Source organism: Oreochromis aureus, linkage group 1 (genome assembly GCF_013358895.1).
Source record: "Oreochromis aureus strain Israel breed Guangdong linkage group 1, ZZ_aureus, whole genome shotgun sequence".
Taxonomy (NCBI): domain Eukaryota; kingdom Metazoa; phylum Chordata; class Actinopteri; order Cichliformes; family Cichlidae; genus Oreochromis; species Oreochromis aureus.
Genome location: NC_052942.1, coordinates 21,883,979 through 22,028,157, shown reverse-complemented (window position 1 = coordinate 22,028,157; position 144,179 = coordinate 21,883,979). Strand labels below are relative to the sequence as shown.

The window sequence follows — 144,179 nt, the reverse complement described above, 5'->3', positions numbered from 1 at the left end:
TGAATTTTGGGGGTCATATATGTGGCTAGATGTAAAAAAAAAAAAAAAGAAAGAAGCAAACTAATGTTAGCTATGTATTAGAAATTCAGAAAGTATAAGAGATTTACGTAGATACCATGACATCATCTCTTAGTTTCTAAAGTCCTCTTTTGAAGCTTCAAGAGGAGCATTTTCACTGTCACCATCTTGGTTGCACAAACATGCTGAGGTCTGGCTGTGACCAAAAAATGAGTGATTGAGGCCATAAATACAGCAGGACAGGGTTACAAGGGTCAAGACAGAAAACCGTTTTCTCTGTAAAAGAGCATCAAATAGCATTTTTCAGTCATTTCTGCCTTGGCTTCATTTTTTAGACCCAGAAGTAGCTATCTACTAGCTACCACAGGTTAGCATAGGTTTGCACTTTAAGTATTTGCAAACATAACAGCATTTCTGAATTAGCCATATTTCACACAAATGTTGCAAAAGGTAAAATGCTTAAAACTGCAGAAATACATTAGTCTACAATGGCACTTGAATATTTTACTTAACATGAACACACTACTGCATATGCAGCCATAGTAAAGGCCATTACACACAGAACTGCTTGCAAAACAGTGACACAAAATTCCATGTTTTTTTCGGATCGAAACTTATTGTGTTATGTATAAACTTACCAAAGGGTTGCATTTTTGCGGAAAATTTGTTCTCAAAAAACTCAACATCAAGTGATAAGATGGTCCTGATTTTTCTAAACAAGAAGAGGAAGAAACTGAGATTCTGGGTTCATGTATTTCTCACAAGAAGACAGCAGCAGGCCGAATTTCATTGCCTGATCCAGGCGTTGAAGCTGTATCACGAATGCTTTCGTACATATTTCAGGATGTCAGTGGGGCAGTTTGAGCTCTTGTTGGCAGAGCTGGGACCACATCTGAGGAGGCTGAGAAATAATTTCAGAGAGCCCGTTGACCCAGAGCAGCATCTACCTGTGTGCCTGAGGTATTTACTCTTTCCATATCATTGCAAATTCATAACCGCTGTGCTATAGCGCCCTTGTTGCCAAATGTAGTGGTCTAATTGGTCAGATCGGATCCTCTGGATCTATATAAATGCTGCAAATACATCCAGTGAAATTATACTGTTGGTGGGAACAACTGCATTAAGAAAAAATGAATCTGAAAACTATTTTTAACATATGAAACATTGACATACATTTTACATGTCTGGAGTGTAAAGGTATAACGTGTCAGGACACCACAGTGTTCCTGTTCCCCCACATCTTATTGCCAGTTGGCACTTTTGTCTTCTGAGATTTGTTTTACAGTTCAAAAAATTAATTATTTCTACGTTTTTTTGTTCAAAGTCCAGTCTACTACATGGCCGCTTTGAGACTTTTTATAGTCCTTTTTAAAGTCTTCTGAAACATTTTAAAACATGACGGGAGGGAATTGAACTGTCTCAGACTTTCACAGTTTTTTTTCTTTGTGGTTCAAGCTTCAAGTTCACACACAACAATCTTTTGTCAATACAGAATCAATAAACAGCAATGAATTGTTTTCCCCTCCAGTCCACTGTGGGCCAGACTTAATTGTACTCTATAGCTTACTGATCAGCAAGACAACATGTGGAAGTGGGCAACTAACTATCTCCTTCTATATGAAACAAGCCAATGCAAAACCTACAGATAATAGCTGTAACACAAGCTTGGCAGCAGAAGAAAGAATATCCCAAATAACCCTTGACCTAGGATGTGCTGTGCTGGATGACAAGTCAACCAGCCCTTTCTAACTAATTTCCATATTGAGATCGGATGAAAATGTAGCCACAAATGGGCAACAGAACATTTTATTACCATGAGAAAAGTTCCACAGATCAGATGTCAGCATTCAGATAAATTCTGTTGTAAAAGATTTAAATATGAATTTAACAATTAGTTTTTTTAGTGAATTTCTGCAATAACTGTCCAAATATAAGGAGATTTTACTAAGTTCCGAGCAGGTGTTCATGACATCTGCTTGAGCAAGACTGAAATCAGTGAGAGTCACTTTTAAACATCTTGGCATCAAGAGAAAGGATTCTTACGAGTGTTTACAGGACTATCCATTTGAATCTTCGTCTGCAACAAGCAGCTCAGCTCAGTAGAAGAAGTAAAACCAGCTTCTCTTCTTGGATGATGAACCCAGTTCATAAAAGTTTAAATTGGTTTGCCAGCACTGCAGGTTTAAAATTTTAAGAACCTTCACACAAAACTTTTTCTGTATTTTTCTTATAATAAGTAAGTCATGAATCAGGATTTGATAAACATATTTATGTGAGTTCCTGCCCAAATCTAGTTGTGCATATGCTATGAATATTTATACAGCATTAAAATATTTTGCCAGGTCTGGAAACATGGAGTTATCTGTGCATGCGCTTATTATAAACAAGGTAATATGAACTTTTCATTATCCTTTACCACTTGGGTGCAGCTCAAAAAGTTATAAACACAATATTGATTCGTTATCGTCTTTGCCATTTTAGAAATGACAAAGTTACCTTTTCTCACGGAACATTAGTTAATTTGCAGTTGTGATTCTGGCCATCTATTCACTCTCCATTTACCTCTTTTTCAGTCACCATTTGCTTCTCTTAGAGAAAAATGTCTGGTACTTTAGATGCTAAATGATCCAGTGTGTGTTTAGCTTTTTGCTAGATGTCTGCGTGCTCTCAGTTGCTGAACAGGTAATGTACATGTAGGACCCACAGTATTGTTTGACAAATGAATAAACATTAATTTTTAATATTTTAATGCTTAAGTTTTTTTTAAATTAGTGTTTTATTCACCTGCACCCTCGTGTGCTTATTTGCAATAACAACTGTAGCTCTTAGTAAGTTAGTTATGATTTCTATGATTGAACCCCGCTCTCTGGGCAGCTTAGACTTCCTTTGAGTAGGATGCAGGCACGCGTGTTCTTTAGTGCACAGAGACCTTGAAGAGTTTAGCCAGTTTGTACTGATCTGCTTGTATTTCTGTATTTCCAAGGTTTTCTGAACCCATGCACACCTGGAAGGATCTTTGTGTCTAATAGTACAACATACGGTGGGTTAGTTTAGTTTTTTACCTTGAATCATCTGCTTTCAGTTGCTTAAAACAGCCCCATGAGAGCAGCTTAAATAATAAATTTCAGGTTTGTAAAATAATAACTACTAGCTGAAATTTAATGTACTACTCTATAAAGGAACAGTAGTTATCTATTAAATTGAATTTGGTGCTTTGGGTCTCCTTTTTGACCCCTTCATTTGACTGTTTGTACTCTTGCATCATTGAAATGATCAGAAAAAGTATGAGTGAAAGTAAAAGTCCACAAGACTCAGTGATATCTAAGTACACCCTGTAAAAAACTAAGTACACCTCTTGTAGATGCACAGCAGCAGCAGCAGCTTGAAGTAATTGTTTTCTTTTTGGCTTTGTCAGTCGCTCACATCACTGGAGAGGAATTGTGGCTGTTCTGTATAACATTGCTTGAGTTCGGTTAGGTTTGAGGGCATGGCATTGATTTGATAAACAGTTACAGTTGTAACTGTTTATCAGACCAGAACTGGTTTAGGTCTGGACGTCAACTGAATCATTGCAAAACAATGACAGCCATTCTGTTGTGAATTTGCTGCTGGATCATTGTCCTGGTACATTACCCAATTTTAGCAGCACTTCACCTGTTGGACAGATGTTCTCACATCTAACTCTAGAAAAGATAGATAAAACGAGGAGTTCATGGAGGTCAGTGACTGCAAGGTGCTCAAACCAAACCCAAATCATCACCTTTCCATCACCATGCTTGTCAGTTATACGAGGTGTTTGGTAGGAAATGCCCACTCCTGGGACTATTGTGGCATTGTTAACACACACCTGAATGCTCCAGTCCAGAGTGCCAAAACTGCTTTTAGAGAGGAGAGCACATTTGCTGATAATCAGTTAATTTAATGCTTTGAGGAGTATAAGTGGCTGATACTTACACTCCTGTGGAAGCAGTAAATGGATACTTAGTTTTTCACAGGACTGCATACAGTCACAGACATTGCAGTTAAAGTCAGTGTTTGATTGTAATAAACTTTTCATTATTGTGTTGAAATTTACGTGTTTTTCCTTTTACTAGGATTTCATAAGATTGTAACTGTTTATCTACACAGTGACCTAATAGTAATAGTACTACTAGTAATTACTTACTTCTACCACACACACACACACACATACGTGTTTTCGTGAAATATCAGGACCTATGACAAAAATGTGACAAATGGGAACGTGCCTTTCTGAAGGTCCTAGAGGCATGGGAATCACACAAAGTTTGACCCATGCTTCCAGGAACACGCCCATCTGTTGAGATTTTGGCTAGGGTGAAATTTTGGTCAAACCTGAATTTAATGCTACTTGTGAGGACACTGTCAGGTTTATGTGACTTATGAGTACCATAAGGTCACACACTGATATTTCATGTTTAGGTGAATTGTGAAGCCCATGGAAACACATAATTTTCAAGTATATATGACTTATAAGGACCAGGTAAGGGTAGGTTCTGTATTTTTAAGCTTGGCTCCTTTTGAGATTACAATATAATAGGCATGGATGCACAATAGTAATGCTCACCAGTCGGGTAACTTCTGACAGAAATATCAGACATTTATGTGTTAATAAAACAGTAAATATGAGCTGTGTAGAGACTTAAAAAAGACATAGGTCAAATGTGGTCAGTCTACTTTTTAAGTCTTAATATTGTAATGCATTAATTCATTTTGTAGTGAATGTTCATGTCAATAAAAACGTGGAACATTATCTGCCTTTCTTATCATTTAATTGGAAAAAGCACCCAGCATAAACCACAGATTTATGAGTAAGAACAATGCAATACAGAAAACTACAATATTGACATAACTGTGGAAGCAACAAAGTATCTCTCTTGGTTGTTTCTTTTTTTTTCCTTGCATCTTTCTTTTAATGCAATGATCCTGTTGTGGATGTAGTACTTTATGGCAACCCAGTCTCTGCCTTTACGAGCTGCCGGCTCTGCTTGGAAGCAGCAGTCACATTCCTTTTACCTGGTACTTTGCAGCAACCTTTACTTCATCATTTGTCCACTTGCTTCTCACCTTCCCAGCTGTCATAAATGGAAACAAAAGAAAATATCTTAATGTGAATGCAAGAAAAGATAGAAAATATTCTAGTTTATAGTTTATAATGTGAATACAAAATGTTCTTAAACCTTGCTTTCTACTGGAGCACTTTAAAGGAGCAATGTAACACAAACTAGAGTTGTTGGTTCTACCAATTGAGAAAGGCTACAAAAACACATTCATGTCCTTCACAGCTTAAAACAATATGAGGACAATGTAACACAAAAACACAAAATATCAAATTTAGTAGGAATAAATATCAAGCTGATGCTTTAAAGGAAAGTTAGAACTAACAAATGGTACGCCAATTTCTTTCTCCTAAGATCTTCACAAAGAAGTAAAGCTAATGTTGATTTTGGGAAACTTTGACTCAAACTGATTGTTTTAATACAATCAAAGTGCATTTAATTTATGCACTAGGCCCAACTGACACATAAACTTGATTACTAAATACAAAAACATGATGTGTAACCTGTTGGAAGAATGAAGTGGGTATGTCACTCACCAATTGGTCTGTATGAGGCTGAGACAGGACCTCAGCACTTGGTGTCTGCAACAAAAGACAACAATATAACGTCAGAAACATTCTCTAGTATAAATCCCGACTAGATGATCAACTACAGATCATATTTGTAGCAGTGAACATTATTCACAGAAGGATCCGACTTCCTTATACAAGATTCTATAGAAACTTAACACTGTACAGTTCTGCTACCAACAATATGAGGACAGTGTAACACACACTAGAGTTGTTGGTCCAACCACATGAGGAAGGCAACTGAAACACACTCATGTCCTTCACAGCTTAAAACAATATGAGGACATTGTAACACACACTACAATCACTGGTCCTACCATATGAGGACTTCTTCTTAAACACACTCATGTCCTTCACAGCTTAAAACAATATGAGGACAGTGTAACACACACACTACAATCACTGGTCCTACCACATGAGGACTTCTACTTAAACACACTCATGTCCTTCACAGCTTAAAACAATATGAGGACATGACGACTGAACACATGTAGAGTTCATGTTCCTGACTTCTAACTTCTCCTGCTGTTGTCAATAAAAGCTCTAAACCCAACACTGATGTAAAGCCATCTATTTCCCCAGAAATTAAATCATGTAAACTGATCAGCGGGAGGTTAAATGGACAAAAACATGTGTAAAAGGACAAAAATATCAAATGTAGTCAGAATAAAGATCAAGCTGATGCTTTAAGGGTAAGTTTGGACTAACAAATGGTATAGACCAGGGTGCCCAATCCCAGTCCTCGAGAGCTACTGCCCTGCAGCTTTTAGATGCGTCCTTGTTCGAGCACACCTGAATCAAATGAATGGCTCGTTATCAGGCCTTTGCCAGACTTGATGGCATGCCGAATTGGTAATCCAACTATTTGATTCAGCTGTGTTGGAGTAGGGATGCATCTAAAAGCTGCAGGACAGTAGCTCTCGAGGACTGGGATTGGGCACCCTGGTATAGACAATTACTTTCTCCTAATGCTAATGTTGATTTTGGTTAACTTTGACTGAAACTGATTGTTTTAATACAATTAAAGTACATTTCATTTATGCACTAGGCCCATCTGACACATATACTTGATACCAAATACAAAAATATGATGTGTAACCTGTTGGAAGAATGAAGTGGGTAAGTCACTCACCGATTGGTCTGTATGAGGCTGAGACAGGACCTCAGCACTTGGTGTCTGCAACAAAAGACAACAATATAACGTCAGAAACATTCTCTAGTATAAATCCCGACTAGATGATCAACTACAGATCATATTTGTAGCAGTGAACATTATTACAGAAGGATCCGACTTCCTTATACCAGATTCTAAAGAAACTTAACACTGTACAGTTCTGCTACCAACAATATGAGGACAGTGTAACACACACTAGAGTTGTTGGTCCAACCACATGAAGAAGGCAACTGAAACACACTCATGTCCTTCACAGCTTAAAACAATATGAGGACAGTGTAACACACACTACAATCACTGGTCCTACCATATGAGGACTTCTACTTAAACACACTCATGTCCTTCACAGCTTAAAACAATATGAGGACATTGTAACACACACTACAATCACTGGTCCTACCATATGAGGACTTCTTCTTAAACACACTCATGTCCTTCACAGCTTAAAACAATATGAGGACATGACGACTGAACACATGTAGAGTTCATGTTCCTGACTTCTAACTTCTCCTGCTGTTGTCAATAAAAGCTCTAAACCCAACACTGATGTAAAGCCATCTATTTCCCCAGAAATTAAATCATGTAAACTGATCGGCGGAGGTTAAATGGACAAAAACGTGTAAAAGGACAAAAATATCAAATGTAGTCAGAATAAAGATCAAGCTGATGCTTTAAGGGAAAGTTTGGACTAACAAATGGTATAGACAATTGCTTTCTCCTAATACTAATGTTGATTTTGGGAAACTTTTCCTCAAACTGATTGTATTAAAACAATCAAAGTGCATTTCATTTATGCACTAGGCCCAACTGGCACATATACTTGATACCAAATACAAAAACATGATGTGTAACCTGTTGGAAGAATGAAGTGGGTATGTCACTCACCGATTGGTCTGTATGAGGCTGAGACAGGACCTCAGCACTTGGTGTCTGCAACAAAAGACAACAATATAACGTCAGAAACATTCTCTAGGATAAATCCCGACTAGATAATTAACTACAGATCATATTTGTAGCAGTGAACATTATTACAGAAGGATCTGACTTCCTTATACCAGATTCTAAAGAAACTTAACACTGTACAGTTCTGCTACCAACAATATGAGGACAGTGTAACACACACACTACAATCACTGGTCCTACCATATGAGGACTTCTACTTAAACACACTCATGTCCTTCACAGCTTAAAACAATATGAGGACATGACGACTGAACACATGTGAGAGTTCATGTTCCTGACTTCTAACTTCTCCTGCTGTTGTCAATAAAAGCTCTAAACCCAACACTGATGTAAAGCCATCTATTTCCCCAGAAATTAAATCATGTAAACTGATCAGCGGGAGGTTAAATGGACAAAAACGTGTAAAAGGACAAAAATATCAAATGTAGTCAGAATAAAGATCAAGCTGATGCTTAAAGGGAAAGTTTGGACTAACAAATGGTATAGACAATTACTTTCTCCTAATGCTAATGTTGATTTTGGTTAACTTTGACTGAAACTGATTGTTTTAATACAATTAAAGTGCATTTCATTTATGCACTAGGCCCATCTGACACATATACTTGATACCAAATACAAAAATATGATGTGTAACCTGTTGGAAGAATGAAGTGGGTAAGTCACTCACCGATTGGTCTGTATGAGGCTGAGACAGGACCTCAGCACTTGGTGTCTGCAACAAAAGACAACAATATAACGTCAGAAACATTCTCTAGTATAAATCCCAACTAGATGATCAACTACAGATCATATTTGTAGCAGTGAACATTATTACAGAAGGATCCGACTTCCTTATACCAGATTCTAAAGAAACTTAACACTGTACAGTTCTGCTACCAACAATATGAGGACAGTGTAACACACACTAGAGTTGTTGGTCCAACCACATGAAGAAGGCAACTGAAACACACTCATGTCCTTCACAGCTTAAAACAATATGAGGACAGTGTAACACACACTACAATCACTGGTCCTACCATATGAGGACTTCTACTTAAACACACTCATGTCCTTCACAGCTTAAAACAATATGAGGACATGACGACTGAACACATGTAGAGTTCATGTTCCTGACTTCTAACTTCTCCTGCTGTTGTCAATAAAAGCTCTAAACCCAACACTGATGTAAAGCCATCTATTTCCCCAGAAATTAAATCATGTAAACTGATCAGCGGGAGGTTAAATGGACAAAAACATGTGTAAAAGGACAAAAATATCAAATGTAGTCAGAATAAAGATCACGCTGATGCTTTAAGGAAAGTTTGGACTAACAAATGGTATAGACAATTACTTTCTCCTAATGCTAATGTTGATTTTGGTTAACTTTGACTGAAACTGATTGTTTTAATACAATCAAAGTGCATTTCATTTATGCACTAGGCCCAACTGGCACATATACTTGATACCAAATACAAAAACATGATGTGTAACCTGTTGGAAGAATGAAGTGGGTATGTCACTCACCAATTGGTCTGTATGAGGCTGAGACAGGACCTCAGCACTTGGTGTCTGCAACAAAAGACAACAATATAACGTCAGAAACATTCTCTAGGATAAATCCCGACTAGATAATTAACTACAGATCATATTTGTAGCAGTGAACATTATTACAGAAGGATCCGACTTCCTTATACCAGATTCTAAAGAAACTTAACACTGTACAGTTCTGCTACCAACAATATGAGGACAGTGTAACACACACTAGAGTTGTTGGTCCAACCACATGAAGAAGGCAACTGAAACACACTCATGTCCTTCACAGCTTAAAACAATATGAGGACATGACGACTGAACACATGTAGAGTTCATGTTCCTGACTTCTAACTTCTCCTGCTGTTGTCAATAAAAGCTCTAAACCCAACACTGATGTAAAGCCATCTATTTCCCCAGAAATTAAATCATGTAAACTGATCAGCAGGAGGTTAAATGGACAAAAACATGTGTAAAAGGACAAAAATATCAAATGTAGTCAGAATAAAGATCACGCTGATGCTTTAAGGGAAAGTTTGGACTAACAAATGGTATAGACAATTACTTTCTCCTAATGCTAATGTTGATTTTGGTTAACTTTGACTGAAACTGATTGTTTTAATACAATTAAAGTGCATTTCATTTATGCACTAGGCCCATCTGACACATATACTTGATACCAAATACAAAAACATGATGTGTAACCTGTTGGAAGAATGAAGTGGGTAAGTCACTCACCGATTGGTCTGTATGAGGCTGAGACAGGACCTCAGCACTTGGTGTCTGCAACAAAAGACAATATAACGTCAGAAACATTCTCTAGTATAAATCCCGACTAGATGATCAACTACAGATCATATTTGTAGCAGTGAACATTATTCACAGAAGGATCTGACTTCCTTATACCAGATTCTATAGAAACTTAACACTGTACAGTTCTGCTACACACAATATGAGGACAGTGTAACACACACTAGAGTTGTTGGTCCAACCACATGAAGAAGGCAACTGAAACACACTCATGTCCTTCACAGCTTAAAACAATATGAGGACATGACGACTGAACACATGTAGAGTTCATGTTCCTGACTTCTAACTTCTCCTGCTGTTGTCAATAAAAAAGCTCTAAACCCAACACTGATGTAAAGCCATCTATTTCCCCAGAAATTAAATCATGTAAACTGATCAGCGGGAGGTTAAATGGACAAAAACATGTGTAAAAGGACAAAAATATCAAATGTAGTCAGAATAAAGATCACGCTGATGCTTAAAGGGAAAGTTTGGACTAACAAATGGTATAGACAATTACTTTCTCCTAATGCTAATGTTGATTTTGGTTAACTTTGACTGAAACTGATTGTTTTAATACAATTAAAGTGCATTTAATTTATGCACTAGGCCCATCTGACACATATACTTGATACCAAATACAAAAACATGATGTGTAACCTGTTGGAAGAATGAAGTGGGTAAGTCACTCACCGATTGGTCTGTATGAGGCTGAGACAGGACCTCAGCACTTGGTGTCTGCAACAAAAGACAACAATATAACGTCAGAAACATTCTCTAGTATAAATCCCGACTAGATGATCAACTACAGATCATATTTGTAGCAGTGAACATTATTACAGAAGGATCCGACTTCCTTATACCAGATTCTAAAGAAACTTAACACTGTACAGTTCTGCTACCAACAATATGAGGACAGTGTAACACACACTAGAGTTGTTGGTCCAACCACATGAGGAAGGCAACTGAAACACACTCATGTCCTTCACAGCTTAAAACAATATGAGGACAGTGTAACACACACTACAATCACTGGTCCTACCATATGAGGACTTCTTCTTAAACACACTCATGTCCTTCACAGCTTAAAACAATATGAGGACATGACGACTGAACACATGTAGAGTTCATGTTCCTGACTTCTAACTTCTTCTGCTGTTGTCAATAAAAGCTCCAAACCCAACACTGATTTAAAGGCATCTATTTCCCCAGAAATTAAATCATGTAAACTGATCAGCGGGAGGTTAAATGGACAAAAACATGTGTAAAAGGACAAAAATATCAAATGTAGTCAGAATAAAGATCACGCTGATGCTTTAAGGGAAAGTTTGGACTAACAAATGGTATAGACCAGGGTGCCCAATCCCAGTCCTCGAGAGCTACTGCCCTGCAGCTTTTAGATGCGTCCTTGTTCGAGCACACCTGAATCAAATGAATGGCTCGTTATCAGGCCTTTGCCAGACTTGATGGCATGCCGAATTGGTAATCCAACTATTTGATTCAGCTGTGTTGGAGTAGGGATGCATCTAAAAGCTGCAGGACAGTAGCTCTCGAGGACTGGGATTGGGCACCCTGGTATAGACAATTACTTTCTCCTAATGCTAATGTTGATTTTGGTTAACTTTGACTGAAACTGATTGTTTTAATACAATTAAAGTACATTTCATTTATGCACTAGGCCCATCTGACACATATACTTGATACCAAATACAAAAATATGATGTGTAACCTGTTGGAAGAATGAAGTGGGTAAGTCACTCACCGATTGGTCTGTATGAGGCTGAGACAGGACCTCAGCACTTGGTGTCTGCAACAAAAGACAACAATATAACGTCAGAAACATTCTCTAGTATAAATCCCGACTAGATGATCAACTACAGATCATATTTGTAGCAGTGAACATTATTACAGAAGGATCCGACTTCCTTATACCAGATTCTAAAGAAACTTAACACTGTACAGTTCTGCTACCAACAATATGAGGACAGTGTAACACACACTAGAGTTGTTGGTCCAACCACATGAAGAAGGCAACTGAAACACACTCATGTCCTTCACAGCTTAAAACAATATGAGGACAGTGTAACACACACTACAATCACTGGTCCTACCATATGAGGACTTCTACTTAAACACACTCATGTCCTTCACAGCTTAAAACAATATGAGGACATTGTAACACACACTACAATCACTGGTCCTACCATATGAGGACTTCTTCTTAAACACACTCATGTCCTTCACAGCTTAAAACAATATGAGGACATGACGACTGAACACATGTAGAGTTCATGTTCCTGACTTCTAACTTCTCCTGCTGTTGTCAATAAAAGCTCTAAACCCAACACTGATGTAAAGCCATCTATTTCCCCAGAAATTAAATCATGTAAACTGATCGGCGGGAGGTTAAATGGACAAAAACGTGTAAAAGGACAAAAATATCAAATGTAGTCAGAATAAAGATCAAGCTGATGCTTTAAGGAAAGTTTGGACTAACAAATGGTATAGACAATTGCTTTCTCCTAATACTAATGTTGATTTTGGGAAACTTTTCCTCAAACTGATTGTATTAAAACAATCAAAGTGCATTTCATTTATGCACTAGGCCCAACTGGCACATATACTTGATACCAAATACAAAAACATGATGTGTAACCTGTTGGAAGAATGAAGTGGGTATGTCACTCACCGATTGGTCTGTATGAGGCTGAGACAGGACCTCAGCACTTGGTGTCTGCAACAAAAGACAACAATATAACGTCAGAAACATTCTCTAGGATAAATCCCGACTAGATAATTAACTACAGATCATATTTGTAGCAGTGAACATTATTACAGAAGGATCTGACTTCCTTATACCAGATTCTAAAGAAACTTAACACTGTACAGTTCTGCTACCAACAATATGAGGACAGTGTAACACACACACTACAATCACTGGTCCTACCATATGAGGACTTCTACTTAAACACACTCATGTCCTTCACAGCTTAAAACAATATGAGGACATGACGACTGAACACATGTAGAGTTCATGTTCCTGACTTCTAACTTCTCCTGCTGTTGTCAATAAAAGCTCTAAACCCAACACTGATGTAAAGCCATCTATTTCCCCAGAAATTAAATCATGTAAACTGATCAGCGGGAGGTTAAATGGACAAAAACGTGTAAAAGGACAAAAATATCAAATGTAGTCAGAATAAAGATCAAGCTGATGCTTAAAGGAAAGTTTGGACTAACAAATGGTATAGACAATTACTTTCTCCTAATGCTAATGTTGATTTTGGTTAACTTTGACTGAAACTGATTGTTTTAATACAATTAAAGTGCATTTCATTTATGCACTAGGCCCATCTGACACATATACTTGATACCAAATACAAAAATATGATGTGTAACCTGTTGGAAGAATGAAGTGGGTAAGTCACTCACCGATTGGTCTGTATGAGGCTGAGACAGGACCTCAGCACTTGGTGTCTGCAACAAAAGACAACAATATAACGTCAGAAACATTCTCTAGTATAAATCCCAACTAGATGATCAACTACAGATCATATTTGTAGCAGTGAACATTATTACAGAAGGATCCGACTTCCTTATACCAGATTCTAAAGAAACTTAACACTGTACAGTTCTGCTACCAACAATATGAGGACAGTGTAACACACACTAGAGTTGTTGGTCCAACCACATGAAGAAGGCAACTGAAACACACTCATGTCCTTCACAGCTTAAAACAATATGAGGACAGTGTAACACACACTACAATCACTGGTCCTACCATATGAGGACTTCTACTTAAACACACTCATGTCCTTCACAGCTTAAAACAATATGAGGACATGACGACTGAACACATGTAGAGTTCATGTTCCTGACTTCTAACTTCTCCTGCTGTTGTCAATAAAAGCTCTAAACCCAACACTGATGTAAAGCCATCTATTTCCCCAGAAATTAAATCATGTAAACTGATCAGCGGGAGGTTAAATGGACAAAAACATGTGTAAAAGGACAAAAATATCAAATGTAGTCAGAATAAAGATCACGCTGATGCTTTAAGGGAAAGTTTGGACTAACAAATGGTATAGACAATTACTTTCTCCTAATGCTAATGTTGATTTTGGTTAACTTTGACTGAAACTGATTGTTTTAATACAATCAAAGTGCATTTCATTTATGCACTAGGCCCAACTGGCACATATACTTGATACCAAATACAAAAACATGATGTGTAACCTGTTGGAAGAATGAAGTGGGTATGTCACTCACCAATTGGTCTGTATGAGGCTGAGACAGGACCTCAGCACTTGGTGTCTGCAACAAAAGACAACAATATAACGTCAGAAACATTCTCTAGGATAAATCCCGACTAGATAATTAACTACAGATCATATTTGTAGCAGTGAACATTATTACAGAAGGATCCGACTTCCTTATACCAGATTCTAAAGAAACTTAACACTGTACAGTTCTGCTACCAACAATATGAGGACAGTGTAACACACACTAGAGTTGTTGGTCCAACCACATGAAGAAGGCAACTGAAACACACTCATGTCCTTCACAGCTTAAAACAATATGAGGACATGACGACTGAACACATGTAGAGTTCATGTTCCTGACTTCTAACTTCTCCTGCTGTTGTCAATAAAAGCTCTAAACCCAACACTGATGTAAAGCCATCTATTTCCCCAGAAATTAAATCATGTAAACTGATCAGCAGGAGGTTAAATGGACAAAAACATGTGTAAAAGGACAAAAATATCAAATGTAGTCAGAATAAAGATCACGCTGATGCTTAAAGGAAAGTTTGGACTAACAAATGGTATAGACAATTACTTTCTCCTAATGCTAATGTTGATTTTGGTTAACTTTGACTGAAACTGATTGTTTTAATACAATTAAAGTGCATTTCATTTATGCACTAGGCCCATCTGACACATATACTTGATACCAAATACAAAAACATGATGTGTAACCTGTTGGAAGAATGAAGTGGGTAAGTCACTCACCGATTGGTCTGTATGAGGCTGAGACAGGACCTCAGCACTTGGTGTCTGCAACAAAAGACAATATAACGTCAGAAACATTCTCTAGTATAAATCCCGACTAGATGATCAACTACAGATCATATTTGTAGCAGTGAACATTATTCACAGAAGGATCTGACTTCCTTATACCAGATTCTATAGAAACTTAACACTGTACAGTTCTGCTACACACAATATGAGGACAGTGTAACACACACTAGAGTTGTTGGTCCAACCACATGAAGAAGGCAACTGAAACACACTCATGTCCTTCACAGCTTAAAACAATATGAGGACATGACGACTGAACACATGTAGAGTTCATGTTCCTGACTTCTAACTTCTCCTGCTGTTGTCAATAAAAGCTCTAAACCCAACACTGATGTAAAGGCATCTATTTCCCCAGAAATTAAATCATGTAAACTGATCAGCGGGAGGTTAAATGGACAAAAACATGTGTAAAAGGACAAAAATATCAAATGTAGTCAGAATAAAGATCACGCTGATGCTTTACGGAAAGTTTGGACTAACAAATGGTATAGACAATTACTTTCTCCTAATGCTAATGTTGATTTTGGTTAACTTTGACTGAAACTGATTGTTTTAATACAATTAAAGTGCATTTCATTTATGCACTAGGCCCATCTGACACATATACTTGATACCAAATACAAAAATATGATGTGTAACCTGTTGGAAGAATGAAGTGGGTAAGTATGAGGCTGAGACAGGACCTCAGCACTTGGTGTCTGCAACAAAAGACAACAATATAACGTCAGAAACATTCTCTAGTATAAATCCCGACTAGATAATTAACTACAGATCATATTTGTATCAGTGAACATTATTACAGAAGGATCCGACTTCCTTATACCAGATTCTAAAGAAACTTAACACTGTACAGTTCTGCTACCCACAATATGAGGACAGTGTAACACACACTAGAGTTGTTGATCCAACCACATGAGGAAGGCAACTGAAACACACTCATGTCCTTCACAGCTTAAAACAATATGAGGACAGTGTAACACACACACTACAATCACTGGTCCTACCATATGAGGACTTCTACTTTCCTGTTGGAGGTTGAGACAGGATGGAAGGAGAGCAGGAAGTAGCTGGCACAAATGATTCTATTGACACAACAGGTCAGTGAGATTAATGAACTGAACACAACAGACTCTTTCAAAATAAAACAGGAAAATGGCATGAAAATACAAACGTTGTAATATACAACCCTAACATAAACTCCTTAAAACAATGTTAATAACGTTAAGCCAAACTCAACTAACCCGCCACTAAACATAAGAAACTCAAAAACCTTAGAATAACGTCAGAAACGCTGGGCCAGAGACCCAGACCCTATTGGTTTGTGCTAAATACGAAAACATTATTATTAACATTTAAATCCCCCAAACATATCTTGTGTTGAAAAAAAAATGTGTGTTGCAGTTAGCTACACTTAAAAAGAGCTTAGACTGACTGTCTGTGCAGTTGAAGATGCAGAGCACGTGCAAGGCCACAGGTCCCTTTAACTCCAGTGGAATTTAAAACAGTTAAATTAAACTTCTAATATCTATTGTTGAAGATAAATCTTAAGTAATTTTTAGCATTTATCATCATTCATCACACAGTTTGTTCAAATCGATTGTGTATTGTTTTAGTTCCGTTTAACTAGCGTTAATTAGCTTGTTAAACATACAACTTTACCTTGCTAAATGTGCGTCGAGTCATGGATATCAAAGGTAAATACATACGTCAAGACAAATCTCTGCTGAGTGCTGAAGGTCCCGGATGTGCAGTTCACTCAGAGCTCCGGCGAGTTTGTATCTTGCCGTGACCAGCAGCTCTTTGGTTGAGGCTTTCGAACAATCAGATGCAGCGTTACTCACTTGTTGTCCAATCACAGACGTCGTTCTATGCTCCACTGACGAAATGCCGCATCCTCTCACCAGCCACGGGCTCTCCTCGTCCATTTAACAACAAAAACACAGCAACACTCGCTGTATTTGAGGTAGGAACACTTGAGAAGTGTCACAGTGTTTTGCAAACTGCTGTTACAGTTAATTTCGTTCCGTTAATTTGTTTGGTTCCTATTCTTAAGTAACACTTAAATACACATGTGGTTAGCTTGCTGGTCTAGTTTAAGTTAGCATGGGCATGCTGTTCACTGATGGAGTAATGCCAAAATTGGCCTGATATTGTCAGTGTGTTATCATAAACATGTCCTAATTTGTCATGAAAAGAAGAGCAGTACCCTAGACCCTCAAGTGAAAATACAGATAATAGATAAGCAATTTAAGAAAATAAGTATAATGTGTATAATAAATGATTTTACTGTCACTTTCCTGGGTTTGTTGACCCAGCATTTTAAGTTTTAGTTTGTTTGGATGTCGATGTTTATTTATAAGTTCTTTAGGTTAGCTAAGTTCATTTGTTTATTAGATTACCCTTGTGATGTCTGTTTTATTGTGAAAGTCCTTGTCCTATATGCAGTGAGTCTAGTTTTGTTTCCCTTGTCTTGTTAGGTCTGATTTGTCCCAGCTGTTCCTCATCCCCTCATTGTCTCTCTGTGTACTTACAAGGGCTTGCAAAAGTATTCGTCCCCTTTTCCACATTTTGTCACATTACTGCCACAAACATGAATCAATTTTAATGGAATCCAATTTCAGCAAAAGGTGGTTCTACAAAGTATTGACTCAGGGGCTGAATAATTACGCACACCCCCTTTTCAGTTATTTATTTGTAAAAATGTTTGGAATCATGTATGATTTTCATTCCACTTCTCACGTGTAGACCACTTTGTATTGGTCTTTCATGTGCGAGTCCAATAAAATTGATTCATGTTTGTGGCAGTAATGTGACAAAATGTGGAAAAGTTCAAGGGGGCCGAATACTTTTGCAAGCCACTGTAAGTCCTGTCCTCATTTGTTCAGTGTCAGGTCATCTGTTGTCTTTGGTGCCACGTTTCCATGTTCCAGGTATGTTTGTATCCATGTCAGGTTTCATGGTTTGTCCCCAGGTTAGGTTATTGTTTAGCTTCACTTCTGCCTTTTGTTTTGTAATCTTTTAATTCAATTAAATTCAATTTTATTTATATAGCACCAAATCACAACAACAATCGCCTCAAGGCGCTTTATATTGTACAGTAGATCGCACAATAATAGATACAGAGGAAAACCCAACAATCATACGACCACCTATGAGCAAGAACTTTGGCGACAGTGCGAAGGAAAACTCCTTTTAACAGGAAGAAACCTCCAGCAGAACCAGGCTCAGGAGGGCGGGGCCATCTGCTGTGATTGGTTGGGGTGAGAGAAGGAAGACAGGATAAAGACATGCTGTGGATTAATAACAAGTATGATTCAGTGCAGAGAGGTCTATTAACACATAGTGAGTGAGAAAGGTGACTGGAAAGGAAAAAACTCAGTGCATCATGGGAATCCCCGGCAGCCTACGTTCACTGCAGCACAACTAAGGGAGGATTCAGGGTCACCTGATCCTGCCCTAACTATATGCTTTAGCAAAAAGGAAAGTTTGAAGCCTAATCTTAAAAGTAGAGATAGTGTCTGTCTCCCGAATCCAAACTGGAAGCTGGTTCTGCCTATTTTACCAGCCTTAATAAACAGCTTGCTTTCTGTTAATATTAAAATTTTCTTTCACGCCCTTTGTCTGCATTTTGGGTCCATTCCTCAAATTCATACATGTGTCTAACCGTTTTTCCCCACTCGGCGACACACCCGTCGGGGGTCAAACTCTGGTAATTGGTGATTCTGTTCTCAGACATGTGAAGCTAGAGACACCGGCAACCATAGTTAATTGTCTTCCAGGGGCCAGAGCAGGCGACATTGAAGGAAATTTAAAACTGCTGGCTAAGTGTAGTGAAGTAGATTCTGGGGTAGGATTTTACATGATGTCCACAAACGCACCACTAACATCCACACCTTCCCAGTTGACAATTAGCAGGCTTATAAGAAACAGCTGCGCTTCACTACCAGAAGGAGTCATTTGGTAGTCTTGTCCATCCAAGGTGGCTGCGAGCATTAGGCAGTTAAGCGCTGCAGATCTCTCCAGGAAAGTTACTCAGTTTAGTATTGCCCTTTAGAGAGTGGTAAGTGGGACTCTTGTGTTCATCATAACGTGGCATAGTAGGGTGGACTTTGACAACTGTTTCCCTCTTTTGTTGCAGGCTTGCACTATACTACTGCTGTCTTGTCATATGCTGTTTTGTTTGTTACGCAATGCTTTTATAACAAACAGTAATTTGGGGTGTATTTGTTTTATGTAGATCTTTTACTAATCTGTTTAATGTTTTATGCTTTCTTTTATTGCTTTAGTGGAGGTGTGGCTGCTTGTTGAGGGGCTAGGCACGTGAGGTGGAATCCTCCCGATGCATGCGAGTGTACACACCGGGCATAGGTAGATTGCACCGTTTAGTGTGAGTGAGGTCTGCAGTGAAATCACATGGGTGAGTAATTGGTGGCACCCTTGGGCACTCCTCCTGTAGGTTGCCTCCTCAAGTGGCCGGTCTCCACCATTTTGTTTAGTTGCTCTTTTATCATGTTGTGATTGTTTTAGGGTAGCATCGTGGTAGGGAGTCTGGTCGTTTTAATTAACTATTTTGCCGTCTCAACCCTGCTACCTTAGGTGCCTCTTTGATTTTATAATTCTATGTTTTTAGTAGTTCTTCTTAATAAACCTTGATTTGTAAAATTCACCTGCCTCACCTTTGCCGTTAATAACAAGTCTGTGGGCTTTGGTTGCCAGTGTAACACTTACATTGGCTAGAGATATCTTTCCTGGGGTGTAACTCCCTCCCCAGGTGGCGTTGTCAACATCTTAGTTACCGTCCCGGTTATTCCTCATTCGCGCCACCACATAAGGGTAAACGTAAATTCAGTAAAATCATAATTCACATCGGCAGTAATGACACCCAGTTACGCCAATCGGAGGTCACTGAAATCAATATCGAATCAGTGTGTAACTTTGCCAAAACAATGTTGACTCTGTAGTTTTCTCTGGTCCCCTCCCAATCAGACCAGGAGTGACCTGTTTAGCTGCATTTCTCCTTAAATTGCTGTCTGTGTTGTCCCAGAAATGATGTCGGCTTCATAGATAATTGGCAAAGCTTCTGGAGGAAACCTGGTCTTGTTAGGAGAGACGGCATCCATCCCACTTTGGATGGAGCAGCTCTCATTTCTAGAAATATGGACAAATTTATTAAAGCCCCAAAATATGACTATCCAGAGTTGGGACCAAGAAGCAGAGTTGCAGTCTTACACGCCTCTCTGCAGCTTCTCTCCTCCTGCTACCCCCAAAACCCATCTCCACTGAGACCGTGTCAGCTCCCAAACAGACAAAACAAACTAAAACCAGCAAAAACAATTTAAACATAAAAAAATCAAAAGAAAGAACAATACAGTATCCACATCTGAACCAAAGAGTAAAACATTGTGGATTATTAAATATTAGGGCGCTCTCCTCCAAGTCTGTTAGTACATGACTTAATAATTGATCAACAAATCGATTTACTCTGCCTTACAGAAACCTGGTTGCAGTCGGATGATTATGTTAGTTAAAATGAATCAACACCCCGAGTAATTCTAACTACCAGAAATCGCAGTTAGCACAGGCGGAGGGGGCGGTGTGGCAGCAATTTTTCACACCAGCCTATTAATTAACGAAAGACCAAGACAGACTTTTAATTCATTTGAAAGCCTGATGCTTAGCCTCGTCCACCCCAGCTGTAAAACTCAGAAACCAGTCTTACTTGTTATCATCTATCGTCCACCTGGGCCTTACAGAGTTTCTGTCTGATTTCTCAGACTTTTTATCTGATTTAGTGCTCAGCTCAGATAAAATAATTATTGTGGGTGATTTTAACATCCATGTAGATGCTAAAAATGACAGCCTCAACATGGCATTTAATCTGTTATTAGACCTCAATTGGCTTCTCTCAAAATGTAAAAGAACCCACCCACCACTTTTATCACACTCTAGATCTTGTTTTAACATATGAAATAGAAACTGAACATTTAACAGTGTTTCCTGAAAACCCTCTGCCGTCTGATCATTTCCTGATAACATGTACATTTACAGTAATTGATTACACAGCAGTAAAGGCCCTGGTGTGGTGCCTATGGGTCTAGCTAGGCCCTGGTGCGGTGCAGATGGCCTCAGAAAACAGCACAGGCCCTGGTTGAGGCTCAGTTGGTTTATGCTAGCAGCACAGGCCCTGGTGTGGTGCAGACAACTTCTGGTAGTAGCAGAGGAGAAAAACCAAAACAAAAAAAAACAACCCAAAATTCAAAGCAGACATTCAACAAGGAGACATGCTGCTGCCCTCTTGGAATTCAGAGTCGAGACTGAGCCTGATGATCATACTGAATCACATGACAGCGGCAGGAATCTCTAAGTTCAACTGCAGATTGCAGATGCAATTATATTAATGCAGATTAATATAAACTCTTCAAGGGTCAAAATCTGCACACACATCATTCTGCTTAGTGAAGGTCAGACAATTTGTGCATTGATTTTGAGAAGTAAGACTCATTAAATAACAGTAATATAATTACACAAATGTTGAAACTTTATATTTTGAGACATTTTGTCAACAACAAAAAACCCCAAGATGTGCAGGCACTAATAACTGAATCTAAAGACCTTCATTTTTGTCAAGATTTGCCTGATTTAACTGTTGTTACCCTTGCTTAAGCCCCAAGAAGGGTATAACCTGGGTCAAATGTGTTATTGTGTCTGACACACCTACAAAATGAGGACTCGCAGAGTGACGCCACTATAACCTGGGTCAAATGTGTTATTGTGTCTGACACACCTACAAAATGAGGACTCACAGAGTGACGTCACTGAAAGTGTGTTAAAAGTGTGTTTTGTTCCAAAACTGGCCAGTAGGCGGCGAAACTGAAAGTGAGCAAAAACGCTAAACACACTTAAACACACTTTTTCATAAAATTGTGATATTTCAGGACATTCGAGATTTTTGGTTTGGGAGCATGTTGGGGCCTCTAGAACACTTTAGAAGGCTCGGAAAAATGAGGACCTCAAAATGTCCTCATTTTTCCGAGCGTCCTCATTTTGTGAGTGTGTTATCATAAAATTGTCCTCAGATGTCACGAAAACAAGTACACACACACACACACACACACACACACACACACACACACACACACACACACACACACACACACACACACACACACACACACACACACACACACACACACACACACAAATTACCACATCACTGCACTCATGCATGTAGTAAATTTGTAATTAGTGATGACCACAAATGCCGGAACAAAATGTTGATACAAATCATCCATTAGTTAATGAGATATTTAACTGTGAACCAAATTTGTGGACCAGCATGCAAACTCCTTTTGCTGCGCTCAGGCAGCTATTACGATTACAATCTGAAGAAGTGAAGCTTTAAAGATGACATTGGTAATGTGCAGATCATCACGATTACTAACTGAAAAAACAAATTAACTTTTGTGAGGGCTTGTGTGTCCTTGAGTTACATTTGCTCTTGCAGAACTTGGAACTCCTAATTTTAGGGTGCTGAAATATACTGAATCGCTTTAAGTGAGGGAGCATTGAATATTGGACATTATATGGATATTGTTAAGCAGACTGACAGTTTTCACAAAGTATTGTAGGGAGCCCAGGAGAGCCATTCACAGATCCCCAGCAAAAAGGCTTTGGCTTGATTATAATACTGTATTATGTAATTCTGCTGCTGGTTATGACTCCATTGAGAGTGAATGCATCCTGCTCTGTGTGTGCTCATGCACAAGTTTGTGCTATGGCATTTAGAAAGAGAACTAATGAAGCCTGTTCTGCAGCTCTCTTACTCTGAATGATTCTGGACAGACCGGAGCTCTGCAGCTTTGGGATCATATAACTCTCACTGTGATAGCTGTGCTTTACAGTTACATTTGTTTTAAATGCATGCATTAATGACTACATGCATCAGTTGTACATGCACAGGGATGGCTGTACTGGCAGGAGTGCTGTGAAGCTACAGTATTACTCCTGTTATTTGTTGGGTTGGTAACTCATCTGTCATAGAAGCACTGCGGCTTTAAAAGGAGGACCTATCCAGAGCAGCACAGAGTGAACCACAGCAGAAGACAAACAATAACTTTATCCACTGGACTTTTAAAACAAGTAATGACAGTAAATGCAAGATCTGACTTTCCTGGCAGTGTGTTAAAATACATATATCCCTGATATCCCTGTTTCGGTGTTGTTTCTGCATCATCATCATAACAATGTTGGTCCAGGATCAGCACTGCAACTGTTGTCTGAGCAGTCAGTTAGCATTAGCCAATTAGCTAATGCAATTAAAAACGATCACCAGCAAACCAACATAAATAACCCAAATTTCGCTAAAAGGTTTTCAAACCATAACTTGGAAATATGTTTATTATGTTGTGTAAATTAACAAAGATAACATCTGGAATGGGTACATTTGTTTCAGAAGAGATATTTTTTCTTTCGATGTCCTCCACATTCCAAAGCTATTACTTCAGGTGATTGATCATTACTGATCACTATGATAGCAGCAAATAGACTGGAAAACCTATTCCATGGTAATGCAGTGTTATGTGGTAATAGTAATAGTAATGAAACTGGCAGTGATTTTTTCAAATATTATTATTATTGTACATGATTTAAAGTTTTGTATAATCTTATGTTAAAGTCAGACGTTTTTCTAGATGACTGCAAATCCTGTTAATTTTCCCATTATTTCTTTTCCAGCCATTTGTTTCCCTAAATTAATTAGCTTTATTGAGGTAAATTGCCCAGCCTTTGTCACTGTGTGGTGTCTTTTGAGGAGCCATGGGCGAATGAGAAACAGGAAGGAAATTGGAAGTAAAAGCAGGCAGATAAAAAATGAACAATAGAATCCCTGAATGCAATTAAGCAAAAGAATTAGAAGTCTCTGCAGCGAAGAAGAAATGTCCTGCCTCAGTAGATCCTCTCGTTCATGCAGGGAAAAAGAACTTTGGTGTAGAGATAAAGGAAAGCCTTTCATTCCTCGGAGGTGCTCGGAGCTCCTGGTGTCCAAGAAGTGAGGAAAATTTCTGACTTAATTTTCATGCTGTGAGCTCAGTGTGCATGATATTAAGAACACCTTCTTCGCTCAGTGGTGCTATATTTTCCTCTCAAAACAGTAGGTGCTCTTTGAAAAGATGGATTTCACAAGATGTTCCACATGAATGCTACTGAATACTGACCCCTGTGTCTTTCATGTTTTTTTTGCTAAATTTGCTCATGCTGGGTTTCCATCTATAGACATCACATGAATGTCTTTTGAACTATTCCTGGAAAATGTAATCTTTGAGGAATGAGCAATTGTCAAATATGCACATGAATCAGCTCTAATACTGAAATGAGTGAGGATGTTATTATGGTAAGGCATGTAAATTGGAACAGCCCTGCACAGCACAGAAAGACACAAAACCTGTCAGCGAACTGTCAGAGCAGGACAATTTTATGTCCTGTATTTATCTTGATTGCCCCACAAATTACCTCTAGAAAATGGAACTGATCACTCTTGGATGTGTTTTCAGACAGAAAAAATCTGTCATGTTGGTGTGATGGATTGATTTAAGATAAAATGTTTCTAACCAGCACAGAACAGAAGCATATAAGAAAACAATGACTCTCCAGACTTTTTCTTTTTAATCCCGTCATGTTTTAGCTCCTTTATTCTCAGACACAGTCAATACACAGATAAAGGACTCAAAAAGTTCCAGGTGAACTACACAAACAAGAATAAAAACAGACTTCTGGTGGCTTGCCTGCAGTGTGTTTATACAGGATTGCTGTGTACTGTTTGCTGTATGTGCTCTGTATCTGGAGGCTTTAGCTTTTCTAGGTCTGTGCCAAGGAAATATTTTTAATTCTGTGCTAAGTTTTTTTCTTTTATTTGTTTTGGATACTGTATAGAAAGGATAACAGTTTCCTGAGATTAATCACATGAAAAAAAAAGTTTTCACAAGACTGTGCAGTCCTGTCAAAAGCAGAGTGGGTAGGTAGCAGCCATGCGCTGCTAATCAAAGCAGTTGATTAACTGCTCTAGAGCATTCAGGTGCATGTTCCCAAGAGTGGACATACCAGGAAATTTATCAAATGTCAGACTTTGAAATCCTCAGACCACATCAAAATAGCCAAAACCTACATCTCAGACTCTACAGGCTTCAGTTAGTATGCTAAATGTTAAAGGTCATGACAGAAAAATTAGGAAAAGACTGAACAAATGTAGCTTTTTTTGGAAGGGTTGCCAGTTAAAGTCTCTTTTCTCTAAAACAGTAACAAAAAATTGCATCAGAGCAAACCAGAAGATTTCTGGAAAAATTGGACAGATGAGACTAAAGTGGAGATGTTTGACTTTAAAACACAGCACCATGAGAAAACCAAACACCTCCCACCTCCACAGTGGTGGAGGGGTGATGATTTAGGCTTGGTTTGCAGTCACAGGTCTTGAGTTGGCCCAGTCAAAAGCTATGCTATGGCAGGACCTTAAGTGAGTCAAGCATACTTACTGAATGCCTGCATACCTCAATAAACTGAAGCAATGTTGTAATAAAGAGTGGCCCAAAATTCCTCCACAAAAATGTGAGAGACTGATAAAGTCACATACTACACGACTACTTCAAACTATTGCTGCTTAAGCTATTGAATCATACACTTGGTTTTTCACAGGATTGCATGGGGCCCTGTGAAAACTTATTTTTTCACATGAGTATTTATTGTAGCTGATGTAACCATGAACACAGAAAACAAAGGAACCTACTGTGTAATAAAAAATGCAAAATAACGTTTCAGGGCTGCAGAGTAAAAATGAGGCGTTTGGGGAGAAACAGCTTGAAATAATTTAGTTTCTAAATACAGAGCAAACAACAACAACAGCATAAAAAAAAGACGTGGCCTGGGGAATGATAGTACTGTAAATAGGAAGAGGATTCACAGAGCAATCAACCGCTGCTGCAGAGGATGCTGTATGTCTGCTGACTAATTAGAAAATGTAAGAGTTACATTTAATGTCAAGGTATCCTTTACAAAACGACATGCCTTTTTTTTCCACTAATCATAAACTCGAGACAAATGTTAAGCGCTGAAGGCGGCTGAGAAATAGTCTGTCTTATTCATTAAACGAAATCAAGAGAAAGTTCAAGCACAACTTCTAAAGCAAGCTTTACAAAGTTTTGAGGCGAAACCCATCGTGTCAAATTTACATCTTCGGTTTACACAGTTGCGCACCATCATTAATTCATCTTACTTTCTCTCTCACTTAGCAGATGACACATTTCAAGCAGAGAAGCAGATGTACAAGCTGATTGATGTGATTTGTAGAACAGAAGCATGCCATGCGTGGAACATTATAGCCTACACTTTTGCATAGTTACTCAGTTGGCGTAGGACAGATGTTGTCAGGAAACAGAGGATGACTTGGCTTCTAAATGATCTCCTCTTGCCTCGCTTTCTTGGTAATTTAGAAATAATGCAAGTGTAATTTGAAAGTGTGAAACTACTGAGCATGAAAGCACCTTTAAATTAATCTCACACTGCTGGACTGCTGGATTGCATACAGTATGTGTGTAAACAAAACACCACCTTCTTTAACATCCTATTCAAACTCAATAAACAAACAGAAACTGATTGATATGCTTCTGTTAAACGCGATGTTCTGTATCTGTGTCTAGAAGTATAGACTCTTACTGTCCGACAAATCAGCTGGTTGTTCCAGGAGGAAGAGTAATTAAGTCTGTCGAGTGCACACTACTTGCTCAGATTTTTAGCCTAAATTATTTAAGAACCAAAATAAAAAAAATATATGTGTGTAGAATCTTAAAATCTTTCAGCTTTGTTATTGAAATTTAAATCTTAACAACAGACTCTTCAGTGGTTTGCCTGTAGCTGCTGCTGCTGGCATGATAAAGCCTGTAAAGCTGTGGCTAGATTAATAATAATAAAATTATCATATTGACATATTGAAGTATGCCACTTCTGATAATGTTCACACTTTAAGGCAAAAACGTTAAATGCAAAAATTCTACATCCTAAACACAGACAAGTTAGCTGTTTTAGATTATAAGCATTGGTGGTGGGTCAGCAGTGACATGCTAAGTTTACTCACTCAGCTTTGGGCCAACCTCAAATAAAAGTTAAATAAATGTAAAAATGTATTATTCTAGAAGTCTTTAATTCCACAATCGCAGAGGTCTAGAGACCAGTTTGCGACTGACTGACATCTATTTGTTAGCTGTCCACAGTTTTTAATATATATTATTTTCACATTTTGTGTAGATACCAATAACAGCTCGACCTGACCTAAATTGGTGAAAAACAGGTCAAGGTCACACCAAATGTGAAACACACAACTTTTCATAGATCGTCTTCAAACTTCACAAGGCTCTCTGAGTGCTGTTGTTTGAGCTTGTTTTATAACAAGAACCCGGGCACCTTGCAGTCACTGAGTCAACCATGAACTCCTCTGTGTACCATCTGCATGACGGTTAAAGCTTGGCTGAAACTGGGTCATATGACAGGACAATAATCCCAAGCACAGCAGCAAATCTGCAATGGAATGGCTGAAAAAGAGAAGAATCGAGGTCAAAGGCCAGACCTCAACCTGATTTAAATGCTCTAGTGGGACCTCAAGAAAGCACTTTCTGCAAACCTGAAGCAATGTTGTAAAGACGAGTGGCCAACATTCCTCCACAATGATGTGCGAGACTGATAAAGTCATTTTACTTCAAGTTATTGCTGCGAAATTGAATCATGGGGTGTACTTAGTTTATTTTATTTAATTAACTATACGTGCTTCTGAAATAAAATATGTTCAGTATTTAAATGTATTACTTCCCACTCACTAACACAGGAAAAAATGTGACAGTTTGTGGCCTGTGAATAAGAAAAAATACATTATACTGACTGTATTAATCACTGTTCATTTTATGGAGTTGCGTATAATGAAGCTAAAGTATTCAATATTTATAAAAAAGTTATTTTCTGAGGCATAGACAACGTTCAGCACAGAATATTTTTGTTGTCATTTAATGCGATGACAAAGTGGTTACCTTTAAAGCTGATGTGTGAGATGCTCAGTGACCTTTATAGGAACAAGGAGGCACATACACTACATACAGAGACTTGTTTTGTAAATCCTTTTCACATGCTGTGAGCAGTATGATTTGTTGATGCTTCAAGGTGAAAAGACCTTGAAATATCTCAACTCAGATGAAAATCTATTGAATATGACAGAAGATGGCAGAGCGGGATGTTATTAACGATAAATTTACTGATGTGTAATATGTTTGCAAATAGAGCATACAAAATGCTATGAGAGGCAACAACATTAAGACACTCGGGATGATGGTTGCGTAGTGGGGAGGGCTTCAAGAAGGATCTGCCATGGTTCTTAGGAACATCAAACCCCCAGGGGACCTGAGGAGAAAGGAGAGCGAAAAGGGGATGAGGGGGTGGACCACAGAAAACAAGAACAAACGGCAACGCACGTCAGGAAGTACGTCGTTGTAAGAGGAGTGGGTGAGTCTGATCTTGAGCAGCTAAATTATTACTACACAGTGATATGTTTGCTCAACTCACCAGATGCTTTAATTAAGACTATGCTATATTTATCATAAATAGGTTGTTTTATTAATTCTGCAACTCCAAACAGACTGAAAACATTTTAAGGCACTGCACTTATCTAATGAAGTATTAAAACTCTTCTCTCTCATTATTGACATAGCTCATTATATGCAGGGTAGCCACTCAGCACTGCAGGCATTATCAAGCAGAGATACAGCACAGCACTGGGCCTGATCTAGCTAAAAAATAAAAACAGTTTTCATTAAAGAACTGGTTTAGAAAGCACTTAAAAATTAAAGAAATTTCTATTAGAATATGTCCAATAAATAAATAGATGGCTCAAAAAGCCACTGTCTAATATGTCTAGATGTAAGAGCCATGCATAAGCAGTTTCAATAATGTGAGGTGTATATGCATGGATCCCCCATGTTTCCACCTCTCTCATCTATGCATACATGTGCTGGTTTATTTGTTTGTGTAGTAGTTTGAGCGCCGTGCACGACTTCCATTAACCTTTACATTTTTAAAAATCACATCCTGAGCACATCCATTCAGCACAAAGCTAAAAGGACATCCTTTGTTGAGCTTTAAAACCCTACACTTAGAGGATTAAAGGGTGTCTGTGGGCGGAGGTGCACTCAGGTAAGTGAGACCTGTGGGGTTCATAGAGGCCCACACCTGAACAAAACCCTGCCAGTCAGCCAAAGGGTACTGAGAGGTAAGACACTGCATGCACAGCCCTGGAGGAGTATCAGTGCTCGCTGCAACGCAAGACCCTGTAAGATCTGGTTTGATAGTAAAGTCAGCCCAATTCAAGGACTCAGTTTTTTACTTTGCAGTAGTGATAAATGCAGAGTGTGCTTTAATAACAAAGAAGATGAAACCAATTCAGAAAAATGAGTCAGACACTTAAACCTTCAACTAGCAATGATGTGGTGACTTCTCACATACTCTAGCTAATTTTGCTACTACAAAAACATAAATCCTACATTAGCCAGATTTTTTTTATTGTCCTGTCACTCCACAATTTGTCTCTTGAAATTTCTGACAAGTTTAGCTGTATAATGTTGTTTTATGGAGTACTTTTAAGAATACATGGGGTTGAAAATGTGAATAAAGTGATAATATAACAAATGCCTAAATAATATTGCAGGTTAAACATTTACAAAACTGTATCCTAGTGTTTTCCAGATACATTGTTAGCATGTTTGCAACCCAGTTCAAGATTGCAGATAATTATTTTTGTTAACTGCAATGACTCAATAGATGTTATGACATTTAAATGCCAATATAGCAATTAATAAATTTAGGCCTTGCAGTAATGAATGGCTTTCAGTAAGTAATATATCCTATATGCTGTAGGAATGCATGCTGTGCCTGCAATAGCCATTTAAATGAAACAGAAATATCCTCTGCGTACCTTCTTAGCCGCCTCTACATTATAACAAAATCCTTTCCGACTGATGTACAGCTTGGTGGGTGGAGGATCTGTTTTATAATTGCTTTTGAGAAACATGTAGGGCTTAGTCCTTATCACTCTGATCTTTTTTATATTTGAATTTAAGTAATATTGTAAATCTCTGTGCAATCACCTCTCAGCAAATTAGGTTGCTGAAAGTAGCTGAAAATCCTTCTGCTTAACGGGCTCCCGTGTCCTCTCATCCTCAACAGCGTAATGGTGTTTTGTATCAGCAGTTATACATGAACATAATAGATTGTCTACTGCCCTCTACATCTGTTGCTATGTGGAGAGTGACAAGTTGATTTATGGGACTTGGAGGAAACAGAAATGAATTAATTAGTTTGATGAGATGCGCCCATCAAGGCCACTGTCCAGTGATTCCCATGCATATCCTCACTGACTGTAAACCTGGTTAATTAATACTGAATGAGATCAGCAAGTGACCATATAAAGACCTGACAACTGCCAACATCATTATGTGTTATCCTGCTGTTTTAGTTTTATTTACAGCATTTAAAATTGCATGTCGTCTAACCGAGGCCTCAGAGGGTGGGCTTATGCCTCAATCAGCACTAGAGTAAAAAGGAAACTTCCTTGTGACTCGGAAAAATTGTTAGTTGCCTGGTGATAGAATGTATTTAATTATTAATTTATTATAATTAATATTTTGTTCAATTTTATTTATTTATTATTTTTGCTGTTGGCAAGGTTGAATATCCTCAAGAACAACAGCAACACCAACAACCTTTGAGCAACCAGTTTCAACCACAGGTCAACTGCACAGGTCTTCCTAGTAGGAGGCAATCTGTCTCCAAACGACAGACAGACAAACTTTAATCACTGTCAGGGCAGATTGTCAACATATTTAAATAAATCTGAGTCAGTCTGCACTGACAAGCACAACTGATCTGCAACATGTGCTTTGTGGCAGGGGACTCAGCTCAATTGGATGCTAACTGGTTGTATTCTGGTTTTGTTTCTATGGAAAAGGAAAGTTGTTGAGTACCCGTTCAATCAGTTTTTGTGAGTTTTTGAGACTTCTCCATCATCAGTGTGTTTTTTGTTTCCCTGTGAAAAACCTAAATAAGTTGCGCAATAGATTCGAAGAAAAACACAGCAAAAAAATGCCAGATGTAGCAAATATGATACAAATTAAAACTTGGGGGTCTGTATTAATTTTTTTATTAATTTTAAAAAATTGTCAGAAGATTCAGTATACACTAAATAAATAAACCATACCATACCTTATAACTTTAAGAGATCCTGCAGCAACTACCTCACTCTTTTGCAGAGGAATTTCAGGTCCCTTTCAGATCGACTACTCTCTGGCTGAACTTTAAATTAATTTCTGTAATTTCTGCAACAGATAAGCACATTTTTTGCCAATTAATGTCAGTCAATCATCATATTATTACAACTAGTTTGCTGATAATTGCCAACCCGATCATGTTTGCAAACTGATAGCGGAGATCCTCTATCTTGGTGCCGTTTTATCACCATCTTAATGCCTTCTTGAGTCAAGGAGTCACAGACCTGGTGTCTGTCTTTGATGCGCCAATTTCAAAGGCAACGAATCGCAAGGTCATTGCACTTGGGTGCATAAAAAGAAGAATTCAAATATTAATATAAAGTTGTGTTAAAATATTAAAACCCACCCAAAATGTTTTGGTGACACTGGAAGCAGTAGAAAGTGGTGTATCTTAACTGAAAAGCTCTTTGGAAAACAGTTCTTTGTGACACATGTAAAAGGTACAGAGCAGCATTAGCATTCATTAGGAGTCATGCCATCGGCCACCTGGCAACTCTCCTGTTTTTGGTCCAACCCCCGGGGGAAATATCTGGCTCTTCAGCTGCTACATGTTCCTCTGTGCTCATCATCTATTTGTTAACTGTGACTGTTTGCTGTTTAGTGTTCAGCAGGTAGACTGCAGTGACTTTTTTAGAACCATTTTTCTCCAAACACCCGACTGCCACCTGAGCAGTAAAGTTGCTGGAAAACCAAAAATCTTAAAGATGCTCCCTTTTGCTCACTTGCTCCATAATAGGCTTTTAAAATTTTTACAAAAACTCTTTAAGAAAAAAACCCTTTACATATAAGTTCTTCCTGGCAGAGTTAAGACTCCCTAACTTGGAGAACAGGAGATGTTTCTTTGATATAAAAATCATCCTCCTTACTCTGTATTCCCAGAGGCTGACCTTCAAATGGTGAATCCCATTTCAGGCTGTCCTCCCCTCCCATACTTCTTCTACCTTGTGCACCTGGAAACCAGATTTAATTTAGTTTCAAAATGAATCTGTCACTTGTAGTCGCTGGCAATTTCTTCAGGTTAACAGAGGCACAAGCGACGGTGCAGCTCCCATTTATTGGTCACAGGAAACTAAGAACTTCCACTTTGCTCAGCAAACACCTCGGCCTCTTTCCTGTGGAGCCCATTAGCTCTCTGATCAGAGGGAGTTAAGTTGGGCAGACTTTACCAAGGCTGAAGCTGTTAAATAGATCTGGCCTGCAGGTTGCAGATTCCATTCATGATGCTACTGAACGCATTCAAGCTGTGTGAGACACCCGTCGTGACCCAGCGGGGAGCTCAGGGGGAGAAACTATTTAGCCAGCTCAGCATGTATACCGAGCTGGCACCATTACATCCCACTGCAACATAGGTAGTGGGATTGGAAGCCATTTTTGGGGGGAGACAATTTAATTTCACTACACAGTATGTGTGTGGGATGAAATCAGTTAGTTTGTCTATACATGAATGCTTCGCGGCATCTCTGCTTTTCTGTTTCATCGCTTTATCTGTTTTATCCCACCATAATGAGCCAGCGGTATTTCCAGCAATTGCTCTTCTAATGTTGCTGAGAAATGGCAGCGTTTTACTAATGCATGTGTGCAATTTCAGAGCTTGATTCTTGTCTTACATTTGTTTACACAAAAAAGTTTGTCGGCATTAAATGAAATGTTCATAATCTCCACGATGAAATTAATTTGGTGGCTATGACACCTGCTACTGTCATATCTGAGGCAATTTGTGGTGCAGTCTGTGCATGTACCCTAATGATAACTACACAAAAATGCATTAGCTATAGAAAACTACACCCAAATAAGCAATCGGTGGAATCTGTCTACAAAAGGGGGTTAGGCTATGATCTGATCATTTTTTGGTAAATAGTTTCTATATAGTTGTTACATCTTGTGTCCCGAGACTGCAAAGATGTTCTGAGATGAGCATGATGTCATCTGATTGTTGTTTAATTTATTTATCAAGCATATAGCCACTTTCACTCTACTGATTCTGAATTATCTAAGAAAAACAACACACTTTATGCTTTTGTTGCATAAACCTTGGTCTCATTTGTCAAGCTCTGCACTTTGTTCAGCTTTCATCTTGACTACCTCTATCTTTTGTGCACTACAATAAAATGCTAGCATTAAACTAAAAGAAACCTTAACATAATCCTTAACCAGAGGCAGAAATCAGCTACTTGAGCTGTGGCTTTGAGTGTAAATATCCTGTGATTTGCAAGCCCACTGTAGTAACACTAAAGATGATTTCACCTCAAAAAAATATGCATGTCAGGAAATTAATTGTATATTTAATTATTAAAGACAAAGTCGTGCATCATCCTAGTGGAGTATTTAACTTGGCTGGTATGGAGGTATGAGATCAGCAACAGATTTGCAGGTCAGTATGCAAATATAATGTTTAAATTTACCGTTCTATGCATATATTAGCGAGAGATAACACTCTGGTAATAGAGCAGGAGCCTTTTTTTCCTCTTGTGCTTTGTGACTGATAAAGAAAGGAGGCTGTTTTGACACCGCTGATGTTGCTCCAGCACAACATAAAGCTGTGACTCATGGGACCTCACAGGTTCAGGCAGCAGCTTTAGATGTCCTTGGAAACAAGATTTTGAAGTTTGCAGCAGCTTTGTTTGCCATGGTTTCACACTATAGAAATATAACACAAGGGTCTTACACAGTTTGAGGGAAAAACTAAAGACCTAAAAAGGTTTCTCTTTTCTTCCGTGTTGTCTTAAACACAGGCTGGCTACTTTCCAGCAGCAGGTGAAGTAATGCAAATTCCATTCATCTGTAAAAAGGAAAAGTTGACTTTGAATGCTGCTTCTCAAAAAATGCATCTGACCTCATTAAAAGCTATTCACATTAAAGATTTATGTGCATGGGCATATCTGTGTCACAGAGGCGATATGCTGCGTGCAAAACTTTGTGTTGTGAAGCAACTGAAAAGTAGTTCGCATGTGTTTTTGTCTTTTTTATATTATATATATTTTTATTTTATTTTAATTGCAGCGCTAGCACAGTGAATTACACAAACACCGTTATGGTCATTTGTGTTGATTTGTATGACAGAGCACAGCTTTACACACTGGCTTCATTATTGTTCAGTTAATCGTTTAGTTTCATTACAGGACCAGGACGACCGCAGGATCCTGGAACAAGTTCAGCTGCGGCCATTTTATACCCGGTACTCCTGCGTCTGTCCTGCTGTGACTTTTGAAAATGACTACTCTGAATATATTTTAATGAAATGGAATGAATAGATAAGGAAATATTACATCCAAACTGAGTACAGTTCACTCATGAATATAGAAATGTTATGTGTCCCCTCCAAAAGCATTACAAATGTCATGTCAATGACATGAAAGCTTTGCTGAGATTTAAGACATGAGGTTACCGACATCTGTGGAGAACTTTCATCAATCAGGTTACAATAATAACTACTGTATGTGGTTAAAGTCAGTGGATAATAATCATGCTTCATAATAATAAACACTTTTCTGTCTGCTCTCTTTGTCCTTTTTTGGAGCAAAGAGTAGTTTCTTTGCTCTTGTCATCATTTTCTTTGATAAGTAAGGACCCAGAAATAGAAGAAAAGAAGAAATAGAAGAAAATTACCTTTACAGTTGTAGAAAAAGGAAAAAAAAAAGAAATCCATCTATTCAGTTTAATAGTAAATCATATAACAATAAAATCATATTTCTTTCAATTAAATATGCAGAACTGATAACATGGTTTCCCCTTATTTTTTAAATTATTATTATCAATCTTGTTGAACCCATATGTCATGCAGTTTGAGAGCCACCTGGACTTCAAGAAGGGTTTTTCTATTGAAAATTGATTTGAGAATTTTATATCATCTGGAAATGGAGCTGTAGTGCAAAGACATGGACAGAGAGATGATTACTGTACCTTTTTAAGCAAAAAATTTGCATCTCCTTGCATTTTCACTAATAGTCTCCTCCTTTCTGACATATTTTACACAAGTGCCTGGATTATTCTAATCAGAGAGGGGGATCATTTACAACACTGAGTTTTTCCTCCTGAATCCAGATATAATGTTACATGAAACAGGGATATCTGTGGAAAATTGGTTAAGTAATGACTACGGTTCTGTTACTCGGTGGGTTCAGATCTACAGCCATATAAATGCGTCACTGATTTAAGTGTGATCCTTCTGCCATGCAAACATGTGAAAACTAACAGTTGGGATGATAGTGAGAACCAGCGGGTACGAACTAGTGACAAGTGTAAAAGCCCAGATTAAATTAAACTCATGCATGCTCAAGCAGGTCAGACACCTTTTCTAGAAGATGGTGTTTTTCTCTTATTACAACTCATAATTAAGACAAATGGAGCAACATTTGCTATTTAATCTTTCTCTTGGGTCATGTAACAATCTCATATTCAAAACTTAACTCTAATTGCAATTAAAGGGGTACTGCAACATAGAAGATAGCTTATTTTTTTACAATAATAGTTACAAATACTCTGTCTTTCCCGGTTTCTTGAGATTATCTCAAGGTTGGCTTTGGCGAACAATTATCTTTTGAGCTTTCTGTCTTATCAATGTAACTTCTGCAGAACAAACATCTGTGTGCGGCTGTATGTTGAACAGTCAAGCAGTATATGGCCCCATATTGTTTGTCAGGGGGGAACAGTTTACTGTAAAATAATGGCTGATGCTGAGTTAGCAGATTAAAGAAAAAAGCCCACATCTGGCTGTAAAGCCTATTCCAAGGTTATAAAGTCTATATAAAATATAGAGTCCACCTGGATACGTGCTATTTTGTGCAGGCTCAAGTGTTTATGAGATCTGACCATGTGTTGTTTTATAGTTATATACAATATAATTGATGACTGCTATTTTGTTTTTAGCAACCTAAGATGAAGTTAGAGACAATTTTGTACACTAAGCAGCACCTCAGTGGATAGTCTGTTGTGGACAGTACTGTGCAAAAGTCTTGAGCCACCCCTGATTAATTTATGTTTTTAGGTACAGCGATTTATTAAATGTGCAAACATACATGGAAATACAGTATGTAAGACAAAAATGTAGTTTGTCTAATTCTAACAAGATTGAAACTCAATATTTGGTATGACCACCTTTATTCTTCAACACAGCCTGAACCCACTTAAGCAAGCTGTCTTGCAATGTCTTTCAGTAGCACTCAGGAATAGTTCTCCACACTTCTTGAAGGACTTCTACAGCTCTTCTCTGGATGTTGGCTGCCTTTTGGTCCACTTTCTGTCAAGATGATCCCACACTGCTTCAATAATGTTGAGATTCAGGCTCTAGGAAAGCCAGTCCATGACTGAGAGGATTCTGTTGTGTTTGTCTATCCAGGTATACTTTTACTGCATTGGCAATTTGATTGGGATTATTGTCATGGCTCCTTGATAGCCACGCTTTCAATGAAACAAGCAAACAGTCAAAATAAAGATAATCAGAAAGCCTGGAGAACTATTGTTCAAGAAACTCTGGCAGCTTGGAAGCAAACTATAGAGAAATGATGGGTGACGTAAGACTTTTGCACAGTAGTGTAGTTATATATGAATTAACTGATGCCTGCTATTTTTAACCAATTAAAATAAGGTCAGCTAATTCTGGGAACGGCGAGTACCACCTCTGAGCTTAGTCTGTCGTGTTTTACACTGACAAAGCAGGCGGTTCACCATCGTCACAGCTGTTTTCAATAAAAAAGGAAGCTAGCAGAGGCAAAGGTTAGTTGCAACAAAGGAACCAAGGGAAAGAAACAGAAGGAACAGCGTGATTGAGAAGCCAGAGATCAAGACACTAATCAAAGGTACGCCTGGATCTGTAACTTTGCAGCTGGGTGCTCTTTCCTGCTCGGAGACACACTTTAACCTGCAGTGACCAGAGGGAACAAAGAGTCACACTTTAATTGATTTTACTTTTATGTTCTGTTGCTTAATGGAAATCAAATCAAAACTCAGCCACGGGCCACTCAGTCTTTCTCTTCCTTTTCCTCCCCCCCACACACCCCTACCCTTCATCCCAATCCTGTGCTGTGCTGCTTTGAAGTGTAAATCAGATTCTACTGATGTATGAAAATAAAGTGCAGACTGTACACTAGAGACCATTTTGCAGCGCTGAGGGTATGCAGGGTGTAACCAGAAGTAACTGTGTCTTTTTTACAACACTTTTAGGTCAATAATGCTTTATACTGGACAGCTCTGTGTGTGTGTGTGTGTGTGTGTGTGATGTGTTTTTCATTCACATACCTGCAGTTTGTCCTTTCATCCAGCTTCAACTGTAGAGGAAAACACAGTGACCACCAGGTGTTCAAGTGCTTCTGCTGCTCTTTCTTCATCATCCTTTACCCCGATCTTTGTGTTCAGAGCTTTTTGGGGATTTTATAATAAATAGATCTTACTGCTGAGTGAAAATAAGCAGATTCTATTATAACAGAGCTCTGATCTACGAATGAAAAAAGCTTGCTTGATGTTGGGTTCAGTTCTTTTCATCTTGCACCCATGTGACTTTTGCTTCCTTTCATTTAAAATTCTTTCCTTGAATTTTGCAGCGATTCATTAAAGAAAGACAAAACGCTAATTACTTTCGCTTGGCTCAAACTCATCTATGTAGTCTAAGGAGCTTGGAAAGAAAAGCGTCTGGACTTCTTTGAGTTGCTTGAAGACGTTTCACCTCTCATCCGAGAAGCTTCTTCAGTTCTAAGGTCAAATGGTGGAGAGTCCCAGATTTAAACCCAGTGGGAGTATCCCCCCAAAGAGGGACAAAAGGACCCCCTGATGATCCTCTACATGAGCCAAGGTGTGAAAGCGGGTGTGGGTCATAATCAGCCAGGGTTTCGGGTGAGCTCATTGTGAAACCTGGCCCCACCCTATCATGTGATTTCCTGAGGTCAGATGGCCCAGGATGTGAGTGGGCGTTAAGGCGTCTGGGAAGGGATCTCAAAACTGGATTATAGATGGCAGACAGTTGGTGTCGTAAACCACCACCTCTGTTCAAAGATGGTCGCTCACAGTGGACGTAAATGGCTTCTTTCACTCCTCTTTCAAACCATCTGTCCTCTCTGTCCAAAATGTGAACATTGGCATCCTCGAAAGAGTGACCTTTGTCCTTTAGATGCAGATGCAGATGGACAGCTGAGTCTTGTCCGGTGGAGGTGGCTCTTCTATGTTGTGCCATGCGCTTGTGAAGTGGCTGTTTGGTCTCTCCGATGTAGAGGTCTGGGCATTCCCAGAACCGAAAGCACTGTATCGAACGGTTCAATATCGATACGAGTATTGTTGCACCCCTAATGTATACATATACATTGCTTTCTATTTAATTAAATTAATTAATTAATTAATTAATTTATTTATTTATTTATTTATTTTTCCCCTCGTTGTATATTGTTTTCTCTTCTTCTTACTTTTCCACCTTTGTGGTCCAGCTACCCAGTTTCGCTGTGCAAGAAACTGCACAATGACAATAAAAAGCTCTAAGTCTAAGTCTCTACATGTTAGATGCCATTCAGTTATACAGTTAATGTTCATGTCCTATATTTTTCATTATGGGGTGTGTATAAAATTCAGCACGGGTTCTGTATCCAGATAATAACTTTGCAATGTTCCTGCTACAAGACTCCAAAGTTTCTGAAAATATACATTACTTTAGCAATCAGCTAAAAAAAAAAAAGCATTGCTTTTAAAATAAACCGTTACAACCTTAACAAAATTTTAGCCTAGATAAAACTTTTGCAGTAAATAAGAATAAAATAGGCCACTTTATAGGCATGAGCAGTGACCCAGACAATCAGTCAATCAGTGCTTGTGACTGAGTTCAGTTTCACGTCATTTTTATTCATAAAGCATCAAATACTAATGAAAGTCATCTCAAGACATTTTACATAGTGAGGCAAAGAACCTACATATTTATTTATATATATAAAAAACACAACCCTGTGAACCAAACACAGTGGGAAGAAAAACAAAGTCACTTTTAAGAGGAAGAAACCTTTGGCAGAACTAGGCTTAGGGAGGCCATCTGCTACGACCGGTTGGGGTTAGAGGAAAGCAAGAGAGGCAACAAACAGCAAGCAAGGCAACACACAAACTACAGGAGAGATTATACACAAAGCTAATGACATGCAATTTGTTTATGATGCTATTTATTTAATAAGTGCAGTCATTAAATTATGTGTTACTGCTGTAAAAATTCAGTTTAGTAAACCACACACACACACACACACACACACACACACACACACACACACACACACACACACACACACACACACACACACACACACACACACACACACAGTGTAGTTACCAAAAGTAATACAGTAATAATCAACATTATCAAAAGCATCATTCTAGGTTAGGAGACATTTATTTAAGCTTATGCTATAAACTGATACCGTCTTCTACCAGAGGTCTGAAAGATTTAGCCTCACTAAAGTGGCACAAACACAACTGTGATCTCTGTGAGTATGGAGCAAAAGAGAGAAGCCTATGTGTACATATTTTCAACATATAAGTGGCAAAAATGTTTCAGTCCTTTCCAAAAACACAAAGATAAATATTCTCTCATCTTCCCCTGACAACACAGTTCACGTCCAAAGTTCTGGCATTATACTCGTCCTGCTCTTTCCTCTGATTTCCCTTTTGAACACCACCCTTTTACTTTTTCTGTGGTTCACAAAACATAATTTACAAAGCTACTGTGGTAACAAACTCCTCTGTTAGATTTTTGCAGACAAACACGTTGATGCACAGTTGGCACCAGCAGGTTTGCCTGAGAGTCAGGGCAGAAAGTACAAGTAATATGTATCCCAGGATGCCCCCATCCATCAAAACCTTTCAGGTGAGACACCTGCTTTTAAACTAAAGAAGTGTAAAATGGTGGAGTAAATAATTCAATAAAATGAATTCAATAAAATAAATCAGGATAGAACTATGGCTTAGACATATAGTGCAACTTTGAACTCAATGATAATCTGCATGTAATTTAATGTGGGGAAAAGGTCCAATTTGATATTCATGTTCACTGGGTCCCCCCTACCTCCTGGGCCCCTGTGGTACTGGCCTGGCTGCTCCATTGCCTTTAATGAAAACCCACATTTTCACCTGAATGGCATAAAGACTCTTAATGATGTGACTGAATAAATTTAAGTCATTATTGCCTGTCTTTTATTCAGCTTTAGCTTTAGCTTGCATCGCTTTCAGTTAGCCACATAATTTTACAGTTTGAAAGACTTCATATTGACAATCAGTCGGGACATCACAGGTGAGAAATATTTATAAACTCTTTCTAAACAAATTACAAGAATTAAGGAGGACAACACAAAATACATAAAGGAAAAACTGAAAAATGAGATTAATATCACATTACAATGAAAACATGGGAAAAATTAAATAAACAAAAGTGTCTTGGAGTGAGTCTGGATGCAAGAACATAAAAAGATTCTTCAGGACATCTTCACAAAGTAGTTTACTAATTGAAGAATTTCGTGTGTTTTGGACACGCCCACAACTCGAGCAATAATGCAGCTTATGTGTAAGTTCAATAAGGAAGATCTGTAGTCACACATCTGTCTGCTTCCCAGGTTTTTAGTGGCTAATCTTAGCTTTACATCACTTCCACTTTCCCACACTGTCAAACTCATTGTGACGTCACTGGTCTAGTCCAGTCATCTTTCTGATCAATCATCTGTCATTTTTCCTCGCAGACGCCTTTGTGCAACCCACCTCCTCCCAATTGCACCTTTCCCCTGTTACACAGGTTCCATCCAGGCCTCTATCTTCATCTCCATCACCATCGTCTAGACTCCTGTGTGGTCTGCTGGCATTACGTCCTACAGTGATGGGCCATCAGACTTCCATTGCCAAATACTTTTAGTGAACTCTGTTTATCAAAGAATTCTGTTCAGTTGCTTTAAATGATCTCTCCTTATTTAACTGGTGTCAGGTAAAGATAGCTATGGGAAGAATATTCAACATGACAATCCACTTTTCTTTTGAGACGATATGTTTAGGTTTGAGCCCAGATACACCACATGTGTTCGAAAACAAATATTTGTAGAGCATTTTATTGAAAGCAAGTAAGAAAGCGCTCACAAGAAAATGATTGGTGAAAGACTCTCCTTCACTCGATGTCTGGATTAATGTAGCTTTTGATATTTATGTGATGGAAGCTGACGTTTATTTCAAGACAGGATGAGGACAAATTTTTAAAGTGCTGGCAATCCTGGATTGAGTATGTGCAGATTTTAAATACGCTAATAATAACTTATAATAATAATATTAATAATAATAACTTATACTTCCACCCCTAGTTGCTAAGCTACTCAAAGTTATGATAGTATTAATGTAGGTTATTTACTTTCTTAATTAGGTTTCAGGTATTGATTTTACATCAAATTGGTTGTACAAAAAACAACAACAAAAATGGAATTTGAAGCCAGTTTGTAGTGTCGTGATGTACCATGTGTATCGCCGGTCCCAAATAAGAACTTAAAGCAGTCAGGTCTGTGTGAAATATATAGCCATGCCTGTATCCAGCCTTAGATAACACCGCCTGGATGAGGGGTTTTGGGCATGTCCCACTGGCAGGATCCCCGGGGGCAGACCCAGGATATGCTGGGAAGATTATGTCTCTCGGCTGGTTTGGGAACACCTTGGTGTCCCCCTGGCATCTCTGCTTAGACTGCTGCCCCTGCGGATCAGTGGCAATGGATGGATGGTTCATGGTTTCAGCTCAGTACACTAGATGATCAACAAAAAATATTACTGAAGATCATCACATACACCTCAGGGCCAACTTCAAACTTATTAACATTTCTGGTTAAACAGGCATCGAATTGTAATTGTGACCTCAGAGGTTATTTCGTTCATCCAGGAATAACACATGCATGGGCATGTTGGGTCATAACCCCTAAAAGCCTTTTTCTGACTCAAAGTGTTGAAGTCATTCTTAAGTCAGTCTCCCACAGCAAAGAGATGTCACCTTTAATATCAGTCAAACTGTGGAAAAGTGAATTTGCGGCATGATTTTCTGCTTGTTAGACCTTTACTTTTGTATTTTTAGACAAACTCAGGTTCGGTATTAAATGTTAAAGCTTGTTAGGAAATGTGAATCATTTGTGGCTTAAAGGCTTATAAACAAAAGGATTTAAGACAGATTAGTTTTTTCTACAAAGCTCATATAATAAGGATTACACATAAACCCCCAAGGTTTACTACAATATAGAAAGGACACAGACAATTTTTCCAGAGAATGAAATGTTCAGGAGGCGTTACTTATTCATTTGCTGTGCTAATGGAAAAAGGAAGACGTTTTTGTGAATTACACTGTTAAAACAAATCTACAAAGAATATTCACTTACAAAGTGATTGGATTTAAGAAAACATCTTAATTGATTGTAAAATATTTCAAGCTCCAATGTTGCTACAAAACACTGAAGAGATTCCCTTACCTTCACTCTTGAAAAAGAAAAACATACCACGGAGGCTTTGGGATTCTTATTCTGGGCAGCATAAATATATGCATGATGTCAAATACTGCAAGCTACAAAGTTTAGCCAAAATCTTTTCATTCTTGCATGAGAGAAAAGAAAAGAAAAGAATCTGAAGCTGAAATGGAAAAAGTAGGGCAAAGAAAGGAGACTTTATGCCGGGTATTAGACTCCCCTATTGTAACGGTCAATGATGATGAGTTTATTTCAGCTCTACAGTCACCGAATAAAAGGCGGCCAGAGGTTGAAAAGCCTCTCTGAATGAAGGTTAGAAATATTCAAATGCATAAAGCTGCAAACTATCATACATAATAACACAGCAGATTCTCACTAGATGTATTTTCTGACATGTACAAAAATTCTTAGCAGTAACAAATAATTATAAGCCAAAATAGTAGCTTGAGCACATGAACAAAAAAGAAAAGAACAAAAAAAAGAACAAAAAAGCATGCACGGCACATTTGCATTTTTTCAGCATAACAATATGATCTGTATTTCTTGGTTTAAAAAAAGAGAGCATATGACAGGACTGCTACAAGACATCAAAGTAACCTGATAACCATCTAGCAGCCGTTAAACTTGGGTTAAATTAAACCATTCTGGATGTTTAACACATTAGAGAGCTGACAACTCCAGTGCACTTTGTACATGTCTCTTTTTATACACCTACAACAAGAAAGCACAATCACTGGGTGCCCTGGCAACTAGCTTCAAAATAGTGCATTTTTTTAATTTTATAAACCATACACACCTGCAAATTCTGTCAATTTCTTTTGAAGTGAAGCCAGGCTCTGGGACTCTTTGAGGTTGGTATTAGGGATCTATAAGCCACCGAGCCAAACAACTGTCACATTCGGTCTCAGCAAATGGGCTTGTCTGCATGTCTGATTAATTGCTGTGTGCGAGAGGTTATCCTCTAATCATCACTGCAAGTTCATACAGACAAAGACACTACCTCTGTAAGTTCTTTAACTGCGGCCACAGTAGCCATTAATTAGCACACACTCAACACATAATTATTAGGCAGTGCCAACCTGGAAATACGAAGCAGATATTTGTGATATTTTGAACCTACTTTCAAACCTTCCCTTGAAATTATGGGCTTCACTATGAATTGTCCACTTGTTTACTACATAGTATTTTGATGTGCTATTCAAAGTCTCAAGTGCAAGTTTTTGTACGTCCACTCACCGACACCATCGTGTGCTTGTCTATCTTGTCAGTGGAGGAAAAAGGAGCGATCAGATATGGAGCAAATGTGATTTTCCTACCCCCTTGAGAGCGTCTGGTGAGGATAATACTCCTCACATGTCTGGCATGGGTAAAGGCTCGTCTCAACCTCTGTCTGAATACCATGATATATATATACACATTTTCAATCATACTTTTGAAGGTGGACATAGTTAAATAAATGTACATGTTGCTACATTTGTGTTGTGTTGCCTCCAGAACTATGAGCTGTCTGTTTGTGGTGGTCAGCGAAAGAAAATAAATACCTGGGGTTGGGTGTACAGAAGCACTACAAAAATTGTATAATTGCTCAAACAGCTGTGGAATATCTAAATCTAAATCTGCATGTTGTAACATTTTAATAACAATTTTTCATGGCCTCTTTCTTTCACTTTTTTCAGTATATGCCGAGCATTTATGGACAGAGATTAACGTCTGTTCTTGAAATGATGATTACACATAAATCATTTACCCAAGAATCAGATAAATATTTGTATTTTTTAATTTTAATTCAAAATATGCTTTTACTTCTCCATGTCTCTTTTTCTGACCTCCACCTTGTTAAAAGACTCTATTTGAAGTGGTGTAACTAGTCTTTGCTGGCAACAGCTGAAGGGCACAAATTCAGAGCAGTCTTTTTTTAATTCACGCTGAAGTGCTCTGAACATTTGTAATTTTAAACAAGCCCCCATACTAATTTAAGTGGTTGTGGAGCTATATTTCCTGATGTGGACACAGAGATTGTGAGATGGGAATCACATTAAGTTCAAGCTCATTTGTTCATCACAAGTGTGTCTCAGAGGACTCCAGAGAGAGAAACTGCAAACCTATCCAGATCTCTCTAATCATACTCATGACATAACAAAATGAAGTGCTGTAATACATGATGAAACAACTGAAATGCAAGGCAACAAAACAAAGCATGGAACTCAGAATAGACTCATACATCTAATCTACAAGAGGTGGACAAAATATCACAAGTGCAGCATAATTTAATTCAACAGCCCTGCTCTGAATAATAGATTTGTCAAGCTTAAAGTAATAAATTGTTTTTGTTGAGACGAGATGAGAGAAGCCGGCTCTGGAAAATTTTATTCTGTGTGTTTCTATTATTATGTTACACAGTGTTAAGCAGAGCTGGTGTGGACAAAATATAATGTCCACCTTATAATTTAATATATTTGTAGTTAGCGATTGCTGCGGGGCTCCAGAACACGATTTTATGAGGTTGCAGAGATATTGTGTTCACTCCCTGTACGTCCTGAAGTCTAGTCTTGTTTACCTGACACCGTCAACCTTTCCTCAGCACAATCAAAGCTGCATCCATCTAGTGGGATCACTTTTGAAGTATAGCATCCTTTCACTACGAATAATTTGAATAGTCTCATCTCTCTGTCAGCTCTCTGAGTGTTATTAACATGCTGTGCTCTGCAGGCTGCCTGTGCAGAAACGCAGCTTTTCAAATAAAACCATCGAAATGAGAAGCCACAGGTCTCGAGGAGGTACATGGCCTTAATGGACCAAAAAGCAAAATATATGTCTTTAATTTTAGCAAGTATTTGCTAAGTAAATAGGCTCAGAAAATGGCTGAAAAGGAAAAACCAAGTACAGAAGGCCGCCATTAAAGGATACGCTTTTACCTTATCAGATGAGGCAAAACCAATTCTTCAGGTTAAATCTATGTTTTTAGAGTGTTTCTTTTTTTTTTAATGTAGCAAAATGAAGTGATGTATCCGAAAGTGATGGCAGGGGGCTTGAGGAGAATAGATGTTTGGTTTGACAGAATATTGAAGAGAAAAGCTAGGTGAACTCACCAGGGCTTTTTAGAGGAAATAGAGTTTACTAGCTCAGTTTGGTGCCTTGAAAGAGAAGCCACAGAGCTTTCTCTGTGCAGGCAGGAAGGAATCAAGTAAGGTTATTGCAATTTTAGTCTACAGAAGTCAAAAAGAAAAGTAAGCAGAAGCACAACTTTCTCTTCAAGCACTTATCTTCTATTATAGTCAAACACACCAAGGGGAAAGGAAAAAAAAGGATTCAAATACTGACATGATAGCCAGGTAGTTTTGATGAGCCTTGAAATACAGAATTGCTGCAGCTATGCTGCTTTGGAAATAATCTTTTTGTCTAAGGAAAATTTCAAAAATGGTTTTGACTGAAAGACACATTGTTCTTTAATTGTGCTCCTCTGCAAAACAAGTAACTCAATGAGATTTCTGAAAGAAAAGAGACAAATCTCTCTTTTAGTTTTATGCTGAAGGTCTTCTTGTATCATAAAACATTTCGGTAAATTAAATCATCTAGCATTGATGCTTGCTTACCCTGCCACTATGTTGTAAACCTCCTTCATCACAACTAACTGTACTGACTCATTTTATTTATTTTCCGTGTGTTATTATTTAAGTAAATTAGTATCCCAGTAGCCTCCATATTTGTGTCATTCTCAGAATCTGCATGCCACAAAATTGAATTTACTTATGTGTAGTTCAGTCAGTACAGCTGCTTATTAAAAGAAAAAAGAAAAAATGATTAAAGCTGAAATTCTGTACTTCAGACAAATCTTGATTTGTGTATCAGTTTGGTAAATAAAAAACAAGCTTTTCAATAGGACGTCTGGTGACTTAGACATTTAATTCTGAGAAGCATCTAACAGGCTGTTTAATCTCAGTGAAAGGTAATATCTCAAATTCTTATTGAAATGCGACTTCTTCGAATATTTCTGTTCCTACGTGACCTCAAGTTTTGACTATGAGGAAAAAAAACCTAAAACATTACATCAAACACTACCTTAACAAATCATGAATCAGTTAAACAAAAAGCCATGCCTGCTTCAGGGCTGCTGCAATCACACGGTACAGACATTAGTGCTGGGTCACCAACACACGTCACCTCGAGAAGCTGCTCAGTCATGGAAACTAAGGCAATGAAGCTCCCAGTGTACAGTTTTTGTGCTGATGTTAATGTCAGAGCAGGTTTATAGCCCTGCGATTAGTGAATCAGCAGCACTCTGTCAACTTTTGTTCAACAAAATGCACCTCAGCATTCGGTGACTCGTGTGACTCATATTCATGTGGTCTGCCACTGGGTGGCTGAGCTGCTGTGTTTCCTCAACATTCAAACTTTGCAAAAACACCACTTACAGTTGATTGTGAAATACTTAGGAGGTAAAAAATGTCAAAAACTGACTTGTTGCAACTGTTGGATCTTACAGCACCCATTTTTAAATCCAGTGAGCTCTTAAGAACGACCCGTTCAATTCAATTCTGTTCAGTTTAATTCAATTGAATTCAATTTTATTTATATAGCATCAAATCACAACAACAGTTGCCTCTAGGTGCTTTATATTGTAAGGTAATGACCCTGCAATAATACAAAGAAACAGAGAAAAACCCTGCCAATCATAGGACCCCATATGAGCAAGCACTCTGGCGACAGCGGGAACGAAATACTCCCTTTAAACAGGAAGAAACCTCCAGCAGAACCAGGCTCAGGGCGGGCGGCTATCTGGTGAGCGGTTGAAGAGAGGACAAAGACGCTCTGTGGAAGAGAGCCAGAGATTAATAATAAATAATAATTAAATGCAGAGAGGTGTATAAACACATAGTGACTGAAAAAGATTACTGCAGAAAAATCACTCAGTGCATCATGGGAATCCCCCAGCAGCCTAGACCTGTTGCAGCATAACTAAGGGAGGATTCAGGGTCAGCTGATTTGCTTTACCTATATGCTTTAACAAAAAGAAAAGTTTTAAGCCTAATCTTAAAAGTAGAGACTGTGTCTGTCTTCCAAATCCAAACTGGATGCTGGTTCCACAGAAGAGGGACCTGAAAGCTGAAGCTGCTGCCTCCCATTCTACCTTTAAAAACTCTAGCAACAACAAGTAAGCCTGCACTGGGAGAGCAAATTGCTCTGATGGTGTGATACGGTACTATAAGGTCATTAGGATAAGATGAGGTCTGATTATTCAAGGCCTTGGATGTAAAGAGCATGATTTTAGTCCTACTTTGAAGTCTGGATGATGTTTAGTATTTAACATTTTCTAGCCAAACATATAAAATCATGGAGTTCAGCTGATAGAGAACTAAAGGAAACAATATGCACAAATGAACTGTCAGTTTTAATGTTCAGCTGAAAAATACACTGATAAAAATGTGAATGTCATTATCAAACGTAAATGAATGTTTTCATTAACTGATCAATAAAGATTTATAGCCGGTGTCATAATTGTAAAGCACATCTTATACACAACATTTTAAACTTTTATCATGGACCTCAATTTACAGTCTAACTTAAAAGGTGCAAAGACTGCAAACAGTGTATTGACTTTCTGGAGAATCTAATGGTTTGGGATAAGTAGAAACAATGGGAAAAGCAAGAAAAATCTTTTTCATCAGATCCTTGTAACTAGAGAATAGGAACACCCTTCACATATTGCAAACTAAAACAAATCTACCTTTTGGCAGTCTGGCAGGTCTGTTAGCTGAGATGAATGGGCAGCATGCTCCTGCATTGATCATCTCACAGCCATAAATGGCTGCTGCTGCTGAGAAGACAGGACAGAGGTGGTGGTGGTCTTTTATAGAGGTGTCAGAAGCTCTGAAACAACGGACAGTGATATTAAATATGTAACAGTAAGAATAATAAACATAATTTTACAAAGCAAAGATAATTATGCGCTAACCTATGTTCTGAAAGACAAAGCAAGTTAAAGAGGAACTGAGTTGCAGCACGGCTGAGCAACTGAATCTAATTGCAACAACGCTTCACTAAGTGACGCTGACAGGGAATAGATACTGCCTAACCAAACCAATAAGATAGGAAAAGAACCAGAATAATGAAAATCAACTACAAAACACACTGTTCAGAAAGTTCATTACTATTATTTTTTTAAATAACAAAATAGGTAGCATTTGTGCATTATCTCCTAAGTTCTTTCTTAAGCAGACTGTCTGGGTACAGTCTAGGGCCCAGATGTGGAAAATTAACACTATTCAGCTGTCTAATCTTTTGTTCCAAAGGCAGGCAATCTGCCAATCGAACAGGAAATCAGTAAAAGAACAGCATCATTCACAGTTAGTTCCGTAAGTTTTTTTTGGAAAACTACACAATTTTTGTCATTTTTGTCCAACAACACAGTAGATTTTAAAACAGACAATCAAGATGGGAATGAAGTGCAGACTTTCTGCTTTAATTCAAGGGTTTTAACAAAAGCACTGAATTAACTTTTTAGGAAGTACAGCCGTATTTATTCATAGTCCCCCATTTTCAGACGCTCAAAAGTAATTGGACAACTGCCTGGCATATAGTTTCATGGCCAGGTGAGGACTGGTCCCTCATTATTCCGTGACAAATTGAGCAGATGAAAGATCTCGAGTTGACTGATTCTGATTCTAGTGGAACCGGGTCATTAGTGTTTATTGATGATGTGGCTGCTGATAGAAGAAGCATGATGAATTCTGAAGTGTACAGGCTACACTCTCTGCCCAGAAATAACCACATGCTGCAAAACCGATGGACTCGCTCTTCACAGTTCAAATGGATAGTGACCCAAAGCATACGGCAAAAGCAACCCAAGAGTTTCTCATGGGAAAGAAATTTGATATTTTTCAATGGTAAAGTCATTCACCTGATCCCAACCTAATACTTTTTAGTTATTAAACAGAAAACGGAAGGCAGAGAGATCCACAAACTAGCACTAATTAAAGGAGGTAGCAATAAAGACCCGGCAGAGCATCTAAAAGCTCTAGAACCCAAGGACATCACCCAATGTCCTTGGGTTCTAGATTCAGGCCGTCTTTGACTGCAAAGAATTTTCATCCAAAAAAAATCCCCATATTTCAAATTGTGTTACTTCATCCAGTTACATTTGAGCCTCTGAAAATGCAATATTCCTAAACAGTTAATGTCTGCACTCAATTTTACACTTCAATCACATCTTGACTGTTCAATTTAAAATCAACTGTGGTGGTGTACAGTGGCAAAATTACAAAAAATGTGTCCCTGTCCAAAAACTTATGGACCTGACTGTATCGTAGAGATAGCAGAACTTCTGTGTTTACAGTTCCAATAAAGAACCGCATATGATTCATTTAAGTACGGGCGTCAAAACTAATAAACGGAAAATGCAAACTCAAGCACTGGCAGTGTTTAATTCTATGAAAGCTGTCCTTTAACATTTTATACCAAAGTGTGGGTCAAATTACTGTGAAGCTGAGTGGGAATGACATTACTCAGTGATAATGGCTGCTAGTGTGACCATCACAGATGAAGCACAAATCGGGTAACAGTGGTGATCTTTGACTGTCAAAATAAATTAAAAGTGATTGAATTTCGAATAATAAGGCTTTTAGATTTGTTTTTCAAATGGCCGCATGTTCCCAGTTGTCAGTTCAATTGACCAAATTCCTGGTTTCCCCGTCTGTAATCATATAGCAGCCAAGCACAAAGAAGACATTTCACGTTTTGCTCTGTAAAGTTAGAGAATGGGATAAAACTGCAAACAAAGGAATCTGTCAGCATTTTCTCTGCTTTTCTATCCTATCTTACTTCACTAACATGCTTCAGTCACTCAGGAAAATGTGGAGGAACGAAGTATCACATTTAACGCTGTTTATCCCATTTGAAAAAATATGCCCATATCATATTGATGTAACTTTTATTTTTCATTACTGAATATAATAGCTTCACCCTGACAAGCTGCTGTGCTGTTGCCGTCTGGAAGATTGGATGACAAAGGCTTTTTACTAGCAAATAATCATCTGGTGGAGATGATACTGGAAAATGCTGTCAAAACATAATCAAGAACTGAAGTGGGGGGAGAAAAATACAGTCAACGACGTCTGACATTCACTCAGACAATAAAAATATACTGCAGACAAATACTGTGTGCTCTTCATATAAAATAAAAACATTCTGATCTGCTTAAAGGGGGAAAGGAAATGCTGTATGCTTTGGATACACCGAAAAGGAAAATCACTAAGTGACAGATCTGCGTAAACCTGAGGCTCTGCTGCAGACATGAGTATTGGTGCACTATACTTGGGAAAAATCTTCCACACAACGGCAACATTTAAAGCTGTTTGTTATCGCTATGTGTCATTTACCGACTCCTTTAATGAAATGTCAACAAAGAGAGGGTGCAATTAGGCCCAGACACAAAAGTCCATAATTTAAAATTCAGTCATCACCCAATCACTCAAAAAGGGGGCCTTCAAAGAAGCAACCTCAGTTCCACTTGCCTCGAAGTAGATGGTGATAATTTTAAAAAATGAAATTCACGATTTAGCCCAGAAAATACATTTTAAACGATTCTCCATCTTCGCTGTATTATCTCCCCCCGCTCCCTCTTCTCTGCATTGATAAGGCGATCCACAGACCTATAACATGACCCCACGCCTCGATTTCACCGTGAAACCCCGTTGTCTCTATCTCGTGGTTTGATCCAGTATTGCAGCAGGTAGGCTGTGGATTTCATAGCTCTTGCATCAAAAGTGTGTTCTACATGCACGGGACAATTAAGAAAAATAGAAAGAAAGAAAGAAACCAACGTGTCCGAGGAGAGAAATCAGACACGCATGCTGGAAAAATATCTCGCTGTGTAAATAAAATAACGCCTTGCTACTTTGTGTCCTTTAATGTGCGAACAGTCCTGACAGATCCACTTTCACAGTGAATCAGTGCGCAGTGTGAGGACGCGTGCAGCGGGCAGACTGTCAGTCCTCTCCACCCTCCCATTGGCTGCAGGATGCTCGGTGTCTCTCCAGTTTCCTTAATTCTCAAAAGCTACTGGAGCTGACGGAGGTTTACGATGGATCGCGAGAGGGGGCTTCACCTGTAGATATTTCATATTAACCTGTGATTCAAAATTGAGAGAGGGGGATTAAAAAAAAACTAACACCTCTTTGGAAGTAAATGTTTTTCTATTGGATTTTGCGTTGCTGAACAGTTGCTGGAAATAACTTCACTATCACAGTTTTGCGGGCGGGCTGTCGCCTCCTGCTCCGGTTTAACGGGATACCGTAAGCTGTATGGAGGGATGTCGGCATGGCTTGCACCAGGAGAACCAAAACTTTGGTGTCCACATGCGTGATACTGAGCGGTATGACCAACATTGTTTGCCTGCTCTATGTCGGATGGGTTACTAACTACATCGCCAACATTTACATCAAGGTCCCGATGCCTTTACCGGAGAGAAAGTTAGAAGGGGACAAGCGAGGTGACACTCTCCGGATCATGGAGAGGCTCGATCGGCTGGAGAATGTGGTCAACCAGCACATTCATGGTAAAACCTGTTATTTTAACGCGCTTCTGGATGAAATAATCCTTCTGTTTTACATATAGTATCCGAGCTATCCGCACTCAACCATGTGAAAGTTTAATTTTTGTCACATAAAGGTGTGTGGTATTTGAAAGTGCGTTGTGCCTGGGGGAATAGATAGAGCAGGAACTTCTTTTGTCTGTTCACGATCAGGTTATTTAGAGGGTGTAATAAAGGACAAAGAAAAGCTGCAGGTTTGCAAAGGAGTGCAGCGAGGCTCTAACCTATATGACAGTAATACAGCACATATACACACCATCTAAATAGCTGCATGTATGGGAATTTCATTGTAATAAACAGATAGAATACAATAAAGTCTGATCAGCATTTTCTCCTTTTTTTTTACGCACAGAGAGTGAATCTTCATTAATACTGTCAAACACGGGATTGTATCTTTTTTTCGTTTATTTAGGTGTTGTTTATTATGTACAACGCGGAATGTTAATAAAACGTTTCTTCTTAGAGAGCCAAAATCCAATAAAACGTTGAGCGCTGCCAGCGTTAAAATACAACAGCACGACAGGATATTTCACATCTGCATTAAGTCTGATTATGTGCATAAGAAACTTGCAAAGAGAATTTCTGGATCTGCTCTTTTATTCTACGTCTGAATGAAACGGAGTTAAACATTAAACAGTCGAAACAAAAAGTAAGTCTTTTCTCCTGAATCACGTTTGACTTGAACTTGACCTGTTCCTACACTTATAGGAATGCCGGGAATCCTTTTGGTCAGATTCCTTGCTGGCATGCAGTTTCTTTATGCTTGATCGCACATGGTTAATTTTCGTCCTCTCCCTGTCTTTAAAAGAGCTATTCTTGTCGTCACAAGGGGGGCTCGTTTTGGTCAGGTCCCAATTTGAAATGGCACAGAGCTGCTGCAGAACTGAAATGCAGACAGAAATCTACTCATGCTTCTTTGAGCAATAAGACTCTGTGCTAAGCTTGGGTAAACATTCCTCCTGGAGGCAGGTTTCCATTTCAGCTTGGCACCCATAGGCATCTGCAGGAGCTTTGTTGAGTTGCCCCCGGTGACTTGCCTCCAAAGTACACGTTTCAGCTATTTCTGTTACTCTGACTGAAAAAGATAATATGTGACATTGCCACTGCTGCTGCGATTCTGCTTCTTATTAACCTTATCACCCAACCTATATAAATTATGCTGCTTACACGGAAAAAGACTCGGTCTCTAGAATCACCCGTACTTTATTTTAAGCTGCTTTTTGACAGAACGCACATGCAACATCTCAGTTCTTGGACTTTTTCCAGCTTTAACACACAGTTTGGCATATGGGGAAATGTGCTTATTCACCGTATTGCATTTGGTCAGATGAAAAGATCGCAAACCCTCCCATCTCGTTTATGTTTGGTAATAAAGCTAAGCTGCAAGAGTGCCAACAAGGAAAAAGCTCACCTTGCTTTGTGCAAAGATTAAAAAAAATATATCTGCCTGCAGCCCCTTTGAGGCTCACTAATTAACTTGTTATATATTGCTGAAATTACTGCACCCAGACCAATTCCCATGCACAACCCTCCATAAACCATAGCTTGTTTTCCTTCACTTTGGCAAGAAGTATGATGGTATTTGGAGGTATTCCGGGGTGCTGGTTGTTCAATTCTTTTTTTAACATTTGGACAAAGGCTTCCTGTTCGGATTTCTCTAAGTCAACGTGGCTTCTGGCTGTAACAGAAACAGGGGTATAGCTCCCTAAATGGATACTCCCTTTAAAAACAGGCTGTGGTTCATGTTCTTCTTACTGTCTTTTTGTGCTACTTTTAAAACTAGGACAATCATCCTGTAATTAGTTTTAAAGAAAACGTCATGCATATCAAACATTTTCACGTCTCCATTGTTTCACCAGCTCCTGCACAGTCAGCCAGCATTATTATTGTCTGCTTTGGGGTTTTTATTTTTAGTTTTTGAACCTGTTTCCAGGCCCTTGTCATAAACTGCAGAGACAAGACAGAGATAACGTTAATAGCAACAGTAAGTCTCAGTGCTTGTCATTTTTTAAGAGTTCGGGACCAGAGTGTTGTTGTTGGAAGCAAAAATCTGTTGGGGCTAATGCTGGGGGAGCCTGTTGAAGCTGACTCAGTCAGAGCACATTTGCAACAGTAAAAACTGTAACAGCAAAATGACCCATCATTCTAAGTGCAAGCCATATTGTCTGGATTTCCCCGATAATTGCTTTCAATGGATCTGCAGCAAATGTAGACCCATAATCTGAGTGCATATGTGGCCAACAGCGTCCTCAGAAAAAGAGCCAGAGAGTCATTAGTGCACTTTTGACATCTCTAAAAATACATTTCCTTTCTGTACGATGATTTGAGACAAATGCAGAAATGGTATATTTTCACTCTTACACTCTTCAGTTTAGTGCTGCGACTTGAGTCATTGTACACTAGTCACACAGCCACCAACTGTATATGCACTTAGTTTCAGTGCAGCGGAGGCCGACATGAGCCCTCACACCAGAGAGCATTACCGCATCCGAGAATGAAACATTTATTGCAGCTGACTCACTGCGGACAGTCAAGAGAGATGTCTCTGGTGTCAGCTTCGCTCTCAGGGATGAGACAGAAATATTCCAATATGTGATGAAGTTAAGTGGCCTGTTACCAAGATAAAGCATCATGGAAACAGCATGTTAAGCGGCTGAACTCTTTCTTTTATTAAGTAGAGTCAGCCGAGGAGAGTTTTTTCGAATGGCTGGACCGAGCACGTTCACACGTCTGCCATGAGAGCTGTTCGCTGCACTCTTTCCTTTACGCTACCAAGACCCAAAACTCAAGGGCAAATGCTGCAGCTCCATGTGTGACAGTTTACAGAGCATTTTGTCAAGTCGTGCTACAAAATGTCTGATAAACCTCTGGAATATACAGTTAATGGAGCACTCCACTAGGTGTAATAGTCAAGCTTTTTTTGCTCTGTGTACATTTACATATATTTGTAATTCTTTATTAAAATAGGAGGCATCAGAATTCCACATATTTTTATTTGAAATAGTGCTCATCACCTCATTTTGTCTTATTTTTTGCTGCTTTTTGTTGTTGATCTGGGTGACAAACTGTTGCATTGTTATCATAGCAGGAAAAAAATAGCACTGAATAGCACTGCAGCTAAGAATTATATTCTTGAAATCATTTTGGTTCTTTGTTAAACCATTAATGAATTGTTAAAAAAACAGAAGGAGAAAAAAAAACAATTTCTAAGAATCAACGGGTGACATCTTCCAGTTTCCTGTAATTTGGGTTTTTTGTTGTTTAGTTTTTTTGGTATAAACAAAACAATGAGGCCAATTATCACAACTAAACAAACATAAATGCATGAGTGCATACCATAAAAGCTGTGCTGTTTTAACAAACTGCTGTTTTATTGCGACGGTGATTATGAAAAGATAGCCGGTTTCATAGCTTCATTTGACCTCTGAGGACGTACATTCATCTGATTGAACAGTCATGGAGCCTCTGTGAGCGAGGCATTAACGTAGTGGTGATTTAGCTGCAAATGATTGTGACAGCTCCCATGATGGCTTCAAGCAAATACTGTACACCCGTCAACTCAATTGAGAAGCTCAGTAAAAGAGCATTTCAGTTGATGCTCAGAGGACAGTTATAGCTGGCTGTTTATCTGATGTGATTTTCTCTGGGGAAAGTCGGTGCAGGCTGGAATAAACGAGTGAGGGTGAGAACTGAGAAAGGTGGGTGCATGTTTGTCTGCATGTGTCCAGGTGCTCGTGTGCTTGCTTGTGCAGGCTACGGCATGCAGCCCCGGCAAGAACAAGCTGCACTCACACATACTTGTGGATTCTCAGGACTTAAGGGCCAGTGAAAGAAAGCCTTGTTTCTTACAGAAGTTATGATAAAATATAATGACTGTGTTTGCATCATAAACAACAAGAAGACAGAAACATTTCTGTATTACTAAAAGAATACATATATATATATATATATATATGTGTGTGTATATGTGTGTGTGTGTGTGTGAAAACCTCCCTTTCTGGCTCACGTTGCAGAAACCTGTTGAAGATTGGTCTGTTTCTCTTTACCATTTAACTTCTTCTGAATCTGACTCACATTCATTTGGCAGCTCTGAGAGCTTGTTACTTCAGCAGAGACTAGTGAGGCAAACTACACAAATGGTGCGGCTGTTATGGTGGAGTGCAAAGCAGCTTATTTTCCTTATGGATATAGCACAATTTGAAACATTTTTATAGGTTGTGATGATTTTTTCCCAACATGTCATATACCGAAAGACAGATTAATGTACAAGCACCACTAGTACTACTACTACTATTAGTAGTTCATGTACCTTGACATATTGCAATCTGGCAGATAACTAGAGTTAGTGGGCATAAACTGAGTGGCTAATTAAGGTAATTGAGGGCAGGTGCTGGCAGGTTGAGGGGATTAGGACAGCGGGAACAGCTGAAGACTGCTGCTGGGTGGAGAGACTATTCGGCATCTGAAGTGGCAGGACAGGTTCAGACTGGCAGAGAATCATGATGAGCATTAGCGTTCAGAACCATTAAGGATGAAGATGGTGTTTTTGGAATTAGTAGAACTGTTGCAAACTAATGTGCCATCCACGATGAACAAAAACAGAAACAAAAAATGTGATTTTATTATAATATTTTTGCAAGAAAATGTCAGTGTTGTTTTACCCATTGTTCTCAAGCGCTGCCTTTGCAATATACTGAAGAAACACTGCTTGTAATTACTGTAGCAGGCTATTAAAGGGATCATTTTTCTTTCTAATATTGTCTTTTTTTCATTGGCTCCCTGTAAAATCTGGAATTTAATATGAAATCCTTCTCTTCACATGCAAAGTCTTGGATAATCAGACCTATCTTAAAGACCTCATAGTACCTTATTATCCTGATAGAGCACTTTTCTCATAAACTGTAGGCTTATGTGTCCTTCTTAGTTTCCAGAAGTAGAATGGGAGGCGTTTGCTCTCTGGTTTCTTTCTTGTAGAAAGAACTTCCTCTTGTATTGAATTCAAGAGACCAACGCCCTCCTTAGGCTTAAAATTTTACTTTTTTGTTCAAGCTTGTAGTTTGGGATAGATCAGGTGATTCTGAGCCCTCCCCTGCTGTTGCTGCTATAGGATTAGGCTGCTGGGGAATTTCCATGATACACACCACCTCTTCATGACACTGAAATTAAGGAAATAAACAATGCAAAACACCTTAGACAAAGCAATGCTTTGAATGAAATGTTAACACAATAAGAATGCTGGCAGGCTCATGTTTAACAGGTGCAACACCTACTGCAATTGCCATGTTCGTTTCATATAAGACAAAGGAATATATTTTCAAATGGTCCCCTTGAGGAAATTGGTCTATTGCATTTAGCCCAGTGTAGGTATTCTGATCAGGGTCAAATCCAGGACCGTTTTGCTGTGCATTGACTGTGGAAACTACAGAGCCACCGTGCTGCCTTAGCATGCCAAAAATCACTAATTAGCACTATAGTACCCTGCAGCTAAGGCTGAATGTCATTAATTTTTCAGGTATTTGTATCATGAACCACAGTAAATTAACTCAAAGGGATGGGAGTGAATAAATGTGACTGCACTCCAAACTCTACTTCCATAATAACTGGTTAAGATTCAGACTCTTTTCATTTCTATATTTCCAATACATAGAATTCAGCTGGGAAATAAACATGCCAGTGTGTTCCATTAAGTAATCTGCAGTATGTTCGATACTGCTTCAGAATTACTGCTAATATATCTCAGGTGTGGAGTGTGTGCATGGCATGTGCATGTTTTCCCTGTGCCTGTGTGCGTTCTCTCGGGTACTCCGGTTTCCTGCCACGGCAGCCCTGCACTGCATGTTAGGTTAATTGGTGGCCGCAGGTGAGAATGTGAGCGTGAATGGTTGTTTGTCTCTCCGTGTTGGACCGGAGACCTTGCTAAGGTGCACCCCTCCTCTTGCCCAATGACAGATGGGATAGGCTCCAGCCCCCACCCATGACCCTGAATTGGATAAGCAGTTAAGAAAAAGGATGGATGGTGTCTCGGGTGTTTCTGTAGTTAGTTATACCTTTTGTGCAAAGTCAATAGATCTGTGACGAGCTAATATCGGTCTGGCGCTGCTGTAAAGATTTTGTGATTTAAAAGAATATTTGTTTGGGGAATATTGCAGTTTTGGTAGGCTGGCAACATTTCATGATTTTTTTTTAAGTAAGCAGCCAGGTAGGACACTCGGCACATTTAGAGAGACATGAAAATGCAAGTGCTTATAGTAGCTCCAGCCCTTTCAATATGTTTTTTTTTTTCTTTTTATGAATAGATCATGACGCAGAGATGGTGCTTCTTAGACTTCACCATCTGTTAAAATATAGCAAAGAGGATTTTACTGCATGACTTTATCTTAATGCACAGAGCTTAACAGTGCTTCATATTGTACTGTAATGTAACTGTGGCTCTAAACATTCTGCTGTAGATTTATTACAAGTCTGATTCATCTGTCAGCACTTGCTGTTCGCAGCCTGTAGGCAGGGCTGCAGACAGTGTGTGAGAGCAAGATGTGTGAGGAGTGGGAATATAAAACAGGAGAATATTCTGGGTGGTAATTCCAATAAATCGAGACGCTATTGAAACACAGGGATATTAATCCACTAGAGAGTCTTTGGTAATGAAAACAATTAATTATTTTGAATCCAGAGGGCTAATATGTTAAAGTAAGTAAAGCCCTCTTACAAAAAAGGTCATCCCTTGACAATTTATCCTAAATTGATCAGTTCACTTTTGCAAATGTTCTCAGTGTTGTTTTTTCCCCGCTGAATTTGAAGTCGCAGCTAAATATGAAAACAATCCATGTAAGTCAGATGGAAATCTGATTTTGCTCTGACTGCATGGGATTTACGTTACGGCCCCAGCTGACAGTAACCAGTTTATCTTTATATATTGATATACAATGATTTATTGATAAGAACCTCCTTCCCTGGAGCTGGTTATGTAAACATAATAAATATTCTCACAGGATAAACATAAAGATGCATTGTGTGATTTCTAGAACGATGTGCAATGAAAGTCTTTTCTCCGGAACACATTTCTGATAACCAGATGTTGTCGTCCTACAGTCAGTGGAGTAGTTATTTGCTGTCAGCAGAATGAAGCCCTAGATTAGCACGCTAGATGTGATCCTCAAAGTTGTCAACACCACATTTATAAGAATTTAATTAGCAAAAATAAACACAGGGTGTTTTGTGAGAACATGCATGGACATAACAGAAATGTATCTGTGTTAAAGCATCTGCAAAATGCTCAGGGCAAAAGACGATGAGAGCATCAGCAAAGCATTCAAAGTCAATCCATGGACTGGAAAGCATCAGCTGTTTCATGGTTATGTTTAGGCAACCCAGACCTCTTATATAAATCTGGGCCCTGGCATCACAGTGAGGTGAGACTCTTTATTTTGCAGAATAATCATAAATCAGTATTTGTTTGAAAAGAAAGTGGTACAAGAATGCACCATCTGGGTTTGTCCTCAAAGTATCTTCTAATCCACTGTAAATGCTTCAGACCTCCGTGCTTCACATTCAGCGTATATCAGCAAAGGCAGCAACAGCGGAGAACAAATTGAAGTGTTTTGTTGCACTATGCATTCAAGATTTGTCAGCAGTCATTTTTTTTCTCACTCCTCTGCACTTTTTCATAATTAATGGCACTAAGTGAGGAAGTATGCGTTTCCAACACAGCTATGCCATTATGCATGGAATGTTTTTATCTGCTATATAAACAAGATCTGTCATTTTCTCATGTAGTGTCTCTTCGACTCCTTTTTGTTAGATTTAATCTGAAAGCATATATCTTAAGATTTCTGAAATTATCCATATCCGTGCTTTTATGTTTGCCTAGCTTTGGTATGAGACTGCCGACATTCAGATGATACTTTTGGGTTTATATTAAAGTCAAAATACGAACGCTTTCATCAGAGCTAAAACAGACAATCAAATACATAAATCTCTGTCTGTTTTAGCTCTCGTCCCTTCAAACCAAATTTCTTTTGACAAAGTTCTGTGAAAAAGTATTTGCCTCCTATCTGATTTTTTTAATTTATCTTTATTACACGTAAATGTTCAAGATTCAATCAATTTCAATACTAGTGAAACATAACCCATAAGTAAATACAAAATGCCATTTTGAAATGATTTTATTTATTAAGGGGGGGGAATTTGTAAAATAAATAAATAATTGAACTTTATGTTTGTGTCCCGCTATATCTGGCATAAAACTAACACAGCATTTCATAGAAAGTCATACCAAGAACACGGTGGTAAAACATTAAATATTAATTGATCATTTTAATAATAATGTCATCTCTGCACACAGTCGTACAAAAGAAGGGCAGATTGTGAAGAAAATTGGTTTGAGCTGCTGGTGCTGCTGGTGCATACAGCGTCTGGCTTGTGTTCACCCACCAACACCCATCTGCCAGCTGCCTGGATTTGCTTTTATGAACCATGTGGACCTGCATGCAGTGTGTGGCCTCCATGGCAAATCTATAATATGCTGGCCATGTGTGCACTCAGTACACAAAGCCAATCTGCTCACACCTTGACTGAAACTTAGATTAAAGTTCCGTTAGCCAAATTTAAATAGTGTTAAATATTTTTCATGTGTTATAAATATGCATTTTTTCTCCACTCAGCACATCTTTGCCCTACATGTTAGTGGACTCTATCTGTCAGTATTTGATTTCTCTTTATTGGGTCAGCTGATGTTGCTGATGTGAGACAATGACGGGGACAGTGTAGATGGATTATAGGGTGAGACTCGAGAAGATAGAAGTGAATTACTGTGGCCTCAGAAAGAGATTCATCATCAGCTCACTATAATTGAGATCCTCTATCAGAATACATTTTCCCAGGCTTCACTCACCATTAATCCATCACTGATACAGACAAATTTGAAACTGTAGTTGTCCACCACATAGTGCCACACTGATGGAACAGACAGTTCTCTAAATATCAAATGGACATGATCATTTTTTCTTAAAATGTTCCATTTTTTGTTCCAAAATACATCCTTTAAAACTCCAGCAAAGTGCTGAACAAGAAAGACTCTTTCCTGCTATTTCTAATAATCATTAAAAATAGTCACTGCAAATCTTTTGTAATCTCAAAGTGTCAAGGCTGGATGATTCTAAAATGGCATTCAGCTGTATTACCAATGACACTTGAGTCCATCTACAGTTTTTATGTCTCTAATAGTTCATGCACCACTCTAAATTCCAAACAGAAAATGTGGAAATTGATGTAGAAAGCTTAATCTAAATGTGTTTGTTTCCACTATTAATTTGGAGAACAATGAGCATCCTTATCATTCCACCCAGATCTGATATTTTCTGTCTCAGTTCATTTGTTATACACATTCATACCCCTACACTAACTTCTGCTCACCTCTCCTGATCACTTGATTCCCCTCACATAAACTCTCATCACATCTCTCCATCTCGTCATTCACTCCCTGGTGTAAATATATTTTGTCCACTTCCAATTACCCTCTGCCAAATTGCCTGTGATGCTTTTCAAGTTGTAGCTTTCATGTCTTTTTTTGTCTTTGGCATCCTGACAGTCTTTTGGACTCTGCCTTTTGCCCGTTAATGCTTTTGGTCTCTTGATATTTTAGCCTGCCTGCTGACTTTGCCCCTTGCCCCTTGTCCCCATATCCTGCTTGTGCATGCATTACTTTTCACAAAGGTGAAGCATCTGAACTTTTGGAGTCCCTTGTTCTCTGAGCTGTCAGGTTTTGGGGGTTTTTCCCTTTCTCTCATAAATGTTCATCTCCTCAATAGATTTAGAAGTCCCATCGCTTCATGTGGGCTTATAGCATGAGATTTCTGCTGAGTCACTTCCATCATATTGTATTCTGTTTTTCAATCTCTGCCAAGATGCAATGTTGAGTTTGTTCATTAAATTGACAGTATTTGTAAATGCAGTCATGGCTGTCATCTTCACAGTCTTTCTAAAAATGACATTGTGACAAAATCACAATTGACATAAAATAATAACAGAAAAGACAGAGAAGATACTTAGTAAAATCCAGTCATTAATCACACGCTGTAGTTTTATATTTCCAGTTGTTGCTCTGAAAACTGGGCATGAATTGCAGAGAGATATAAATTAGTGTACAGCTGTGTATAGAAAAATGGAGAGAAAATATCACATTTGTGAAGTATATTTTTCTGCTGTGATATCTCTGCTACCTGTGCTTTTGCTGTTGTCTTGCAGTATGTCTTGACATAGTTGTTACACTGTTAACATCTGAAGTGAGATCCACCTCCTGTTCTGAAGCTTTTATGTCTCTGTTGAGGCTTAAATCACTGACAGAAACTTCACATTATGCCCCACAGAGATGAAGAGATTGTAAATGTGCTTTACGTCAACATTTTTCATGCCACTCACCTTTTCCACATATCAGTTCACTCATTTTCTTAACTTCTTATTCAGTTCAGGGTTGTGGGGTTGCTGGAGTCAAAATCTCAGCTGACACTGGGTGAGAGAAAGTTTACACTCTGTCCAGGTCATCGGTCTATCATAAGGCTAACATAGAGACATAGTTATTCACTCTGTTATCTATTCTTACTTTAGTCTATGAGAGGAAGCCAGAGAAAACACAAGCAGGCACAGTGAGAACATCCAAACACAGAAACACCTCAGATGACCAGCATGTTCTTCTTATTTAAGTGTAAATTACTGCAAAAAATGGAAACACATTTGTCCCATGTAAGATTGAAACTATAATCTGTTAACACTGTAAATCCCAGAAAATTAAAATAATTGCCAAAAAATGTTTTTTTATTCAGCTGGAGTGTACAGAACCTTTTGACAGTTAAAATAATAACAATAAATTCAATATTAATTTGCATATATAAGTTTTAATTTGTATCATTTTCATTACATCAAGTTTATTGAGGAAAAAAAATCCCACTGATGATCATGAATCAAATCAAAGTATTAATTTGTTTAAAGTACTTTAGTTCATGTTGTGAGACTCTTTTGGTGAAAATGAGACAAAATGCAGAAATTGTGAAAATGACTTAATCATATTAGTTATGTTTTTTTTTTTTATCAATCTAGCTTTATTCATAATGCATTAAATGACAGCAAGAGTCGCAAGGTAAAGACTACTGTAAGGTAAAGACCCTGCATCATTCTGGAGAAAACCACAACAATCAAACAACCACCTATGAATAAGCACTGGTGCTGGTGGGAAGGAAAAACTCGCTTTTAAGAGGAAGAAACCTCGGGCAGAACCAGGCTCAGAGAGGGGTGCAACAGGTTGTGGGAGGAGAGGGAAAAAGATGAGATGAGATGACATCACATGGCACATGAATTTCTTTGGATTTTGAGCTGTTCTTTCCAAAATGATTTTAAATGGATCATTCTTAGCTCTGCCTCTTATTTCTTTCATTTAAATTATTGTCTGATATTTTATTGACCTTACAATTAAGGGATTGTCAGTCAATATAATAATTATTTGCAGTCTGAGTGTAATTGTTCTAGTCAGATTATTTTTTACTCTTAATGCCATGAATACTGTTTTTCTACAGCCTTTTTCAAATGCATACTTAAATGCATAGTTTAATCTTAAGCATAATGTAAGTGAATAAATTAGTTTTTCCATTAGTCTTTAGAAAAGAAAATTACTTAAGGAATTGCATTCACTAACATTCAATATTACTGCCTGATGTGTATAGGAACAGTTTTACCTACATATACACAAAAGACTCAAAAGTAAACAAAAGATTGTTTACTCCCCTTCTGTATAAAGCTTTAAACAGGATAAACAGTGAAGACACACACACTCACTAATTCCCCCTCTGAAATAAACAATACAGAAGCAGATTTGGTCACGTTATGAGGCAATTGAAGGCCTGAAGCTCTGTACCAGCTTCCCTTGCCTGTCTGAGTGTCTTCCTGGCGCAAGTGCAAGCTATCAAATGCACACAAATGCCTCCTGAATGCTAATGCTTTACATAAAAGTAGAACTGATGCTGTTCAAGGTGGTAAATATCATTTTTATTTACCACCTTTAAACATGTATGGAAATGAAGTCATTAGAATCAGAATCAGAGTCATCTTTATTTGGCCAAGTGTGCACACAAACAAGAAATGTGACTCCTCAGGTTCGCTTTGCATTTCTTTTTTTGGCATACAAAAAAAGAAATGTTTTTTAAAAAGCAATATACTGTATACACAAGGAGAACATAAATATGAGGAGAAGATAAAAAGTAAGAAAAGTCTTAAGAAACTACGCAACTTTTTGGAATATATTGTTGTTTGTTGTTCATTTTACAGGATGTCCCAGCTGCACTGTAGCCTGAGAAGATTTAAAGTTACTTGCATAACAAATCTGGGACCACTTCTTTATAGGACCTTCAGTTATGGGTGGCAGTGATTAGCACTGTTGCCTTAAAGGAAGAAGGACCTGGGTTTGAACCTCACAAATGACTGCGGCCTTTGTGTGGAGTTTGCGTGCCTCCCTGTGCCCACACAGGTTTTCTCTGGCAGCTCTGGTTTGTCCCACAGTCATGAGACATGCTCTTTAGACTAAACTGTGATTTCAAATTGACTGTGAGACCTGTTGTCTGTCTGTATGATGTCCTTGTCCAAGGTGTATCCACCTTTCACCCTACAACAGCCCATCCACCCGAAAATGGGTGCATGGCCCATCAGTTATCATCATCACTTTCTGTATGTTCATCTAATGTGGAAGGTATGGAGAATATATGGTCACAGAAAAAGAAAATGTCTTCATTTATTAGTCACGTTTTCTAGGAAGAGCACTGAAAGCCATGTTAAAAAATAAAAAAGCTATCTTGCCTTGCAGGGTGTAAATGCTGATAAAACTAACTCTGCTTTTTTGTCCCACTTCTTTTACAATCGTTCTTGGGAAGCTTTTAGATCTTCTGACACAACATGACAGGGCATTCGGCTGTCAGGCAGAGTACAGAGGCCAGCAGCTGCCATCAACAACAAACCAGCATCCTGTCTGTCTGGCCTGAGGTGCAAACCAGCACTTTGCAAAAAAAAAAAAAAAAAACTGCCATGTGCTTTTGTGTGGCATCTGCTCTGTGGTGATAAGGACTGAAGTCAGTTGTTTCACTTTTTGCTTCAAAGCACATAGTTTTAGAGCTAATTATATCTCTCATTGTATTGTTGCTGGAATTAATGTTTAACCTATATGTTCTGCAGAAGAGTTATGACTCTTGATAGTGTGAGTGTGAGGCAGAATGTAAGGCTTTATTCAAAGTGATGTGTGAAATGCAGGAGCACATCTGCTCCCCTGCGATTACAGAATTGAAACACAAAGCACCTATGTTCATATTTTTTTTCTTCTTTCTTTTTTTTTTTTACCGAGAGCTGACTTTGGCAGCTCTGCTGTATCTGCAGCCTCAGGTTGAACATATGGACTTGCTGGACTTCTCAGTGATCGCTGTCATTTTGCAGGCTGAAACGCTGCCTTTGTGGCTCCTGTGAAGAACATTTAGGCCACTACAGTTAGTTGGCTGGTGGGTTTAACAGAAGCAGCTACATCTGTCCATTGCCTGAAGTTGCAAACAGCCAAAATATTTTGCTAACCCAAACCCAAGCATAGTGTATTTTTTGGTGCATTTAAGTATCTGAGAAGCATTGTGCATGCATTTTATTTTTTTTTATGCATTTATGTACTTGCTGAAAAAGAAAAACATAACTTCCACATGGTCTGTGGGGATATAACATGCATTACCACCATACAGTGCAACTAATAATGCCAGCACTCAGTGTCTGAAACTGTGTTATTTCCTTTCAACTTTTTAATTTATGCAAAAAAAGCTTCAGTGTTATATTAACTTACAGTATCCTAATTTATAGTATTACTTAGATTAGATTAGATGTATTTCTCCCTCTAATAACACCGGACATATTCACAGTCCATGAGATATTGTTGCAGCTTTAGTCATTTTTCACTAGCAGCCTTTTCCACTAAAGGTTTGATAAACCTCATTATTGGCCTTTACCTTGTTTCTTCACCCTTAACGAGAGATATGAAAGGTGCAACTCATATAGCCAGCTGGTTCTGCAAAAAGACAGCCCGAGGCCATTTCTTCATGAATAAGCATGCCAGTTCATACTTGCGTCTGGACAGTGACGCTTTATGTGAGGTTAATGACTCTTATGATTATGCATGCATTACACTGGGTGCCAAATCTGACTCCATTTTCCCTTTTGACCTATGTTTTGCTCCTTCTGGGCATTTTAAAGGTGGATAGACTACAAGCAACACAGTTAAAGTAATATTTGTATTTTAAAGTCAATAACATGAATGCAGCACAGCTGAATCCTGTAGCAATCATTTTGTCCTCTCTATTTTTTATTTTCCAGCCTCTGTGTCACCTTTCTTCAATAACAAATCAGCAGTTGATTGCTGTACAGACATTGTCATATTCATCAATAGGGGAGTATTGTTGTAAAGTTGTTCTCAACCAAGTATGATAAAGGCCTGACAGCACTGAAATAGGGTTGTTTTGGGTTTTTTGCCAATCACTGCGCCATCTGATTTATTGACCTCAGTCACAAAACATAACAAGCAACGGTTTATTGTTCAGCTTTGACAGAAAACACTTCATTTCACACTTTGTGTTCCACCCCTGCCACCTTTAAAACATTTAAACACTATGCTGTTGTCAAAAAAATCCAGTTAAATTCTTAATTTCCAATGATTTTTGTGTTTCTGAACCATCAGTCCAAGTTTTTGTCCTGAATTTTGTTGAAGGATTGCATTTTTATTACAAGCCGTAGCTCTAAAATTGAGGCGTGAGGAGAAATTAAGAAATATATATACAGAGATATGAGATAAAAAAGAAACCTCATGGGGATCTTTAAATATTCTCTCCAATAAAGGCAAGGGCAAACAACAAATAAGGGCACTGAGTGAAGTGAAAACCAAGGGTGGGAGAAGTCGACAAGGAGAAACATGTTTGATTCAGTCTCTATAAAACTGCAAAATGATATAAAATTAAAGTATATCAAAGCTAAAGTGCTTTTATGTTTCACTTCACATAAAAGTGGTTAGAAATAAGTGACAATTTGAAAGTTGTTCTTTAAGATAAACATCTGAGTCTTCATGTTGTTTGTGTCTGGCTGGTGAAAATATCACAGAGGATCTAAGGCACAAAGCAAAGAAATTCATTTAAAAAGCCTAAATAGTGGTGCAATAAAAACTTGGCTGTATTTAGCTTTCAGTTAAAACAGTCCAGTGGGGATTCGAATGATCAGTTTCTCCATCATCAAAGAGTAGATTTTAGAAACACAGTCCTATACTACAGTTACAGTAGGGAAAACAGTGGTTGGAGAGCATGGTGCAACCAAAGTTTTTGCAACCTTGTGAACTTACAATCTTGTTTATTTTGAAGTGGTTGCTTCAAAGACGTGGAGTCAGTTCTGGGACTACTTGCAGTCAGTCTCAAAGCAGCTGTGACGTGTCAGTGTACGAAACTCTACAGTGAAGTTGTTTCCACATTTGCGTGGAGAGTGACAGGTCTTTGTTTCCAGCTGCAGACACAAATCCACTTTTGGGCTGAAGCTAGCAATTGCATGCAATCTGTTTGTGATAATCGGACGATTAGCTGTGATAGATTGCAAAATGAAAAATCTGTTGCTGTCTATGCACATGCAAAGTCTCTTAAAACAGAAATTCAAATAAACTACTTAGATTCAGAGTCCAGCAGAAAGTCATAGATATGAAACTGAAATTCCTCCACAAATAGTGACATTGTTGCTGCAGGATAGCAATTTAACCACAAAATGCCACATGCAGTCAGTAGCCTTGCTTTTATATAAGAATATAATCACAATACAACCATCTGGCAATGAGCTGAGTCAAGCCTCACATGCGAAAGAGACATGTCACAAGTGAGTTTCACTTGTTTCACAACCAATTGGTTGATTGTTGGCACTCTGTTGGTGTTTGTCCAGCAAGTCCAGCAAGTCCATTTGTTCAACCTGAGGCTGCAGATACAGCAGAACTGCCAATTTATCTGTGTCTGAGGGAAATTATTTGCAAACGTTTGATAATCTGTCTGAGAGTGCAGTTAGTACTAATCAGACAGTGATTGCTTGACGATAGTTTGCCTCTCACCATGCAACCTGTGCAGTCGCCTTATGATCAAAACTGGGCACTGGAACTACCTGCTATCTGTGACTGAATGCAAAAAACTTCAATGCAACAACTGATTTCTCCTAATCATAAGCAGGTTGGTTTTCAATGTTATTTGACATTAGCAAATTATTTAACCACATTACTCAATGAGGAAATTAGAAGGGAGTAACAAATTAATTGTGTAGCTTTCCGGTGACATTTGGGGGCTCCTGGGTTTGACAACATTATTTTAGTCTGTTTTTATCCCTCATCTGCAGGTAGCTCCTGCAGTTTGACCTCAGGTCTTTTTTCTTTTTCCAAAAAGAAATGGAGAGAGCCTTGACTGATCATTTTCCAATCCTTCAGCTTACTTGCAGAAGCTGATAATGGATAATTAGTTATCAAAGCTTAGGAGCTTTAGCCAGTCTAACCTATGAGCACGTTTTCTTTTGATATTTGTCTCAGTACAACATTGCCTCACATTCATAGACAGGAATGTCCTTCTCCAGCTTTCACTTCCCAGAGATGCACTTTATCCACTCTGCATGTAAAGATGCACAACAGTGAAGATGCAAGGAGCAGAGATAGTGGAGCTGGATGAGTTTAAATCCCCGGGGGTCAACCATCTAAAGCCTCGGACAGTGCACAAGAGAGGTGAAGAAGAGAGGGCAAGCAGGGTGGAGTGGGTGGAGATGAGTGTCAGGGGTGATTTGTGACAGAAGGATAACAGCAAGAGTGAAAGGGAAGATTTACAAGATGGCAGTGAGGCCTGCTATGATGTATGGTTTAGAGACAGTTGCATTAACAAAAAGACAGGAGGACGAGCTGGAGGTGGTAGAGCTGAAGATGATAAGATTTTCATTGGGAGTGAGTAGAATGTGCAAGAGTGGAAATGAGTATGTCAGAGGGATGGCTCAGGTTGAGCACTTTGGAGACAAGGTTAGAGAGGCAAGGCTGAGATGGTACTGGATGTGCAGAGGAGGGATAGTGGATATATTGGACAAAGAATGTTAACAATGGAGCTGCCAGTCAGGAAGAAAAACGGAAGAGTTCAGAGGAGGTTCATGGATGCAGTGAAGGACATGCAGAGGGTTGGTGTGACAAAGGAGGATGCGGGATGAGGGATATCATCAACACATATGGAAAATATGGAATGATGATCAATTGTTCTTGCTGGTGTGTTGGAAGCTGAAGTGGTGACATAGAGCTGCAGATGCACTAACATATCAGAGGGAGAGAAGGGTGATTTGCAACTTAAATAGAAGACTAAATTAGGACTTGTGCACTTGTGCAGGCTCTGATGTGCACAATTTTAATGCAATGTTCAGATGGTAGGGTGATCTATCTATAATGCTCAAATAATCTCAAACTGGTCTCTTGAACATAACAACAAGTTCACCGTCCTCAAGATGACCTCCACAGTCACCAGATCTCATTCCAATAGAGCACGTTTGGGATGTGGTGAAATTGGAGAGTCTCATCATGGATGTGACTCTCTGCAGCAACTGTCTGGTGCTATCGTATCAATATGGACCAAAGTCTCTTAGGAATGTTTTAGCACCTTGTTGAATCTATGCCACAAAGAATTAAGGCAGGTCCGAAGGCCTAAAGTAGTCTAACCTGGTTTCAGAAAGGTGTACCTAATAAAGATTCTAGTGAGTGTGTATCTGGCAGAGAGCTATCATCGCAGACACTAGGTTTCAAAAATCAGATTACAATAGAAGGCCAGATATATTCTTTTTAATCTTTTGTATGTAAACACTTGGCACTAGAGCAGCTCAGTATTTTTCCCAGACTAAAGGACAAAAAAAAATGCAACAATAGAAACTCAAGCAGATGTTTTCTTGTTCAGTTCCTGATCGTGGAGGTGTGAAGAGTGTCAATGCTATGCTTTTGTGTGCCATCATTTCATTCGAGTATAATCAGAAATAAAACCTCAAAACAAACCTCAGGAGATGAACAGCTTTTTGAATAGTGACTCGCTTCAGTAGCTCCAGCTGTTAGGTGACCTGTTCCATATTTCCATCAAAATTCCCCAAGTGAAAAATCAAGGAGCTCTCTACCTGAATAATTGATAAATACCCCTCACCAGTCGTCAACATAGGGCATGATCAAAAAATAAAACATGAAATAACGATGTCTGTATCTGCTGTCTAAATCCATGTAGACTTCATTGAATATAGAGCAGATATTTCTGTTTCTACATGCGGTCATTAAGAAAAAGACTACCTCTGTACTCTCAGTACAGTGTTTTAAATATTCTGTTGCTAGTGTGTCACAATCCTCCACATTTCCCAAGATCTTTCTGCATTCATTAAAAGAAAGTTTTTCACTGATTTGTGCTGGTGTAGTTGAACATTTTGGTACAGCTCTGCTGGAATTAGTTTTATTGCTTGAAAGATATTAAACAGTAAAATACTAAAAGAAGAAATTCTCTGAGAGTCGCTGACACACTGACATATGATGATTTATTGCTCAGCTATGTCAGTCCTTTGAGAAATAAAGTAATGAAAAAACAAAAAGTACGTAATAAAATTATGGTTGGTTGGTTGTAGATAGATTTTTTGGTTTTTGACAAATACAAAATACACCGCTTTTGCTTTTTAGCCACACTTGTAGCACTGCTGCCAATGTCAGTCAATGATTTGACTTTTTTTGTCTCCACACTTAAAAAGTTAAACAACTGTTGGATAGATAGCTCTGAAATACGTGCTAGATGAAGTGTACTTAGTTGGATTGCCAACTGGCTTTTCCTCTCTTGAGCCTTTTGAGTGAAAGGTATTAGTGTAATGACCAATTTTCCTGTAGAATTTGAGTTTGGTTGAAAGCATACCCCGAGAGTTTCCGTGGTTTCAGCAGAGTGTTGGAAAAACAGTGTTGGAATATTTCAGTCTGGTGGAGTGCATCGTGTTACTTTAAAGAGTCAAATTTCCAGTTAAGGATCAATTTATATCGTAAATGAAGCAACTTTAAAAAATAAAAAGTAAAACAAAAGTTAAAAATAAAATCAGACAGGAGTAAACAACATTAAAGAACAATGACAGGTCTCCCCTACTAACCTTCATATTTAACATTTATTTTAACACTTATTTTAAATTAAGTAATTCACATAATTTCAGAATAATCAGAAAATTTCATTACAATTTTTAAATCTGGTAAAATTCACATGACTGAATTTTAGTGTGCTTCAATAACTCATGCATTTGAGCTCATTCTCAGTTCTTTTTATATGTTGCAGGTTTAAATGTCATGTGTTCTTTTGTTCATACTTTCCATATATATTTATTCAAAGCATCCTTTCTGGGGTTAGTGTTTGGGACAGGAACATTTCCTGATTTTTCCTGTTTAAAAAAACACCTTGTAGAGGGTGTTTCTTTTCTGTTCTTTGTTTTATGAGTTATGAAGTCATTTTCCAAGATTATTTGTCTTCATAGGGAGATCTTTAGTTATGTAAATGAGCTAGTGAGTCTGTGGGTATTATTTGATTCTCTGATGTCACTTTTGCTTTGTAGATTTACTGGCTTGATCTATTAGTACTGGTTAAACAAATTAGGGGTGCAGACAGCTAACACATCATAGAAAGTAAATACATAGCTTATCTTGGGGAACTCATAATATATGCTAAGTGGGAGGACTTGAGGGACTTTTAATGACTTGCTAAAGAAAAACACTTCTAGGAGTAAGGAAAGTACACTGTAAACCCGAACAAGTTGACTGAACTTAAAACTTTTGTGGAAACCGATTACCTCAAAAGATTTAAGTACACAAACTCATCTCTTCTAAGTATGGGGGTACTCAAAATTTCTATATATTGTTAACCTAAAAATTTAAAATTATATTTTATATTTTATTAATTGAGCTTTACTCAAATACTGTATACTTTAATTTTAATATTTTTGTGTTTCTTGTAGTTTATTATTTTGATGCAACACAATGCAATTATATTACAACCTAAACTCAAATTATATGATTTTTAATTAAAAGATATTTATGTTTCAATGTTTGAGTGTAGACTACTCAAAAAAAAAGTACAGAAATTCAGTTACTTTACATCTTGTTTATTTAACATTTTTTCACAGAAACATCACAGATGTTTTTATAAAACCACTAACATGGACATGGGCACCATAAAGTGAGCATTATAAATTCTGTGTAGAACATTTAAATCACAAACGACGACATCAGTCCGAATTCTCAAAATATACAAAAATGCAAAAAAAAAAAAAAAGTCAAATACTAATCACCTTATTAAAAAAATAGAAATGAAAAACAATTTTTTAAAATGGGTAAAAAGAAAGACAATAAGCTTCCAAATAACCAGAACAGGCAGTCAAGTACAGAAAAATAAGGTAAACTGATGGAGTTAAACCCACCCAAAGTCTGTAGTAAAAGTGCTTCAAACAAAGTGCTCAGTAACAGAGTGCATGTCCTAACAAACATCGCCTTATATTCCTTCCAGAACTACTCCTTCAGCAACAAATTATTTTTAAGAGCATGTAGGCAAGGTTTTAGGGGTTTGCCGTCATCAAGCCCCATGAAGATTTTTTGGACAAAGGTAAATGTGTGAACCAGCTTCCTGGGGTAGTCTAAATGCAGAGCATAGATCAAGCCAAACAATAAAGCAAATGCATCTGCAAATCTGGGAATATCACGCAGCACCAGGTCACCTTTCAAATAATTGTTATTGCTATAGCAGTAACAATTATTTGCTGTTTTTTCTGTTGCCTCTAAGAGCAAATTTCACCAACAGCTTATTCTTTACATTTCAACACTTGTGTCTCTGCTATAGTGTTGTAGCAAATTGGGTTAATGGTAAATTATAAGAAAATTAGGTCTTAAAGAATAAAAGTGTTTTGTTATACTTTAAAACTTCATTACCAGTGAATAGTTGGTATTGGCTTAAAAAGACAGATGTGCTTTCTGAGAGATAAATGGGATACTTCACCCTATATTTTTCCATGCCTTGGGCTACATCAGTTTATTTTTCTGCTCCCAATGCTCTGAAATATTTTCAGATTTATATCCTACAACGATGAGTGCTTTTCTGAGAAGAGGCTACAGCCGAGACTCAGGGAAAACAACCCCTCCCCATAAAGGACGAATGGTGTTAAATGCAGGGCACAGATAAAAATTGCAAGATAGAAAATGAAAAGATACTGTGAAGAAGTTTCTTTTTTCCACACGCTCATTGCTGAGGAAGTCAAATCTGATACGAGGTTATAGAAAAGGCATCTCAGATGACTGAATTTAATGGAATGGCAAATCCAGCTTTTCAAGTTGAGCAGTGAGAATGAGAAATGTGGCTGAGAAGCAAAATGTCCAGAGCTTGACATCAAATAACGCCGGCAGTGTCTCATGATATCTGCTGTTCTTCAAAAGAAGGAAAATATTAGGAGTTACTTTGCTCTGATGTTTTTGGTGTTATTGACATAAAATTTTTAGAGGAGACTTCTTCTTCTAAAGGATGAAAAAGCAAAAACAAAGCATCTGTGGACCTCTGAAGGGCATGGGTGATTTCAGGGCTTTAATGAGGAGAAATGAACAAAAGGAGTAGAGATGACAAAGGCCGCTGCAAGTAAACATGACCCTCCTAAATTCTGTCCCTGCATATCCCCTCTTGGGAGTAAACAATGAAAAAGCTGCACACCCCTCTCCTCTTTCAAGAGGAAAATGTCAGTGTGACGTGCCAGCTCCTGATGCGTCCTAATGAGAGACTCCCACCGCCACTACCACCCTCCCCCCAAGTCAGAGATGCCTATACAGCATCTATACAGTGGCCGACTTAGCCTTTCTGCCAGTAAGTAGACTAATTGGTTATTAGCTGTATTTATTGCCAGAAGAGGGGTGAGGAAGGAGTGACAATAAAAGCTGTAACTGGTCTATAAACATGAAAAGCTGATCACACTCAACGTGTTCTGCCATAGTGTGCATCTTCTTAAGGGTGAACTTACATGACTGCACAGGTTGTATCACTTTATTTTACAAGTAATTCACATAGTTTTGAGGATTTTTTCGCACCCATCGTTTGTTTACTTACTCATCAGTTGATAAGTCAACTTTCCCCTGGTTAAGTTCTTTTCACACAGAGAAAAATCCAAGTGAACTCCAAACAAACTAAGATTTGCCATTGCAAACCACAGGAGAATGTTCAGTCCGCTTATTGGTTAGATGTGTCGGGGGATCCTCAACGAACTGAAGCAACACTCTGGGCCAAAATTCATCCCCAGCAATGTAAGACAGTGATGAACGATTTCTCATTTTTGCTAACGGTGGTTCTATAAGCCACTGAATCACAGGACGTAGTTAGTTTTTCACTGGACTTTATTCCTCTTAAACTCAGGCAAACTACAGATTCAGGTTATTATTCTATGGAAGTTTGTGATTATAAGTCACAGCTTTTTATGTGACGATATACTTCAGAGATGGTGTTAATAGACAGAAGTTGATTAGTACAGCTTTAAATTCATGTAACATGGTTTACAATTAAATAAATGATGTCACAAAGATGGTGTTATTTTGTAAAGTTGAATTTTGCCAGATGCTTTACAGACCACAGGTCTTGGCTCCAAATCAAATACTGCTAAGGCAAGTTAGTATTGATCACCCCCCCAAAAGAGAAGTGTTTTAGTTAGCATTTCTTTCTAAATGCAGACATTCTCCATGTCCTTTTGACAAAACCAATTCAGTTGTTTGTATCGACTAATCCTGCATTCATAATTTGACATTTAAAGCACAAACTGCAGCCCACTGATTGGAGTAAATAATAAAACATCTGCTTCTACATCGGTGCTGATTTCAGGTAGATCGTTGAATCTTCTCTCTGTCTTCCTGCTCATATTTTTTTGCTCACACCCTGTTAACATGCGAATTAAAGATAGTGTGACAATAACAATAATTGCTACATATATTGATTAACAGCAGTTGCATGAATTCCACACTTAGTCTCGATTCTGAATGAGTCGTGAGGTAATTTACAGAGGATCTAAGACTCTTGTGGCCTGGCTCTTTGGGGAGGAGGGGCGGGGTTGTGAAATGGTTTTGAAACAGGCGATGCCAGAATCAATTAAATCTTTGAACTTCTTCTAAACCTCGGAGAGAAACAGAGGAAAGGCGATAAAACTGGATTGATATGTCATTTAGCTTCTGTTAAGCGTCTACCAGCAATATTTCCTGCTACCTGCAGCTAAAATGGCAAGGGAAGGCAGAGAAAAAAGTTAATTTATAATGAAATCAAAGCATCGGTGACCTTCTTCATATCACTGTCAGATAAGAGCAGTCTTATTTTAACCATATTTCTGAAAGCCGTTGAACTTGTCTCTTCATGCGCTTCCACATCAAGTTAAATTAAAAACGAGTCATTCTTTGAAGCTACACATTTAGACAAAAGGCGCAAAGGAACAGTGTCAGTCTGTAAAAAAAAAATGCAAATTACTGTGTTTTTCTTTGAACGACTCTTATGTGAGTGCTTATGTGTTAAAGTGGAGCAGTGTTACCGTGACTTGCTGTTGGAAACAAAGTAAAAGCAGATAAGATAAGATAGTCAACAGCAAATTATTTATTTAAAGAATCTGTTTCTCTTGCACCCCTCACACTGACTTGAATGTGACCACTGAGTTGCAACCATGAGGTGCCAACAGAGTTTTAGTGTGAAAAATTTAAACGGTACTCAGCAAAGTCTGATGCCACCTCACACAGTTCTGATTTGGCAAAGTGAACATATGCAAGACCACTTTTACTTTCTAACATGGATGCAGTATTTCTACTGTTCAGTCTGCAGTGGTCAGAGGGAAAGATAAGTACAGGGACTGGTCCACTGCTAACCTCTTATAGTGCAACTCATCCTCCTTTTAGTGTGGGAAAGTCAATTACTGAAAATGGACTTCCTGCATTATGTTTTATTGTGTCTGTGGCTGTTTGTGAAGGATAATGCTGCAGCATTAATGGATTTATTTATTTATATTCCAAATATCCATTCAACCTTGCCATGCCTGGGTGGTAACACGGTGGTTAGCATCACTGCCTCACAGCGAGAAGGTACAGGGTTTGAGGCCACAGACCAGCTGGAGCCTTTCTCTGTGGAGTTTGAATGCTCTCCTTGTGCCTGCTATGGTTCTCAGATTGTACTCCAGCTTCCTCCCACAGTTCAAAGACATGGATCTTAGGTTAATTAGTTAATAGTTGGTCTGAGTATGAGCATGATTAGTTGTGCCCGTGTTAGCTCCATGACTGGTGACGTGGCCTGGATGCACCCTCCTCTCACCCTATGACAGCTGGGATAGGCTCCATTGCCACCTGCAATCGTGAACTGGATAAGTGGTTAAGAAAATAGATGTACAGATAGATGGATGGACTTGGTGTATGAAGAGACATGGAAAGGCTTTTTGTCAGTACATACTGTATGAAACAAGCAGTTTTTGACTTGTTTTTAATCTATTAGTTGTCTGGCATGTTTTTACAGGATGGGATGATGTGTTGTCTTTCATTTGGGTTTATGGTTCCAGCTTATTTTACAATCCTGGCTCAGACTCAGATTTTTTGTTTTATAACTAAAAAAGGGAAATGTTTGGAGAGTGGACCAAAGAGTGGACCCCAATTCCTCCACAGGGGTGTGAAGGACTTATTGCTGCCAAGGGTGACACAACCACTTATTATGTTAAAGGAGTAGTTACTTTTTCACATGGGGGCAAGCTGGTTTGGATCAGTTTTTATATTAATACATTAAATCATTTCAAAATTTAAAAACTGCATTTTGTATTTAGTGGGGTTGTCTTTGTCCAATATGAAAAATATTTCAGATCATCAAACAAGTTAAGTGTGACAAATATAATATAAAACTAGGAAAGCAGGAGGGAGGCAAATACTTTTTCACAACATGTGTGTTTAGAGTTGGGCAATATAGATCAATACCACAATATCAAAGAGTAATTTAACCTATAATCAGTGTGTGTGTGCATGTGTTCAACTGCAATGTAATATATATCACAAAGCTTTTTAAATGCATAAAACAAGTTCCTCTGTTCTTCGTCTTTAACAAGGTATGAATTTGATTTTCCACATAAGCAGAACAAGATTCTTAAAATCAAAATGCAATATTTAGGCTCATAAACTTAGGATTTTAATGAAAGCAGCTACCAAATGTTATTGAATCATCATTCATTTAATAGCTTAAATATGTGTGTTTGTGTGTGTGTGTTGGGGGGGGTGTTCTTGCTCTATGTCATCATTACTTTTTTTCCCACACCATTGTCAAAATGGCCTTGAACAGTACATTTTTTAAAATAAATTCTCAGTCTCTTTTAGCTGGCAGCTTATTCAGTATCTAGTTTTATAGAAACCGTGTGCCTGAAATCTTCATGTGACGAGACCTGCCTTTTCGTAAGACTGTAATCGATGTTGAAGGTCCTCTCCCTGCTCACAGTCCGAATGAATATACAATGAATATATTGATTGCGTAACGGTGTTTGATGTCTTGGCTTCATACTCCACTCTCATTATGTTGGATGTTAAAATGACAAAATGACAGGATAGGATGAATTGCAGACTGTCTGTTTTAATTGGAAGGTATTTTCTAGACAGTGAAATCACAAGAAGAGACACGAGACCTTTTGAAAGGCTTGTCTCATGTCTCGGTCAAACAGGGATCATTCACTGATTAAAGCAAAATGTGCTCATCAATTTTAGTTTGTAGTAAAACACATTTGAGTTCCTCAGCACCTGCATTAAGGGTTTTGATGCATAGATCTCAGTGAGAGTTACATAAAATAGTTTCAAAATAACAGAACTAAAACCCAGACGTTCATAAATCTGATTTTCATTTGGTTTTTCCCAAAAAATTCTACTTAAGATTAAAATAATAGACGGAAACTGAAGCAATGACAATATATCCTGAATAATAAGCTGTGAAAATATGATGACTATAAAGTAGGTTCTTAATATCAACCATGTTTTTGATCTTTTCTGACTGGACCTGTGGAGGTTATAATAAAAATGGTAAAACAAGGCTACCAACCTACTATACTATCCCTCGAGACTGCTTGGCAAGCATGTGGCAACCATTGGTCGCTAGGGAAAAATTAGTATTGTCCAACTAGTTTCTAGCAGACTGTATGGCAGTTGCTGATTTGTCACTCACTAACTGCTTGCTAAGAGGTCATGAAACTGTGAAAATTGCTGTGCTGAAAATTGCTGTGCAAACCATTGTTTTTCTTCAAGGCAAAAGTGGTATGTAAGCGTAGAATGGAATCGAATAAAACAGAATAGCCTTTCATTGTCATTGTACATGCAAATGATGACTGTGGAAATCTACTTGCAATGAAAGCAAGCAACTTTCTTCAACTATTCACCAACCATTCAGGGAAATACTGCTGCTCTTTAGTTGTTGTTGTTGTTGTTGTTGTTGTTGTTTTAAATGCCCCCAACACTGATGCTTAGCAACCATTTACGCAGCAACCTCCACCAGCCACTTGCTGGTTGGGGAACTGGTTCAATAACGTTTTCTAACCGCTTCACTGAAATCATTTCAATGAAATCATAAGGACATTGTGTTATGGCTTTTTAAACTTCTGTTCTGCTCATTAACTATTAATAATGATTTAGATTTTAAAATCTAAATCATAAACTGATAAAGATGACAGAAGATTTTACTGACAATCTCGAGTAACCACTCATACAGGTAGGGAGTATACATTTTTCCCTAGCGACCAGCGGTTGCCAGGGTGTTACCAATGGATCTCTAGGCCTATGTGACTGAGGCCCAATATATGACCTCTGCCTCTCATATCGATAACACATCTGTTGGACCTCGTCTGATATTTTTATCTTAACAAAGTGGAATAGAGTGTCTATAAGGAAGCTCTTCCCCCTCAGTAAACCATAATTACTGTCAGAAATACAAACAGGGATAGCATCCTTAGGGAAGCTCTTGGATGACTATTTATGAATATGATGATGATTATCTGTCCCAATTTAAGCCTACTGTCATGTATTGAATAAAGAAAGGATCAAGGGTAACCAGTGGTGTCATCTCTGTAGATGGTAACCATTATTATCATTACTATAAGAGATTAAAAAAAAAAAAAAAAAAAAAAAAAGAAGATTAATTTGCTCCTTTTTATATATATAATAAATAATATAAATAATTAATTTCTTTCTGACTTGAGTTGTCTGGACTGGTGTCACACCTAGCATGAGCTTGGTGTTGGCCAGTCTGCTACTTAAAGTGAACAAAAAAGGTCCCCAAAACCCTGAGAAATATGCACCATATATTCATCACAAAACAAAGCTTTTCATCAGTTAAGTTATTTTAGGACTATATAAGGTGAATGAGAATATTCTCCATCCATCCACTCTTGTCCGTTTGACAGTTTGCAGGGTCTTATATATACTAAGGATCTCTTAAAGGACATTTTATTATCTTATTGATTTGCATTAAATAGTTTCAACAGCCTCGCCTTTCTAACCGAGTGTACTGTGTACCTTAGGGTTTGAAGGCGCAGGTAAAAAGCTCCCACTGTCTGCAAGAGCTTTATCAGAGGTCTACATCTGTACCACTGTGAGTAAGCATTGCACAGAAGGGATTTCTCAAAAATGAGAATGCTTTGTGTTTGACATTCAAAACATTTTCCCTTCACAAGCATGGGGGCATGAGTAAATATAATTTGATAAAATCTTTGTGCATTGTGGGGTGGTTTCATCACTTTGAACTATCTTTAATGGGATCAAATTGAATAATTTAACACGTACTGCTTTTCCTCCCAAAAATTAGACCATGCAGGACCTGGAGGTTTGTTGTTCTCTTTCAGTGACGTCTTTGTTAACCGTTATCTGTTCCCTAACAATTTTTTTCTTCTGTTAATGATGAGTGTGTTTTGGTTGTATGTGCATATCTTTTTTCCTGCATCTCTCCTCTGTGACTGTGGGAGACAGCCGTAACTCAGTTGCCTTGCTGTGCACGCATTGAAAGCACACTTAGTGTTGCACTCCACACAGGGCTGGAGTGCTTCTGGGAAGCTTAGGGAATACTTTCCCAGTCTACACGCACTATGCACGTGCCCTACTCTTTGCCTCAGGTGTTTGGCTGTGCTTTACTTGAATTAGCAGCAGTGTTTGTTGATAGAATGTGTGCTCAAGAGGAAACCACTCTCCAAACACAAGGTTAAAGTGAGTCACATGATCTGCTTGATAGAAGAGTCATGTGACACACTTTTAATTGCTTTGGTCTTTGTTTGAACCACTGCAGTAATTGTATTGTGCTATCATATTTGTCAGATGTGATTATGTAGACGTGCTAAAAAACACCAAGTTGCCAAACTCACTCTGTCTAAACAACACCAACCTGCCCTAACAGCTACTTCTGGGATTCACCGCAAAGGAAATCATCTCTGTAGGCTTAATTAATCACCACCACAAGCAGTCAGATGAATGGGCCTTCAGGCATGCTTGCCCAGATTGAAAGACTTGGAGAAGTTTTATGCAGGCCTTAGCCTAATCACAGAGTTCTCTTATCGAGAGCTGAGACACTTCCTCTGTGCTTCACAGCAGTGAAACAACTGTGGGTTGTATATAAGTTTCACTGCCTCGGGCTGGTATCGTTTTCTGTCTTCTCTCAGCTTGGATGTTGGCTGGCTTTTTGATTTGTAAATGTTTCACTGAGCATTTTTATAAAGTACAGCTATGCCACTGTGATGTATCAAAGATAAATAACTTTGTGTACAATACTGCACCACATTTGATAAATGCAGGAGACATGCAGTCAGCTGGTAGCTTTCTGTGCAGCAAGACAAATACATTCAATCATCAGCTCGTGCTTCAGTGCAATCTATTCCTTGTTACTGTGCACAGTATTTAAAGCATTTAAAGCTCACAGTCTAGTTGGTACATGTATAGACTATACAACTAGACTCAAAAGAGTGTTAAGTAAATTATTGGCTGTATGTCCTGCATTGACAACAGTGCTATGTAAGTTCACCTTTAAAATAGAATAAATATTAAAATGACCTACAGGTAATTCCACCTGGACTCAATGCCTCATTTACATTTATAATTTGCATGTTAGAATTTTTAACCTAAAAGTGAAATTTCCTCCATATTTCTCTGCAGTAATTTTGCCTTCTTGAGCACAGCACAGAGTAATTTTCAGAACAAGATTGACACACTGCATTATCACATTTACATGCTGTATTTGTTAGCAAACAGTACATTTACACACCAGGAATTACACAAAACAAGATAATTCATTTGGAATTGTATTTCTTGCCCAGTGATGAATATATATGAGTGTAATGTTCGCTTTGTTCATCTCTAATTCTGCGTCTATCCTCCAAATTCTCCAATATGTTTACTAGCTTGTCAGCCTTGTCTGTACTGCCTGCTGTTTGTTGTTGGGCTAACACACCATGTGTTTGTAGAGTTTTAAAATTTTTTATTTGTAAAAAGAAATATTAAGCTGAAACAGAAATATTCAGTGAAGGCCTGCATCACAAGATGCCCAGAGGCTATTTAAAGAAATTTTTAAGAGACCATTTTAAAGTCAGACTCAGGGTTGAGGTACAAAACTATGATTATGTCCTCATAATAACCAAATGTGTACAGGATAGAAACTGTGTTTTAATTTAACGGGGTATAAACTTTGTAGTTTTCCTTTCAAAGCACAGTAGTATAATCTCCTGCCTTTTCAGAAGAAGTTTTTCGTTCTGTTCATAATGTAATCCTGTTACACCTGCTTCCCTTTCATATTGTTGTATTTAATCTGCTCATGAATATTAACCTTTCCCAATCTGCTTAAAACACACAGTGCATACACACACACACACACACACACACACACACACACACGCACACACGTGTCTGTAACCTGTCTTTTGTATGCAGTCTCAGCGAGGAGTCAAACCCTCACTTCTCTTTGGGTCTTTGAGAGTTCTCAGTTTGTTTTGCTCACGTTTTGTTGGTAAAAAATAAAAATAGTCTTCAGTTAATAGAATACTGTAGCTGTATTAAAACAGCTTAAAAATGAATAAATCTGAACTTTGAAAAGTTAATTAAATGAAGAAATTATTTTTGTCACTCTTCTACTAAACAGCTTTTTTAATAACCATACATAAATGTTTACGTATGGTAGGATGTGAATTATCCCTGATAGCTGCAGTCTTTCAGCAGGGAGCTGAAATACTGAAGGTTTATAATGAAATTTGTCTCTCTTTTTTATTGTTCTATAGTTTCACTATGCTGCAGGGCACTGATGCCTTCTCTTAATGAAATTATTAACACATGATACGCCAGAACCTCTTTTCATTAGATTTCATTTCCTGCTGATGAGGCCATTTTAATTTACAATATGTTATTATTAACCATGACACAGAGGTAATTTTTTATGACATTAATTATTTTCGGACTATTTTTTTCTCGCCTCTAGAGTACCTCTGTTTGCAATCACGTTTTTTTAATATTACTAACAGCCTCAGTTTTCAGACCCGTTGCACACTATTCACTGAAATGAAAAAAGTGTTGTATTAATAAGCATCACAGAAAATATTGTGGGATTAGGTATTGCAAGTATAATTGTAAGTGTTGTAAGTATTGCAAGTATAATTGTAAGTGTTGTAAGTATTGCAAGTATAGCTTGAAAACTTTTACTGTGTCTCTTTTGAGATTACATCACTTCATTTTAAAAAAAAATTTATGTGCTTTATTTGCTGTATTTTTGGTGATCGACCCTCTTATGGATAAATCACACTCACACTGTTAAACACACTCAAAAGTTTACCTCTAAAGTGCATTAATGTCTCTTGGAAGCTGTACAAAAGGTTTAAATGATGCTACCAGTGCTTTATGGAGTCTGGTCATGAAGTGAGTCTATCATCACGGACCACAAGCTGTAATGTCTGTGTGACTGTGTTGAATTTTTCTGCTGTCAGCCTTTTAAACACAGTCCTTTTACAGTCTTATATAGTGTAAGAACACAGTAGGATCACATTTTCCAAGAAGGATCACACAATACCAAGTGATTAACTATTAAAGAAAGGTAAAAAGTGTACTGGGCACAAGTAAAAAGGTGCCGACTCCCTCCAGCAGCAAAGGAACACAACGTTCCTTTAAACGACACCACCCTGAAGACTCACCGTAGCCAGCTTCTCCACAGTACAGCAACATTGTTGACATTTTGGCGTCCACTGTTTAAAAAATACTGTCCAGCTTAGATGTACGCCCGGCCCTCCTGGAAATCCTGCATAAAGATTTTCAGGCACTGCGTGAGTCGGTGGAGTTCAGCCAGCAGCAGGTGGAAACACTCGCTACTGAAAATGCCAAAGAGTTGGTGAAATCCTAATTGAAGAAATGACCCAACTCTCAGAAGAAAAGAAAAAAAAATCAAGGAAACTGTCATCAGGTTCCAGGCCTGCAGGATTCGGGACAACTTGGTGTTTTCATGAATACCAGAGAAGGCAGAAGAAGACCCGGAAACAACAGTGAGTCATTACTTCCAGACTCACCTGAAACCTGGAGGATGTAGTTAAAAACATCAGCTTCCCTCGTGTCCATTGTTTGGGATATCAATGAGCTGATCGTTCTTGGCCAAATTTGAACACTTTAAACAAAAAGAACTGGTGAAGAGCCACGGCCGGCAGCTGAGAGGACTTCAGCGTCAACAACCAGTTTTCCAAAGACATCCTGGAGTGACACAAGGTTCTGTTAGAGATATGAAAGAAATTCATCCAAGAAGGCTTTCGAGCTTTCATCGCTGTTGATAAACTGTATGTCAATGCCCAGCTTTATTGCGATCAAAACACCACGCCATGACTGTATTGAGTCAGGTGACCTCGATCTACACAAACGCCACTTTCTGCTTTTCCCTTCTCACTCTCCTTCCCCACTAATAGACATGTCTACATAGAACAAATATTGCTGGTTTAATCATCTTAGCCTGTTTTTTTTTTCTTTTTTTTGTCGTTATGTGTTAGCCCTGCGACAGACTGGCAACCTGTCCAGGGTGTACCCTGCCTCTCGCCTTAAGACAGCTGGGATAGGCTCCAGCCTACCCTGCGACTCTAGCAAGGATAAGCAGAAGAGAGTGGATGGATGGATGGATGGATGGTTGGTTGGTTCTTGGGTGGCTGCACTTCCTTATTTCCCTTGTCACCATTCATATCTTTTCTCGTCTCCCTTTGCACTCAGCATTATGTATGCTTTGCCTGAATGCTGGAATTTTTCTGCTATATCAGAATATAAAATAAATATTTAGAAATATTGTTATTTTTATTGAGCCAGTAGTGGTAGCAATCTGACAAAATATAGATATCAAAAGAGTTCAAATTGATATACAGACCATAAGATAAGCCTGTATGCCGATGATATATTACTTTTCCTTAGGAACTCACAAACCTCTCTCATAAAGACGATCACACTTATAGATAAGTTCTTATCCATATCATACTATTCCATCAACTGGGGTAAATCAGCAGTTTTGCCTCTGAATTTCAATTTTAAAAACACCACCACCACTTCACTACAGTCAGGTAACATTAGATATCTAGGTATATATGTTTCTGCCAGGCGCCTCTCAGTTGCCACCATGAAAATTATGATTTTGCCAAAAATAAACTACTTTTTTCTCAGTTATCTCTAATAAATCCCCTTGACTTGGTTTTAATCACTAGACTCTGTGGAAACGTAAAAATCTCTAATTTGTCTTTCATAAGCTCCAGTATTAAGCATCAAACTGCTTTAAAAGCCTTAACATAAACATCTTTCTGACCGCCTGGTGGGACATCTTAAAAATAACTAAATCTTCATTTTTCCCATGTAAACTAACATACATTTGGAACAATCCAGATATCTGTCCGGAAAAAAAAAAAACACTAAAGTTTGCATTGTGGCATGAGAAAGGGATAAAAAATCTAGAACATGTTATATGGGAAATCTTATGGGCCTTAAACACTCAAACATATGCACCCACTGCAAAGAGAACTCTGCTGAGAACTGTATGCATGATATATGGTCCTACACGCTTGTCCAGAGGTTCTGGCAGAGGCAGGAAAGCTCGCCTCTTCTGGGTGGGTCCAGGTGCAGGGCCTGGGGCCCCGGGATTGTAGGTAGCAGACAGCTGGTGCAGCAAGCCATCCCCTCTGTTCAAGCATGATCGTTTACAGTGGACACATTGGGTGATGCTGGGGAGCCCATGGCACATCCATGTTTTTGTCTGTAGAAACCCTCACTGTATTTAAAATATGTGGTGGTAAGGCAGAGGTCTAACAGTGGGCAAATCTGATCAGGGGCAAAGCTGGTTCTGTCTTCTAAGGAGCTGTCTTGCTGTAGTCGTTTTCTGACAGTCTCCACTGCCTCAGTTGTATATCTGCAAGTAAAGAGTGAAACCACATAAAAGGACACTATGGTTTCTTCTGGATCCAGTGTAACCCACATAGCAAGCCGGTCTGGCCCGGATCTGGTATCAAGCCAGCACTGCTGGCTGACTTCTGGCATGATAAGACGTATGTCATCCAGATATGGGCCAGGCCTGGCATAGATGGTGCTGTCTATGTAATGGCATGCCATATCTGGTTCGATTGTGGTTTGGTTTATGTGGCCCAGGTCCATAGAAAACAGGTCTGGCCCGGATCTGGCATCAAGCTGGCACTATTTATGTTCCTGTTTTCCTCTATTTTAGTTAGAAGACCCAAATGGCATGTTGCAATACTATACTGCTATGGTAGCCAACGTTTCAAATGCAGGTTTGACAGGTTTGTGAGTGTACACTTTATCCAAAACCTAGTGATGTTTACTCATCTTTGCCAGTGGGTGGCTATAGCTCAGGAGGTAGAGCAGGTCACCTACTGATCAGAAGGTTAGTGGTTCAATCCCTGGCTCCTCCAGTCTGCATGTCAAGAGTATGAATGTAGTTAGGAAGCACTCAGTTTAGAGAAAGTGTGTAAATGTGGCATGTTGTATAGACCACTTTGAGTAATCCGGGACACTAGAAAAGCGCTGTATAAGAATCAGTCCATTCACTGTCCGAATGGAGTTTCGTCATGTTACTTTTGCACTGTTTTGCATGTTCTGGCACATGTTGTTATTACATGGCTGGATTAAGGTACACATTAGGCTGACATCTGGGGCCAGAGCTGAAACTGTTCTGGGCCAGCACAGGGCCAGCAGTGTGTCTACAACTGGCCCGTGGCTGCACACAACTTACACATGGCCCACATACCGGAAAGAATGACGACCCTTTGGTGGCCCAGATCAGGTTTGCCAGAGGTAGTTCACACATGGGCCAGCACAGGACCACCAGTGTGTCTGCAACTGGCCTTGTGCTGGCCCATGTATGGGCTAGATCTGGGCCATACAATTTTGCTATGTGGAAATTTCTGGACCTTGTTGGTGAAGTGAGTAGAGTTTTTGATGTGATGGGGTGCGTTCCCCAGAAGGGGAGCTAGGATGGTGGCGAGGTACTTGGAAATGTTGTAGGTAGCTGAATTTATACTGCTAACTGTTTATACTGTCTGAGTGGGACTCCATCTTGGCGGATCTTCGGAGGTCCCACCCACACACTTAACACCCACTCACAACTTGCGTAATTTGATCTCAAAAAGTCACATGATAGAGTGAGGCAAGGTCTCACGGTAGTTTCACCCGAAACCTTCTGCTAATAATGACCCACACCCTTTTTCAACCCTTGGCTCATGTAATGATGCACATGATAAATAGTGGGTCAGTGAACCTCCTAAGGGACAACTCCTAATAGGGCTTAAATACCTGGGACTTTCCACCATTTGGTCTCAGAACTGAGAGGTGAAACATCTTCAACAAACTTCCAGTCCAGTCACTTTTCTTTGCAAGCTCCTTAGATTACTGTGACCTGGATGACTTAGAACCTACACAGACATTGTTGCTTTATGTACCTGTGCATTTTCGAATGTTTGCGTTCCAGGTGTTGTATGTTTTTTTGTTTTTTTTTACAGGTGCAGCAGTTGGCAATACATTGTGCATTTCTAGTTGTACTTCATCCTTTCATTATGTCTTCCCCAAACTCTCCTCTTTTTTTGCCTGTCCTGCCTTGAACATTGTCATACTGTATACCACCTATAATGTAATAACTGAAATAACAGGAATAGAAATAAAGAAATAAACAGATAAACCATGAACAAGAGGAGCTTATAAAGAATTTATAAAGCTGATCTTGGAAAAGCAAAATGTGTTTTGCACAGCAGTGCATTCAGATTATAATTCTGATTGATAAAGCTGCCAGACAGGACAGGATTTAAAAGGAAAGGGGGGAAAACTATGAAAGGAAGGTTGTGTCTGTTGCTGTAGGCAAATTGGTTTCACTTTGTCCTGTCTGTGTAGGTCAAACAGCAAAGTCAGCTACAGTGCAGCTCAGCAACTGCCGGGACGAACTGAATCTTTTTCTCGTGTTCAAGGACATGAGAGAGCTTCTCATCATCAGCATGAACTCTAGCATTTCTGTTGAAGGACACTCAGCCAGTCTCTTTAAATAACAGTTCACCCCCACCTGCAAACATATATTACAACACAAGGAAAACAACATTTATCATAGGGATTATATTAGCTTATCGTTTTTCACTATTCCTTAAATATCCAATTATGCAAACCTCACAGGTAGGTTGACAAGTTGGAGGGGAGTAGACAAATGTTTATATTATTTGTCTTTCTATCCCTCATAGAGACTCCAGGGAAGGACGACGATGGTCAGCCGGATACATCATTCTCTGACTCGTCACTGTTTGCTCACTGGGGTCAAGAGCTCAGTCCAGACAACCGGCGAGTGGCTCTGAAGCAGTTCCAGTACTATGGATATAATGCCTACCTCAGTGATCGTCTCTCTTTAGACAGGCCAATAGCAGACCTCAGGCCTGATGGGTAAGACTGGTACAAAAATGTGTAAACACTGCCTACGTGCTAGATTCCTAGATTATATGCTGACTTTAGATATAAAGTGTTGCTTTTAGTTTAATTCTATCCTACCATCTTTTTTTTTAAACAACCAGAATTGCAGTTGGAGAGTGAGGCGTGTGCGCATATTTAATGTTGGAAATGTGGTTGTTTAATTCTATGCAAGTATATATGTCTCTCCAACTGCAATGAGATGCACTGAATTAGATGTGGTATGCAATAACATATTAAAAAAGTATGGATGTATGGATGTATGTATGATACACATTTTACATGTATCACCGATGAAGGCAACTTATCACATTAAGGAGCATGGGTGCAGACTAATATTCTGCATGCTAAATGCAGAATCCATGCTGAATACTAATATTTCCATGGCACCATATTCACAAATTACAATAGTAATATGTATATGCGTTTAATGTTTATCATGCTTTACTCTTAATTTTGCATTTTAGCATTATAACATTTTTCAGTTTCAGTGGTATTTGGTCATACATGGAAACATTCTCGTAGGCTTCATTTGAGCACTGGGGGGGCACACAATGTAGATCCTGGGGGTTTCTTTATTTATACAAAGGGAAGCACAAAATCCAGGTGACAGGTTCTTGAGACAGGTACATTTATCCTAAAATGTAATGCAATGAGTTTTTCTCACTAATTCTTTGCAACTTTTCACATGTAACATTGTTCCTGCTTAATCAACGCACACACAGTTATGATTCATATTTACCGGTCACTTTAGTAGGTACACCTTGCTAATACTGGGCTGGACCATTTTTTGCCATAAGAACTGGCTTAATTCTTTATGGCATTCCACCACATTCCACACATTACAGTGAACTCACTGTCATGTTCAAGAAACTAATTTGAATTCATTTGAACTGAACATGGTTTGCGTTCCTGCTGGAAGCAGCCATCACAAAACTGTACTGTGGTCACACTGTGGTCATAAAGAGATAGATGTGGTCAGCAACAATACTCAGGCTGTGGAGTTTAAATGATTCTCAGTTGATGCTAAGGGGCCCTAAGTGTGCCAAGAAAATATCTTCCACATTATTACACCACCAAAATCAGCCTGAAGGCAGAATGGATCTATGCCTTCATGTTTTTATGCCAAATTCTGACTCTATCGTGCAAATGTCATATGAGTCAGCCTTTTTTTTTATCTTCTGTTGTCCAGTTGTAGTGAGCTTGGGTATGTTGTAGCCTCACTTTCCTGCTTTTAGCTGACAAGAGTGGCTCTCTTTATGGTCTCTGCTGCTGTAGAACATCTGCTTCAATGTTAGACATGTGCATTCAGAGATGCTCTTCTGCAGATCTTGGTTTTAAATTAATGTTTTTTTGAATTATTGTTGTGTTCTCTTTTTTAGCTACAGATACAGGGTTTAATTAAGCTATTAGCAATAGAATTAGACTCCAATGACTCATCATAGCAGAACAGAATCCTAGCAGTGATAGAAATTCAGACAGGACCAGACCTGGTGGCATCGAAGGTGAGGGTAGGAGACAGAGATGGGGAGGAGTCTGAACGGTAGAATGACAAAAGAGCACTAAGATTTAAAGCAGAATAGAGGCTGATTGGCAGTGATGTTGATGATTTGGTTAATTAACCAAACAAAAGATATGTTTACATGTGTGCATGATGGCTATAAATGTGTACATGCATTTATTTTAATACATGAAATGTAATAGCTTAGAGCTATTTGTGACAGATTACTGCTCATATGTAAAACTTCACATTCAAAACAGTTCCCACATACACGAATCCCTTTTGTGGGATAAATTTTTGGAATTCTATTTTAGCTTTGTTATTAAAACTGAATGAAAACAAGAAGTACAGGCAATGTCATCTTAAAATTAATTTAAAAACTACAAAAAACACTTCCAAATTTAAGAAACACGATCAAAGTCCTCGCAACTTGCATATTGACCGATTATTAATGAAGAGATTAATAAAATACTAGAATTTCACTCATCAAAACTGGAGCGCAGATGTCTTGGACAGGTTGTACCACAGAGTAGATACAACACCACAAACACAGAGGTCAAATTCACCCATCAGTCAAAGCAGTCAGAATAGCTACACCCCTATCTTGAAGCCTTAATATTAATACTACTTAATCGCTTAATATTAATATAAATTTTAATATTAAGTGAACTAAAATGTTCCCTTTCATACTTTCATAGTTGTTATGAAAGTGTGAAGGGGAAAATTAAAACCCCATTTTCTTCAGGCAGTTATTTTTACTTTGAAGTTGGGGATTTCAATCTTGGAGTTTTTTGGGATTGATTCATATTTGGAAACTTTGAAGGAGCTTAAATTAGCACTTTGTCTTTAGCTTGCTTTATAAGCCCGGGAGGTTGCAGCTTGGCAGTGAAAAATAAAGTCAGCTGGAGTCATCCTGTTGGGACCATGAACATCCGTTCTAAATTTGACCAAACAAAAAAATAAAAATTCTGAACTGGCAAATATTGTTCTTCAATTTTTTATTTTCTATTTTCTATCTGGAAAACTGCATTTTCACAATTCACCCACTAAACTATAAAATATCACAAAACTATGCAATGTTAAAAAATATATAACAGAATCAAATATTTGTTATTTGTGTTAAAAAAAAACCATTAAACATTTTTAAAATCTAATACTGATGATAAACTGATGATTAACTAAAAATTATCTGATGGTTTTTGTCTCTAATCTCACTGTAAACATCCATGTACTGGCTAAAGAAATCCACACTGGCATTGTGTTCTGATTTTTAGCTCTAATGAAAAATCACTTTGAAGTGACAAAGAATTTATAAGGTCACATGGAAAAACAATGCCTGAGTAATTGAAACCCAATGAAGAGTTTACTTTTGCCTGAAGCGTGCAACACCACTCACCACCTGCTGATGAGTGAATTATGTTATAGATGTAAGAAAAATGTAGTTTGCACTGGGGTTGTCAAGGGGCAAATCGCCCATTTAAAGAGGTGCTGGGGCAGCTGTAAAGCATATTTATCCCAACAGTCAAAGGTAAAGACTACTATTCTGGAGAAAACCCCAACAATCAAGAAATCCCCCTATGAGCAAGCACTTAAATGGACACAATACAAGAATTTTCAAGGTCTTTGTGTATTGAAGGCACATTAATTCCTGAGCAACAAGCACTAACTCTCTGCAGATCAAAACAGCAACATCTTTGCAAGGCGACTCAGTCTTCAGAATATCATTCACATCACCAAACGTGACTGTGCACCTTCTTAGCAATGACAATTTAATGAAGGCCACTCTACAGTCCAAAAAATGTGATCACACAAGTCATTCCAAACAAAAATCAGGGAAAGAATTACATCACATCATCACGTTTGGGACCAGACATATGTAGATGGCTCCATGGTGGAGAATAAATGGTGATATAGTGCTAAAGTTTACACAGCTTAAAGAACTTTTGGACATTTTCTTCTCCAAACTCCATTCAGAACATTCATTCCCACTAACACTGGCTCTGCACACTCATCTGAGACAGTTCCAGGGGAGACATTAATCACACATGTTTTGTGTCTCTGTTTCACATTTCCCAAACATTATGCCTGAGATATGGATTTCTGTAGATACAAAAGGAAGGGAGAGCATGATGAACATGGACAGCAATGGGGTTTTGTTGAATTTTTCTGAGGGGTGTAGAAACAAATAAAATAACACAGTCCTAACCCAATTCTCTTCTTTTAAATTAAATTAAATGTTCATTTCTAGACGATATTATGGGGAGGTTTTAACTAATTTTGCTGCTGTTCCACTGCTGTTATTGAGGTAGTAGTTGTGTGAACACAGGAACCATAGAACCAAACAGATAAACACCTGGGTCATTTAAAAACACCTCTGTTCAGACTGAAAGCAATTTTTCCTGGAATTTTATGGGCATTTTGTGCAGCTTTCTCTTTCTGCAAATCTTGGAAACAGACATTTAGTTTCCTCTCAGGAGAAGAAGCTGGACTCATTATTCACAATGCAAATGTCAACATGTGGTGACAGAAAACAGTGTTTTGAAAGAGAAAGAGAGGAGCGGGAGATTAATGACAGACCTTACCACTTTTCTTTTCTTTTGTTTTCCCTCTGCATTGCAGAGCACCACCAGTGCACTAGCACTCGTATTTGTTAGATTAACCATAAACCAGTGACAACATTTATGCATTGATAATCGGATATAAGGTTCTGATAGTCTGCCAAGAAGACTGTTTGGCAAGAAACCTGACAATATCTCACTCTTAAGCGGGATAGTGTCAGACGTGTCTGTTAATCCTTTAGACAAGCTGAAGGTCTAAACGTTGCCTCTTATTTGTTATTTTTCCTCCACAGGTGCAGAAACATTACTTATCCCTTGAACCTCCCTCAAGTGAGCATTGTGTTCATTTTTGTGAACGAAGCCTTGTCTGTCATCCTGCGGTCTATTCACTCTGCCGTCAACAGGACACCTTCCCACCTGCTGAAAGAGATAATCCTGGTGGACGACAACAGCAATAACAGTAAGTACCCACATTTTATGTAACAGAAATTGACTGTTTGTCTAGCTGTAGCTCAGCAGCCGCAAACAGGCAATAGATGCCTTTCCAGCTAGATTGAAGTAATAGAGATGGATTTGCAATTAGGGTGACACTTTGCCTACTATGCATTTCTAAGAGTTTTATGTGGTTTGATCACAAGCGCAAGAGTGAGTAAGCAGTGTGTTAATCTACCTTTCCCTAAGCTTCCATCTGATAATTATCTTGTCACATGCAATTACTCCCAAGGTAATGGAGAACATCATCAGATAAAGATATTGTTTTGTTGGGTTACAGGTTATGTACAAACCATGTGGAAGCCCATCCTGGATGCTATCAGAGTAATCCTTCAGCATCTCTCTCTCCTTCTCTGCCTTTATTGGTTTTGGGGGGAACCTGAGCAATTCCAACCAAAGTTGTTCAAAATTACTTTCAACAAAATCTTTGATAGTTTTCAGTCTGAGTGGCCTTCTCTTCTAATGTGCATAAGCGAGAGCACAGCGTAAACTGCCACTGATACACTGAGTTATGCTTCAATACAATTGCAATAATGCTTCTTGTCAAAGTTTCAAAATGCATACATTCAACCCTAAAGCTCAGCTCCCAAAGTATCCTCAATAAAACGGCCAATTAGTGAAGAGTTCACAAAAACACAGAGCATACATAAGAATGCAAAGCTGGAAAAGCCAATGTAGTTTACATATCGGTGTTTGCTTGCAGTCAGTATCTGTATTATATGCACTGCTCCTCTGAGGGCCTTCAAACTCCTTTAATGTTAATTAGGAGCTGTGTACACTGGGTTTAACTGATAGATGAATAACACTAATTAGCTGCAAAGCCAGGAAATTTGCCCCGAGGCAGATAACAATCCAGCAAGGTGATGAAGTGTTTGTACATATCTTGTCTGCATTTGCAAACCTAATTCTTACATCTGCATTCATTGGATGTTGAGTAAACACTGTCAGGTCAAAAAGACATTTAATATATGCGTGTAACTGCTGAGCTCTGTTCCTTCTGTGCTGCTATCACTGACATGACTGATGTGTGAGATCACTGACAGGTGACTTTAGTCTGCTTTGCAGAGCACAAGATATAGACTTGAAGTCACCTGTGAAAGTGGACCTGATAATTTACAGCAGAAGACTTTAACTACATCACAAAGGCAGAAAGCAGACTATAAAAAGGTAATGATACTGTGCCAAGGTCATTTATAGGCTTTTCACTTTTAAATAGGCTCTGCACCTTGTAACAGGAACTGAGACAACCATTACGGGCCAATCAACAGGGGAAATACTGGCACTGGGAGGAATATGTTTACCAGAGTCAATAATGCACAACATGGAGCATTGCCTGTAGCCTGCTGGAGCAAAACATAGATCACTGTGGTATGTCTTGATAACTTACCTCAACTCCACTGAATAAGAATGATCTCTCTCCTTCTGGCTGTTACTGGCCATAAAGTTGGATATATCCAAATGTATCATATAAAAAAATGCAAAACCCAGAAGTCTCGTCCCAAATTACAACTAATATTCATTCATATTTCATCAGGTAATTGAGAGCTGGAGAGCAGTTGCCTTCAGCGCCTTCAGAGACCCAAGTCACGCGTTGACATTTTGCTGATGGCATTTCGCCCTGTTTGCTTGAGCACTCCGTCACACTGCGTATGATAGGCCTGGTGTTATCATTATCACCATGACTGTGAATCTTATCTGTGCTAAATGTCGTTAGCCTGTTGACCTGTGATGCTGCTGATAGTGCTGAAAGGGTCATCATCCAGAGCTTACCTCTGAGGCACCCACAGCCTTGCATTAGTCATCGGCCGCTGTCACAGCTCACCTCCGAGAGGCATTAGCATGCAGGAGAACGTGTAGCCATCAAGGGAGAGAAGGGCAAATTGACCTAGCTGATTCCTCCTTAATTGGATAATGTCCCAAGCTGTGGGCCGCGAAAGACTTGTCCGTGTAAAAGTAGGGTTTTGAGAGGGTATCGCTTATTAGACAGGCTCAGAGGACTTATGATCCATTCTTTACCCTAAAATGTAATATGTTAGGGTGTAGAGTTCTATGATGAGACCTGAACCTGAAAGAAAACGGACAGCAGAAAGAAAAAATCATGTTTATAGTAATGTAAAATTGTTGAAGACGACTGTCTCTGCAGCATCAATCTAGAAATTCAAAGGCTAGCCTGCTGATTAGCCTCTGCAGGCAACATGCAATCTTTTGCCAAGGTTTCCTGTTCACTCATTTAAGTAAGGAGATAGAGATAGCTAATAAAAAGCCTAAATTTCATTAGAAGATAGTTTTAAGATTGTATTTTAGCTGATATAATGTTCTGCCACGCAGACTATTTATGCAAACTTTTCTCAAAAGTGGTTAAAAAACATGAAAATAATTTAAGCATGCTTAAGCATTCAGAAATGTCCTCCCTTGCCTTCATGTAAAAAATAGTCATAGGCAGAGGTTACTATGGAGTTTAACAGTTGTCAAAAACTGCCTGAATATTCTGATATATGATTGAGTCTAATGTTTTTGTTGGCTAATTAATCCTTTAGTGACACAAGTTAAATGTAAAGTGCTCAGAAAATAGTGAGCTAACCATAATAGTCTCAGCTCCTTTAAAAACAGAAAAAGATTCAGTTTGCTAAAGAACTATCTGGCATGTTTTATGACAATTTGTTACTGACCAGTAACCACTGACTTAGTGTGGAATGGTTCAGCCCTCATGTGTGCAAAAAGGTTCCAGCAGCTGTTGGAAACCACTGAGATATCCATCAAGCGGTTACTAAAGGTCCAGCCAGTGAAAGCTGGAGGCCACACAAAAGTTATGATATGATCAAAAATAAAAGATTGTATTAGTGTTCAAATTGCTGTTAATATGTACTGCCAAGAATATGTCCAGATATTTTCCTGTTTTTTGACAATGCTTACTGAAACGTCCGTACCAGAAAAGTCTTCATCAACGTCTAGAGTATGATAAACAGGCAGTGCCAATTTGTGATAGAACTGTTAGCAATGTACTCTATGTTCACCATGTTTTGGTTTTTTTAGCTTTTTTATTCCTTTTTTTTTTTTTAAACAAACTGCCTTTGGACTTTTTGGCTTGATTGTGGAGGAAGAGCAGTTCTCAGTTGGATATTTTAAACACTGATTTTCACTACCACTGAGTTGTGCAGTGAGAAATTGCCAAGTGATGCTGTGCAAACTACTCATCAACTGCGAGACCTGTATCCATGACGATTTGCCATCTGCTGTGCAAGCAGTAACTCCTGCTTGCTGATAAATGGTGTTTAGTTTGAACATGCATGAAAGAAACATATAATATTCAAGGCATAGTCAGATAGGCTCAGTTCATAGAAACATTTATGTAAGTTATGATGAAAGACAGATGAGGAAGGAAACAATTACTAAAATCCCATTCATCAAATATCCTTTGCCTGGTTGTGGACGCAATGATATATATGACACAGTCACAGCTAATTCTCTGTGCAGCTAGGAGAAAATCTGAACAAGAGGATTTTAAGCCCTGTAGCCACATGGAAAGCTTTCAAGGTTTGTGCATTCAGGAAATCCTCTTCTATAACTGTGTCACATCTGACTGAGAATAGGCTAGAGGTGAGCTAAATGGCAGGTTCTTCTATTTTGCCACTCACCATTAGATTTGCTATTCATCCTCTGAGTGAGAAAAACCTTGAATTTTCTTTGATGCTTGTAAATTATGTACTGGAATTAGTGCACGGCTGCACAGTGATGTTATAACCTGTTTTGCTTGTTGTTTGAGTCCAACTCTATCCCAAAGCCCATTGCTTTCCAGCAGAGCCTCAGCCGGATATTGGTCCTGAAAGATTGATGAGCGTTGGCTATCAGCTATTCCTGGTGTAATGAAGTGTGTTTTATTAGGATTTGTTACAAGGAATGAGAGCATCATTCTTATTTTCAGTGCACATACACATTAGTATGTCTTAATTATTGATGGATTAAAACTTATAGATCTGTTGCAGCTGCTCATATGATTGGCTTTATTGGCTTTAGCCAAAGTAAATGGAATTATATAGCTAATCTCTCTACTAAATGCCTTTAAACTTGAATTAGTACAAAAATTACTCTGCTTTGAGTTCGAGAAATCTCATTAGGGGCAAATTCACATCTCAGTTGTTAGCTGATTGCAGTTAATCAGGAGGTATAGAAACCGACTGTTACTGACTCCTCTTGCTACTGTAATACTCAACATACAGGACATGTAATATACCACAGAGTTATATGTGGCATGCACTGCATGTTCATTACTGTGAGAATTACTGTGCTTTTGAATTATTTATTACCTGTTGGGAAATGGCAGCCGTCCACTGGAATAAATAAAACACACTCTGACTCTTTTCTGTCGAAGCACTCCTGTTTCCACGTGTGGTCTGCTTGTAGTATGATTTTGGTTGCATGCAGATAAACAGTGTGAATGGAGAGCACAAGATCGATGGCATTCCCTAAATCAGGGGTGTCGAAGTCCAGGCCTCGAGGGCCGGTGTCCTGCAGGTTTTAGATAACACCCTGGGTGAACACACCTGAATCAAATGAGTAGTTCATTACCAGGCCTCTGGAGAACTACAAGACATGTTGAGGAGGTAATTTAGCCATTTGAATCAGCTGTGTTGGATCAAGGTCACATCCAAAACCTGCAGGACACCGGCCCTCGAGGCCTGGAGTTCGACACCTGTGCCCTAAATGCAATCTCGAAACCAACAGATTGCTTTATAAGAACTTCTTAAAATGTATCTGTATTTGTAAACAATGATTAGTGTGAGAAACAACTATACCCATCATCCAAAAGTTGGCTGTTGCCTCCAAAGCATAAGTCAACAGCCAAGTGATATATTCCAGAATTGACCACGTAAATCTTTTTGTTTTGTTTTTTACTTTTGTTGCTCGATGACATTTTGTGTCTGGAAAGTGTGAGTGTGCACAAACTGAAATAAGTGTCATCTCCTGTGCTCACATTTATAGGTGGGATATCTTATCTATATTATCACTCTTCATAGAGTTTGTTGACATTATATAATTCAGACTCAAGGGTGAAGGCAGGATAGCGGACATTTTATAGAACAGCTTCACGTACCTGTGTATCCCACAGGCCAACTGGAACTATGATCAAGATGCAAGAAGGTCAACCGTAGCCAAATACATCCAGAAAGTAAGACAGGTGCTGAGAAGCCAGCTGAATGGTAGGAATAGGATCTGAGCCATCAATAAATAAGCCCTATGAGTCATCAGATACTCACCTGGAATACTAAGCTGGCCACAGGAGACATAGATGCCACTGATGTCAAGATGCAAAAACTCCTCACAATTCATTGAGGTTTTAACCCGGAGTCCAGCACTCTGAGGCTCTACGAGCACCAGAAAGAGAGAGGGTGAAGATTTATTAGCATCATAACCTGAATCCTTGAAAAAACACAGAGCATCTATGAATACATCTGGAAGATAGTCCCCTGAGATGAGTGCCTCAGGCACTCAGACACTCAATGATGAGGAACAGAAGGAGGAACTGTGCCATCAGATAGAGGAAGGGGCTGACAAGACATCCTACCAGTGGCTAGAAAAGACCCACAGTCATGAGGACCCAAGCTGCAGAATGTCCAAATTTACCCCAGAGACTATCCATCACAAAGTAAGAGGAAATAAGATGCAGAGGAGGGAGAACCAAGTAGCTGGGATAGTGTATGGGATCATCTATGTTCTTTATAGACTAGTCTCCAACTCCTGATAGGAGACACCAACAAAGGTGGTTGGGAACAGCTGGTCCTGTAGGAAGTTCCAGACAGACAAGTAGCTGCTGGCCAATCAATGGTGGTGGTTAACAAGGAGCAGAAGTCTGAAGTAGTGATGGATCTGGCAATCCCAGTAGACAACATCAGAAAGAATGATTGTTAATAAAAAGAATAGGACCGGGGGCTGAAGGAACAGCTGCAGCAGATGTGGAAGGTTAAAGGTCAAAGTGCTCCCAGTGGTAATAGGAGCATAAGAAGCTTTAAAGCTTAACATCAGAGGTCTCTGTCCAGAAAAGTGCAGTCCTAGGAACAGCTAAGATAATCCGCAGAACAGTCAAACTCCCAGGTGTCTCGTAGAGGACCCGAGCTTGAGGAACACATACACCACCACCCCAAGTTCAGCAAGAGGGAGATTTTTTTTTTTATAAAACAAGACCCCTTATCAACTTGACCTTGGGTGGCAATGTAGTATGCTAGGAATTATGTGATGTCAGCAGACTCTAGTGTGTCCGGTCAGTGTATAAGCATGTGTGTGTATAAGAACCTATGCAATTCTTTGGCTTTGGCAATCATGTTGCTTTACCGTGAATATCAATGAAAAGAAAGAAATAATAAAATTTTCATACTCCACATATGGAGGAGATGAAGATAATTACTGCTTTGGCAACCCTTGAAAGGATTCCAAAAGAAAAGAGGAGCTCTTAGCACTCATTTCTGCTCTTTCTATAGGAATTCAATGCTGTGGATTCACTGGGTCATATGGTGTGAGACTTGTTTACTAACAGTTGTCAAAATTAACTAATAAGCCAGAAGCCAGCAGAAAATAAGGCTGAAAAATATTTCATTTAAAGACCACATATTGGTTTACTGAATGCATTGTAGGACTGTGGGGAATCTTTACATTCCAAGAAAATATGCTGCCTTTATTATCTTTGTAGAGTTGATGAGGACAGGACTGTACAACTTTTGAATAACAGAAACTTTCTTTAACAGAACTTCTTGCTAGCATTATTCGTTTAGAAAATCAAACTTATTTTTTCAGATTTCTAAAGCACCTCACACTGCCTCTAATAAAGCCAGCACAGCATGATTTCACGGTAGCCACTTTTTGTCTTCTCGCAGCTGCTTCTCACTCTCTTCAAACTGAAAAGATGGTTAAAACAGTGGGAACACAGCCTCGGGTGATTTATGTAAGGAATGATGAAACGCAGTACTGATAAAACTTTTATTTTTTTCCCCAGCTTTATCTGGTTGATAGTACAGTATAGAGCTATGATGTAATTTTGCCTTATCACACTGGTCTATGCTGATATTTTACAGCAGACTCAGAAGGTTGGCCTTTTTGAAAGAATTAGTTTCCGTCTCAGTCTGTTTCCTAGCCTTGGCATTTTTCTAGTCGAAGCACAAGGTGAACGTGTAAATGTGCTGTTGTAATTTATTGGATTTTTGAGAAAATTACCAAAAATGTGGCTCTCTCAAAACCTTGAAGTAAAATACATATTTATTTGTCATGTAAGCAGCAATGAGTCATGAGTCTCCATGGCGTGATTCATCACACAGTATACAGCTCAGGTAATAATGGAGGTAAACTTTGAATCCAAACATCAAACCACAGACATTTCATCTCCTCCTTCCATGTTTTGAAAAGCATTGCAGGCTGAGTTCTCAATATTGCAATATCCCGTTATGACTGGTAAGCCCCATGGAGGTCTGCAGTGCTGGCTCAAGCTGCTGCCTGTTTGGTCCAGTGATCAAAGCAGTGAAGCAGAAGTGCTGCTGGCCTCCGACCAGTGAAATACTGCCCACTGGAGGAGGACATGATGTGTTCTTGTGGGTGGAAGTTTACTTATAAGTAGCTCTCACTTTTCTTACCCTTTTCAAATGATATCTTCAGATACTGATATGCATTTGTTTGTTTCTTGCAGATGAGCTAAAGGAGAAACTTCAGGATTTTGTGTCTGAGACTAACAGCCAACGTCCAGGATTCATAAAGATGGTGCGGCATGACAAGCAGGAGGGTTTGATCCGGTCCCGAGTGAGTGGGTGGAGGGTTGCTACCGCCCCAGTCGTTGCCCTCTTTGATGCCCACGTTGAGTTCAGTGTCGGATGGTGAGTAACTCACAAGTGCAGCATGAGAAAAGCTCAGCTTAGCAGCGCAAGAGCGCCGCTTCTTGAGTCATATTGCTCTGTGAGGGTTGATCGTTTCTTTTCTTTTTCAATTGAACCATCAAACTTCCTTTATATAAATGGCAGGTTAGCGCAGGTTCCAAAAAAGTACGAACAGATTCAGCTGAAAAAGATTAAATCATATTTAAAGCTAGATAAAATAAATTAACAAGATATTGTAAAATAAAAATATAATGTACACATACACAATGTGCATTACAAGCAAGTGGATAAAAATTAAGTTACGCTACTGTAGATTAACTACAATAAAAAGACAAAAAATTGTAACAAAACTGCAAATTCACTTAAATCAAATTTTAGAAATGTATTCTGTATATATTACTTTAAAAGAAAGAAAATTGCTATGTCTGTATAATGAACTAAGTAAATAAAAAATACAGTACATGATATTCAAACATCAAAAAGCTCAGCTGAGTAGTTTTATGTTTACGACTGAATAAACAGCACTTCGGGCTCTTCTCAGGACTCACTCACTCGCACTCAGAGTGGGCTAGAGCATAAAAAGCTGCATCCCTCCCCAAAGATTTTTATTCCGCACTTTGAAACAACTGACTTGTGCTAAAGAATGTGAAGACCCTTAGTAATTCACGCAATATATACATTTACATGTACGTCAAGCCAGACCATAAACTGTTGTTCTATCGGCAACAATAATTTGTATCTTTGTATGACAAGATCACTGAAACACATCAACTAACAGTTAAAAATACAGAGTCCAATATTCTTTGTCTTCTTTGTTCTTTGTCACATTTCAAACCAACATGTAAGACCCACTCATGTATTTAGATGTGAAGCAATAAAGACCTCACATCCCTTTGGTCAAAATCACATCAAAAGTAAAGAATATGATTTTTTTAGGGGAAAAAAAATGTGCTTTAATAAAAATAAAATAACAGTTATATTCAAATTTTCCACAATCTTTGAAGGGCACACACATGCATACATGGGAATTAAGATGTATAGTGATTGTATAAGTGGAGTTTATTGTAATATATTCATTATAGCAGATCCAACCTCTGTTATGGCTCATAATATAACTTTCAATTTTTTATGTGTGTGTGTATGTATGTATGTGTGTGTGTATGTATGTATGTGTGTGTGTATGTGTTCCTGTTATTGTGTATTGTGTTAGTTTTCCATGAATTGCATTTTTTGAAAAACTGTTTGGAAAAGAAAAAATGTGTGATTGTGTGTAAACAAATCTTATCTCTTCATATTTTGATTAAAAAAAATAATTTCCATAAAGTTTTGAGATGAGCAATGAATTGAATAAAATTGTTTACTGAACAAATACCCTAACCTGACAAGTGTGGTCATAGAGTCGATGGAGAAAGCACGCAACAACACATACTGACACTGAAATATCTTTCTCTCTCCATATTTACAGGGCTGAACCTATTCTGCAGAGAATTAAAGAAGACAGAACGCGGATAATCTCCCCGTCTTTTGATAACATCAAATATGACACATTTGAGATTGAAGAGTATCCGCTGTCTGCACAGGGCTTTGATTGGGAGCTGTGGTGTCGCTACCTCAACCCACCCAAGTCCTGGTGGCACAAGGGCAACAAGACTGCACCAATTCAGTAAGAAAACAACATAATTATGTTTTTAGCCTAAATAAAATAAAATGATTAAAGTATTCAAAAACACATGTAAATCCTGCTAAAAATGGAATTTATGCACAGCCATGAACGTTTTACACGTTCTTGGGTCACACATCTTTTCCTGCCTTCTGTTACTATAGCAACTGTGTCACGCTAACATTATATGTGCAGAGGATAGCAACTGATAAAATAAAAAAAAAAAGCTCATCCTCATCCCCTTAAATCCTTCAGGAGCCCAGCTCTGATTGGCTGCTTTGTGGTGGATAGGCTGTACTTTGAGGAGATTGGCCTGCTCGATGAAGGGATGGAGGTGTATGGGGGTGAAAACGTGGAGCTGGGCATCAGGGTGAGTAATGATGTCACTCCTCTAGCTATGGGCCATTGTTCATCCAGGTAATGTGTGGAAAATTAACTATGATAATGAAACTTAATGGTTGTTAGGAGCAAGGTCGCAGAGGTCTTCACTCACTGGTTCATATGTAAAATGCTAAACTCATAAGCCTTACCTGGGAAAGTGTAATTTGGCTTCAAGCAATGGTCTCTGTGCATTTAAAAATAGTGTGGGGGAAAGAAATATGAAGCAGCCTTTGGGGTTATGTAGAATATCCATTATACAAACTGTCAACACGGTGTCTTTTTGCTGAATGCTACTGTTTTTAATCTTAAAACTAGAGAACTGTAAAATAAGGCTGGCACTTCAAATTACTGCTGATCAAAACATTCTTTGGAAAGTTCTTAGAAATATACAACTCACAAAACAATCTCCCTTCATGGCACACATATTAGTAGTAGTAGTATCACACTGCCCAATAAGTACAGCAAGTGATACTGAGTGTTAAAAACAATGACCGTGCCTGTCTTTATTTTAATATTATTTATTTGATCTTTGATCATTTTTTGGGTTTCTGCTTCAGTGGTGAACTACACTGTCACTCGTTCACAGAGGTGCAATCGGGATTTTGGAGAACTGCACAGGAGCATCCCTTTCCAATCACTGTCCAACCATAAAAATGTATTCTGATGGACACATTTGCGGGACCATAAATTGTGCTTTTCTCCTGTTGGTAGGTGTACAGTTGGCCATGTAACCTACTGTACATCTATCTCTGAATGCACAGACTCTAGCTCATGGCATAGTGAGTTGGTGGCATCTTCTCCAACACGTGAGCAGCAACAAGCTCATGAATTTCAATCGGCGTGACATCTGAGTTAAAAGTGTTCTGGAGCTGCTGTGCTCTGCTTGCAGGTGCCTCTTGACATGTGAAGTAGAGCTCTTCGGCTGATAAACATTTATCATCAGCCAGGCACAGTTTCAGTGTTGCCAACTTGGCGACTTTGTCGCTATATTTAGCGAGTTTTCAGACCCCTTAGCGACTTTTTTTTTCTAAAAAGCGACTAGCGACAAATCTGGCGACTGGTATTATTGGAGACTTATTTATGACGACTTTTTGACGTGAAAACGCGTATCGCTCTTACTCTCAACAAGCAGCGGTGCTGCCATGGGCACCTCACCCGTGCCAAAGCACTCACAGGCGGAGGATAGTCCTCCCCCAGCTGCTATCAGGGCAGGAGATGTTCACACCTATGCCTCCAAACGGCAAATGAATCGCGCATGAGCGAAGCCGCTGCTCCCGCACTGACTGGAATTGTGACATTAAAAAACAATAATTACTAAAAGAAATTTAATTTGTAGTTCTAAATAAATTCTAACTGCATTTAGGACGTTTTTTACTCACTTTATGTCTCTTCCACGATGTTATTTCTCTCTCCAACAACGTAGGTTACAATTACATTAGCATGACCAATTATGCAAATTAGGCGATGACGTCATTTTAGGACAGCCAATAGCGATTTTCCTTACTGAGGAGTTGGCAACACTGCACAGTTTGCATTTTACTGTGATGTACTTCTTGTCTTTTTCACCCACAAAATGTAAAGGCTATCTATTCTCCCATCTCACAAGCAGACTGTCTCAGGACTATATGCATTGCTATCCTTATAAGAGATGGATAGAAAGTGAAACCAAGCATATTTTTGAAGAATATGTTTTGTTTTTAAGGAACAGGGAAACTGTGGGAAAATATTAATATTGGCATGTTGCTTATTTGGAAAATTAAACTGCAAAACTAACATTTTACTTCTCCCATTACAATAAAAAAAAAAAAAAAAAACACGAACACTGGCCTAGACGTAGCCTAGCTTGGCTCGAATTAGCTGCTTTGTTTTTTATTCTTACCTTATCAAGGCACAGAGATCATTTCTGGTCATGTATAACAATACATCATAAAACAAGCGACATCTAAACAAACAAAATCTAAATCTTTTATTTATAAAATACAATTCTCTTCCTTTTTTACATAAATTTACAACAAGAAAAATAGTAGAAAAACAGGGAGGCCATGCACTGCAAATGCTGAGATGATCTGACTGGAACAAGTGACTCGAGCAGAGGGAATTATCCCTTTTTTCCTACTGTACCTGGAATGCACTGTGACATATTCCCTCATGTAGATTTAGCTAGAACAAATGATCACTACTAATGAATTCTGAAGTCTGAATGATCACCTTCATGCCCTGGCGATCCCTCTGAAGCACATGTGAGACTGTGATAGCAACCGTGTGTGAACAGAATGCTGACATTGTTTAGAGCAGAGAGATGCACCGTGTCTGCCGTTGAGTTGCGTCCTTCTAACAGTGCTTTAATTAATTTGTACACCCTCATCAGCTTTGTCTGGGAGCTGAAAATCGCTTTTGTGTGCATTCACTTCAGCAGAACCAAAAGCAGATGGGCCAGAGCTAGAAGTACCCTGTAGCTGATGATAGCACACATGTACTATACCAAGATCATTAATGCAGCTATCAGCCTGTTCATTAAAAGCAAGAAACGAGGGACAGCTCCTCCTCAACTTTTTTTTTGTGAGCAGGAAATGGAGACAAGTTTATGACAGTACGCTGAATGTTGAAATATCCATGCTCACTAATGACAGAGATGCAATCATCAGTAAAGAAGGGAGATTAGTCCTGCAAGTCATTACATGCTTTTAGAATTCCCGAGTCCAATAATAGCCCCAGTGCCTGATTTATAGCTGAACACATTGATGATTTTATCACATATATTATAACCCATCACTTTGCCTTCTTGCTTTATTATGTTAGCTTTGAGTTCAGTCTTTGTCCACCATGTTGTTTACTTCCATGGTTATAATTGACTGAAGGAACTTACCCTTGCTGGGAGTTAAATGCAGTTTATAGTTCTGCAGCATTTTTGAAACAGAGGGTGAGACAATGAGCTTAGAGCTACAAGTCTGAAGGACCCTGGCTTGGCCCCAGATTAACAGTCCCATAGAGCCCCAACAGGGTCTGTTTGTCTGTCTGCCTGTCTGTCTGTAGCATATTGGTCATGCCTCCAGACCACCTGCCAGCATGCAGACTGGCTGCTGACGAATCCTCAGAGACACAGTCAGGCCAGGCCAAAAACTGCAGGCTTTGGCTGGGGCTTTAAAGGGCTTGTGCTCTGTAGAGTGAGGGTTGAATGAACTGCTGCTCTATGATCACATTTGATCACAATGCAGAAGCATAATATTTGACTATCTGCATGTGTTGTTTTCATAAATGGCATCTTATGTGTATAACTGAAGGGGGATGCATGTCATTGTGCCTACGAACAGTTGATTATACATTTCTGTCATATGTGAAAAAATCCAGCTTCATGTTCTTCATATAATGTTTTTATTTTATGCAATTTAATGTGAGAGCTAGATTCTTTTGTTCTGGTACACGTTAGAATAAAAAAAACTGTTTGATTAAATCCAGTACCAGTCAAATATTGGGACACACCTGAGGGCTCTTCTCTTTATCTGACACAAGTTTACAACTGTGATGCATAGTGCATATAAAAGAGTATTTGACTATTATACACAGTGAGCAGTCAGTGCGCTAAATCCATCGTAACTGTATTTTGTCAAATGTAAATTTATTGCAGTTTGTTCTGAATATGTAAAATTCATAACATAGAATATCAGGGATGTTTAGAAGTAAGACATTTTACAGGGAAATCTCTAAATAACCCAGATCATTTTTTGGTTCAAGATGACTCTCGGGTTTAGTTTTCGTCTCACCTGGCTGTTGATGATTTACCCCAAATAAGGATTTACCAAACTAAGCTAGGAACAAAATATACACATCTTTAGTAGAATGCACAATTGTCTGTTATGAATCCGTTTAAAGTTATTTAAAGCAGTTTTAAGCCAATGTTTTGCAGAAACTCCAACAAAACAAAAAGGTAATCCAGAAGTCAAACAGAGCAGGAGAACAGAATCTTATTTATACTAAATATCTTCATATATCTTTTCGACTTTACCAAATCCCCAGTAAAAACTTGAATTCACATTTTGAGTGCCAATCAAAGACTGAACAGAGACCACTTTTACAAGTTCACATTTTCATTACATTATATATGTATATGTAACCAGCATCATATAATGCATTGCAGTTTCTAATTGCCATCTAATGCTGCCTGTAGGAAGCTAATGCTAGTGCTTTATCTTTCTTTTTAAGGGGTCTTTACAGATTTTAAAACTATTGACCGCAAATTAGCTACTGATTTACACGTGATAGAAGGGCCAATGACAGTCTCTGGAAATTCAGGGAATGTATCTGTATGTGTTGGAGTTGAAACCAGTGAATTAGAATCAAAAGTCTTTTTGAATGTGATCTATCTATGTTGTCTTTTGCATTAAAATGCTGAAGGATTGTCTTAGGGAGTCTGAGTCATGTCCACAATAAAACACAAAGCATCGTTAGATCTGTAACACAAATCTGACCCGTTTCTAACAGGGCTGGTTCTCTGTTTGAGCTTCAAGGAACACTGGGATGATTTGTTTTTTGAAAACTGAAGGTGGATGCGTTAAAAAAAAACCTAAGTTATCATTTATTTTTTTGAGGTTATCCTTCAAGTCAGACTGTACGGTGGAATGCACAGCAAATTGCCACAGGACCATGAAACAAAATTATAATACAAATGATTTCCCCAAACACCTGTGAATACTGGGTACCGCGCCAGTGAAGTCAGCCTAGGACAATGCATCATAAGAAGACCAAAGCAGACATCATCATTCTAACAGTGCCAGGACGGTTGTGTTGAGAAATGAGAATCATTGAGGGCTATGAAAAACAATTATGCAGCAGCCTTTGTGCAAAGTATTTATGGAAGTGGCAATAAAGCATCATTACTGTCATCATAATGATTTACACAGTAGATTTCAGCCAAATATTCACCAAGCAATTTAATTCGCTATAAAAAAAAGTGTAATCTATTTGAGCTTTAAAAAAAAACAATGTAAAACACATAAATAGGACGTCGAATCAATCAAACTATCTAAACAAAATATTAAGGCCAGTTATCAAACTGAACTATTTTTCTGTGATAATGTTTAAAATGATAGTTGTCATTAATCAAACTTGCAGTTTGATCAGTTACCAAGCATCAGGATTTTTTGTTATGTATCTGTTGAAGAAATACTTCATGTGCTGCACTTGTAATAGACATGAGGTACAATACATATAGTAAGTTTAAGTATTCAAATACAGCAAATTAGTTGTTTAGATTCAGCATATACAAAATCAAACAGCAATGTCACGCAAGTTTAAATATATACTCATCAGCCATGTTATTAGGCACACCCAGGGGTGGTCCTGGCCTGTTTGGTGCCCTGGGCAAACTCTCCTGCAATCCCCAAAATGCGCTGTCATGATGTCGGGGCAGCGTGGGTGCGAGCAACTTTTTTTTGCTGATGCCATGATGCCGCCCCGACGACGATGCCGCCCTGGGTAACTGCCCATGTCGCCCATATCAAAAACCGCTACTGGGCACACCTGTAGACATGCTCAAGATTACCTGCTGAATGGGAGAGAAAGATTTAAGATGTGTTGTGGTTGTGGGTACCAGATGATGGTTTGACTATTTCACAAAGTACTGATCCTGACCCAGCGCTACGGTTTGCAGAGAATGGTCAGAAAAAGAAAATATCCAGGGAGTGGCAGCAGTAATTCAAACAAGCACTTGTTAGAACCAAGGTATGCAGGAGAGCATCTCTGAATAAACAAAATGTTGAACGCTGAAGGACATGGGCTTCAGCTGCAGAAGATAACACATGCAACTGAGATCTGCAGCAAATGTGTGATGCTATCATGTCAATATGGAATGTTTCCAGCAATAAGAATTAGGGCAGTTCTGGAGGCAAAAGAAGGTCTAACCCAGAACTAGCAGGGTGTACCTAATAATGTGTATGAATATACAAACTTTGTGTCTTGTAAAAGACATTCACATTCACAAAATGTTTCCCACATGTCATTATTTTAGTCTTAAACTCAATATTTTGGGTATCAATTGCAGGTGAGTGAATCTGAAACAAAAGCCACATTCACATTAGCAGTACCTGTGAATAAATTACCAGCTCAATATTGTGTTCAGTATTCAGACTGCATAATGCTGTTTTGAAGTTCTCCACCATATAAAATTTTAAAAAGATTTGGCTCTCTGTAATCATATACGAACGAATAACAAAACATTGTAACATAATGACCGAGTCTGTAATTGTAAGACAGCGCTGATTGAGTTCCATGACCCCTGTTCTGCTGAAAATCTATTGAACCCCACTGCGTAATCTCAGACCAACAGGACAATCAATGAGCAAGTCTTTCCTCTAACAGGGGTAATGGGAACAGCATTGCAGCCGTCTTGTATAAAAATGAGAAATGTTGCAGTTTCATGGATACGATGATCCTTGTTATACGGTAATGCTATATGAGCCACAGTTAAATCCTATAAATGGCAGTGGTTTGCAGTAAACAGCTGGACACTTGTAACATTACAATAGTTTTATAGTGTACTGAGACAAATGCAGAAACACTGTTTTAATCGGAGCCATATTAACAGAATTAAATTCAATGATTCCCAACAAACACCAGTCTGTTCACATAACTCAGACTGGCTTCTCTACTTTGGCCTGCCCATATAAAGTAATTTCAGTAGGAGTAACATTATAAGACCATACTACTCTCACTGGGTTTAATTTTTATCCTGAAATTGTTATTAGTGTTTCACAGCATTTCATAAGCCATCTTTCCACTTACCAAAAAACATTGCTGGTTTCCTTTTTCCTAAGAAAAATATTGGATTTAAGTATAAGCACTCTTAGCTACGTTTGCTCTAGGAGCTTCACTTTGTTCTTGGCTTTTGGCATTACAACAGCTATATCACTGTGAAGATAAATGTGCTTGATTATTATGTTAAAACCTTCACCCAGTGCACCAAAATGTCTGTGTAAAATTTTGAGTGAGAAGGAAACTACTTGGATTTAAAGAAAAAAGACTCGAAGGATTCGGTATCGACTCTATACAGAAGAACTGTGCTCATCAGGGTTCAGACTGCAGGCTTTTATTTTGTAAAAGCACCTCTGAGTGGTGGGAATTTCCCAGTGCAAACACACCAGGAGATACTCATAATACAGACTGCTGAATTAAATTCTTTCTGGTGTTGTTTCTGGAGGTAAAATAAGTCTACAGCAACATTTTAAAGAAAAACACTGTTTTCTTCTGTGAGGACTCAGACAAAGAGATTTAAAGTACTGTGAAAAAGTCTTGATTCATCCCTTATTCCTTTCAGTTTTGCTTCCAAGGACCTTTTTTATAGCGTGGTCTTGAGCAATAGTTCTTCAAGCTTTCCGAAGGTCTTTCAGGGGTTTTTCTTTTTAGACATTGGCCTTGGTTTTCCCTCATTTTCCACCCAGTCCTTGTACTTTTTTAGAGTAATGCTGTATTCATGTTTTTTTCTTCTTCTTTTTTTTAATTTGTTTATCAAGAGATTATACAAACTTATATACATTCATGTTTGTTTCTTTCCGTATTTTTGGTTTGTTTGGTTGGTCATGAAGCCACTAAACAATGACGATGATTTAATTAAGAATTTAAAGAAGACACCTGATTTAACAGATGAACCAGTGTAGTATCTACCTAAATAATTTTTAATCGTATCTTTAGGCACTTTTTACCATCAGCCTGTTGCAAAATTTCCTAATATTTTCCCATTTCTTTAGGTTGCCAATGCCAAATATAGCAGTTTGACAGGAATAAAATAGTATTTTTGCACCAGCAACATGATGGCCAAAGAGCTATTAACTGAAAACTTGGTATATCTCAGAATTGTGTGGAGTATGTCCTTAAAGACCAAAGAACATGTTTCCTAAAAATAAAACCTGCAGCAGTTGAATAGTATCTGAAGGTTCTGCCCCTAAAAACTAGAAGAAGATCCAGCAAAAAACACACAAGACCCGACTGATACATCTGACCCTTCGGTTGATCTACTGCTCATCGGAAATGTTCTCAACACAGTGGTGGCTCTCAATAAGCCAGTCTTCAGTAAAGGAAACAGCAAACAGAAAATCAGTATTAATATGTCTCATGAAGCAATGACATCAACTTTGAATATTTGGTTCAAATCTTTCTCGGTGTGTATGGAGGAGGCAAGGAGAGAGGTACAACAGTGAGTATGTACAGTAAAAATGTAAAACACAGTGGAGCATCTGTGATGGTTTGGGGCTGCATTTCAGCCAGTGGTGTTGGAGTTCTGGTCAGATCCACCATGTCATCTAAAAAGCCTCTGATTAGTTTGTCATCATGACAATGATCACAGACACACTGCTGAAGCATACCTACATAGAGTTCTATTTTGTGTTTTTCTGTCACTCAACTCTGGGATCATGTTGGCAGAGAATGGACCAAATGGCAGCCTACTATCCAGAGAAGTAATGACTTCATTCCTGGCAAACAACTGACAAACTTCACAGCACCTGTAACATAAAACTGCATGTTTTAATTAATAATTCAAGGCTAAGAATCGTCACATGCCGCCTGTATGAATTACTTCATCCCTGTCTCCTAGGAAGTTGCATTTATATGCATTTATTCCTTATTAGCTTTTTGAGGGTTTTTTTTTCCAAGGGCAACATTCAGACCTCAGTTAGGGTCAGCAAAAATCTTGAGTAGATAACATGATGGATGCACATTTAAAGTTAGCATGTTTGTAGTCTTCAAATGAAAAAAAAGTAGTTTTACCTTTAAAATATCACTATTTCTCTTAGGTAGACTTGTGCAAAGTTTTTCAAAGTGCTTGGCAGTAAGTTGTTTTGAGCATCTTGGGGATCTTGCCACAGTTCTCCTGTGGATGTAGACTGTCTCCATGTCTTTGGTCTCTTAGTGTAATCCCAGAAGGACCTGTACCATCTGCTGCAGGACAGTTCTTTATATTTCCCACTGTGCTTAAAACATCTATAGAGTAGTGTAGATATTATTATTTTTCTAGCCATTGTCAAGTCAATAACTTGTTTAATAAGTCGATCAGATGTCCTTAAAAATGTCAGAAAACATTTTAGAAATATTACAGTATAACAATGAAAGTAAGATTTGCTTGTTTGGCCTAATAAAAACAAAAATATGTAGGTTCTACGCTTTCTAGAATATATCAAACAGTGCTCATGTGAAGTGCAGGATTCTAGGTCTCTATAAGACACTAAAAATTTAATAAAAATCTGTTTCTCCAGCTTTAGCTAACTGACAATATTCAGGCATGGGATTCATGCAGGCATGAGTACATGTGTATTTTGTATATTAGCCATTCTGTACTAAATATGCAAATCTGAAAGAACGCTTGCTGATGCACTAGTTCTCATAGTTTAACAATATTTTGCACGCAGTGTGCGACAGGGACTGATAGCACTGAGAATAAATTATGTGAAAGTGAAGAGAGTTCTCCCCACACGCTGTATGAGTGGGTTTTAAAACTTATGTTGTATTTGACTGACTGTTTATCTCTGAGCTTTAATTAATGACCACAGTGAGCAAGAGGGACCTTCACACCCTCTTCTCACTACACTAATCAAGGCTGGAAGATCCCCTAATAATTTTCTCTTCAGTGTCACCATTTATTAGGTAGAATATAGAATTTAGTTGCTCGTTTTATCGCCTACACTCTGACAGCATTAGCATATCCACGTCCATTAGTAAGTTTGCTGTAGGAGATATTCCAGGAACGGAAAAAACTGCTGCTTAGTTTTACAGTTATTCAGAGGATAGCTTAATGCGACACCACCTTGTGAGGTTTTGCAGTTCTCACGACTGAGAACAGGCAGCGAAATCGTTGAAGATGTTCTTGCTTTGGCTAAAATTCTGCATTTCTCACATAAATTAAACACCTGTTAGACTGTACAGAGTTTAACATTTATATGCATCACTACATCTGAACGTGGATTTTGACTTTTTAATTCAACGAGCAGTGAAACATCAGTCTAAGGTAAAATGATGGAGATGCTTCTCTTCTGAGTGATCCGAGTCAAACCCCACTGAAATTTTGGGTCAAGCCCAAATTAAAGTCTAATTTGCTTCAGATATGAGTTTTACGTAATATTTAACATTTAAAGAAACCATTATTATGACTGTTTTTAAGTTGTATCCCTGTGACTTTTATTCAAATTCAAAACGAACATGAGAAACTGCCAACACATTAACATAATGAAGTGAGTGTCTGAACCTGGCTTAAATTAACATAATCTTTTTTATTGTGCCATACACAAACACATAATAAGACTGATTTGGTCAATTAGAAATACTTTGCCTGGTGTGTTTAGGATTGTCTGCAAATGGTTCGGCATTTCTGCGGTGAAGACAGGGAAATGTGCTTTGCTTTTCAAACAGCAAAGAGTGCAAGCTGATACAGGTTCAGTGGAAACTCTTTACCAATTGTCTGCACTGCTTTAACTCTGCACTCTGGGCAGGAAAAGAGGAAGTCAAGCTTTACCTTTAAAGTAAGTCTGCGCTTTGATGTGAAGGGTTTTATTATCACAAAATACTGAGGAAATGTGAAATGAATGCAGTGGGAAATATTAGGGAGTTTATTTAAAAGCCTGTTAAGGTTTCTGGAGGGACAGGAGAGGTTGTGCAGGAAGATGAAAGCAGATACCTTCAGATACGCAGACAAGCATGAAGTGAAAAACAGTAGAATTCCTAAAGTAGCATATATGAAATCACAGGACTTTATGGTGCTTCAGAAGCATCATTTCAGTCATAAACAAGCTGTCACATCAAGCTGTTCATGTCAGAATTACATCATCTGTGTCATTGTATAGGACAATTCACTCATTTGCATAAGCAAGAGTCCAATTTTCACACCATTTTCCATTCAGTTGTTGTTTTCTTTTAAGTGCAAATGGCAAAAATAATCTCTAGAACTTTCCCTGCGGTATCCTGCTGAAAATCTATTCAAAGATAGATATATATCATAGTTTTACATCTATTGGCATTCAAATGCATGCCAGCTTTTATTAAAGGGCATGGTATTTAACAGAAAAACGCACCCCATTTCATTTGCACACCTCCAGGATGCAGCTATAGCAAGACTGATACATGAACATGTACCAAATCTAAGTCTTCCCAGCTAGAAACACGGCTATATCATTTTTTTTTAATCCTGTTCCCCCGACCTCAAGCAGACATAATATCCCATAATGCTCACAATTCAAAAAACAATTCAAAATATACTGTATGTTTCTCATAACTCATTGTATGCAGATGCTGTAGATTCAAGATTAATTTCACAGTGTAAAAAATGCACAGTAAAATTCTGTGCACTAACAAGAATACCTATTATACATAAAGAATATGTATAACATGCATAGAAAAGACAGATTAGTGTGCTTATTCATCAAAACACAAACACATGCGTGCAGTTCCAGACATTCCTGTATGCTTAAGAGAGTTTTACAAAATGGCACCAGTAGTTTTATAAAAGTATTGCACTTTATGCATTAAAGAGTAAATAGCAAAATATAGTATTGCACCAGGTATTGATAGATTTATTTATTTATAATGTTTGTGATTTCAGAGCAGATTTCAGTGTGATGATGGTTCTGGGATAAAAACTGTTGTTTAATCGTGTAGTAGATGCTTTGATGGATCTATAACTTTGACCTGTAATGACAATTTGTGATTTTATTTTTGAATGATGCATAACATTAACGTAAAATGTGTTTATCTGTCAGTTAAACATCGAGTAACAAAGACAATACTGTTCTTATATCCGGAGCACACTTGGAAGCAGAGAAATACTTTATGCCAAAAAAGTGCTTTGAGGTGTTTCATGTGCATCTTCATCTTTTTGCCTGTGAAAATGCTGAAATCAGTTGTACGAACACAACTTCAAGTAGCTGCTGTTCTCAGTGAAGAAGAAAAACACAAACATTTTACATGCTGCCTTTTAAGCCTGGAGGGAGTGAATATTTGACACTCTAAAGATTTTGGGTGGAGTACTTTAAAGCTGCAAACTATGTGCAAACCAGAAGTTGACAAAAGTTCATGAAATGATTAAGTAGATAAGCCTGCATATATGTAATTTGATTAGGACTTTGGCTGCACCGTAAAGCTCTTTGCCGGCATGCTTCATATCCTCAAAGATTTTTGCAAAGTAACCTTGTGGCTACTCTCATCAAAATCCACTTTAAACCACTGCACAATCTGTTTGGTAAGTGGCACCACTACACAGAAAAATGAATGAAGCACTTCCACTCACATTACATTTACATTAAAGGTATTTAGCTCTTGCTCTTATCCAAAGCAAATTATGATGAGGGCAGCAGTAAAATTAGCTTAGGCTCAGACTGATGGTGCCCTGGTAATAGATCTAAGCAAACACAGCTGTAATGTGAGACAGGCTCTCTGGCTGAAAAGTTCTACAAAAAGAAATTAAGAGGAAGAGCACCTAGATGGTGAGGAAGAGGATATTTAAACATGAGTATATTTGCAAGAGGATCTGGAAGGAAGGGGTTTGATACAAGAGGGAGCGGGTGACGTGAGTTATTTCTTGAGGAGGTGAGTTTTAAGCTTACAAGAAAAGGCAGAGGTTGTGCAGCTCTGCCTGAGATTGTTCTATCATCAGGAGTCAGGGAGACTAGGAAGAGTGAGGACCTGACTCTTAATAACACAAAGTAGGCTCATGGACTGTAAGTGGTGGAGTAGTGATTTATTTGTTTCACAGTGTGGGTGAACAGTCCCGCCACCCGTAATGACAAGGCCCAATTAAGTGTCGCGATTAGGTTTATAAAACTCCTGTTTGACAGCATGGAGATTGAGAGCAGTTTCTCATCCAACATTGTGCCAACTCCTCGGAGTAAAGTGTGGTGTAATTGTTTGCTGCAGTAGCTGCATAGCTGTGCTTTTTGCTTCGGCGACACACTGGAAAACAGATTGTATGAATGAACATGCAAATTAGGTGGTGGGTTTGATCATTCAAGGGGAAGGGTAACCGTATAAGGCTTTGTATTTTGAAAAGAATAACAATATAGGCATGCATAATAATGGTAGGCTCAGACTTCTGTCCTGACAGTAATGGCCTGTTTCTTGAAATGAATTTAGAAACAGGCTGCTGGAAATTAGTGGTTAACAGCAGGGCTTTAACAAAGGGAAAAACTAAGTTTTTTTTTTTTTTTCCATTGTCAGAAGAAAAAGTTGACACTAAACAATGGAGAATGCTGCTGCATAGAAGCCCTAATTGACCATGTTTTATATAAAGTCCTAGCACAAATTGGTGTAATATTGAAACTACCACCAAAGTAATATGTTATCCAGTGATCTCTTAACTTTTACCAGCCGACCAGTCCACAATTTGGGCTCAGACCAAAATAACTAACAACTGTTTGTTGAATTTCAATTAATTTTATTAAAGATATCTCAACAGATATCATTGAGCTCCACATCATGACATTCAAACATTCATAACAATAATGGTAAACATTTCAGTTTGCTGTTTATTTGTAAACAAATATATCATAAAAACAAATATTAGTATAGTCAGACTCTGCTGATCTTTGGGTTACAGTCTAATTAGGAAACGTTATAATGCTGGCCTGCTAAGACTGTTAATGATTTTCAGCATTTTATCATTCCAGTGTCGGCATTTGCTTGGTCACAGATGCAAACTGTGCATTTAGTGCCTTTTTCTAAGTTGTTATAGATAGATAAACTCTACAAATATATCACTTTTGTAGGTTGTTGCTTTCCAATACAATATTTAATGCTAGCTTATTAATTCTATAACTTGGTTATTTTAGCTGTTATTAAGTATATCTGATACATAAGAACCTTCAAGGACCTAGAATCCACCTATTTGCTCATTTGCTCAGCTCAAGACATAATAAACACACAAATTAAAACAGCAAAATACAAAGGATTTAAAATTCTGGTCAGTTTCTCTTTTGTTTGTTTGTTTGTTTTTGTATTAGTGTGCTAATCTGTTTGCATATGTGCACTTGACTAGATTTTAAGCTTTGAAAAAAAAAAGTTATGCCACTTATCTGCTTTTGGAAACTGCATGAATAAGAATATTAGTCTTTAATCTGGTGTTTTAGTTTTCTTCTGGGACACAGAAGAATTGAGCAACCACTGCTACAACTGAGCAGTTTCTTTTGGGCGTTAACAACCACATGAACCAGTGACTTGTTATTACTTGTGGAAATCTGCTAAACCTGATCTGCACCTTAAAATACACAATAAATAAACCAAGGTGATCCTCAGGGGGTTTTGTGGCCTGAACTTTTAAATAGATGTGTGATCAGCTGCTTTCCAGCTGCTTTCACCAAGGACCCATTAAATGCATTATCATGTACATAATCGTCAGCTCATTACCAGCCATGAATTTGAATTCCTTGTTTTGAATTTGATTTCTTTTTTAAAAGAAAATAAAGAAAAACACTGACAAGTAAAGGCACGACCAGATCTGCTTGACGATTTAACTCATCTGCAGAAATTGTGTCAATTTTACCCCAATTGTATCCAGAGCGTATGCCACAGCTCATGTTTGTTCTCTGTGCTGGATGATGCTTATTTGCAGCAAATGCTTTTTGTGTTTTCTTCGGGTTGATGAAAATGATGAAAATAACAGGAAGGATGTCAGCTGTGCTATTTGGTCCTCACATAAGAGCACAGTGTGATCGTTTAAAGCTTATTCACACTGAAGCATTGGGTGTTCTGAGATAATGCTGAGTTCAACACATTTAAGTGATTTCTTAGCATCCTCCACAGGCTCTGTTAGTGACATCTCCTGTGACAAACCCACACAAATGTGAGCATGTACGCAGAAGAACACATCTTCATTGCTTTGTTGAAGTCTTTGGATGATTTGAGAGGCCATTCACATTCTTCAGATAGCAATCAGCAGAACTGTACAGCCCAATTTATTTTCTAATTCATATCCCTCCAAGATTGAAGTCTCATTTCATTCCACTCAAAGTTTCTTTTTTCTTACTCTGAAATTCATAATCTTTTTGATGTACTAATGCACTAATTAAATTAAAATTGAAATTGTTCCTATTTCTGATTGGGTTGTTGAAGAATATGGGGAAATTGTAAATGTTAATATAAATCAAGTGTGTTTTTTATAATAACCGCAGTCACTGAACCAATCATTTTACGTGTCATTTCATGTCGATTAAAAAGTTTTTCCCAAAACAGAAATCCATTAAGAAGTGTTTTTATACATTATACAAATGTATTGTATTTAGCAAAACTTCCCTTCAGTCAGCATTCTGCGTTCATTAACAGTCTCCATTTTCTTGGATGGGATTATTACAGTTGGGAAAAGTTTTTAGAAAGTCCTGCAACAGGGCATTGAGTCTCCCAGAGGTCTTCATTATATGAGGACTTAGTGCCACTAGCTTTTAGAGTCAAAGAGTCAAGCTTTTCCTCCTGGGCACTAGGACTATCCACATTCTCCACCACGGGCACTCCTTCACAGTCAAGGATACAGCAGGCAGCAGAGATAATGAAGGCCCTGTGCTTGTTAGCCACTACGTGCTTTAAGCAGTCTCGATGTCATCATGGCCCACTGCACTGACTGTGAAGTTTCCAAAACTCTTTTCGCACTTGAGTAACAGTCTGCTTTTCAGGTATGATGTAAACATCAGAAGAGAGCTAAGAAGGAAACTTCCTTTTCTTTGTAAAACAACAATGTGCTCAAAATGTTCCTCAGAGAGTCTTGACATGATAGCATCAAACAGTTGCTGGATGGGTGGAACAATGCTCAGTTGGTACCGAGGGGCCCAAAGTGTACCAAGAAAACATCCACCACGCCGCGAAACCACCAGCAGTCATAAGTACTGATACAAAGCAGAATGGATCCATAATTTCGTGTTGTTCAGAACAAATTCTGAGTCCACCATCATCATGTCGTAGCAGAAATTGAGATTCATCACCCGAAACAACGTTTATCTAATCTTCTACTGTCCAGTTTTATGAGTCTGTATGAACTGGTGTGGTCTTCTGCAGCAGACATGATTTTCTGCCTAATGAGTTTTTGTTTGAGTTATTGTTGGCTTCCTATCAGCTTAAAGCAGTGTGGCCATTCTCCTCGAATCTCTGGCATCAGCAAGGCATCTGCACTCTGAGAACTGCTGCTTTCTGGATATTTCCTCTATGAACCCTAAAGATGGTCGTGTGTGAGAAATTTTAATGGATCAACAGTTTCTGAAATACTCAGTCCAGCGTATCTGGCACCAACAGCGATGCCATGTTCAAAGTCCCTTAAATTAACTTTCTTCCCTATTCTGATGCCCACTTTGAACTTCAGCGGGTCATTTTGACCATGTCTACATGGTCAAATACATTAAGTTGCTGGGTTGTCATTGGCTGATTATACTGGCATTTTTAATGAGATAAAGTGGCCTGTGAGTGTAAAAAAAACAACAGAAAATGGGTCAAGGGTCTTCACAGAAAAATTTTTTTCCTGTCTATTGTCAGTTCTGGCAGCACAGCTTTATTGAAACTCGTCCCTTTCTAAAGTATACTTAAGACACTTTCAGTGCTCCATAGAGGGCCTGCTTGCTAGCGTGAGCATCAGGTACAAGGCCCTAGAGTGTGTAACAGCAACATCTGTGCAGCCTTTGGTGCAGCTGTGTTCTCAAAGTCTTCTGGGGTATCTGTCTGTTTTGTGACTTAATTGCTGGAAGAATACAATTGAATATTTCAAGATAAACTTTTAAACAGCACAACAATAACTTGGGTTGTTATTGTGAAAAAACTAACAGAACTTTCTTTTCTTTGTATTTGGAATACTTAAATCCAGGTGTGGCAGTGTGGAGGCAGCATCGAAGTCCTGCCTTGTGCTCGCATCGCCCACATAGAGCGTGCTCATAAACCCTACACCGAGGACCTGACATCGCACGTACGTCGAAACGCCCTGAGAGTTGCAGAAGTTTGGATGGATGAGTTTAAAAGCCACGTCTACATGGCCTGGAATATTCCACTGGAGGTCAGTGACCATGTTAATGACAACAAGCGCAAGTCACACGTGGATTTTAGGTTGGGGAATGTTAGCTTACAGCTTGTCAGTGGTGCAATGTGCAATGAAAAAAGTTAATCCCTTGGAATTTGTTGTGATTCTTTTTTTTTTTTTACACGATTGGACCGCTGATACTTTAGATGTGTGCAGACAAGGAAAATAAACACCTCTTCTTTAGTTGCATTCATCCACTATTCAGAAAGAGTCTTCAAAGAATGATGGTTCTTTTCCAAAACCCTAAAAATAACATCAAAACAAGAACTTCATAATTTCTCACAGCATGATTCACTGTTTTCCTTTTGTGTCATAATCCAAAGGGAATATTTATAAAGTCAGATGTGCAAACCCACAAATAAAAGAGATCGTATCAGAGAAAAGCACCATAAATTTCAGAACGATCAGGCTCAGTCCAGTCTTCAGCTACCTAATCTAAATGTTGAGGGTTGAGTGTCATCTGTTATCAGCTGCTCTCCTCCCATCGCAGATGCTTAGTTGAACGAGGCCCCTGACACCTCCTGAAGGCTCAAATAAAATGATTTTCTTGTCACTTGCAGACTGGCCTGAATTAAATACGTGCCACTGAATAAATAAATGCTTAATATGATTCAAGAAAATGGTTTAAATGAGGACATTAGCATTTAGAAAATCCATTGTAAAGGCTGACAATAATAATTTAAAAGATTAATTAAAGAAAGTAACTGGATTATAGCTGTGACTTGGGAGTGAAATAATGAATAATACAGAAAGAACAAAATTAAATGCAAAGACAGGAGCTGTACGTCATTTATTCAATATGTTGGAGCAGAAACGTCGCTGATTTACTCTTTTCAGTCTCTTCATTTCGGGCATTTGAGGCTATACTCACATATACTTACGTAACATTTTCAGCGTGTTTTCACAGTTGTATTAGTGTCAAATTTCAAGGATTTCATAAAAAAATTATTTTTATTTGATCTTGGATTTGGTCAATCAAAATAAATATGCACGCCGTGTCATCTTATGTTAAATGTAGCATCCCTCAAAGGCAAAGTCAAATGTTTGTTCACTGAATCTTTTTTCTTGTCCTGAATAATCTGTTTGAATATGTAAATCCATGTTATGAATAGATGAACATCTGCAGGCAATTCATTCAGTCAATAATGAGGCGTTTAACAGAGCCTGTACTCAAGAAGCATGAAATTTAGCCCCAGCTTTAGCCCCATGAATTAACTACACAGTGAAATCATCAGTGTTAATTTACCTCTGAGAGCCTCAAAATGAGCATGGTGCTCATCCAAAGTTTGCATCCATCTGAGTTCACTTTTGTGGATGTTTTTGAACCACGGAGAGTCACATCAGCAACATTTGCAACCTCTTCATCTTAATTGAGAGAGGCGTTGGTGGTGCTAGAGGAGATGCATAGGACAACATGCAGCAGATGGTAACTGTGGTGGAAGAAGTTTCCAAGCCCTGGACTTAAGTAAACTAGGGGTGACACATAAAAAAACAACTCAATCTTAAATCCAAGAAATTCGCTTAAACAACTGAAATGAATGCTGTACTTTTAAATATACACTTAATCTAATGTTATTTTTCACCACTGGTAATATAAGGCAGGCTCTGTGTATTGAAATTTGAAGTGGCAGCTGGCTAGTAAAGATGGATTTTAAGACAAAACAGAAAAAACATTAAAACTTTATAGGGGCTGTTCAAATGCACAACAAACAGCTGCACAATGCACGTCAATGGCACATTATTTGAGTCATCTTTTTACAAACTACAGGTAATCAATTCTGTACTCTGCGTGAGCATCTCTGAGTTGTCCTGTGTGTTGCTGTTTTCCTTAATGCAGGACTCAGGGATTGATATTGGCGATGTGTCTGGGAGGAAGGCTCTGAGGAAGAGGCTGCAGTGTAAAACCTTCCGCTGGTACCTGGTCAACATCTACCCTGATATGAGGATGTACAGCGACACCATCGCATACGGAGTAGTAAGCTGCCGACTCTCTCTTCATCCTAAATTCAGTTCGGTGTCTGCAAATGCCAACGCAGGGCTAAACCGTGCCTGAGCAAATCATTTTAATCCTTGTGCTGGGATACGGATGGCTGCAGTCAGGAACACAAACAGTTCACCTAGACCAGGTTGCTTCAGCAACTTCCTACACTCTTAATAAGTTAGTGAAGCTGAAGTATTTATTATTTTTTTGATTCTTATCATTTTTCTTATAAACTGCAGTAAGGTTAATTAAAAGATACCTGTAGCATATTCTTCTAGAGAGCGCTACGGCACAGTAGAAATGCCAGAAAACATAACACCCAATTGGCATGCTGGCAGTGCTTCTATTTGCCCATTCCTAGGTGTTCTCAAACAGCTGCATTTCCACGGTCCTCCCACGCCACATCACTACGATCCACCCTAATCCACTGTGACACACAGGCCACACTATTATCACACTCATTTCTATCCTTTTTTCCCCCCACATTAACTGACGGTGGATAGTGGATGGATACAGAGAAGGGAATAGATGGGTCTCATTACATTAATTTCCCAGAATTAGTTGACCTAATTACCCTGTATTTGTGCCATGCATTCACAGGTTTCTCAGTTGTGGTGTCATGTGGGTTCATTACATGCAACAGATTGTCAACCTTGTTTAATGAAAACAACAAAATACAAAGGCAAGGCGGCAGTGTCAAACTAATTTTTCAGTATTATTTATGCTAAAGATAGGTGTTTATCTTTGTCCTCCGTGTTCAGTGTGTGTGTGTGTGTGTGTGTGTGTGTGTGTGTGTGTGTGTGTGTGTGTGTGTGTGTGTGTGTGTGTGTGTGTGTGTGTGTGTGTGTGTGTGCAAAAGAAAGAGAATGCGAGAAATCGCTTATTTAGATCTTGTGGATGTATACAATCAAATGTGATTTAGGATGATTAGTTAACCCAGCCCAGCAGATTTAATTTGATTTGAGTCTCCCTAAGATATACACTCTTTCACATGCATAACAAATACACTACTAAAGAGATAAAGAAAGCTGATATTTGATGTGACATTGCCATGCCATATGCCATGCACTAACATAAGCAATTACACTTTACAGCTAGCTTATGAATTATAGCTAATGGTGTGTATTTGCATCTTTACCTATAAAGTTGCCAAGGAACTGCCAGTGCCTCTACTTTTACTTCTAGTAATGCACCTAACTGAGTAGCCCCATTCATCATGCATAATTACCAGCCACACCCATTAAAAGTAACTCTCCCCTTAATGATCTGTGCACTTCTAAATTGCTAAGTTTTTACTTTACTGGCCACAAAAATAGGCCCCAAGGATCTGTTCTTTTTATAGGCTAGTATAGCCCCTAAGTACACAAGATATTGCCTTTATTGTAATATGAACAATCTAAAAGATGATGCCCACAGTTTAGCCTTCAACACCAAATTGATTATTTATTCAAGCAATTGGAGGGGGGCAAGGTATACAGTTCAGTCAGATGACAGAACACATCATAAAATCCAGTTTGTATAGCCTGTTCCTACCCAAAGGTCTTTCTGAGCTTCCTACTCGAAAATGACATGGCCAAAATGAATGGAGTATTTCTCTGCAATTACAAACTCTCTATAAAAAAAAATCTTGGTATCAAAATAAAGCTAATACCCCTTTAAAAAGAGCCCATGAGTATGCCATTCCCCTGGTGGAATGAGCTCTCACTCCCTGGGGCAAAGCGAGACCCTTGGTGCTGTACGCCAGTGAGATAGCTTCTATAAACCAGTGCACACACTGGACAAAGACAATGCTGCATCCTCTGCTTTTCAGCTGCAAAAGGAGGGGAGCAACTCAAACTCCATTGAGCTATAAGATGCAGGCATGATCTTGGGAAAATATGCAGCATTCGGACGCAATACGACCTTGTGGCCATCAGCAGAGAACTGTGTGCAGAAGGGATGCACATACAGAGCATGAAGGTCACCCACTCGCTTTGCAAAAGCCAAAGCGAGAAGCAATGCAGTCTTATATGAGAGAAATTATATATCCACAGACTCAATGGGTTCAAAAGGGGAGCCACAAAGGGCCTCCAGCACCAAAGACAAGTCACGCGAACCCCTTTTAAAAAAACGTATGGCGAGGGGATGTGCACATGGTACCACCCTTCCAAAACCAATATGACAAGCAGATAAAGCTGCTAAATAAACCTTAATTGTAGAAAATGAAAGGCCCTTATCCAGCAGCTCCTGCAGGAATGTCAAAACATCCACAATAGAGCACTGGAATGGGAGAGTGTGGTGGTCCTGGCACCATTGCTTGAAGCCTCTAGTGGATGATGCCCTAACGCTCTGAAATTTTGCCACCACACTAGGTGGCAGGCCCCTAGCAACCAAGTTTGACCTTTCGGCAGGTAAGCATATAGGTGCTACAGATCTGGGCTCTGATGAACCACTTCTCCTCCCGCCTAGGAGAGGAGGTCCCTGCGGAGAGGAAGCTGCCAAGGACTCGCTGCTAGCAGGTCTGGTCTGCATACCACGACCTTGTGGGCCACCAAGGGGCCACTAGAATCAGAGAGAGAGACTGCCAACGCACTCTCTCTAGAACCGGAGATATTATTTCCACAGGGGGAAATGCATACAAGAGCACATCTGGCCATTGGTGCGCTAGCCCGTCCATGCCCAAGGGTGCATCGTGGTTGATTTTGGAGAAGAACAGTGGGCAGTGAGCGATGAAACGCGGCCACTCTGTGCTCCAACATACGTGCATGGCTGGAAAGCGAGCATATTTCCAAAATGAGGAATGAAATCTGCTGACTTGGGATTGGCAAGCTCTTTTGAAAGTTCACAGAGAAACCCAGTGTCTGAATACGTGACAGAACCAGTGACAGCTGTGTCGCCGCTCGTTGTCTGGAAGAAGCTACGAGCCCAGTCGTCTAGATAGGCTAAGATGCAGATTCCTCTCTCTCTGAGGAGTGTCAGCGCTGCCTAATTGCGGGGACATCGACAGGATACTCCTCGTCTTTGGATTCGGATGAAGCCGGGGCCCCAGACTTGGAGAGGAGAGTGTCATGTCTTGCAACAGCCGTACATCCTAGCACTTTCTCCACAAATGTCACCCATCTTTCCAGGGTCGAGCACCAGAGCTGGTGACAAAATGCAGAGGCTTCAGGCTCCGTCAATGCTCTACTACAGGGGTGCCCAATCCCAGTCCTCGAGAGCTACTGCCCTGCAGCTTTTAGATGCGTCCTTGTTCCAGTACACCTGAATCAAATGAATGGCTCGTTATCAGGCCTTTGCCAGACTTGATGGCATGCGGAATTGGTAATCCAACTATTTGATTCAGCTGTGTTGGAGTAGGGATGCATCTAAAAGCTGCAGGACAGTAGCTCTCGAGGACTGGGATTGGGCACCCCTGCTCTACTAGCATGGGCAATCCCCAGGCAGACAGGGCAGGCATCGTGCTGGTCTCTGTTGTGCACAGAGAAACCACACCACTGAGGACAGGGGCGGACAGAAGATTTCTGCTTTGCTCGCTTAGGTTTGAAGTCCACTCCAAAACGCAAAGCAAAACGCTCCACAAGAAAAGTCGGAGTTAGCGCTCCAACTGCGTCAAGTCGGCAGACAACGGCGCTAACTAGCAGCAGCTAGCTAGCCCAAATCAGCAGAGGTATTCTCAGCGAGGTGAAGAGCATAACTGAGGGATGACTGTGATGACAGGGGGTATATGTGTGACCCAAGTTTCCCTGGGTCTTTTCGCGTGTATTATGAATAAATCTTTTTTTTTTGGTAATGGTACTGGTTTTATTTTGTTGTATTTATCTGCAACACCTTAAAGGCTGGTCTGTGAAAATATTGTCGCACATAAACCGGTCCGTGGCACAAAAAAGGTTGGGGACCGCTGCTTTATTTGGTGTATGAAGCTGTGGGAGTCACAAACTTTTTAACAATAAATAAAAGTGTAAATCCCGATGTTTATTAGGTGTAATGTTTATCACATTCACTATGTTAGCCTAACTAATGTTAGCCTAATGTTCGCTAATCTGCCCTAACACAAAGTCAAAAGTGCAATGAATGAAAATTTGTTTAGTTTTCACAGGTATTTGGTCATAAAAAAAAAAGAGTGGATAAACTGATGATCTGAGGAATTACCTCTGGCTGTATAACCCAATGTCAGGCCAAAATGGGTAATAGGCACACCAGCCCACCGTGTCGATTTCCATGCAGAAGTCACAATAAGTTGCAGTAAGCTGTAGTACCAGCAGAGGGAGACATTTTATTTTAAGCCAACATGAAAATAATCACCGGAAAGAATTTAAACAGACATTATTAACACATTAGCGTCTACATATTAGCCACCTATCTTAATTGTTTGCAGTGATTAAGGACCCTGGAATGTATTTCATACCTTCCTTGCTCATTAGTGACTTCTTGGCTTTAAATATATTATCTCCGCCTGCTGGTATTGCAACTTCTGCATGCGTGTCCATTTCACACTTTAGAGAAGCAAAGCATAAAATGGAAACTGTGGACCGGTGTTTCTGTTACACACTTTGCAGTGATATCGGGTTGGGTTGCAGGCTATTTTTTTAATTGTTGTCATGTTGTGGCATTAATTAACAGAAACAAGATGTTGCTCAATCATGCACGTATAAGACACATCTGTAGTGTTTTAAACCTCTTAGCATGGGTTCATAGTCTTGACCAAAGTGGTAAGCTGATCATTTTTATTTCGACAGCCAAAAATGTCCTCACATTTTCAATTCACGTGTTTCAGGTCTATTTATTTCTCCCTCATTTTGTCCTCTACAGCTTTGTATCTCATTCCTGCTCCTATCCAGCTTTGTATTTGCTGTGCACACATTAGAGCAGTCCAATCAAACCTGAAGGATTTCATTTTTAAATCTCTCTTGTAACAATGCTCCACCCACATATTTTCTGAAACATGTTTCATACATCATATTTCAAAAGCTAAAGGTCCTGATGGTTCAACGTGACTGTTTTCCCATAGGTGTCACTTACTGTTACATATTTATTGTTTTTATAGCTTTAGAATAGTTTAGACCTGTGCTGTTGATGTGGCCATGCGCTGCCTGTGGATCTACTGATTATCAGATACGAGTAGACATCCCCGGAGCAACTGTGTTCTTCTGATCTCACATCTTTGCCTAATTCACTCCTTGCTCAAACCACTATCCCTGAGCTCCCTGCGGTGCACTTTGTATCTTGCAATCTTGCCGACCTTTGTCATGACGCACATGAATAACCCTCTGGGCCTCAAAATCTGAGTCATGTTCATGAAGCGTAACAGTTCGGATTTACATTTTTATAAAGTAAAAATTAGTTTAAGAGGATTCAGAATATGATTCATGTTTAGATCTTTCGACCCACTCACGTCTATTTTCCTCTGTATTTTTTGTAATTATGCTTTAAACCTCATATTCTGTGAGTTTCAGTGAAGGTGTATGATTGATGTTGGTATTAGATGGTTTCTGTGGGATGTAAACCTCTCTGGCCTCTTAATTAGTTACATCTCGCTTGTACTGGGTTGGATCACCTTTTGCCTTCAGAACTGCATTAATTATACGTGGCATAGATTCAAAAAGGTGCTAAAAAACATTCCTCAGATGTACACTTGGTACTAAGGAGCCTGAATTTTGCCAAGAAATTTCCCACACACTATCAAACCAGCCTGAATCATTGATACGAGGCAGGTTGGATCCATGCTTTCATGTTGTTCAGAACAAATTCTGACCCTACCAGCTGACTGATCCAGCACAAATTGAGATTCATCAGACCAGGCGATGTTTTTCCAACCTTCGATTGTTCGATTTTGGTTATTTTCAAGTTATACAATCATGTTTCATGTTTTTAGCTTCCTGTTAACAGGTATACCCAATAAAGTGGCAAGTGAGTGTAATTCTTATTTGTCTTTCTGGGTTTTTAGCTCCAAGCTTACACAGTTTTGTAGAAGTATTTTCAAAGCAAAAGCTAGCACTGCATCAGAAAGTACTAACTGTCTGGGTAATAATTTCCTCCCTTATGGAAGAAGAAATAATGCAGTTCAGAGTTGAACAGAGCTTCCTCGCTCTCTTCCAGGACTGTTTTTGTCTTATTGATCAAAGTGTCTGTGAAGGTTCTCAGTCATCCAGGTCATCGTAGTCAAAGGAGTTTGCGAAGAAAAGCGTCTGGACTTCTTTAAGTTGCTTGAAGACGTTTCACCTCTCATCCGAGAAGCTTCTTCAGTTCTAAGGTCAAATGGCCGAGAGTCCCAGATTTAAACCCAGTGGGAGTATCCCCCCAAAGAGGGACAAAGGACCCCCTGGTGATCCTCTAATCATCTAATCATCATGATCTTATTGATCAAACATGTAGTACTCTGACATGTCCATCTGCATCTAAAGGATAAAGGTCACTCTTTCGAGGATGCCAATGTTCACATTTTGGAAAGAGAAGCCAGATAGTTTGAAAGAGGAGTGAAAGAAGCCATCTGTCCACTGTGAACGACCATCTTTGAACAGAGGCGGTGGCTTGCGACACCAACTGTCTGCCATCTACGATCCAGTTTTGAGATCCCTTCCCAGACACCTTAACGCCCACTCACATCCTGGACCATTTGACCTCAGGAAATCACATGATAGGGTGGAGCTAGGTTTCACAGTGAGCTCACCCAAAACCTGGGCTGATTGTGACCTACACCCGTTTTCACACCTTGGCTCGCGTGATTAGGTAGAGGATCATCAGGGGGTCCATTGTCCCTCTTGGGGGGAAACTCCCACAGGGCTTAAATCTGGGACTCTCCACCATTTGACCCTCGAACTGAAGAAGCTTCTCGGATGAGAGGTGAAACGTCTTCAAGCAAGTTAAAGGAGTCCAGACGCTTTTCTTTCCAAGCTCCTTAGACTCTGACATGTAGTACTTTGGAGTACAAAAGCATGATAATCATTGCATACTCCAGCATAACAAATAAAACTGACCATGCATGCAAAACAGCGCAGAAAATATCATTGTCTTGTAGCAGCGTCCTCCGTACACCATTTTTCACACATTTGGAGTAACAAATTGAAAAACTAACAGGACTTCTCCCAGACAAAGAAAAGACACTTGTGCTGCAGCAAGCGTTATAAAATGGTACCAGGATCAATCGACAGAGTAATAAAGTGACATGTAATTTACCACCTTAAATAATTGCCTTTTTTTGTTCAGTTAGTTAAACTTAAGGTTGATCAAGAATTCTCCCTCTGAGTACAATTGTAATTCAGCAGGACAGAAAAATCTTTTTTTTTTTCTCCCTTGTTTCTTTTCAGTTTTCTTTGTAGCTACTTCAATAAATTAAGTGAGGTGACTAAATCAAGCTGTACTAGAAAAGAGCGCATCGAGTTGTCTTTTAATTGTGACAGGCTTGAATGGAAGCTCGGCACTTCGCTGTGTGAGCCTTGTAGAAATTAGATACTACTGTTGATGGAAGCACATATTTCTAAAGGATATAAAGGTAACATAACAAACTTCATTTAGTTTATAGTGTTACCTGCTTGTGCCACATGTAAACACAGTTATATTACTGACTTTAAAAAATAAATTTTGTTTCTTGGTGCATTTCCCCAGTTGAAAAATTCTCTGAAGACGGATCTGTGTCTGGACCAGGGGCCTGACAATGACAACATGCCCATCCTGTATCTCTGCCACGGGATGACACCACAGGTTAGTGCTCTCCTATACAACCTCTCTGTCTCTGCTTCACTTCAGCATGGAGCAAATACTAAAACTGAATATAATACCTATATATCTTGGGTTGTCTTACCCAAACTTGTTTTATCTTAGGAAAATAACTCGAGCAACAGTCCCCGATGTTTTTAAATACATATTAAACCTGCCTCTACTCGCAATACACCTCAATTTAGCTGTGAACCTTCCTGAAGGAATCCAGCTCAGAATAAAATTCCCCATCATCAACAAAACAAGTTGCAAAGACCATGTTTTCGATTACATTATTTTGTACCTTAATCTTTGTCTCCAGCTTTCTTTTTACACTCTGTCTTTTTGTTTTTAATCAGTTTTTATTTGCTGTTCGTCTGAACTGCTTATTCAGGATATATGTCAGCTCAAATAGGAGGGAGTTTGTGTCTTCAAATGTTAGTACAGCGTGATTATCATTTGCTTTCTCCAGTCTCTCCCAGCATATCGATCCCTCCATCCCATTACATCTGAGCAGATTGTTTTCAAACTGTTTAACCTTGCTATGATTGTTGTAAACTTGTCTCATAGAGTGTGGTTTGATCTGACATTATCCCTCTCCATTTAAATGAAACTACTGGATGTGCTTCACACTCAGTGTGGCCTGTGTTGATGTTTACACCACTGTACAATTTATCGGAGAGAAATCTTCGGTGATATATATTTGTAAGCTTTAGGAATGTTAATAATTATTATTACCATATTCTGCTTAAACAGCTCTTTTTTTCAGACCTAAATAACTTAAAACTTGTTAATTATAAATCTGTTTTGAGCTATAAATCCAGGCATATCAAACAAAGGATTGGAGTAGCACCAGCATTTCTAATGAGATTAGGGATCTCTGCTGCAAGACAAATCTAGTCTGCTCTATTTTTATGTTTCAGTGTTACATCATCGGGAGGAATTAGTCCCTGGATTGCTTTTATATTGGTACAGATACAATGACTGTTGCAAATGCATGCTCTAGTCGGTCAGAATGAGTCATTTTAAGCATCAGCTACTTTCCGCAGATGTTGCTTTTATAGACTTTGTGTCCAAAGTGCTGTGGTAAAAGCAGTACATAAATGTGCTAAAAGAAAACTGCCAAGGTACACATGAAAGAAAGAGTAATACAAAGCTTACACTCCCACAGTAGAGCATGTTGTCAGCAAACATACAGGCCTCCAGCTCGCTCGAGCAGTAATAAAACATACCGACTTAAGCACAGCAACAACAGAAGCCACTGCCACAAAGGCCTGGCAGCTTGCACATTTCCAAAAGTGAGCAGCACAGATAATATTTTTTTTTTGTAAATCACACTTATCAGATTTTTTAATGCCTGGTGCAAAAGATGCAGGAAGTAATTTGGGAATTAAGAGACAAATATGATTAGAGTAAAAGTAATACAATCTAACTCTGTGATTTTAATAAAACTTTAATAAAAGAAAGTATTTTGAGTATCTTTGACTGATAAAAGGGGGGATGAGGAGGGTAATCTGTACCCCAGATCCACATAGTTCCTGTGTAATTGTCTGCTTCAAGCTCAGTTTAACTCTGGTGACTTCACTACTTCGTTGATGTTTGCACCTCTTTATCATTTAAATTCTGCTACCCAATTAATGTGTTCACCTTTGAGCTTTGTTTTTATCCCTTTGTTTTAAGCTGCTAGTATACGTACCCGGATCCTTTACTTTTGTAAGTCTACTAGTAAACAATGTGAAAATACTAGAGTCACAGTTCTGCTCATGTAAAACCACAGCGCTGACAGCACAACGTGTAATGCTGTATTCGCTCTGCATACAAAGGGGTCTAGTCAGACACTTGATACTGATCCATTGATGTGTAAGTACCATTTTATTCTTATTTTTATGGCTGGTCGAGGTGGAGGCGTGGAGCTAATTTTAACTGTTTTCTGGACTACACAGTTAGATACTGTGGCAGCCAATGTGGGCGTTGTGCCCCTCCAGTGGGTCACTAGATAAATCTGGTGAGTTGATTAGTGGGAGAGGGGAAAAAAAGAAAACAAAGCGACATTAATTTCGTTTTATTGCTTTAGGCGTCCAGCTGCATTTTGCTTTTTTGTTAAAGGTCATATAGTTTTATCTTTTTGAAATATCTCTGGTAAAAAAAAAAAAAACGAGTGCTAACATAACATGTTTTTATTTTTTAAAAGTGTAATTAATTAATCAAAGAGTTTCGAGTTTACTTATTTACCTTCCACCCCTGCACGAATGAGCACATTCATATCATCGGTACACAGCATAGCACATTATGTTTGTTCAAGACGTCGTGTTTTTCACTCTGTGTGCTCTTCACCAAACCAAAGCAAGTTTTGTGTCAGTGAATACATAACTCGTTCTTTTGCTTCCTTCTTGCAAATGATTTACAGCTTTGTCAGCTTAATATGAGCAAACATTTGCCCTTGAAAAAAGCTGCTGGGAAGGTTTCCATCAAAGAAAGCACAATTATTTCTCTCCCCCCAATTCTTGAATTAACAATGAGCTTCTTTTGTTGCCTCGCCTGGTCTATCTTTTAGCCTGTGCTCAGTCAGGAAAGCAGTATAAATATGCATCTTTAATGCATGTAAATCAGCCTCACAGATCTCTCTTTCATACTGAAAGAAAACCCAAGAGCAAGCCTCATTTGCTGCATAGTTTAATACCTGTATAGCATATACAGCTGGAGAAGGACCATTATCTAAATGTCAACAACGCCAGTCTGAACATGCACAGTAAAGGAGCATGCAGTTTGCTTATAGCAGGGTTTTGTGTTCATTTCAGAATGTTTACTACACCAGTACTCAGCGGCTCCACATCGGGCTCCTCAGTCCCACCGTTGATGACGATGACAACAAGTGCCTGGTGGATGTGAATAGCAGACCCCGCCTCATTGAGTGCAGCTATGCTGCAGAAAAGCGCATGAAACTCCACTGGCTCTTCACTCAGGTAAAAAACCCACAGCACAGATCTCCAGAAAAAGCCTTAAATAGCTCTTCCAAACACTTCCTGGAAAACTCATTATCACATTATTACCATCCATCATTTTAGCACCAAATTTTCACTGAAAGTATAAATTGTGGCTGTTGTTCATTCATTTTGCAACACATAACAGTGACAATTCTGTGGTAAACACCGATACACACAGATATTAAAATGTGTATGTGTATGAACATAAGAGGAAAAAGAGGTTTCAGTAAATCCCCTCAAACAATAGAAAGTGCCTGAGAAGAAAGTCAAAGAAACTGTACTAAAAACTAAAAAAAAAAGCCAGAATAAATGAAGCTTAATCTCACCTTCCTTGTTGGTCAGGCCATCAGACTTTATTCACATCCATGGGATGTTTTTCTCGAGCCTGTGAAAGAGAGGTTTGTTTATAGTTTTGTAAAAAGGGTGTCATAGTAAAAAAAAGGCATTCACACACTTGGTTTGGTTTAAGGTACAAGTGTTAATGGTGTCCTGGTTCCAGGGCCGTGCGCTGTCTCTGAGTGCTGAATCATTAGTTTATATATGTGAGTTTGGGTTTTCTATATTCTAGTATTTAAAGCAGGGGTCCCCAACTCCAAGCCTCGAGGGCCGGTGTCCTGCAGTTTTTAGACGTGTCTGTGATCCAACACAGCTGATTTAAATGGCTAAATTACCTCCTCAACATGTCTTGCAGTTCTCCAGAGGCCTGGTAATGAACTAATCGTTTGATTCAGGTGTGTTGACCCTACATCCAAGATCTAAAACCTGCAGGATACCGGCCCTGAAGGCCTGGAGTTGGGGACCCCTGATTTAAAGTTTTGACTCATCTGTTTTGGGGTTTGGATTCTTGTAACGGTTTTATTTTGAAATCCCTGCCTTGGTTTCATTATTGCTGTCTTACTTTTCAGTTTGGGGATATTATTACCTTTTTTCTCTTAGGCTATCACTTTGGCCTCCTCAGCGTTTTCTTTGTTCAGTGTTATTTTTCTTGTCTAAGTATTTAGTAGGGTCCTTTTGTTATTTCCCATTTTGTTTTTATAGTTTGTGGACTCATCCTGGTTGTTTCCTGTCAAAATTGGGGGTGTTTTCTTCCTACTGTGACCACATAGCTGCCTCACATGCTATGATCTGATTGTTGGGGTTTTCACTGTATTATTGTAGGGTCTTTACTTTACAAAATAAAGCACCATAAGGCTACTGTCATTGTGATTTGGTGCTATATAAATAAAACTGAATTGAAAAATAATCAAGGGAGCACTTAAAATCTCACATTCCATTTAAAGTGTATAGTCCTGTCTTCCACTTGTCCTTTGTCATGTCATTTTCTAAGTTCAGTGTGTGTTCCTGCCTTGTTTCTGTGCTCGGATTGCTTTTCTCTTTGTGTTTTTTGGATGTGGTTCCCACCATAAAAGGCTCGCTTCTCTGTCTCCTGCGTTATGCATCTTGGATCCCCTAAAATCTACAGTCCACAGTCAACTGTTTGGTTTTAGACTCCAAGCATCAGTTTAAGCATTCAGAAAAAGATTATAATCATGTAGGTGGTTAAGTTACAATTTAAGTTCTCTTCAGCTCATTTGGACACAAAGACTCACTGAAAATTAATGATTGTCTCACTTCATTAGTAGCTCAGTGCTATTTCAATAGAACTGGGGGAATTTTGATTTACTTTGTGCTTTCATTTGGCTCCACATACTCTCTGCTTTGCTGTCAGAGTACGATCAGATTCGTGTTCTCCTTTTCATTTTTACGTATAAAATCCCAAAATAGTTCTTTTTAAGGGGCTTGGTGTAACAAGAACAGCACTGTTTTCACTCCAGTGCCTCTAGACCTGTGTCTGTTTGGTTTGGCATAACAGACACACGCTCAAGATCATATGTCACACATTCCCTTGTTGATCTTTACGTGGCAGTTTTAGTTAACTTTGTATAATTTAGTAAGTGGAATGAGGGCATATCAGCAAAGCTGGAGCATACGTCTCTGAAATGTGGCATCAATTATTGACACAGTTTTAGCTGCACAAGGAGTCAAACTTCAGCAGAAATAGATTGCCTTGATGCAGCTACTCCAACTCTGAAAGAAGGAGTGCTCTGCAAATAAGAGGGAAAAAAACTTTGATTTATCTTAATTCGAATGGTGCACTGTTCTGCACAAAACCTGGTTAGATAAAGATATTTTTAATCTCTTTCTAATGAAACGTGGAAAATTGCCTCACCTCCTTTATTCATTCTAAAAGCCTCTCATTAGCCACAGTGTGATTTCCATTGTCCTCAGTTTGAAAAATAAATGAATTGTTTGCTTTCATGTAAAGATTACTCACATGGTGGTAGATTAAAAAGAAAACCTAAATGGTAGATTTTGGTTTGGTTGTATAATTTGTGGGTGATGCATTTTTTTTAATCACTGTTACAATTCAAGTAACAGCTGCCCTGTCTGTGATACGTATCCACACATTTTAAGAAAGCGTACCAAGATTTCATGTAGACAAGTTGGCTGATTAAAACCCAGAGTTTCTACTTTTATCACCCAGTGTTACAGATTTACAGTGATTCTGGCTTTTACAATGGCCATGTTCCAGCTGTGTGAATCATTACCCAGGTCTTCGGTTTGTTCAGCTATTCCGATAAGTCTTGCATTGTGTTTATTGATGTCTGTTTCCCCAGTTTGCAAATCAATGGGACAATTGTTTTGCAGGCAGGATTGAAAATAAAGATGTCATCCCTCAATGCAAGAGTCCGAAAAATAGCTGCATCCCCGGATTAAGTTACAAATGTACTTATATAATTATCCAAAAAAGACATTTATAAAAGGTATGAACATGCCCTAAGTTTTATCATTATTTTATCTTATTTTTTTAACACACTGTAAATCTGGACTTTGCATGTTTTCTTCCGGTACTATTTAGGCCAAAGACATGCATGTTAAGTTAATTCAGTGGTTCCCAAACTTTTTTTGCTAGCCCCCCCCCTTTGTTTTACAAGAAACTTTGTTTTTTTTTATTCATACCACTTTTTTTTAGCCTTAGCTAGTTCATCCATCCATCCATCCATTTGCTTCCGCTTATCCTTTTCAGGGTCGCGGGGGGTGCTGGAGCCTATCCCAGCTGTCATAGGGCGAGAGGAGGGGTACGCCCTGGACAGGTCGCCAGTCTGTCGCAGGGCTAACATACAGGGACAGACAACCATTCACGCTCACATTCACTCGCACATTTACACCTAGTGGCAATTTGGATTATCCAATTAACCTATCCCCACAAGCTGCATGTCTTTGGACGGTGGGAGGAAGCCGGAGTACCCGGAGAGAACCCACGCAAACACGGGGAGAACATGCAAACTCCACACAGAAAGACCCCGGCCTGATGGTGGAATTGAACTCAGGACCTTCTTGCTGTGCGGCAACAGTGCTAACCACCGTGCCACCGTGCTGCCCCTTAGCTAGTTCAATAAAAATTAAAACTCCAGCTGGAGATAATGGGCATGAAGGTCATTATCAACTTTCTCTGTTAAACCCTGTATAGTGATTCAAGCTCTGAGATTCACATGTCATTTGATGTTTCATCAGCAAAAAAAATGATCAAAAAGATGCTGATGATAAAGTGGTCATTAAAAAAAAATAGTATAATGCAACACTTATGCAAATAGGATATTGCTGCAGAAAATCGTTGATCTTGCAAATATTACACAGCAGTATAATAAGCATTTTATTTCAAGCTTTATAATTTGTGTGTGTTCTCAGTTAAGAGACTTAACACCAGATTAGAATGAAATATAACAACATTTATGATATCTGCATCACCACTCCCATGACATTGTTATGCACATTTTGCGCTTCATTCAGTGGTTTTAGTAGCCCTGGGGTTGGGAGGATAGTAGAATGCTCCCAAACAGGTTATGTGTTCAGCATTAGTTACCATGGTGATTCAGCCAGGTAAAAAGAGAGACATTTTTCATGGCCTAACATCCTGAGCAGCAACCTCGCTTCATAATACACCCCTCAGCTCTTCTGCATAATTTATGGTGTCCATTTGTAAATGGATTTCCATATAGTTAGCTAAGAGAGAGGTATTTTCCTGCACCTTGCTGAATGTGGATGATGCTGTCTATTGTTGAATTCTGATTGGTTGACAAGTGGGCCGGAATAGGAAAGAGAGTGAAGCATGACTAAAAAAAAATATCAAAAATCAAAAAATACAGCATGACAAATGCAGACAGAGTGACTACAGTGCAAACTTTTCACTGCTTTTTATATTTTATTTCACTTCAGCTTCTTATATGTTATAACCTCGCTCTTCTCCAAGGCTGCCTGATGGACCAACAACAGCAAAAGCAAGAATAGGCGACAGACCAATTGTGTCACATACTTTGTGCATGATTGACACCAAACACTCTCTGCAGGAAGATGGGCCGTCCACAGACTGCCTGTGGACTGGAAGCATGTTGTACTTTCAGCCTTACAGATGTACAACCCAGGAGGACGGGCTTTAATCCCAGCTTTCATTTCAAAAATCAGAGAAGGTGCAACATTTATAAACAAACCTCAAATAGTCTGATGTTCAGAATGACACAAACGTAACCTGAAAAAATAAAAATAAATGAAAAGGGAAAAGTGTTTTGGGGGGTTATATTGCTACTGCACACCCCCTCAATGCAGTCAGCCCAGGGGAAATACCAAATTATTTGTTGCAATATTCTTCTACATCGTATCACAGCTACAGCTGTCGCTATATCTGCTTATGGAGAAGACATGTGTGCCCCTCTGGTACCCTTCACCTCATCCAATAGCTGTGCCTCATGTTTAACGCCCCCCGCTCCTGTGAAAAAAATCCTCCTCTTCTTGGTTAGGGAAACCTGACAGTTTGAAGGTGTCTGCTCTAAATAGAGCAGCCATTGTTCTCTATATTTGAAGTCTAAGCGTATTAGACATTAACTGTTCTGTAAGCAATGAGAATTTAGGATACTGTGGGTAAGTTAGTGTAATGGCTGGTTACACTAAAACAAAGGCACCTTATTTAAATAATAGCAATAATCATATCTCAGTGTAGGTCCTGTTTACTGGGGTTCGAGCACCCTGACGAAGAGCACAGGGCTGAAACTGTGGAAGTAATAGAGCTTATTTTCCATTTTTTGGTTCTGTAGTCAGATTTCATTATGAGATTTGACCTTGCAAACCATATCTTAACAGTATCTTAAATGAATAGCAGGCTGTTGTCATATAAAATATTCTGTTTCTATATCAGGAATGGGCATCTGTGCCTATACAGCTCGAATCTTTTAGGTTGTTTCCTTCACTGTGCCACACAGAGCCCCATCGGGTGGTGCATGTCTTAATGGTCTTTAAATGTCCACTCCCAGAGTTACTGCAAATCTGTTATCTATAAAAATGTCTCTTGGACTTCACACATAGGCCAAAACTCGTGAAGACATAGAAAGAATAATTTAGCACCAGGTCTGTACAGCCTGTCCAATCCTTGGGTCTTTTTCCTCCCACATCCCTTTGCATTCCTCTCATAGCACTGAAAAGAGCTCTCCCCACACAGCCCTCTCCACGCTGTATTGACTGTTGAAGGCCTCCTCTTCAGTCACTTGCCCTTTGTCAGCCCTGACACTGTAATGAGAAAATCCTGCCTCATTTCATGAAGACATGCTTCAATATTTTTACTGAGCTGATGGTCTCATTCTGTTCAGACTCTGGCAGCAGCTGTCATATTAAAGTTTATAAATTGCTGGACCTTAGTTTTTGCTCTTCCTCCATATGTCCCATCCTCCAATAAATCAAAGACTTCTTGTCTATTAAATGAAGGGTTTTTTAAAAACAATATTGTAATAGCTCTGAAACCTAATATGAGGTGTTTGTGTCCTTCATGCCCTGGTTTCAATTTCTCTTCCTGTTTGTCTGGGATGTGTGTTGTTGTGTTTGTGTCTCGTTTTCCTCTTTTGATTCAAGCCTTTTTTATCCAGAGCCTTGCTAGGAAAAAAGCTAATGACAAAGCTGGTAATCACTATGCTGTTTTTGCCCTTAACCATGTTGATGCTATCTGGTGGCCCAGTGAGGATGGTGTGAATCAGCCAAAAAAACCCAGCTTAGGGCTCCTCAGCAGCTTACATCTATAACCATTCACAGCAGTGTGGGTTTAAAAGGATGCAGGTTATATTGTGCACACAGTTTTTTTCTCTTCTGGATTCTGGCACGATTTTAACCAGCCTGCTTTTATCTTTTCAGGGAGGATCCATTCAAAACAGGAAATCAAAGAGATGCCTAGAGCTTGTAGCAAGCAGTGACAATGAGTTTGGCTACCAACTGGCTCTGCAGAAATGCACTGGACAGAAATGGTTCATCACAAATGTGCTGTTTAGCAGCTCCCTATGACTGACTGGCGAAGGAAACACTGGAGTCAATAGCAACTGGACTGAATGAAGTCATCTCTTTTGTGTGCATTTGTGTATGCAAGTGTGAGTCTCTGTGTGTGAAAGTCTAGGAAGCGGGAGCACTCATTTTGAGAGCCACGATGTCTTCTACAGAGCCGGTTGACATCACATCATAAATGTTAAACATTTTATTTTGCCTAAAGGAACAGCCATAGTTGGCAGATATTTTTCAGATCTGACAATGTAGTATATTTAGTATATTTTGTGGTAAATACAGTACAGTCAGACTTTCGTTGACTTCAAATATGTAATGGGTACTTGTTAGTATTTGCTACTGTGTAGCAAGCTTTCTGAATCTGTCCCTGCTGTAATTATTTTTTATTTTAGTGTCTCAGGTTTGTAGGTTTATTATGCGATTGAGCTGTACAGTTGTGGAAAATATTGGAATAAATCTGAAATTGATATTTTCTAAATGTAAATATTTTTGAATATTTGTAATATAACATTGGAATAACGCTCAATAATTATAGAGTGCAGTGCCTTTTTTTTTTTCCCAAGGTAAGTATTTGAAATAACAGGTCAATAGCAGTAATTATCAGCTGAAAGGATTCAAGCTTACAATCAAATCAACAAACACATTTCACCATACACACAGGGCCTTGGGTGGCCGGTGCATTACCCAGAGGCTGGAGTGTGCCCCCCCCGCCCCATCCTGTACATTCCATGACACACCCACCCAATATAGTACCTTCAAAAATGAGTTGTGTTGCTGCTGCTTCGGGGCGGTGCCTGGGGCCCTGGGACTTTATTCTTGACTCGCACCAGGGTGGCTGGCCTCTAGCTGGCTGCAGATGATGCGGTTGTCCTGGGTCCATCTCTGTCTGCCTCTGGCTCCTGGTGGGCATTCTTGTGGGTTTCGACCGTCATTATTAAGTACATTTGTGATAAAGACACAGGCATTCTAACACACTCTCTCTCACACACACTCACACTACAAGAAGACTGTTGATTTATGTATCTGTATATTTTCTGATTTATGTGTTCCAGGAGCTGTGTGTTTGGCTTTTTTTCTTACAGCAACAGCAGTTGGCGATACACTGTGCACTCCTATTTGTGCTTTATCATTTTATTATATCTCCCCCATCCCACCCTCTGCTTCTTTTTTTCCTGCCTGTCCTGCCTTAGACATCGACGTACAACATATAATGTAATAACTGAAATAACACAAACAGAAATGACTAAATAAACAGATAAAAGATTCACATGAACAACAGGAGCCTATAGATTTTATATAGCTGTTATTGCTGAAGCAAAGTGTGTTTGGCACCAAAGTGCATTTAGATCACAATTCTGATTGCAAAAGCTGGCAGACAGGACAGGAATTTAAAAATCAAAAAAGACTGTTTACACACTGTGCTACAAAGCTCAACACACCCAGGATAACTTTCCATTATTGGCTTCAATTGCTCTAACTTGTCAGTCAGGCTAAGCAGTTACACAAAGGCGGTTATCAGCTTGATAATTTAACCCAGAGTTTTTCAATCTAGCTACAAGTGCACTCACATGGAAGGGGTTAGCGTTGGCATCACCTGACTTATTAGAAAAACGGTAAAGTCCACAGGCAGAAGTGTGATTGATCTTAAACAGGAAGCTAAAACTATGATATTAGAAAAACATCAAGAGGTTAAACGCTTTCATTACACAGCTAGTACTGTGTCATGAGGAAAAGCACTGTACAGTTATTTACCATTAAAAGTGCTGCATGAATGTGTGCAAACAGTTTTGGTGTTAAGACTGGAAGAGACCTACTTAATTAATAACATTGTCTATTTGAAGCCAGGAGGGAAAGTTGGACAAAATGCTGTAGAAGTTAAGAGTAGCAATACTTTGTCATTAAATCACAGGAGAATCTGATGGAGTTATTCATTAAGCTGATATTTGGATGAGCATAAGATGTTATGCCCATCTTAATATCAGTTGTAGTTTTCAGTCTGGTGATTAACATAGTGTACATCCAAAATTTGATAGATGGTTCACAAGTACAAATGGATACTTTACTTTTTGACCATATACTAACGCATAAAGAGCAATAAAATGATTGGAATGAAATAAAAAAAAATAGTTTTTTTGAGCAAACAGGAAACGAAATCAAAGAAGAGTTGTGTTTATCTTCTCTAAATGTCTTACTGCTGCTCATCCGGGAAATACAAAGACTTTAGATGATGTTAAAACACTTTAGACCTTCCTTTTATCTGTGCACAGAAGTCTGAGGGACTTCCAGGAATGGTAACAGGATTTTTTTTTTTTAGCTCTAATTGTTCAGCAAGTGGTAATTTTCTATCTGTTAATCTAGGAACATGACCTGCTTTGGAGAAGGTTAGGCCTGCAACATAAGTTACCATGGTGACAATAAGGAAAACCCAGGGTTAACCCTGAAGTTGTCTGGGTAAGTCCAAATCCTCTTTCATAATGCATACCCCTGTTGGATTTAGAAATCACAAATACAGAAATACTGCAAGTGGCACAGAACCAGTACAGATAACAGAGATAACTGTTGGGAGTTCAAACACACTCGAAACCATCTGGGAGACAGAGGAGGACAAGGCAAGACAGACAATGTGGACAATGTTTAACTACAAGTTTTTTATAAATTTCCTCAGAGCAGAGGGTGGCATCACAAAAACCGAAAAATCTTTCTTCAGATGAAATTGTATATACAAATGCTGCAAAAATTCACAGTTGCCACTTTTTAAACATGCAAATGGGCTCCACTCCATTTCAGTAAATCCAGCTTTAGGCTGTTGGTTGGAAAAAGCAAGCACTGTGATGGTGTCACTTTGAACTCTGAGACCATTTTCTGAATTTTTTGCAAATCACTTTCTTTCAGGAAATGGTTTGCTAATGGTTTTGTTTAGGTTTCAGACACCTGCTGAAACCATGTTGGGGCTTTCACTTGGGGATGTAAAAATTGCAGTTTAGTTGTTTAAAAATGTATTTTTGCTACCTGTCAACAACAAGGAAGATTAAACATTAAAGAAGCCACTCAGCAAACTGACCCACTTAGATGTAGCACAAACTTTTTGAACTCTAGAGCATCATCAGTTGCCTGACAGCAAACCTACCAAAACACAAAACCGTGGTCTGGTCCAATCTACCACTAACACTTGGAGTTGCTGCGACACACTGATTTACTTGTTATTTGGGGTAATGCTGGTTTTAAATCTTCCTAAATCTATACTTTAAAATATTTGCTGTGTGTTTTATGTGTATATATGATATATTTGCAAGTAGCCTCACTCTAATGTTTCTATATAAGAACACACGTTTACCTGGAGGTTAAGATGAGACAGTGGTGACGATGTAAGAGAGAAAGCTGCACTGCTAAGGAAAAAAATTAAATAAGAGCGTCCGAGCTTTCCAAAGAAGGACGGGTTAAAAACTAAAATTAGAAAGCAACAAGATGCTGAGGCTGAAATTTTGCTCTATGTTGAGATTTGACCTTCAAAGAGACCTTTTATTTAACTAAAGGTAAAACACACACATAGAACATTTAAAAGGTACAGAGCTACGGCAGTGATGTTGTCAGTTTGTACTGACAAATGCTGGGGCAGAAGCTGAGAAATGGGGCAGCTATCTAGTCTGACTGTATGCACCTGGGGACGAGGCGAGTGGCACAGACTGTTTCCAACATGCCAGTCCTCGTTACTATTCACATTCAAGCAGAGCTCAGCAAACCATGGCATTAAATATACATGGAAACCCACTTTCATCAAAAGGACTTCCCCACTAACACGTCCTAATATATGCAATAAGAGCGCCTCGGCACGCTTTAATTTTTGAATGAAAGAACTCCAAAACAGTGCTCCCATGCACATTACTTTTATCTTCTTTTAGCAGAGCTCTTGTCCTGATTGCCCGCTGATGCACTCTGTAAACCTTCCTTTCACCTTTAAGCTGGGCATGTCTGTTAATGGGGGATCTTTGTTTGGATATTTGCTTGAAATTCATTGTATTTAATGCATATTTCACCCTTGTTGATTTAGCACATAATCGTGTGCCTCAGAATAACTCGATAAAGGGTTTACAAAGTACACAGCAGAGAATTAAATTCCTGTAAATGTGGAGACGTAGCTACATCTAAATGTATCCCACAGAGATGGAGCTGTGGAGCTGCTCTTGTCTGAGAATCAATGAGTCACATTCAGTTTCTCAGAAAAGCGCTGGCCTGATTCTGATGAAGCCACAGTGATAATATGCCTGTCTTCCCTTTGAGATTTTGCAAAATTACAGTCACTTCTCGTGCTATGGGAATTAAAAACTGACTTTTAACACGTGCAAAAATTGACTTTTAACATGTTTTTTTTTCTGGTGTTCCTCATAGGGAGAAAAGTTTTCTTCAATTTAAACTTAGCAGCTCTGATTTTATCTTGTACAAGCATATATCAGAAATGTTTAATAACTAACATGTACCAAAGGGCACTGAAGGAAATGTGTTTACAGTTGAGTAAATGAAGTGGCTCTCTAGGTGAAAATGTGTCCAGAAAAAAAGTTTTGAGTTCCTGACTCCCCACCGTTTTTCTCCCTGCTTTACTGATTTAATTGATTTTTTTTCCTGCCACTCAGTTCAGACCTGAAGTCCGACATAAAAATGCTGCTGAAACCCTTGTTTATGTTGTGGGACATTTTTTGTAGAGATTAATGAATAACGATTTTACTCTGTGTTTAAGAAGAAAATAACAATTAAGTATTTTTTATGTGTTATAAAAGAGAGGACAGCAAAGATAAATGCAAATATGAAGCTGAGCATCATTAACAAAGATTACTAAATTCAACAAATGTTATAATAAAGTCTACAAAAACAAACACTAAGTGAGCATAAAATAGCATGAGGGACAAAGGCGAGAAGCACAGACGTGGAACACGGGTAATGGTTACAGACGACCTGACAAAGACCAAAGAAAGCGCATGAGCTAATTAAGGCAGGAGGGCAAGGTAACAAGGAACAGGTGAAACTAATCGGGACCGATCAGGCAATCACAAAGGCAGCTCAGGGAAGGAAACCAATTTAAAAACAAATAAAAATTTAAAAAGCCGTAGGAGAAAGGGAAAGAAATGTTTGCACATTAGCAGAAAAAAGCACTGTAACTATAAC

General features: G+C 38.7%; 1 protein-coding gene across 1 annotated transcript; it reads left to right on the top strand.

The window, feature by feature from the left end:
• Positions 1-52,062: 52,062 nt before the first annotated feature.
• Positions 52,063-139,460, top strand: galnt18b (UDP-N-acetyl-alpha-D-galactosamine:polypeptide N-acetylgalactosaminyltransferase 18b). The gene is made up of 11 exons (XM_031735928.2): positions 52,063-52,509; positions 88,351-88,546; positions 92,923-93,089; positions 100,791-100,974; positions 102,440-102,637; positions 102,890-103,004; positions 119,823-120,008; positions 121,870-122,007; positions 129,595-129,690; positions 132,483-132,647; positions 138,882-139,460. Exons 1-11 carry the CDS (start codon positions 52,272-52,274, stop codon positions 139,026-139,028), a joined length of 1,830 nt encoding a protein of 609 aa, XP_031591788.1. The 5' UTR covers positions 52,063-52,271; the 3' UTR covers positions 139,029-139,460.
• Positions 139,461-144,179: the final 4,719 nt, after the last annotated feature.

Coding starts and splice junctions, on each gene's coding strand:
- galnt18b (XM_031735928.2), top strand. CDS start 52,272: ATGGCTTGCACCAGGAGAACCAAAACTTTGGTGTCCACATGCGTGATA. Junction 102,638..102,889: donor AACAAGACTGCACCAATTCA/GTAAGAAAACAA, acceptor TAAATCCTTCAG/GAGCCCAGCTCTGATTGGCT. Junction 132,648..138,881: donor TCCACTGGCTCTTCACTCAG/GTAAAAAACCCA, acceptor TTATCTTTTCAG/GGAGGATCCATTCAAAACAG.